General features: G+C 42.7%; 2 protein-coding genes across 2 annotated transcripts; both read right to left on the reverse strand.

The window, feature by feature from the left end:
* Window positions 1–391: 391 nt before the first annotated feature.
* Window positions 392–102,869, reverse strand: ufl1 (UFM1-specific ligase 1). Its single transcript, XM_059981385.1, has 19 exons — window positions 102,484–102,869; window positions 98,785–98,930; window positions 85,477–85,505; window positions 82,801–82,898; window positions 74,683–74,797; window positions 72,812–72,942; window positions 66,295–66,353; window positions 62,541–62,687; window positions 53,003–53,178; window positions 45,482–45,661; window positions 41,974–42,097; window positions 37,655–37,771; window positions 33,996–34,116; window positions 29,294–29,460; window positions 24,734–24,864; window positions 24,561–24,641; window positions 13,265–13,350; window positions 9,221–9,401; window positions 392–1,672 (listed from the first exon to the last, which is right to left on the reverse strand). The coding sequence occupies exons 1-19, from the start codon at window positions 102,558–102,560 to the stop codon at window positions 1,451–1,453; spliced, it is 2,388 nt and encodes a 795-aa protein (XP_059837368.1). The 5' UTR covers window positions 102,561–102,869; the 3' UTR covers window positions 392–1,450.
* Window positions 102,870–117,013: 14,144 nt separating this feature from the next.
* On the reverse strand, window positions 117,014–118,075 carry LOC132400245 (4-galactosyl-N-acetylglucosaminide 3-alpha-L-fucosyltransferase 9-like). The gene has a single exon (XM_059981223.1). The coding sequence runs from the start codon at window positions 118,073–118,075 to the stop codon at window positions 117,014–117,016; it is 1,062 nt and encodes a 353-aa protein (XP_059837206.1).
* Window positions 118,076–144,179: the final 26,104 nt, after the last annotated feature.

Consider the following 144,179-nt stretch of genomic DNA (forward strand, 5'->3'; position numbering starts at 1 on the left):
TTGTTATTGTAATATGTTTTAAAACTTTTAATAGAACAGCATTCATCATTTCAGAATTCTCTGGTCTGTTTTTCAGGGGATGTGCTGTAAGACTATAAAACAAATAGGACATTTGGCCAAAATCTGCACTGCCATTCCATAAGATCTCATTTCCAATGGATTTTCACTCTACTGTCACTGAAGTTTCTCTGACTTTCAACACCATATCTTCGACAAATGGAGTTAATTCTTGCAGCACCTTTTGAACGGTCTCTACATTGTATTCTGCATCTTTCTCAATGTTGCTGCTTTCTCCAGAGTACTAGTCAAAAATACAGGAAAATATGAGAAGAAAATCATGTGTGACTCTGAAACAAAATGCTGGAAAAAGAATTCAGAAAGAGAATCCATATTAATGTTTAAAATCAATGAGTTTTTAATCAAGTATTTTTATTCCAGATTATCAAGCTTTGAATTTTGTTTGCTATTTAAGACATTGTGGTGCAAGGTGACACCAATATTTTTTTTTAACTATCTTTGTTTTTTCCTAAATAAGAACAGAAACGTACTGGAAGTCCTCAACAGCTGAGGCAGTTGGCATTGCAGAGAAGCACCTCATGTTTTATACTGACCTCTCATCAGAACTGGGTAGTTCTTCAGTACTTCAATATTTCTTCCAACTATGACATTTTTCTGTTTCAGAGTTCCAGTATTCACAACCCTCTTGTTTTTGTACATCTTTTTTCCTGTCTACAATAGCCTCTAACAATTTATTTCAGCTTTACACCATTTGGACAACACTTGCTAGTACTGTGTCTTACCAGGCTACCAGTAGAATGATATGTTGAAAAATTCTGAAGCATCAGAGACACAAGAGGTTCTGCAGATGCTGGACAACCAGAGCAACACACACAAAACACTGGAGGAACTCAGCAGGTCAGGCAACATCTATGGAAATGAATGAACATTCAGCATTTCGGGCTGAGACTTGATGAAAGGTCTCAGCCTGAAATATCGACTGTTTACTCCTTTGCAACAAAGCTTCTTTTTGTGGGACTAAAACAGTAGCCCATTTCTGTGAAGATTCTGGTAGAATGGCGCAGTGAGATTTGGCAGCATTATCAATCTGCAGATTTATTTTTCTATTTTGTAAGTCAAGAATATTCAAATAAATATGGTAGAATGAACAGATTAACGAGAGTTCATCTGAGCAGAATGGTAAAATTTTTTCTCTGTATCTGAATTGTATTAGACAATTAAGAAAAATATCACTGTTACATCCAGCTATTAAATGTTCATGTTACAATCCAAAATACATAGGACTTGTAGGTACAACATTTTATTAAAAGGATTGTTATGAATTTAATCAAGATGATCTATGGCAGTTTATTCTGTTCAATATTAAATGGCATTTATAACTCTCTAATGTACATACTGATTGGTAAATTCAGTCATTCCACAAGATCTCATTTCACTCTTCTGTCACCGAAGTTTTTCTGGCTTTCAGCACGAGATCTTTGACAAATGGAGTTAATTCTTGCAGCTCCTTTCGAACTGCCTCTACATCACTTTCTGCATCTTTCTCAAGGTTGCTGCGTTCTCCAGAGTCCTCGTCCTCTTTGCTTTTTCGGTGTTGACCTACAAGTTGTTTCACTACTAGACCTTGATACTTCACTAGGAGTTTGTATTGATCCTGAGGGAGAAAAAAATAACAAAAGATCTCACTTACTTCAGTCAGGCTTTGATTCTGTTCCAGCCAATTTTCTGACTTAAGGTGTGGTTGGTGTTGTCAAATATATTAATAATCTCTCATGTAGGAATTGTAACAATTCTTATTCCCGTTTAAACAGCCAAATGTTTAATTTCCAACACAGACCGGGAGAGAGACAGGGAGTCAGAGAGGGAGGAGGGCAAGGAGACAGAGACTGAAAGAGAGGGGGCAAGGAGAGAGAGAGGGGAGAGGGGTGAGAGAGAGGGGAGAGGGGTGAGAGAGAGGGGAGAGGGGTGAGAGAGAGGGGAGAGGGGTGAGAGAGAGGGGGTGAGAGGGGATGAGGGGAGAGAGGGAGAGAGAGAGGGAGAGGGGAGGGAGAGAGAGAGAAAGAAAGACACACACAAATATAAGTTTAAGGAGGGAATTTCTGACACTAGCTTGGGGTGCTTGAGGGATGGTTGTCAATGTGGGTTACATGAGTGACTGGGAAACACAGGCTTTAAGAAGTTTCTGCTTAAGTGCCAGTGGTCAGCCACTCTAGGTAGGTGCTAAATTTACACAGATCTGCTGTAACCCAAAGGAAGGTACACCCATCCCTGTCCTTCGTCACTGGAGCCCACCAAGTCTGTACACATGACTCTTGATCACACTGGGATACCCAGCAACAAGATGGAGAACCCACCTCTCCAATCTAACACCAGCTACAATTTGTGTTTGAAAATGTCCCTAAAATTTACAGAACTATTTAATGAGCTATTATTTTATAAATAACAAAACTATAAGACATAAGATTAGAATTAGGCCATTGAGCCCATTCAGTCTGCTCCACCATTCAATCATGGCTTTGGCTCCTCTCAAAACTAGCAGCTAGACAGCGCACTGCATCAGGTTCCATCTATTCAGGCTGCTTGGAGTAAATTTTGTGATCTTAAAAACAAAACTATATTTCTGAAACATATTAAGTATCTCTTTTAAGCTGGAGTCAGTTACTTGGCCCTTCGAGCCTGCTCCACCTTCTAATATTGATTATGGCTGTCTGGCCAGGGTGTAACATTCTCTGAGCAATTTCTCCAAGGCCCTCAACCCTCTGATCTCTCATACTAGTCAGTGAGCCGCTACTGCTCTCGGGGGGAGAGTATTCCCGAGATTTACACATTTTTCTGTTAAGAAATTCCTACATACCCTTGAGTTAAATTACATTTTCATTACATCAGAGATACATGAAGTAGATTACTTTAGGGGTATTTACGAGACTGTTAGATAGGTACTTGCTGCATCATTGTCTGGTATGGGAGAGGGTCACTGCACAGGATCTACATAAGCTGCTACAGTCAGCTCCATCGTGGGCACTGGCCTCCCTACCATCCAGGACATCTCCAGGAAGCAATGCCTCAAACAGACAGTATCCATCATTAAGAACTGGTTTTTTGAACTGACTATTATTTCACACTCTTCATACACATGAGAAGTCTTTATGTTACATCTGTTCAAATGTGCAATGTACAATTATGGTAATTTATAATAAATATTATGTACAACAGGATAGTCAATATAACAGACATACAGTTGGGTCAGCATGAATTAATCAGTCTGATGGTCTGGTGGAAGAAGCTGTCCGGGAGCCTGTTGGTCCTGGCTCTTATGCTGCGGTACCGTTTCCTGGATGGTAGTAGCTGGAACAGTTTGTGATTAGGGTGACTCGGGTCCCAATGATCCTTCGGGCCCTTTTTACACCCTCAGACCATGAAGCTTCCTGAGCACCTTCTCAGTCATAATTTTCACCACACAAACTTCACTTCCCTGTACTGAAAATTGCAAATGTTACTCCACTACTTAAGAAGGGTGGGAGCAGCAGAAAGGAAACTATAGACCTATTAGCCTGACATCAGTGGTAGGGAATTTGTTGGAATCGATTGTTAGGGATGAAATTATGGAGTATCCAGAGGCACATGACAAAATAGGCCATAGCCAGCATGGTTTCCAGAAAGGAAAATCCTGCATGACTAATCTATTGCAATTCTGTGAGGAAACTACAAGCAGGATAGACAAAGGAGATGCAGTGGACATGGCGTACTTGGTTTTTCAGAAGGCCAGGGAATTAAGGGATGCTATTCTGGCTGGCTGCCGGTTACCAGTGGAGTAATAGGATAATAATATCCTATTAAACATCAACAAACAAAAGGTACATTAATCAATCAAGTCTATATAAATATATATGAAAAAAAAACAAAAATAATCATCAAAAGAAAAAAAAAATTGAAAATATATAAAAGAAAATATATATTGAAAAAAAATACTAAACTAAACTAACATGGGCAATAATAACAGTTTATAAGTATGTGATAGTGTCAAGAAAAAACTCCGGAACTCCATACCTGAACAAGAATAAGCGGAGAGAGGGTCTGAAAAAGGTCAAATTAATTCATATGAAAATGTCGAATGAACGGTCCCCAGGTTACTTCAAATTTAATTGATGAGTCAAAAATAGTGCTTCTAATTTTTTCCAAACTCAGATAAGAAATAGTTTGAGAAAACCACTGAGATGTGGTAGGAGGATTTACTTCTTTCCAGTTTTGTAATATAGACCTTCTAGCAATTAATGTTACAAAAGCAATCATTCGTCTGATTGAAGGGGAAAACTGATTACCATCCTCATTTGGTATACCGAAAATTGCAGTAATAAAATGAGGTTGTAAATCGATATTCCATACTGAGGAAATGACGCCAAAAATGTCCTTCCAATAGTTATGTAAAGTGGGACATGACCAAAACATGTGGGTCAATGAAGCCACTTCTAAGTGACATCTGTCACATTGAGGGTTAATATGAGAATAGAATCGAGCAAGCTTATCTTTAGACATATAAGCTCTATGTACAATTTTAAATTGTATTAAAGCATGTTTAGCACATATAGAAGAGGAATTAACCATTTGCAAAATTTTTTCCCATTTATCTATTGATATATTGTATCGAAGTTCTTTTTCCCATTCTTGTTTAATTCTATCTGATATTTCTGGTTGTATCTTCATAATCATGTTATAAATAAAAGCTACTAATCCCTTCTGACAAGGATTAAAGGTGAAAATCAAATCTGAAAAATCCAATGGAGTTGAATTGGGAAAAGATGGAAGAACTTTATGTAAGAAATTTCTAATTTGTAAGTATCTAAAAAAAAATTAGATTTAGATAATTTAAATTTGTTAGAAAGTTGATCAAAAGACATCAAAGTACCTTCAAAAAAAAAGATCACAAAAACATTTTATACCTTTCCTTTTCCATATGCTAAAAGCTTGATCTGTCAATGAAGGTTTGAAAAAAAAAATTAAGTAAAATAGGGCTATCAAGAACAAAGTTTTTCAGATTAAAAAATTTACGAAATTGAAACCAAATTCGTAGTGTATGTTTGATAACAGGATTAGATATCTGCTTATTGAATTTAACTAAATCAGCAGGAAGAAAAGAGCCAAGAACAGAGAATATAGAATATCCCTTTACCTCACTACATTCCAAATTTACCCACTGTGGACACAATGGTGAGTCCAAATCTAGTTTCCAATACGTTAGGTTACGAATATTATTCGCCCAATAGTAAAATCTAAAGTTAGGTAAAGCTAGACCACCATCTTTTTTAGATTTTTGTAATTGCCTTTTGCTTAACCTGGGGTTTTTATTTTGCCACACAAATGAGGAAATTTTTGAATCAATGTTGTCAAAAAAAGATTTAGGAATAAAAATTGGTAAGGCTTGAAATAAATATAAAAATTTCGGTAAAATCATCATTTTAATAGCATTAATCCGACCAACTAATGATAAGAATAAGGGAGACCATCTTGCAGTAAATTGTTGAATTTGATGAAGCATAGGTAAAAAATTCAGTCTAAATAAATCTTTATATTTTTATACCTAAATAGATAAAGTTATCAGTAACAACTTTAAATGGTATTCTGTCATTCAATAAGGTTTGCGCGTTTAAGGGGAATAATTCACTCTTATCTAAGTTTAATTTATAACCAGAAAAACTACCAAATTGAGCCAACAAGGATAAAATAGCGGGAATAGACCTATTAGGATCAGAAATATATAACAGCAAGTCATCAGCATAAAGTGATAATTTGTATAACTTCTCATTACGGGTGATACCAAAAATATTAGGAGATTCACGAATAGCAATGGCTAAAGGTTCTAATGCAATATTAAATAATAAAGGACTTAAAGGACAACCTTGTCTCGTCTTACCGTCTTGTTTACGAATTTTAATAATTTGTCGCTTAGTCGAAATAACTTTTAATTGATTAGCTAACAATTTACCAGTTCGATCACTATGAATATAAAATTGAGCCCTGGTCTTAATTAATTGATTCTCAATTGAAGAATAATAAGCTATGTTCCATTTGAAGCTCAACTCTCTTCTTATAAAGTTCTTTGGTAGGAGTAACGGAATAAATCTTATCAATTTCTTTAATTTTATCCACCAATAAAGCTATATCTAAATATCTTTGTTTTCTTTTACCAACGGAATATGAGATAATTTGTCCACGGATAAAAGCCTTGAAAGAGTCCCAAAGTATTCCTCTGTCAATCTCTTCGGTATAGTTTGTTGAAAAAAATAAGTCAATTTGTTGTTTTATGAAGGTAATAAATTCTGGATCTTGAAGCAAAGTAGCGTTAAGTCTCCAAGATCTAGTATTAATGGAAGAGTCCGAGATCTTGATAGATAACTTCAAAGGTGCATGATCCGAAATAGCAATAGAATCATATTTACAATCAGTAACATCTGTTCATAAACGATGATCAATAAGGAAATAATCAATTCTAGAATAACTATGATATACATGTGAAAAAAATGAAAATTCTTTATCTTTAGGGTTCAGAAACCGCCATATTTCAGTAATTCCCGAATCGACCATAAAAGAATTAATAAGTAAAGCTGATCTATTCGGAAGAGTTCGAATAGGTTTAGATCTATCCATCGAAGGATTCAAACAACAATTAAAATCTCAACCCATTATCAACATATATTCATTCAAATTAGGAAGGGAAGTAAATAAACGTTTAAAAAATTCAGGGCAGTCAAAATTTGGAGCATAAATATTAACTAGAACGACTTTTCGATTAAAAAGTGAACCAGTTATCAACAAAAATCTGCCCTGTGGATCAGAAATGATTTCATGATGTGTAAACGAAATTGAGGGGTCTATAAAAATAGACACACCCCTAATTTTAGCGGTACAATTCAAGTGAAATTGTTGACCCTTCCAGAACCTAAAAAAACATTGATTATCCTCCCTCCTAATATGGGTCTCCTGTGCAAAAATAATATTAGCGTTCAATCTATGGAATACTTTAAATATTTTTTTACATTTAATCGGATGATTTAAACCATTAGTATTCCAAGAGATAAAGTTAATAGATTTATCCATCATACCAATATTAGTTGTGTGTATCATAAAAAGTTAAAAAGACACATAACCCATAATTTAGGAAGAAGGAAAATTGATTCAGGAGCAACCGGAGATCATGACACCTCAACAATATTAATAATTTAAAGTCGGCCCATAAACTAAAAGCAAAAAAATAAAAAGCAAAAGCGTGAAAAAAGATCCCTACCCCCTCCCCCCACCCTTTGAAAGAAAGCCAAGCGGCAGGCGCATAAACTAATACTAATATTACCCCCATTTCAAGATGGCAGCTCCATAAAAAGATTTAAAAAAAAACTATATAACACCCAGATTAAGATATAGGGTTGCAAAAAAAAATATATATATCAGTCAGATTAAAAAAACTAATATAGTAAAACAATCATTAATAAAAAAAATGAACATTAAAATTTGAAAGTGTAATATACCTTTAAAAAAAATTCCATATTCAAATACAAGAAAGATGACGTTTCAAAAGCAAAGACTTATGGGAAGAAGAAACGACATTTTGAAAAAGCCATATTACAGAATATGAATTCAGCAATCTAATAAAAAAATTTAGTAAAAAAGTTATCAAAATAGAATTAAAAAAAAGATTTAATAGACACTACAGTATATATAAAAAAAGACTAAAAAAATTCAAAACATTCGCCCCATTTCTAAGTACAGGCAAACAAATAAACTCTTACAAAAAGCAAAGTCTTATGGGAAGAAGAAACGACATTTTGAAAAAAAAAATTCATTATTACAAAATACAAACGTGTATAAAAAAGGATATTATAAAACTTAAAACAGCATCTATAAACAATGATAATAGTAGTAAAAAAAAAACCAGACCCGTAGATCAGGATAAGAAGTTATAACCCAGCTTCATAGGTTAAAACTTAAAATGAGATGGCATCCTCTCTCCGAAAAATCTTCAATGTAACTCATAGTTCAAGTTGCACTAGAAGATCGATATTCTTCAACAAATTTCTTCGCTTCTTCCGGAGTGTTGAAGGAATTTGTTGCCATGAGCAGCTGTGGAGGCCAAGTCATTGGGTGTACTTAAGGCAGAGGTAGATAGGTTTTTGATTACCCAGGGTATCAAAGGGTATGGGGAGATGGCAGGGGAGTGGGAACAAATGGAAGAATTGGATCAGCCCATGATTGAATGGCGCAGCAGACTCGATGAATCAGCTCCTATAATTTTATGGTCTTATTATTTCCTTTGCGATGCGGCAATATTTAATCCCTTGCTGGCGTTAATCAGTTTTAATGGAAAGTTTGCCTTATTTTCCACTAAAATTGCAGTAACATGTAAGAGAATGAGGCTCTTCAGCCCATCGAGTCTGCTCCCCTATTCCATCATGGGTGATTCCAAATCCCACTCAACTCCATATACCTGCCTTCTCAGCATATCCTTTGATGCCCCAACCAACCAGGAAACTATCAACTTCTGCTTTAAATATACCCACGGACTTGATGTCCACCGCAGTCTGTGGCAGAGCATTCCACAGATTCACTACACTCTGGTTAAAAAAATTCCTTCTTACCTGTATACTTGCAGTGGCCACTTGCTCATTAATGTAAATATACAATCAGCCTATCATGTGGCAGCAACTCAATGGGTAAAAGCATGCGGACATAGTCAAGAGGTTCAGTTGTTGTTCAGAGCAAACATCAGAATGGGGAAGAAATGTGATCTTTGACTGTGAAATGATTGCTGATGCCAGACAGAGTTCTCAGAAACTGCTGAGCTCCTGGGATCTTCATACACAACCGTCTCTAGGGTTTAGAGAAAGCTACCCAGTAAGAGGCAGGTCTGAGGGAAAACACCTTGTTAGCGGAGAGGTCAGAGAAGAACTGACAGGAACTAGATAACCATGCGTTTCCACAGTGATGTGCACAAGAGCATCTCTGAATCGTTGAGGTAGTTGGGCTACAGAAACAGACCATGAACATACACTTTGTGGCCACTTTATTAGGTACAGGAAGTACTTACTAAAGTGGCCACTGTGTGCTTTACATATTTTGGCATAAACTTACTTTGAAAGCACAGGAGGTGCCTAATAGAGTGTAAATTTCAAAGGGAAAGCTGCAATTTCAAAACGTTGAGCGGTTGTGAAGTTACCTCAGAAATCTTGCTGCTGAGGAAGCTGATGACCTGTGGTACACATCTGCCAGGTGCATGAAGCATGTGGTGTGTTGAGAGCTGGAACAACAGAACGGAGGTCAGGTGCAGAACCAGCGCTGGGTCCTCGGTGCCTTTGACTTGTTCAAGCAATGCCTGCCGGTGCTGAAACAGGACCTGCCTAGACAAGAGGACATTGTGGATGAAAGTCAACTTACGCTTCAGAGTGATGTCAGCAGAGTTAACAATTACAGAGCCCAGTCCGAAAATGGAATCTACTGTCTACACAAGAGATTCTGCAGATCTTGTGCCACACCCACACGGAATGGAATGTTGGAAGAACTCAGCACGTCTCTTAGCACATGGATGAGAGAAAATTAGAGAGCTTTGTTGGAGGGAAGCATTAGATTGATATTAGAGTAGGACACAAGGGCCTGTGCTGTGCAATGTTGTTCTGTGTTCTAAGTAGATCACTTGACACCTCAAGCAACCCAGTGTATTAAAACATGGAACATTAGAGACCAGTCCTGGCCCTTTGGTCCACAATGTTGTGCTGATCTTGGAGTATACTCCAAGATCAACCTAACCCTTCCATACTACATAGCCCTCCATTTTTCTATGATAATATCATTATTATAATTATTATAATATAATTATAATTTTTGTGATAATATAATTTGTGTCTAAGAGTTTCTTAAATGTCCCTAACGCATCTCCCTCAACATATTGAATATGGTGGTGGGTGATCTGTCCCAGGCTTCACCTGTTCTTCTGTGCAATGTCAACGTTGATTCCTTGCATCAACTTTTAAAAATTATTTTTATTTGTGTTGCCCACTCTTACTTTCCTATCACATTCTTTCTTCTTCAGCCCTTTACCTTTTCCACCTATTGCTTCTTATTTCATCCCAACTCCCCCAAGCTTCCTTCTTATCTGGTCTCACTTATTTATCATCTGCCATCTTGAACAAGAGAAAATCTGCAGATGCTGGAAATCCCAGCTATACACACAAAAAGCTGGAGGAACTCAGCAGGCCAGCCAGCATCTATGGAAAAGAATACAGTTGACTGTAGTTTTTTTCCATAAATGCTGCCTGGTCTGCTGAGTTCCTCCAGCCTTGCGTGTGTGTTATCTGCCATCTTGTACTCTTCCTCCTCTACCACCTTCTTATTCTGCCTTCTGCCCCCTTCATTTTCAGTCTTGAAGAAGGGTCTTGGTCAGAAACGTTGTTTATACCCTGTCATAGATGCTGAGTTCCTCCAAAATTGTGTGGTGCTCAAGAACCACCTACATTTTTTATTTGATAAACTGCCAAGAGAATACTAAGAGTGTAAGTATTTTGAGTAGCTGAGGAAATGTAAATTAAATAGAACAAATAATACAATGGGTGGCAGAGTGGAGATACGTCTTTAAAAAAGGTGAAAGGCATTCCTTTCCTCCACTAACCACTAGCCTGCAGGTCACCCTTGGGCAAGGTTAGCTTGACCTGCTTAGCTACCCCCCACCCACGGTTAATGGTTATGTGAAGCCACGGAAGAAAGTGGTGGACAGCTGTATGAGCAACTGGTGCGTATCACAAATCCTGGTTGTGTGACCACTGATTCAGAGAGACCATCTCTGAAGAGTGTTGATAATGGCTGGAGTCACTCATTTTGTAAAGACACTGCCCAGAAGAAGGGAATGGCAACTACTTCTCTGGAAAAATTTGCCAAGGACTATCATCATCATGGATAGAGAAATGAAGAACAGCAAGCAGCCTTAAGGGGGATAAAAGACAGATGAAAGAAGGTGATTGCCCAAGTCATATGACACAACACATAATGATGATGTTGAATATAAGGTGAGACAGGGTGTATCCTGAGTGGGTAGCAAACATCTTTTCCCCAGGATAGCAACAGAGAAGGTGATTGAAGGAAAGCAGAGTCATAGAAAAGTACAGCATTGAAACAGGCCCTTTGGCCCATCTAGTTCATGCTAAGCCATTTACAAATATGCCATAATTGTCATGTCAGTGGTAGTAATTTTTTTACAGATCGATGTGTGCATGGAACAAACTACAAGGGTGGTGGTAGAGGTAGAAACATTAGATACCTTTCAGAGGTTCTTACATAGGCACATAGATGAAAGAAAAATGTAGGGCTATATAGGAGGGAGCGGGTAGAAAGGTTAAAAGGCTGGCATTTTATTGTGGGCCAAAGGACCTGTATTGTGCTGCACTGTTATATATTCTATATTCTATGATACAGTCACAAAGCAAGAAACTTGAAAGAACCCAATTTAAAGAACAGAAAGAATAAAAATAAAAAGACCAACACTCAATGTGCAAGAGAAAGAAAAAAACATTACAAATTATGTTGTTCGCTTCAATTATTTGTACGATTTGTATTTTTTTTCTTTCTCTTATGCATCCAGTTTTGGTCTCCTATTTTTCATTTTATTCTTTTTTTTCCCATTAAATTTGGTTCTTTCGGGTTTCTTGCTTTGTGGCTACCTGTGAGCAAGCAAATTAAGGTTGTATGATTTATACATTCGTTGATAATAAATGTACTTGAAAATAAATTACCTTCCTGAAATAAATGTTCAAAACGCAAGTGTGCTTCAAGGACGTTTTTAAAAAGTTGGCTAGAAAATGGATTTTAGACATTTTACCTGGATGCTGTGTGTTGTGCTAGTGCTGCATTGGAAAGGATAAAGAAGAAACAGCCTTAGAATAAGACATTCTTACCATAGCTTCCACCTGAGATTATTAAAATATGATTTATACCTTTAATTGATGTCAGTTGCTTACATCATCCATACACTCACCCACGCAAGCTGGTCTGCACATTTCTTGCGATCTCACCATGCAATGCACGGAAATGACTGACAACTGGTACGTGAGATAATGGAAAAGTGGAGATGGGAGTGGGCTACTGTGCACTATTATAATTGTTGGTAGATGTGGCCTTTGGACCCAATTTCTCTTGTTAATTTTAAAGGGAATACCACACAGACGATGTCCTCATACGACAGAAACATCAAAGACGAATGAAAGCTTTCTTGGATGTGCCTGGTCCAATTTCCTGATGGATGGAACTTCACTGTAATTGGAAACAAACCCTTGAACACTGGAAAATAGTGTATTTTAGACACTATTTCATTCGCTCATTATGTGGTGTGTCATATGACTTGGACGATCATGGTCTTTCCTGAAAATGATTGTTCTTGGTAAATTTTTCTACACTGCCTTCTTCTGGGCCGTGTTTTTACAAGATGGGTGACCCCAGCGTTATCAATACTCTTCAGAGATATTCTGCCTGGCGTCAGCGGTTGCATAACACCAGCTGCTCATGCGACCATCCACCAACTGTTCCCATGGCTTCATGTGACTCTGATCTGGGGCTAAGCAGGTGCTACACTGCCCAGAGGGGACCTGCAGGCTAGTGGAGGGAAGGAGCGCCTCACACCTCTTTTGGTAGAGATGCACCTCCATTCTGTCACCCAGACAATATTTACAAATCAAAGAAAGTTCCAAACGTCCAATTTCTAGGTAACATGTTGCTACTTACTGTTTTCTTTAAAAGGGTCTACACTTAGCTTTACCCTAGAAAATTCACTCTACCTTTGGGACCACCACACAGAATCAGAAATATCTGCAGAGAATTGTTATCTAAGCCAACTCCCATCATGGACAACAATGAGGATATCTTCAAAAGGCGATACCTCAAGAAAAACGGCATCCATCACAAAGAACACCCATCACCCAGCACGTGCCCTCTTCTCATTACTAGCAACAGAGGAGATACACAGTGTTTCAGGAACAGCTACTTCCTTTCTGCCATCAGATTTATGAATGGTCAATGAACCCATGAACACTACCTCACGAATTTTAACTCACTTTTTGCACTAATTTTAAAATATATACTTCTTACTATAATTTATATATCATTTATTTTATGTATTGCACTGTATTGCTGCCAAAAAACATTATTTTACAACAGTCAGTGATACTACATGATTCTGAAATTATATTTCCCAGTTTGAAACTTTTTCTTTGAACTTTACCTTTCTTTCTTTTTGTCCACCTTTTTCAGCATAATTCCACAAACATCTGTCGCGCCATCCAAAACAGATTGAAATTCCTCAATGCTCTGAAAGGAAATGGAAGAAATCAGTCAACCAAATGCCCTGAATAACTCAATCAGAAAATTTTCTCTAAAGAGGTTGGTTCTATTTTAATGCTTCACTAAATCTTTTGACGAGTACTCATTGCTTTTGGGCTCTGTTGCTTCACCACTTTCAAGTGTAGGCTAAATAGAAATGTTGAGCTGGAATTAACTGCTTTCTCTAATCTCAAATTTATACATGTAGAAGCTTAAAATTAACCGAATTTAGTTTTCTCTACCTGTTATCAAATAGCATAAAATTACTATAAATTACGATAATATAATCTTCTTGTAATTTATAGTAATTTTTTATATCTTGGACTGCCACAAAACAAATTTCATACATAACGTATGTCAATGGGAATAAACGTGACTGTGATTCTGATCGAAAAGGTAGAGCAGCTACACCAAAACCACCTGAATCAAAAACAGTTACTTCCCCAAACCATCGGGCTGATCAACTCCTCCATCCATTAACTACCCACCACCCATCACCAAGCATCACTTTATGTACATACAATTTGTATATGTGTATAACAGTTAATTGTATATTGTGTTTTATAGAATTGCCTTTATATTTTTTGCAATTTTTAATGCGTTCTTTATGCTTATCATGTTTTTTATGCTACATCAGATCCAGAGTAACAATCATTTTCTTCTTTAATCCCATGTACTGAGGAATGACAATAACCAATCTTGAATCTTGTAAATAGATCGTTGTCACATCTTATTTAATCTCTATAGTCTAATTAATTCTTCAGTCATGAAAATCTCATAGAATAGATACTACATTATATTAACACTACTTCCTGAATAAAAGACACTGAGAAACTGAACAGATATTTAGTTCAGTCTATATCCATGAATTCACTGAAATAACTGAACTTTATGAAGTGAAAAGTACTCTGAGAATTTAATAAAAGAAAGAAAATAGTAATAGACAATTTAATTCCAACATCACAAGGAAGTTCATGGTGCATTCTTTCATAGTTATTGGTTTTTTTGAATATCATCATCACTGTCATTAAGTGCTATGAGCTTTGACTGCCATGGCTCACACACTCCTGTTTCAGGTCAAGTGGATCAATTCATTGGTATTAATTTCCAGTTCTCTGGCTGCTGTCTCCATCATCATTGGTCTTTGCCTTCCTCTTGCTTTCTTCCCTTCAATCTTTCCCATAATTGCCGTGCATTCAAACTCCTCTTTCCTAATCACATGTCCAATGAAGTCACGTTGCCTTTTCATGATCTCCTATATTTCTCTTTTTGTGCTTGCTCTGTTCATGACATCCTCGTTCGATATTCGTTTCGTCCATGATATTCTTTGCATCCTCCTCAAAAACCATATCTCTGCTGCTTCAATTCATTTCCTCATGTTACTAGATACTGTCCAACATTCTGAACCATCAAACATAACTGGATAAACGTAACATTTCAGTACTCTGAGGCGGGTGTCATGCCTAGTTTAGTGTTGGTCAGTATATTCTTCATTCTCCTAAAGGTGTCTTTTACCATCCCCATTCTTCTTTTGATGTCCATATTAGTCCGTGAGCCAGTAGGGTTGGTGGGTACCATCTGAGGGGAATAATACTCATAGTGATTTTAAGCAAGGTATACATCTCTAAAGTTAGAAAATATGTGATAGCATTACACCAATGGTAGTTTTTTCATAGGCAAAGCACCATGGGATCATGGTTCTTATAGCGTGGAGGTGTAACTCCCAGTCCCCCTCACGAGAGGCGCGCAGAAGCCCAAGCACTACGTTCTCTACCACGTCAATGTATGATATCCAGAATGCGGATAGCTCTCCATTGTTGTGATGGAGGTGTTCCAGAAAGTCTGTCCACAGGGTTATCAGCTCAGCTCAGAGTGGACTTTGCAGCAGATTGTTCAACTTCTGTTGGTTCAAGTCACTGGCCACGTCATTCACTTGGTCTAAGAATGATTTGATCATCCCACCCCGCTCTGGAATGTTGTCCTCAACCCACAGTGTGAACTCTGCCCATGCGAGTCTCATCAGTGCTTTATAGATGTACTTGTGGACCCTGACAGCACGATTGTACTGTTTACCATCAAGGACTCCATTGATGGACCCCTCTGCGACAATTCCAGTCTCTATGCATACGTCCTTTAGACCAGCATCCCAAAATCGCTTTCTGAGGATGGCTAAGGCATTACGTAGACAGTAGGTGCAGGAGTAGGCCATTTGGCCCTTCTAGCCAGCACCACCATTCACTGTGATCATGGCTGATCATACACAATCAGTACCCCGTTCCTGCCCTCTCCTCATATCCCTTGACCCCGCTATCTATAAGAGCTCTATTTAACTCTCTCTTGAATGCATCCAGAGACTTGGCCTCCACTGCCTTCTGAGGCAGAGCATTTCACATACCCACCACTCTCTGGGTGAAAATGTTTTTTCCGCATCTCTGTTCTAAATGGCCTACCCCTTATTCTTAAACTGTGGCCTCTAGTTCTGGACTCACCCATCAGCGGAAACATGCTTCCTGCCTCCAGCGTGTCCAATCCCTTAATAATCTTATGTTTCAATCAGATCCCCTCTCATCCTTCTAAATTCCAGTGTATACAAGCCCAGTCGCTCCAATCTTTCAACATGTGACAGTCCCACCATTCCGGAAATTAACCTTGTGAACCTACGCTGCACTCCCTCAATAGCAAGGATGTCCTTCCTCAAATTTGGAGACCAAAATTGCACACAATACTCCAGGTGGGGTCTCACCAGGGCCCTGTACAGCTGCAGAAGGAACTCTTTACTCCTATACTCAATTTCTCTTGTTATAAAGGCCAGCATGCCATTAGCTTTCTTCACTGCCTGCTGTACCTGCATGCTTGCTTTCATTGACTGATGTACAAGAACATCTAGATCTCGTTGTACTTCCCCTTTTCCTAACTTGACTCCATTTAGATAGTAATCTGCCTTCCTGTTCTTGCCTCCAAAGTGGATAACCTCACATTTATCCACATTAAACTGCACCTCCCATACATTTGCCTACTCACCCAACCTGTCCAAGTCACCCTGCATTCTCATAACATCACTTTCTGAGGATGGCTAAGGCATTACATATGGTATGAAATGTCCCCATCCTGAGAAGAATATTGGAGAAGCGCTCTTTGTGCTTCCAGGTAATTTCAGTGGCTTTTACATAGAGTGCTTGATCCATGACTACAATTGTTTCTAGATGAAGTTCCTTCCTGATAAGCTCTGATTGGTTCAGGATTTCGAATACTGTGGTCATCTCTGTGGCTGGTGAATTGATGGTTGGCAGATACACAACAATATCTTGTGAGATTGGTTCTTGGTCCATGGTGCTGACATTAAAACCAATACAGCTTGGGATTGTCTGATTCTCTGGATGTTTGCCTTGCAAGTATTCACGCCAGGTTCTCCTTGCAGGCAAGAAGAGCAGCTTCCCTGGTTGGGAGGGGCTGTGGGCCCACATGAGCACCTGCTACATATACTTCCAGTTCTTGGTCCTCAATGGTGACTGATCTCTGCTTCAGTTTCTCAATGTGTGGAAGCTCAGCTCCTGGCAGATGTAGTCCATAGACATTGGCCTGTACCACTATGCCATTGACTCTATGTGATGTACCCTTTCTAGTGAGTGTTTCCTCAAGTCTATTGATATTGTCCCATGCGAGATTGGTGAAGTCATGAGGCTTGATGGAGGCCGCAAGTACAACTGTCTGGTTGGAGGCTGTTGCTAGCATTTGGAAACACAGAGCAGTGTCGTTCTCTTCAAGTTGGGAGTAAGACACCCCATGCCCGAGCCTGTTCAGTGTTTGGATGAGCTCAGTGTTACCTGTTACTGCATAAGGAAGTAGAAGGTGCTTTGATGGCTTATGTTGACCACATGTCACAGCATATATCATGTCCTGGCTAAGTGACTGAACCAGAGCAGTGACGCTGTGTTTGAGTCTTGGTGTCAGGATTTCCAGTGAGCAGTCCAACAAGAAGCCGCTCTAGTTGATCCAGTATGGAGTATGAGCACTGTCTTTCACATCAGGTGGATGGAATGGCCAGGGAGTCACAGTCATCTCCTGTCTAATGATTGATCTGATATGTGATAAAGTCTGATCTATGATCTTGTCGAAGTTGGTTGCCTTGGCCCTCCAAACTTTGAGTTCTCTCTATAGAGTTTGATTTTCCAAGACAACGTCCCTCAACGATATGCTTTCAGGAACCATCAACACACAGAAAGCTACCACCGCTGCAATGCTATCACATATTTTCTAGCACTAGGGGTGTACACCTTGCCGAAAGTCACTACAGGAACTATTCCCCCCAGATGGTACCAGCGGCCCAAATTTGGGGTCCTAGCTCACGGACTATGTCGCACCTGCCATCTGATGTCACCCAGCTTCCTAAGTAGCAAAAGTTCTGTACTTGTTTTATGTCTTCCCCGTTTATTCTCAGCCTGCAGATAGGATTCTCCCTCTTTTTGGATATTTGGATATCACAATGTCTTTTTTCAATTGATAGACAGACCCATTTTTGCACTTTCTTCAACAACTATATATTGGGTATGCCCACATGAAAATAAATCTCAGGGTTGTACAGTACTGTGCAAAGGTCTTAGGCACATGACACTTGCAAGAAAAAGTCTGTGATCCCTTTGCAATTATCTGCTTTTTTGCATTAATTACTCATAAAATGTGGTGTGATCTTCATGTAAGTCACAATAATGGACAGACACAATCTGCCTAAACTGCTAACACTCAAACAATTGTATTTTTCTTGCTTTTATTGAACACATCCTTTAATCATTCACAATCCAGGCTGGAAAATATGTGAACCCTTGTATTTAATAACTGGTAGAACCTCTTCAGTAGCAACAACCTCTACCAATGTTTCCTGTAGCTGCTGATCACTCTTGCACAATGGCAAGGAGGAATTTTAGACCATTCCTCCATAAAAAACTGTTTCAGCTTATCAATATTTCTGGGATACCTTGCATGAACAGCCTCTTCAGGTCATGCCACTGCATCTCAATTGGGTTAGGTCTGGACTCTGACTTGGCCATTCCAAAACACACATTATTTTAAACCATTCTGTTGCTGATTTAATCTTGTGGGCCTGATCACTGTATTGTTAGATCATCCAACTTCTATTAAGCGTCAGGTGACAAACCGCCACCCTGATATTGTCCTGTAAAATGTCTTGATACAATTTTGAATTCATTGTTCCCTCAAGCTGTCCAGCCCGAGTCAGCAAAGCAGCCCCAAACCATGATCTCCTTCCACTATGCTTTACAGTTAGGATGAGGTTTTGGTGTTGGAGTGCCGTGCCCTTTCTTCCTCCAAACACAACGGCGTGCATTTCTGTCAAGAAGTTCCATTTTTGTCTTATCTGCCCACAGAACACTACCCCAGAAACGTTGCGGAACATCCAGATGGTCTTTTATGAATTTGAGACGTGCCACAATGTGTTTTTTGGAGAGCAGTGGTTTCCTCCGCGGTGTCCTCCCATGAACACCATTCTTGTTCAGTGTTTTTGTTATAGTGGACCCAAGAACAGAGAATTTAGCAAGTTCTAGAGATTTCTACAGGTCTTTTCTTGTCACCCTTGGTTCTTTTTCATCTCCTTCAGCATTGCACTTTGTACTCCTGGTGGTGACCCTTGCAGGATGCCAACTCCCAAGGAAAGCAGCAACAGTATTGAATTTCCTCCATTTGCAGACAATTCCTCTTACTGTGGACTGATGAACAATCAGGTGTTTGGAAATGCTTCTGTTGCCTTTTACCCCTTCATGCATCTCTACAATTCTTCATGAAAGTTGTTTTGATCACGGTATGCCGCACAGAAACAGATCATTCTTGAGAAGAGCAGGCTGTCAGTAACCTGACTGTGTGTGTCTTTTTAATAGGAAAGGGCACCTCTACAACCCACACCTCCAATCTTTATTTGAATTGACTTTATTTCTTACATCATTTATGTACATGAGGAGTAAAAATATTTACGTTACGTCTCCGTCTAAATGTGCAATGTGTAATTTTGTAATTTATAATATATAGAACAATGTAGCATAGAAATACACTCAAATCAGCGTGAATTAATCAGTCTGATGGCCTGGTGGAAGAAGCTGTCCTGTTGGTCCTGGCTTTTATGCTTCCGGTACCATTTCCTGAATGGTAGCAGCTGCAATAGATTGAGGTTGGGGTGACTCAGGTCCCCAGTGATCTCTCGAGCCCTTTTTTCACACCTGTCTTCGTAAATGTCCTGAATCATGGGAAGTTCACATCTACAGATAGGCTGGGCTGTCTGTACCACTCTGCAGAATCCTGTGATTGAGGGAGGTACAATTCCCAGACCAGGCAGTGACGCAGCTAGTCAGGATACTCTCAATTGTGCCCCTGTAGAAAGTTCTTAGGATCTCGGGGCCCATACCAAACTTCCTCAACCGTCTGAGGTGAAAGAGGCGCTGTTGTGCCTTTTTCACCACACAGCTGGCGTGTACAGGCCACTTGAAGTGCTCGGTGACGTGGATGCCGAGGAACTTAAAAGCCGTTTACCCTCTCAACCCCTGATCCATTGACATCAATAGGGGTTAGCCTGTTTCCATTCCTCCTGTAGTCCACAACCAGCTCCTTTGTTTTTGTAACAGAGAGAACACCAGACTCCAAATAGCTTTTGTCGAAAGCATTACTCCAGAGGCTCACATACTTTTTTGAATTTAAGCTGTGATTGTTTAAATGGTGTACTCAGTATTGACGAGAAGTACAGTTGTTCGTGTTATTAGTTTAGGCAGATTGTGTTTGTCTATCATTGCGACTTAGATTTTATAGTAATAATTGCACAGAGTTCATAAACTTTTTCTTGCAACTATATATAGTAATTCTATGTATTGCACTGTACTGCTGTCACAAAAAAATTGTGGCATATGTGAGTAATGATAAACCTGATTCTGATATGGGTCTCTATTGAAAACTGAGTGTGGGAAGGGGGCAGAAATCATAGTTGGGAAAAGGGGAAGGGAGAGGGCCGGGAGCAGGAAGCAAAAGATAGACATTCTGTTATGATCAAACTAATTGTTTGGAATCAGATGACCTTGCCTGGGGTAGCAAGGCTGAGTGTATATGCACCCGCAGCACCATCCTGCCCCGACACACCTTCTCTGCCACCTGCCCCACGCCCCTCCCGCAATGTTCTTCACTCCTGCCAGATTTACAAACTCTCTCTCCATTCCTCATTGACAAACACAGTACTGTGCAAAAGTCTTAGGTACATATATCAAGTGAGGGTGCCCAAGACAAATATGCATGCTGTAGATGAAAATCTGATAATGATGAGAGTGATGCCGGACTGCTTTTCCTTGAGATTCATAAGTGAAAGCTAACAGGATACACGCAATATCACTTACACCAGCAGTGAATGGCATTTCAAAGATACTGAATTGAAGCCTGCTGTTATCCAACTGAGAATTCTTCTGGAGAAAATATCACTCCTGTGGGAAGGACAAGACTGCCCAGCCACTCAGTGTTAACTGGATGACATCACTGTTACTGGTAAGGATGAGAAGGAACATCTCCAAAATGTAAGACGGTGTAAAAAAATCTCAAGATGATGTTACAATAACCAACAAGCCACATTGGGCTTGTATGTGGTAAAGAGAGGTGGGCCAGCATTGTGGGGCCATGATTGCCCGAGACCACTACAACTTGAATGGAGATCCATCCATCATTTGCATGCCACATCCCTAATAGACTTAAGTGGAAGAAAATTTAAGAAAGGTACTGGATGGTGCCACAGCAGTCTTCCGGACAGCAGTGGAAAATACAAACATATCAAAGATAAAATAGTGTTAAGTGAAAATGCCAAACCCAGGTTTTACAAGGCCTGCCCAGTTCAGTGAACTAGGTGGCATAGCTGAAGGAATTCTTTCCAATGCTGACTGGAGCCCATGGGCAACACCAGTGGTGCTGGTAGCTCAGAAGGACGGGTCTGGTAGGATCTGTGGTGATTTTAATCTCACCACCAACCTAGTATTGAAAGTAGATCAAAAGCCTCTTCCCAGGTTACTGGATATCTTTGCAAACGTCTCTGAAGGAAAACACTTGAGCAAAGTGGACTTAGCTGAGGCCTTTCTACAGATAGAGCTAGAAGAAGAGTCCAACGTGTTTCTCACTTTGGGTGACGAGTGGTGTTGCTCAGGGCTCAGTACTGGGACCGCCAGCTTTCACATGGTTTCTCAGTGATTTAGATAATGGAATTGATGGCTTTGTGGCAAAGTCTGCAGATAATACGAAGATAGTGCAAAAAAGAGGCAGACGGAATACACTGTTGGGAAATGTATGATAAAGTATTTTGGTAAAAAGAACAACAGTATGGACTATTATCTGAATGGGGAGAAGGTTCAAACATCAGAGGTGCAGAGAGACTTAGGAGTCTTTGTGCAAGACTCCTGGAAGGTTAATTCACAGGTTGAGTCTGTGGTAAAGGCGGCAAATGCAATGTTGCCATTTATTTCAAGGGGAATAGAATATAGAAGCAAGGAGATAATGCTGAGCCTTTATAAGGCACTAGTCAGGCCGCTGTCAGAGTATTGTCAACAGTTTTGGGCCCCATATCTCAGAAAGGATGTACTGACATCCGACAGAGTCCAGAGGCGGTTTACGAGGATGATTCTGGGAATGAAGGGGTTAACATGGAGGAGTGTTTGCCAGCTTTGAGCCTGTACTCACTGGAATTTTGAAAAATGTGGGGGGAAATCTCACTGAAACTTACCGAATGTTGAAAGGACTAGATAGGGTTGATGTGCAGAGGATGATTCCTACTGTGGGAATATCCAGATTTACAGGGCCACAGAGTGATGAATCTGTGGACTGCTCTGCCACAGTCTGTGGTGGAGGCCAAGTCCGTGGGTATATTTAATGCAGAAGCTGATCGTTTCCTGATTGGTCAGGGCATCAAAGGAAATGGTGAGAAGGCAGGTGTGTGGGGTTGAGTGGGATCTGTGATCAGCCATGAGCAGACTTGATGGGCTGAATGTTCTAATTCTGCACCTATATCTTAAGGTCTCACCATAAACACTCACATAGGGGCTTATCGCTACAATCAGCTTACTTTTGGAGTAGCATCTGCATACTTTTACAAAATGATGGATTAGGTGATGCAAGACTGTCCAGGCACTAGTGCTACCTAGATGACGTCATTGTTACTGGTAAGGAGGACAAGGAACCTCTCCAAAATCTCGAGATGGCATTAAAAAGATCAGAAGATTTATGGGCTCAGACAACAAGCGTGAATTCTTTAAACTAAGCATCACTTACTATGGTCACACCATTGACACAATTATTATGCTTGTGTGCTGAGGAAATTGAAGCACTGTTTTATCCCTCAAGGCCAAAGGATGTGTCACAGTTGTGCTCCATTTTAGGATTTGTTAATTACTGTAACAGGTTGCTGCCAAACATGGCTACTGTGCCCATCCCTTAAACTCATTACTATGGTTCGGGAAGAAATAGCAATGGACAAAGCAGTGTGAGGTGGCTTTCCAAAGGGCAAAGGAAATAGTGTTGGCAGACACTATATTTATACATTGTTATTCTCATTGTCCAGTGAAGTTTACCCTTGTTACTGATCATCAACTACTAGCGTCCATTTTCAATCCACAGAAGGGTGTTCCACTTATAGCAGCAGCATGAATGAAGACATGGGCTCTGTTTCTTGGAGGACACAATTAAAAGATCAAATTCAAGAGGGCATCATCACGAAAATGCTGATGGTTTGTCCCATTTACCCTTGGAAAAGGAAATTCCTGAAAAATGGACAAAAGAAGACACTCCTGTTGACGTATTCTCTATTGTGCAAATCAGAAGTCTCCTTATTAAGGCAGAGATGATCCAAAGGGAAATCAGAAAATACCCCACAATGTCTTAGGTCAACATAGCCACCAAAAATGGCAAGAACATGCAGCAGAAATTCCACTTCTATTTTTACCTGCATCAGAATGAACTTGCCCTTGACAGAGGTTGCCTGAGAGTTGTATCATCCAAGCTGAGAGCTGAAGTGTTGGAGGAGCCACATGCTGGTCTGCTGGCCTGAGATAGAGCAGCTTGCCAAGCACTGTTTGAGATGCCAACACTTCCAGAAGACGCCAAGAGATGTGTCTTTCCATCCCTGGGAATGGCCTTCATTGCAACGCGAAAGATTCAAGTAGCAAGAAATGTTCACAATAGCCTCCACTACAGTCTCACACACTGTCGGTGTTTTGAGAAGCCTCTTTGGAAGGACTGATATTCCAGAACACTTAGTGGCCAATGGAGCAGTTAGCTGCAGAACAGTTTTAATCATTCCTGAATATGAATTGACTAAACCATATTACATCTGCACCATACCACCCAATACAAATGGCTTGACGGAAAGGTTTGTCCAGAGTCTAAAGAAAACACTGTGAGCAACGTCAGCACAACACACTACACTGACACTGAATCAGCAGCTCGCCACCTTCCTCGTTTATCAGAATGCAGCACACTCCACAACCAACAACTCACCAGCTCTGCTCTTCCTGGGTCGCCCCTTGCACTCGAGCTTGGATCTCCTCAAACGCAGTACCAGGAGTATGTGGGACAAAATGAGGGCTCCTTAAACAAGGAGCTTCAATAGTTCACTCCTGGACAAGCAATGTACCCTGAACTTTGAGAAGGGGTGAGAGGGGAAACAGAACGGGAAATGGAAAAAGAGAGGAGGGGGCAAAGCTATCTACTAGAAGGAGAGCTTGTTCTGAGAGTCAGAAGGAGATCTCAGGACATATATCAGAAGCACTGCATAAGCCTCGTCAAAGATGACTTCCATCCTTCCCATAATCTCCTCACCCTCCTGCTGTGAGGCAGAAGGTACTGAAGAACTGTCCAGCTGGGTAACCTCTTCCCCCAGGCTGTTAAGACTACTTAACATCCTGCTGCCACTCAGCACACTGGTACACTGTCTCAATGCCCTGCCACCGTGACTGTATGTACTGTGTCGGAACTATATGTTCTGTGTACACCCTGGCTCCAGAGGAGTGGTGTTTCATTTAGCTGTATACATGCATATAGCTGAATGACAATAATAATTAATTTGAACCTATGGAAAACCCTAATCCTAACATCGTCTAACTTGAGCTTGCACACAATGGCAAGAAGTGTCTGTGAAAACAGGTTGAGGAAAAAGCACTTAATGAACAATCAAAACTTACTTTGCCATTCAGTGAATTATGAAGCTTCAAAAGAGGACCTCTGGTTTCCTCGGGTAGTTTTGCCAGAATTTTCAATCTGAGCTGTACATTAAAAAGGACACAACTTTAGCTTAGCACATGCAAAGAGCAAGAATGTATAGATAGATTACACACAGTTGTTGATTTATCATCACCTCTGAGGTTATTGACGTGTAGTTTTCCACTGCCATCATGAGATCCCCAGCCACGAAATTGTAAAGGAGATTGCAAATATCAGTGGAAATGGTCTTCAACAAGTGCTTTTCTAATTGAACTTGTGTGTCATCTAAAATATCCAAGAACATCATTTGTTTTCATGGTACAATTAACAACATGAGCAGTGAGCTAGATAAGATCAACAAACATATACTCAGTGGCTACTTCATTTGGTAGAAACACTTGTACCTCCTACTCATTAATGCAAATACCCAATTAGCCAATCATGTGGCAGCAACTCAATGCATAAAAGCATGCAGACCTGGTCAAAAGGTTCAGTTATTATTCAGATCAAACATCAGAACGGGGAAGAAATGTGATCCAAGTGACTTTGCCCATGGAATGAATGTTGGTGCCATATGGGGTAGTTGAGTTATCTTAGAAACTGAACTCTTATAATTTTTGTGCACAACCACCTCTAGAGTTTACCGAGGATGGTGAGGAAAGCAAACAAAACAGCTTTGTGGGTGAGAACAGCCTATTTATGAGAGGGGTTAGAGGAGAGTGGCCTGGCTGGTTCAAGCTGACAGGAAAGCTATGTTTTGTAACTTCAAAACATTAAACCAAGAGAGGAGTCCAGGAAATGAGGGATAAACTTTGTTTTTAAGTGAAGCGTGCATGCATCAGGTGTTAGTGTGGTGATATATGCAACTTGCAGATTTCTACATATAACCCATTAATAAATTATTTAAATGAAAAAGAATGCTTAATTAAACTATATACACACAAGATTGCTCAAATATTACTGAAATACTAAATACATAACAAGGAAGGCGACCATAACTCTAATAGCCCCATGTTACAACAGTGGTGTGCAGAAGAGCCTCTCTGAACACACGACACGTCGAACCTTGAAGTGAATGGGCTACAATAGCAGAAGACCCCACCAGGTTCCACTTCTATACCTAATGAGGAGGCTTCAGTGACCTAACTTTCAGTGGATGGGCCTCTGTGTACTCTTATGAATGAGCAATCACACAGTGGCCACCTCCTGTATCTAATAAATTGGCCACTGAGTGTATGTTCACTTTTAAATTCTCAGCAAGACTCATGGTTGATAAACAATCACACTTCCTGGTTGCATAATGGAAAATGGTCACTGCAACAGTCCTTAGAAAATGTCTGCTGTACAGAGGATATTTGAAGAGAATTATAATAATTGAAACAGCAAATACAAATACAGGCTGATTGCTGAAAGCAATCACGCCACGTTTAAAAAAGTAATCATACACCACTCCTGCTGTTTACTAATCGAAGTACTGTTGATAGAAATCTGAAATTAAAGAAAATGGTCAGATAATAGCCATAAAGGAAAAATAATAATATTTCATGTCAATGACCTTTTAACAGAAAGGGATATGGATAGAGTTGCAATTGGTTTTGGCAAATTTGTCTTCTTCACCACAGATTGGACCTGTAAACTAACCTTCTGGGAGTCTTGCACGAGGACTCCTAAGTCCCTCTGTACCTCTGATGTTTGAACCCTCTCCCCATTTAGATAATAGTCCACACTTTTGTTCCTTTTACCAAAATGCATTATCATACATTTCCCAACACTGTATTCCACCTGCCACCTTTCTGCCCATTCTTCTAATTCGTCTAAGACCTGCTGCAATCACATTCTTTCGTCAGCACTACCTACCCTTCAACCTATCTTTATATCATCTGCAAACTTTGCCACAAAGCCATCAGTTCCATCACCGCTGAAGGCCAACACACTATACACCTTCTTAACCACCCAATCAACTTGTGTGGAAACTTTGAGGGATCTTTGTACGTGGTCCCCAAAATCACTCTGTTCCTCCACACTACTAAGAATCCTGCCATTAAACTTGTACCCTGTGCTTTACACAACACACACAAAATGCTGGTGGAACACAGCAGGCCAGGCAGTATCTATAGGAGAAGCACTGTCGACGTTTCGGGCCGAGACCCTTCGTCAGGTCGACAGTGCTTCTCCTATTGATGCTGCCTGGCCTGCTGTGTTCCACCAGCATTTTGTGTGTGTTGTTTGAATTTCCAGCATCTGCAGATTTCCTCTTGTTTACCCTGTGCTTTACCGTGTTTACCCTGTGTTTAACTTTCCAAAGTACATAATTTTCTTTTCCTATTCATTCTTAGAGATACAGCACAGAAACAGGCCTAATGAACCCATGCCACCCAATTACACCTATGTGACCAATTAACCTACTAACATGTACACCTCTGGAGCGTGGGAGGAAACCCACATGGTCACGTGGAGAATGAGTAAACTCTTTGCAGACAGTGGCGGCAACTGAACCTGTGTCACTAGCGCTGTAATACCACTACCCTAATTTTCAGCTTAAGCATATCTTCCCATCAGGAGGAAAGAGAAAGCAAGTGCTCCTGTTCAGAGTGTGTACCAGAGCACAAGTCTATTTGGAATCTCATGTTTAGCTCTGAGCACTGCTCTGCTCTTTAGGTGAGACATACTGACCTTGGTAAGTGCTGATGGAAGATAGCACAGTGAATTATTTGACATAACAATTCTGAACATTTGTTACTTCACTCCTGATAAAGGGTTTCAGCCCGAAACGTCATCACTACCTCCTCCCACAGATGCTGTCTGGCCTGCTGAGTTCTGCCAGCATCTTGTGTTTTTATTTATTTCCAGCATCTGCAGACTCACTCGTGTTGCCTCTGAACATAAAAGGCTAGTTGTACCTTGAGGGCAACTTCTTTTATTCCACTGCACTTAGATGCTGAAGGGGAACGGACGCTACAGTAGCATAGAGGTTAGTGAGACACTATTACAGCTCGGGACGTTCTGGAGTTCGGAGTTCCATTTAGGCACAGTCTGTAAGGAGTTTGTACGGAATGTGTGAACCCTGAGTACTTTGGTTTCTTTGCACTGTCCAAAGGCATAGCATAGATCAACTGGTCATTGTAAATTGTCCTGTGATTAGGTTAGGGTTAATTGGGATGGTCAGGGGTTTCTGGGGTGGCGTGGCTCGAGACTGGAAGGCCCTACTCCATACAGTACTGCTAATTAAATATTCAATACTTTTAAAACTGTGGTTTTGATGGACCATAAGACATTGGAGCAGGATTCCTCCCAGAGTCAAAAGACCATAAGACAAAGGAGCAGAATTTGGCCACTTGGCCCATCAGGTTTGCTCCGCTATTCAACCATAGTTGATCTTCTTTTTCCTCCTCCTCAGCCCCACTCACCAGCTTTCTCTCTGTAACCTTTGATGTCATGTCCAATCAAGAACCTATCTATCTCTGCTGTAAATACACCCAACGACCTGGTCTCCACAGCTGCATGTGGCAACTAATTCCACAATTTCTCCATATCTCTGCTTTAAATGGGTGTCCCTGCATCCTGAGGTTGTGCTCTCCTGTGCTAGACTCTCCCACCATGGGAAACATCCTTTGCACATCTACTCTGTCTAGGCCTTTCAACATTCAAAAGGTTTCAATGAGATCCCCCCTCATCCTTCTAAACTCCAATGAGTACAAACCCAGAGCTACCAAACATTTGTTGCATGATAACCCTTTCATTCCTGGAATCATCCTTGTGAACCTCCTATGAACCCTCTCCAATGTCAGCACATCTTTTTGAGATGAGAACCCCAAAACAGTTCACAATACACAAGGTGAGGCCTCACCAGTGCCTTATAAAACCTCAGCATTGCATCCCTGCTCTTGTATTCTAGGCCTCTTGAAATGAATGCTAACATTGCATTTGCCTTCCTCTCCTATCTCACCAAGTACCCCAACACCTCATCCTTTAACAATTGACTCCAACATCTACCCAACCACTGAGGTCAGGCTAACTGGTCTATAATTTCCTTTCTGCTGCCTTCCTCCTTTCTTAAAGAGTGGGGTGAAATTTGCAATTTTCCAGTCCTCGGGCACCATGCCAGAGTCCAGTGATTTTTGAAAGATCATTACTAATGTCTCCACAATCTCTATTGCTACCTCTTTCAGAACCCTAGGGTATAACTCATCAGGCTTGGGTGACCTTAGGTTTTTCAGCTTTTTGAGCACCTTCTCCCTGGTAATAGTAACTACACTCACATCTCTTTCCTCACTCTCTTCAACATCTGGCACACTGCTAGTGTCTTCCACTGCGAAGAATGAAGCAAAATACTCATTTAGTTCATCTATCATCTCCTTGACTCCCCCGTTATTATTTCTCCAGCCTCATTTTGTAGCAGTCCTGTATCCATTCTCATCTCCCTTTGATTTTTCTACATACTTGAAGAAGTTTTTACTATCCACTTTGATATTGCATCAGAATTAATTTTAGTTCTTTCTTCTTTGATCACCATCACGCTACGTAGATAGAAGACAATCCAGCTTGCATGGCCTAATACTATGCTGGTACATCACACGTAACTCACAAGACCTCAGCAGATTTTAGAATTGTGTAAACTGGTTCGATAACACTTCCACGAAGCCCCATCACTTCCTTGGGAACACCTCACTGATTTGAGGAAGTACAAATCCTGATTCATATAGTGAGATTTTACCAGTAAAGAGCTTGGCTCCCTTCTCAAACAACTTTATATTGTTGTGGAACTGTGAGACCTCCTCCTGTAGTTCTTTCACCGTCTTTTTCCGACTTGCCCCTGAGGTAGAGGAGGCAGTGGATGTGAACACCGTATGTAACACTTCCTGATAACTTTTATTTAAAGGTCTGTTAAAAGAGATGAATGATAAATATCAGTCCACAAGAACAGAGCATCTGTTTTTGGAATATATATATATATATATATATATACTTATTTAGGGTGCAATTACATTTCATTACTCAAACCAATATAGATAACACAAGTAATAAGTTTGTCAGTTAATCATATATTAAACAATGTTAATTCTGAGATTCTGCAGTTGCTGGAAATCAGAGTAACAAATGCTGGAGCAACTCAGGTCATATGCAGTTTTTGTTGATTCTATTGTGTTTCTTTCTTTTTTCTATGAATACCCACAAGAAGGTTATTCTCAGGGTAGTATATGGTGACATATACAGTACTCTGCAGAAGTCTTAAATATATATAGCTAGAGTACTCAACACTTTCGCACAGTACTGCAAAATTAATTAAAATAGGAAGGTGGTTAGGGAACAGAAGTAAGAACACTTAGCTTTGCATTAGCTGAGCAGTAATGTGTCATTTGGTAACTGGAAAGATAATATACAGCACTGTGCAAAAGTATTTTAAACACACACACACGTAGGTGACCCCGCTTTACAAAAGACCTACATTAGTAGCCTGTTTTCACATTACAAAGAGTATTTTTGCTTTTATGAAATTTTTTCCTATATAAATTAATGGATCTTCACTTTACGCCATTTTGGCTTGAAATGAAATAAACAGCCCTCCATTTTTCTATTAATGTCTTAATGTGGCTCAGAATCCAATCGCTTCTGGTAATGCAGTGAAGCACTTTTGATGTTTGGATCCAGCAGCTTTAAAAGTTGTAAAACAGGTTGCAGAGGGAATATGCAGATCTCCCTCCCTTTTTTGCGACTTGCTGACTGCCACTGAACATCCAGGATGCATGAGCCTTTGGCTCAACATCTAGCCTTGGCAAGTCTAGATTTCTGACACGTAACACTTCAAAATGATCCCTAAGTGTCATCCAGCACAGAAAGAGGCTTTTCCATTTTACCTATTGGTTATTATCTCATCAATATCATCATTATGCGCCATGTCATATGGCGTGGGCGATGATCGTCTTCCATCCCTCTTTAATCGGATCACTGCTTGTGGGGAAAACCCCTTCACACTGTTGTTCATACTGTTTCCCCTTTCCAGCACCATGTAGGCTTCCATGCCATGGCACTGCTAAAGAATTCCTACATGTTGTGAGAATATTTTATTTATTGAAAGATACAGTGCAGAACAGGCCCTTCCAGCACAGTAACCCACCAATTTAATCCTAGCCTAAATATAGAACCATTTACAATAACCAATTAACCTACAAACCAGTATGTCTTTGGACTGTGGGAGGGAACTGGAGCACCCGGAGGAAAACACCACATTCAGAGGAATGACGTACAAACTTCTTACAGACGGCACTGGAATTGAACTCTTAACTTCAATAACACAAGCCATAATAGCATCACACTCATTGCTACGCTACCGTGGCGCCTGTCTCCCATCACCTCCTGAGGGTAATGTGATTCAGCTCCCACCACTCTGAAGGTGAAAAAGTTCTCAAATACTTGCGACCACATGTGTTACTTCTGGGTGCTCTGGTCTTCTCCCACATCCCAAATACAGGTTATGTAACTGGGCAGTGAGGGCTCATTGGGCTAGAAGGGCCTGCTGCTGTGCTGTATCTCGATCTTCAATCAAACCTTCTTTAAATTTCCCACCTGTTACTCTGAACCTGAGCTGGTTGTACATCCCTACTATTAAGAAATATTACCCAGAAATAGTGCTGTCTCAAAGGTTTAACTGTCTCTCAAAGGTTGGACTTTCATAATTTTGGTCTCTCAACAAGTGCCCCCATGGTATTTTTTAATATAATTTTGTATACCTCAATACAGATCCCTCAACGTTTCCACGCAAGTTGAGAGGGTTGTTAAGAAGATGTATGGTGTGCTGGCCACTGTTTGGGGGATTGAGTTCCAGAGGTATGAGATACTGTTGCAGCTCTATAAAACGCTGTGTAGACCATAATGTGTTCAGTTTTGGATGCCTCATTATAGGAAGGACATATAAGCTTTAGAGAGTTCAGGGGTGATTTACCAGGATGCTGCTGGGCTCAGTGAGCATGTCTTATGAGGACAGGCTGAACAAACAAGGGCTTTTCTCTTTGGAGTAAAGGAGGATGAGCAGTGACTTGATAAGACGTACCAGATGATAGGCATAGATTGAGTGCACAGTCACAGACATTCTCCCTGGGTGGAAATGGCTGATATGAGGATGCATAATTTTAAGGCGATTGGAGGAAAGTTATGTTAGTAGTTTCTTTTTAAACACAGAGAGTGGTGGGTGCATGGAACGTGCAGCCAGGGGTGGTGGGAGAGGCAAATACATTAGGGACATTTAAAAAAATTCTTAGACTGACTCATGAATGACAGAAGAATCGAGGACTGTGGGAGGGAAGGGTCTGACTGATCATGGAGTAGGTTAGAAGTTCAGCACAAGGTCATAGATCAAAGACTTGTAATGTACTCTCGTATTCTATGTTCTATTAAGGCTCCTTCCAGCTATCCATCCTCTAAATGGATCCATTTCTGCCCGTGGCCATCAAACTTTACAACTCCTCCCTCGGAGTGTCCAACACCCTGAGCCAATAGGCTGGTCCTGGACTTATTTCCACTTGGCATGATTAACTTATTATTATTTAATTATTTATGGTTTTATATTGCTATATTTCTACACTATACTTGGTTGGTGCGACTGTTACGAAACCTGATTTCCCTCGGGATCAATAAAGTATGTTCGTCTGTCTGTCTGTCTGTAAAGAAAACAAACCTACCCTTTCAACTCTCTTCTCATGACGGACACAGTTAACCTACGGCAGCACTCTTGGGTTGGCCGTAGGATTGTATCGTGGCTGTAAGGGGTTTCTCCTTTTATGTTACTGCTAAGGCTAATAAAATGGTTAAAAGTAAAAATACTTCTTTGTTGTGGCAACTGATGAGAGAGAGCTTTCTCTCGCAGCTTGTTCGGGTTATAATTACTGATAACAATTGTATTCATTTGTTAACCAATTGGGATAGATGTTATTCTTTCTTGTGGGTCTCTAAGCCAGTGATGTGCGGACTTTTGGGGAGATGGCGCGAGGAGGTTAGAGGGAGAAGACGCCATGTTGTAAGCTGGGCAACGGAATGGACCCCGAGCGAGGTTCTGAGGCCCAGGATTTTCAGCGAGGAGAGGAGATGAGGACACATTCGTGTGGAGTGTCTGGTCGACCACCGTGGTTGTTCCCAGGCGGAGGGTCGAGGAGGTCGGAGGGGATCGAGTGGTGGCCAGAAGACTTCGTTAACTGAGCTCCAATGGGTGTGCACAAAGTGGTTGAACTTTGATAAGTTTGGCACCTTTTACTTTTTCCTTTTATATTGTGTCTCTATTAAGGACATAGTTCCAGTATGATCTATAAAGTGTAATCATTTAATCGCCTATGGTGTACTGTCTGTTATTTGGCGTGGTGAGGACATTACTCAGCATCCACACCAGCTGATTACCCAGTTTGACGGGACCGAAGGCTGCTCCCCTAGACGGAAGCGAGCTGAGCGAGCCTGAGGCGACCCAGGGGCTACATGGCCAAGTAGCTTCAATATTTGGGCCTCCTGGTGTCACTTATTGTTTAAATTCTTTAATCTAATTTGTATTGTTTCTCAACCGTTTTAAAATACTTATTACAGTGTACACCTTCTACCATGTGTAGTTGTCTGGAGCTCAATGGATGGGATTAACAGTACAGCAAGCTGAAGAGGAAACAGTACTTTACCTGTATAAGGACATGAGAGACATCCGAACAGAAATAGGAACGGCACAGTTGCAATACTTTACAAGCCAGCGATCACCATTCAGGGCTCAATTCTCACCTGTTTGTAAGAAGTTTGTGTGTTCACCCCATGACCGCATAGGTTTCCTCCCACATTGCAAAACATACAGGTCAGGGATGGTGAGGTGTGGGTGGGCATGCTATGTTACTGCTGGAAGCACGGCAGCACTTGCGGACTGTCCCCAGCACAATCCTCGGACTGCGTTGGTGGCTGACTCAACAATGACGCATTTCACTGTATGTTCTGGTATACATACGACAAATAAAGCTAATCTTTCTTTCGTTTAACTGATAAGCCAGAACACTGGCTCTGTTTTCAGACTGTGGGCACTCGCTGTCTGACTATTCAAGACTGTTTGATAGATATCGAGACTCAAACTCAAACACAACAAAAAAAAACAAAATGCAGGAAGACCTAAGTATTGATGGAAAGGAATAATCAGTCAATGTTTTGGGCCGAGACCCTTCATCAGTCCTATTTATTCTTTTCTTGCCCTCTGAGTTCCAAGCAGGTGCTACTTGAGATTTCCAGCGTCTGTGCAACGTCGCGTTTGTAGACACCACAAATTCCATCTCAGTTTTCAAATGACACTGATTTCCCTTCAGACTCTCATTTCCAATTCATTGCAACAATTATCAATCTAGTTATTTTTGAAAGTGAGTGGACACTTTGTCCAGATAACACTTTTCCATCTGTTAAACTTTTACCTGATCAAGTGTTTGGCGAGTTCACTAATCATTTCCTCAGGACATTCCTCGTTATAACTCTTTAAAATGCTTTCAATTTCTTCTTTTGGCAGGAAAAGTACTTCCTTTGGCTTGTGTTTACCTGGAAAATCAAGAACAAAAAAACCTAAAACATCAGTGCAAATTCTACACCTAATCATTGCTACACAACTCCATAAGACATAGGAGCAGAATTAGGCCATTTGGCCATTCGACTCTGCTCTGCCATTTAATCATGGCTAATCCTTCTCTCCTCAGCCCCACATCTCCCTGATCCTTTGATGCCATGTCCAATCAAGAACCTATCAAGCTCAGCCTTAAATACATGCAATAACCTGGCCGCCACAGCTGCCTGTGGTGAGAAATTCCACAAATTCACCATCCTTTGACTAAAGAAATTTCTCCACATCTCTCTTTTAAATGGACACCCCTCCATCCTAGGGTTGTGCCCTCTTGTCCTAGACTCCTCCAACATGGGAAACATCTACTCTGTTTAGGCCTTTCAACATTCAGAAGGTTTAAGAGAGATCCCCCTCACCTTTCTAGATTCCAGCGAGTACAGACCCAGAACTATCAATGTTCCTCGTATGATAACCCTTTCATTCCCAGATTCATCCTTGTGAACCTCCTCTTGAAATCTGCTCCGATATCAGCACATCTTTTCCTAGATGAGGAGCCCAAAACTGACCACAATACTCAAGGTCAGGCTTCACCAGTGCCTTATAAAGCCTCAACGTCACATCTACGCTCTTGTATTCTAGCCCAATTGAAATGAATGCTAACATTGCGCTTGCCTTCCACACCACTGACTCAAGCTGCAAGTTAATCTTAAGGGTGTTCTGCACAAAAAGTCCCTTTGCATCTCAGAGTTTTGGATTTTCTTATTGTTTAGAAAATAGTCTGCATATTTACTTCTACTACCAAAGTGCATGACCATGCATTTTCCAACATCGTATTCCATTTTCCACTTTCTTGCCCATTCTGTTAATCTGTCCGTCCTTCTGTAGCCTTCCTGTTTTTTCAACACTACTTGCCCCTCCAGCAATCTTCGTATCATCTCAAACTTAGCAACAATGCCATCTATTCCATCATCTAAATCATTCACATACAGCATAAAAGAAGCGGTCCCAACACTGACCCCTGCAAAACACCACTAGTCACTGGCAGCCAAACAGACAAGGATCATTTTATTCTCACTCACTGCCTCCTACCAACTACCCAAAGCTCCAACCATGGCAGCAACTATCCTAATGCCATGGCCTCTTAACTTGGTAAGCAGCCTTATGTGTGGCACCTAGTCAAATGCTTTCTGAAAATCTAAATATACATCTGCTGCATCCTCTTTATCTATCCTATGTGTAATCTCCCAAAGAATTCCAACAGATTTGTCAACTTTCCCTGAAAGAAACCATGCTGACTTTGACCTATCTTGTCCAGTGTCACCAAGTGCACCATAACCTCATCCTTGACAATTGACACTAATATCTTCCCAACCACTGAGGTCTGGCTAACTGGTCTATAATTTCCTTTCTGAAAGAGTGGAGTGACATTTGCAACTTTCCAGTCTTCTGGCACCATGAAGGATTATTATCTCCATAATCTCTACCACTACTTCTTTCAGAATCCTAGGGTACAGTTCTGGTCCGGGTGACTTATGTATCCTTAGGTCTTTCAGCTTTTTGAGCACCTTCCCCTTGTAATAGTAACTGCACTCACTTCTCTTCCCTCACAGCCTTCAACATCTGGCACACTGCTAGCTTCTTGCACAGAGAAGACTGATGTAAATTACTCATTTAGTTCATCTGCCATCTCCTTGGCCCCTGTTATTATTTCTCCAGCCTCATTTTTTAGTGTTCCTATATCCACTCTCATCTCTCTTTTACACACTTGAACAAGCTTTTACCATCCACTTTGATATTGTTTGCTAACTTGCTTTCATATTTCATCTTCTCTCTTCTAATGATTCTTTTAGTTGCTCTCTATAGGGTTTTAAAACCTTCCCACTAATTTGTTTTGTTGTATGCCCTCTCTTTTGCCTATACATTAATTTTGATTTCCCTTGTGAGCCATGGTTGTAATATTTTGCCATACGAGTATTTGTTTGTTTTTGGCATACATCTATCTCGCACTTTCCTCATTTTTCCCAGAAACTCACACCATTGCTGCTCTGCTGTCATCCCTGCCAGCATCTCCTTCCAATTTACTTTAGCTGATTCCTCACTCATATCACTATAATTTCCTTCATTCCACTGTAATACTGCTATATCAGACTTTACTTCCTCCCTATTAAATTTCAAGTTGAATTCAATCATATCGTGATCACTGTCTCCTAAGGGTTCTTTCACCTTAAACTCCCTATTCACCTCAAGCTCATTACATAACACCCAATTCAGTACAGCTGATTCCCTAAAGGAAAAGTGTAGCATTGATATTTCGGGCCAAGAACATTTGGCAGGACTGCTGAAGGGTTTCAGCCTGAAACATTGACTGTACTCTTTTCCATAGGTACTGCCTGGTCTGCTCAGTTCCTCCAGCATTCTGTGTGTTAACTGAATTTTCAGCATCTGCAGATTTTCTCTCCTTTGTAGCTGATCCCCTAGTAAGCTACATGACAAACTACTCTAAAAATCGTATGCATTCTACAAACTCACTCTCTTGACATCCATTACTAACCTGATTTTCCCAATTGACCTGCATGTGGAAATCTCCCATAACTATATTAACATTTCCTTTTTCTGTTTCCTGTAGTAATCTGTGGTCCACATCCACAGATAGTGTTGGGAGGTCTGTTTATAACTGCCATTAGGGTCCTATTAGCCTTGCAGTTTCTTAACTCAACCCACGAAGATTCAACATCTATGTCACTTATTTCTACTGATTTGATGCCATTCTTTACTAGTAGAGCCACGCCGCCCCATCTGCCGACCTTCCTATCCCTCTGATACAACCTGTAACCTTGGACATTCAGCTCCCATCTACCACCATCCTTCAGCCAAGATTCAGTGATGGCCACAACATCATACCTGACAATCTGTAATAGTGCAACAAGATCATCCACCGTATTTCTTAAACTCCATGCATTGAGATATAACACTTTGAGTACTGCATTTACTCAGAGGATTACAGTACAGAAACAGACCCTTCAGCCCATCTAGTCCATGCCAACCTGTTATTCTGCCTACTATTCACGTACCTTGCCAAATTTCCCTTAATGTTGAATGTGACCCCACATCCCCACTTCCTCTGGCACCCTCCAAGTGAATGTGACTGCCACACTCTCACCACCCTCTGAGTGAAAATGTTCCCTTTAAATATTTTGCCTTTCACCTTTGACCTCTGGTTCTTGTCCCTCAGAGGGAAAAGCTTGCTTGCATTTTACCCTATCTGTAATTCTGTATACCTCTATCAATTCACCCTCATTCTCCTACGCTCCATGCAATCAAGTCCTAACCTACTCAACCTTTCCGTATGACCCAAGTCCTCAAGTCCTGGCAACGTCCTCATTCACTTTACCTTTATTGATATTGTTCCTGTGGATAGGATTTAGCCTCACTAATGTCTTGTACAAATGCAACAAATTTACAGGTTCTAATTCACTAATAGTCAGAAAAGAATTACCAGTAATTAGTCCTCACACATACCTGTGCTTTGGGTCTCTTCATCGCTATCTTCATCTTTCTTTCCTCTCTTCTTGCTCTTTCTGGTCCTGATTTCTCTTGCGTTGCCACCGCCTCCTGCTCGGGTACTTCCACTGCCATCTAGTGGAGGACACGTGAAATGCAAATATCAGATCAGCTCTCAAAGTGGGATTTTCTTCTCCATTTTAGGGATAATTTGAATTCAAGTAGGCTTAAACTACTCCTCCTAGGTAATGTTCCATATTACAACAGCATCCTCATGTTGATTCAAACTGGAAATCTGCAGGCTGATTACACTGGGTCAATTGCAAATAAGTTCTCTTTCCGCAATCGGTTTATTATTGTCACACGTACCAAGATACATCTTACATGTCTTACCATGTCTTACATACTGATTCATCATCATCATGATCATTATATGCTGTGTCGTATGATGTGGGCGATCATGGTGAACATAATTGTTTTTGACAAATTTTTCCACATAAGTGGTCTGCCATTGCCTTCTTCTGCTACAAGATGGGTGACCGCAGCCATTATCAATACTCTTTCAAAGATTGTCTGCCTGGCATCAGTGGTCACATAACCAGGACTTGTGATGTGCACCAGCTGCTCCCATGGGTTCATGTGGTCCTGATTGGGTGCTAAGCAGGTGCTACACCTTGCCCAAGGCTAGCAGAGAAGGAATGCCTTACACTTCCTTTGGTGGAGACCTATCTCCACCCCGCCACCCAATTATTACACAGTTCATTGAGCTAGAATAAGGTAAAACAATAACAATGCAGAATAGCGCAAGAGCTACTGAAAAGTGCAAGATCATAATGAGATAGATGGTGTGGTTTGCTGAAAACAATGACTGCTAATGATGCAGCACATCTAACAAACTAAAGCCATCTTCTATTGATTCGGAAATGTAATCTAGAAAGGATGTCAAATCAAATACAGTGGCATGCAAAAGTTTGGGAACCCCTGTTCAAAATTTCTGTTACTGTGAATAGTTAAGTGAGTATAAGATTAACTGATCTCCAAAAGTCATAAATTTAAAGATGGAACATTCCTTTCAACATTTTAAGCAAGATTAGTGTATTATTTTTGTTCTGTACAATTTTAAAGTGAAAAAAAGGAAAGGAGCACCGTGCAAAAGTTTGGGCACCCCAAGAGATGTTAGACCTTAATTAGCTTGCTAGGGCTATGGCTTGTTCACAGTCATCATTAGGAAAGGCCAGGCGATGCAAATTTCAAAGCTTTATAAATACCCTGACGTCTCAAATTTTGTCCCAACAATCAGCAGCCATGGGTTCCTCTAAGCAGCTGCCTACCACACTGAAAATTAAAATAAATTATGCCCACAAAGCAGGAGAAGGCTATAAGAAGATAGCAAAGCAGTGGTTTCCTCAGTTTGTAATTAAGAAATGGCAGTTAACAGGAATGGTGGAGGTCAAGTTGAGGTCTGGAAGACCAAGAAAACTTTCCAAGAGAATGCTTGTAGGATTGCTAGAAAGGCAAATCAAAACCCCCGTTTGATTGCAAAAGACCTTCAGGAAGACTTAGCAGACTCTGGAGTGGTGGTGCACTGTTCTACTGTGCAGCGACACCTGCACAAATATGACCTTCATGGAAGAGTCATCAGAAGAAAACCTTTCCTGTGTCCTCACCACTAAATTCAGAATCATTAGTTTGCAAAGGAACATCTAAACAAGCCTGATGCATTTTGGAAACAAGTCCTGTGGACTGATGAAGTTAAAATAAAACTTTTTGGCTGCAATAAGCAAAGGTATGTTTGGAGAAAAAAAGGGTACAGAATTTCATGAAAAGAACACCTCTCCAACTGTTAAGCACAGGGGTGGATCAATCATGATTTGGGCTTGTGTTGCAGTCTGTGGCATGGGGAACATTTCACTGGTCGAGGGAAGAATGAATTCAATTAAGTACCAGCAAATTCTGGAAGCAAACATCACACCATCTGTAAAAAAACACATCTCAAAATCCACAATGGTGCTTGAGGCACAAACCGAAGGTTTTGCTATGGTCCACACAGTCCCCCGACTTAAAATCATTGAAAATCTGTGGATAGACCTTAAATGAGCAGTGCATGCAAGACCGCCGAAGAATCTCACAGAACTAGAAGCCTTTTGCAAGGAAGAATGGGCGAAAATCCCCAAAACAAGAATTAAAAGACTCTTAGCTGGCTGCAGAAAGTGCTTACAAGCTGTGAAACTGGCCAAAGAGGATGTTACTAAGTACTGACTATGCAGGGTGCCCAAACTTTTGCCTGCCACTGTACATGGAAAGAAGGCAGGGAAAACCAGGATTAACTACACCCTGAACTAAAAAGACAATCTGAAGCCATATACTCTAATAGAAAAGCCTGAAAGTTGTGTCAGTGCCATTTAGCTGTTGGAAGCAATTAGTGCTTCCAATTTTAATAGCACAGAAAAGATCCATTGAATCAATGCCAGCTTCTCGTACTTCTAGTTCCATTCCCCCATTATAAATTCTTTAATATTATATACACAGTATTTAAATTATAAAGAATATAATATTTAAATACATGATTTATAACATATTAATAGTTAATCATTTAATATTTAATTAAATAAATTACATATTTTAAGTGTTGCATAGAATATTTATAATGAATATTATAAATGCATTAATTCTATGCTAGCTTCTAGAACTTCTATATCAGTTTAATTCGCATATTATAAATCTCTCTGCATAAATAGATCTTTTCTCCATATTTCCCGTCACCTTCACTAACTGTAACAGCATCATGCAAACACCTACACCTACACAATTGATGACCTTGTGTAGCTCATCAGACATCCCTTCTAACCTCCATTAATCCAAGAACCCGACGTCAACATTGTAATACTTCTTGTATGAAGTTAATTGCAATGGACCTAAACTCGAGCAGCAGCTTTAGAGTCATCTCCTTTCACTATGCTGACCTCTACTCAAAGTTGCTCCATCACTTACACATACATACACACAAATCCCTTTCACTTCAATTATCTTGACCAGCAAACCTCTGCCAGTTTGGTAGCTGGTGAGAAGTTTTGCATTATAGCCAACCCCATTCTTGGTGCTCTAGGGATTCCATCACTGCAATATTGCAAACCAAGGGTAAATTGGTTACCTATTGAATGCCTGCAAGAAAATGAATGTCAGGGTAGTATCATCATCATGTGCCTAATTATCTCCATATGATGTGGGCGATCATGGTCTTTCTGGGCAGAGCCTTTACACGACAGGTGACCCTAGAATTATCAATACTCTTCAGATTGCCTGGCATCAGTGGTCAAATGACCAGCACTTGTGATACGTACCAGTTGCTTATACAACCATCTACCACCTTCTTCCACGGGTTCACATGACCCTGACCGGGGGCGAGGGCTAAGCAGGTTTCTACATCCTGCCCAATGGTGACTTGCAGGCTAGTGGAGGGAAGGATCACCCTGCAGCTCTATTGGTAGAGATGCAATTCCACTCTGCCACCCATCAGAGTAGTACATTGTATTTAACAATACTGAGTAAAATAGGTCCTTCTGGCCCTTCAAGTTGCATCGTCTCAGCAACCCCGCAAGCTCCATTGCCCCGGCAACCATGGGACAATTTACAATAGCCAATCAACCTATCTGGAACATCTTTGGATTGTACTCGGGGAAAACCCATGAATACCGCAGGGAGGATGTACAGACTCCTTAAAAAGGACATTGAATTTGAACTCCAAACTCTAGAATGTCCAGAGTTGTAATAGTGTAATGCTAATGGCAATGCTACCGTGGCACCCAAGTGCTTTGAGAATAAAATTTACTTTGACTTTGAACAAGATTGTGACTTCCTTTAATATTTGCAAGAAATACTACATTGCAGTCTTTAATGAAAACAATGAGATAATTCCTATAGAGGGGGAAGTCTAGGACCACAGAGAGACCAGCCTCAGAACAGAAGGACATACCTTTTGAAAAGAGGTGAAGAAGATTTTGTCTAGCTAGAGGGTTGTGAATCTGTGGAAACCATTGCTACTGATGGCTGTGAAGACCAAATCACTGGGCATATTTAAAGCAGAGACTGATGGGTTCTTGATTAGTCAGGGTGTCAAAAATACAGGGAGAAAGCAGGAGAGTGAGGGATGAGAGGGATGTCAGCCACTATAGAATGGTGGAGTAGACTCAGTGGGCTGAATGGCAAATGGTATTATAATTTTAATTCTGTTGTTTTAAATATTGTGATTTCATTCAAGTTTTCAAAGCCTTCAAGGAAAGTCAGTAACAGTAAATACACAAAAATAAATTCATGAACTTCATGATACATAAACCAACCTAATGCTTTCTTCTTCCTGTCCTCTCGCTTGTCCTTTTTAACTGAGATCATACTTTCTGCAATAATGGCAGCTTGCTTCAGGTCCTCCTCTGTTAACACATGTGCATGATTGTTCTGCAACTCCTGAGAGGGTGAGCAATAGGCAATGGATAAATGTACTACAAAAAAAACAGGATAGTTGGAAAAGCAAATACATTTTATGTTAACTTGTTAATCTTCAGGGCTTGTGCTAATACTGTTTTGTGACTATATAACTACATGTGCTGTGTTTATGCTGTAAGCAGAAACCAGGAAATTATAGGCTGCTGATTCTGACATCAATTGTGGGGAAGCTATTGGAAGGTATTCTAAGGTACTGAATATGTAAACATTTGGATAGAGATCAATAACAGTCAGCATGGGATCGCAATTTTTCACATTGTTTGTCAATGATTTGGATACAAAAATGATACGAGGATAGGTGGAGGGGTAGGTATTGCCAATGAAAGAATGGGATTGCAGCAGGACTGAGACAAATTGGAAGAATGGGCAAAAGCGGCAGACAGAATCCACTGTTGGGAAATGTATGATAATGCATTCTGGTAAAAGGAGCCATAATGTGGACTATTATCTAAAAGGGGAGAAGGTTCAAACATCAGGGGTGCAGAGTGACTTAGGCGTCCTCGCGCAAGACTCCCAGAAGGTTAATTTACAGCTCGAGTCTGTAGTAAAGGAAGTAAATGCAAGGTTGACATTATTTCAAGAGGAATAGAATATAAAAGCAAGGTAATAATGCTGAGCCTTTATAAGACACTAGTCAGGCTGCACTTAAAGTATTGTCTACAGTTTTGGGCCCCATTTCTCAAAAAAGATGTGTTGTCATTAGAGAGAGTCCAGAGGAGCGTCCAAGGATGATTCTGGGAATGAAGGGGTTAACACATGAGGAGCATTTGGCAGCTTCGGGTTTGGACTCACTGGAATTTAAAAGAATGCTTGGGGATCTCATTGAATCAGAATTAGGTTTATTATCACCGGCACGTGACATGAAATTTGTTAAGTTAGTTGCAGCAATTCAATGCAATACATAATCTAGCAGAGAAAAAAATAATAAACAAGTAAATCAATTACAGTACATGTATATTGAACAGATTAAAAAAAATGCAAAAAACAGAAATAATGTATATTAAAAAAGTGAAGTAATGTCCAAAGCAAACTTAATTTGGTGAAAGTAGTGTCACAGGTAGGTAAGGTTGTAAAGAAATCTTTTGGCACATTGGCCTTCATAAATCACTGTACTGAGTACAGAAGATACTATGTTGAGGTTGTATAATACATTGGTGAGGCCTAATATGGAGTTTTGTTTACAGTTCTGGTGACCTACCTGTAGGAAAGATGTAAACAAAGTTCAAAGAGTGCAGAGAGTTTACAAGGATGTTGCCAGATCTGGAGGACCTGAGTTATAAAGAAAGTTTGAATGGTTTGGTCTGTTTTCTTTAGAATGTAGAAGATTGTGAGCAGATTTGATAGAGGTATACAAGATTATGAAAGGTACAGATAAGGTAAATACTAGCAGGTTTTTTCCACTGAGGTTGGGTGGGACAACAACCAGAGGTCTTGGCTTAAGGATGAAAAGTGAGAAGTTTCAGGGGAACATGAAGGGAAACTTCTTCACTCGGTGGGTCATGAGAGTGTGAAATGAGCTGCCAGCACAAGTGGTGCATGTGAGTTTGATTTCAACGTTTAAAAGTTTGGATTGGTACATGGATAGCAGGATATGGAGGGCTAAGGTTACAGTGCAGATCACTGGGACAAGGCAGCTTAAACGGTTTTTGGCATGGACTAGATGGGCCAAAGGGCCTGTTTCTGTGCTGTACCTCTCTATGACTCTGTATGTACTGTGACCCCATAGGAGCAATGTTTCAGTTAGCTGTATATATGTGTGATCAGTGGTCACTTTTTCAGGTATCTCCTATACTTAATAAAGTGGTCATTGAGTCTATGTTGGTGGTCTTCTGCTGCTGTAGCCCATCCACTTCAAGGTTTGACACATTATGCATTCAGGGGTGCTCTTCTACCACTCTTCTAATATGTGGTTATTCGAGCTACTGTAACTTCCTTTTTTAAAAATTTTTAAATTGAATTTTCAAACAGGTTACATACAGAAAGAACAAAGAAAATTATTGATCCTTCCCCCCCCAACCCCTCCCCCCTAACATATCCCTATAGAAAAAAAAGAAGAAAAAATAAAGTAAGAAAGAAAAAAGAAAGAAAGAAAGAATGCCTGGATTTCAGAAGATCCCCACATGCTCCATGGAGTTCATAATAGCTTTAATATGTATATTTATTTCTTTCCCCAGATAACCAATAATTTTATCTTCAGAGCACCTATATATTTAATCCTACTTTTTGTAAATAAGGGCGCCAAATTTTCAGAAATATTTCATATTTATCTCTTAAATTATAAGTAATTTTTTCAAGTGGAATGCAGCTAAAAATTTCATTCTTCCAACGATCTATACTTAAGTATGAATCCGATTTCCAAGTAACTGCAATAGCCTTTTTGGCTACTGCCAATGCAATTTTTATGAATTCTTTCTGATATTTATTCAATTTGGATTTTGATTTTATCCCTTCAATATTGCCTAGTAAAAATAATATTGGATTGCGTGGAAGTTGTATTCCAATAATTTGTTCCAATGTAACTCTTAAATTTGTCCAAAAAGGTTGAATTTTAGAACAAGACCAAGTAGAGTGTAAAAAAGTACCAATTTCTTGATTACATCGAAAACATTAAACTCAAATTTACCTGATCAATCTATTTTTTTTGTGGTGTAATGTATATTTGATGTAAAAAGTTATATTGTACTAATCTTAGTCGAACATTTATTGTATTTGTCATACTGTCAAGACATAATCTTGACCAACTTGTTTCATCAATTTTAATTACTGTCACTTTGTCAGCTTGAACCAGTCTGACCTCTCTCATTCACAAGGCCTTCTTGCCCATAGAACTGCCGCTCACTGAATATTTTCTTTACTTTTTGCACCATTCGCTGTAAACTCAGGGGACTGCTGTATATAAACTCTCAGCAGATCAGCAGTGTGATACTCAAAGCACCCGTCTGGCACCAACAACTATTCCACAGTCAAAATCAATTAGATCCCATTTCTTCCCCATTCTGATGATTTGTCTGAATAACAAATGAACCTCTTGACTTACATGCATTGGCTGACTAGATAACTGATTAATGAGCCTGTGTATCAAAGTGGCCACTAAGTGTATGGGTGAATGACAATAAACTTAATTTTGTAAAGATTCCTCTCAAAATCAAGGACATAGATACCCAGATTCAATAATGGAAAAACAGTAAAGAACAACAACTTTAAATAGTATGCAATGCAACTAACTCCAACTACTTAGGTCAGGGGTTCCCAATCTGGGATCCATTGACCTCTTTGCTTAATGGTATTGGTCCACTGCATAAAAAAGGTCTTTTTACTGGTTCTAAAGTTGAAATTGATTTTTACCTTTTCAGCCTTGTGCTGCATCCTCTGCTCAAATAGTGCCACACAGCTACTGATAAATTGTTCACTGACCACAATGGTATCAGCAAAGATCCTGGAAGCAGAATGCTTGTTCACTGTCCTCATTAACTGCTGGAGTAAAATGGAGGCATCTTCCACAGAAAACAAACTAGGCAATAGGGGCTGGACACAAAACAGTACACAGTCAAATATCACTCATCGGCATGGTAGTATTTTTATTGCAGGAAAAAGTAACATTTAATTTAATAGTTTTGCCCTTTGGTATCAAATTTACTTTGAACTTTAAACATTTGCCAAGTCATCTGACAATGGTTACACCAGTATTTCATGTACTATCATTTTTGATGAACTCATGGACACGCTTTTTTGGAATAATAATAAAAATAACAACTTCTGCAATGTTCCTCAAGTGAAACAATGCAGTCTTAATAATATGGTTAATGTGTGATTTGAAATTTAACTCGAGTCAATTTTAGCACCTAAGTTCTGCAAGGACAGATGATCAAGTTTATTTCTAAGATTCATACTCTTTTTATTATTGCCACTAACAAATAAAACTGTTTTTGCCTTATTTAGTTCAAGGAAATCCCGAAGACATCCATTCTGTAATGATAGTGAGATTCACCCTTCAAACATGCTCCATCATTCATTAAGGTTGCTGCCGCTCTGATTGTAACCACAAATGCCAACTCCAATCATCACTCAGTACTGAGTAAGAACTCATCTCTCTTTTCCTTCTTGGAATTAAGTCCCCTGAACAATCACAGAACCGCATTGTTTTGGAAAGTGGAAAGAATCTAAATCAGGTTTACTATCACTGGCAAATGTCATGAAATTTGTTAACTTAGTAGCAGCAGTTCAATGCAAAAAAAAAGTAAATGAATTATAGTATATGTATATTGAATAAATTAAAAATTGTACAAAAACAGAAATATTGTATATTAGAAAAGTGAGGTAGTGTCCAAGGGTTCAACGTTCATGTAGGAATCGGATGGCAGAGGGGAAGAAGCTGTCCCTGAATCACTGAGTGTGTACCTTCAGGCTTCTGTACCTCCCACCTGAAGGTAATAGCGAGAAAAGGGCACGCCCTGGGTCCTGGAGGTCCTTAATAATGGACGCCGTCTTTCTGAGGCACTGTTCCTTGAAGATGTCCTGGGTGCTTTGTAGGCTAGTACTGAAGATAAACTTGACTAGATTTACAACCTTTTGCAGCTCCTTTCGGTCCTGTGCATTACCCCACCCCCCCAGACAGTGATGCAGCCAGTCAGAAAGCTCTCAACGGTACATCTGTAGAAGTTTTTCAGTGCATTTGTTGACATACTAAATTGCTTTAAACTCCTAATGAAGTATAGTTGCTCCCTTGCCTTCTTTATAACTGCATCAATATGTTAAGACCAGGTTAGATCCTCAGAGATCTTGGCACCCAGTAACTTGGAACTGCTCACTCCCCTCCACTTCTGATCCCTCTACGAGGATTGGTATATGTTCCTTCGTCCTACCCTTCTTGAAGTCCACAATCAGCTTTTTCGTCTTACTGACACTGAGTGCCAGGTTGTTGCTGTGGCACCACTCCGCCAGTTGGCATATCTCATTCCTGTATGCCCTCTCATCACAATCTGAGATTTTACCAACAACCGTTGTATCATCACCAAATTCATAGATGGCATCTGAGCTTTGCCTAACCACACAGTCATGGGTATAGAGAGTGTAGAGCACTGGGCTAAGCACACGTCCCTGAGGTGCACCAGTGTTGATTGTTAGCAAGGAGGAAATGTTATCACCAATCCACACAGATTGTGGTTTTCCAGTTAGAAGTCAAGGATCCAATTGCAGAGGGAGGTACAGAGGGCCAGGTTCTGCAACTTCTCAAAGTTTCCAAGGCACAGGCCTGGGCAGGGTTGAATGGGAGATGTTGCTGCAAATCTCCCCTCTCCATGCCACCATTGTTGTCCAGGGGAAGGGCAAGGGCCAATACAGCTTGGCACTGGTGTCGTTGCAGAGCAACGTGTGGTTAAGTGCCTTGCTCAAGGACACAATACACAGCCTCAGCTAAAGCTCAAACGAGCGACCTTCAGATCACTAGACCAACGCCTTAACCAATTGGCCACATGCCAACAGGAAGTAATGTCTTGCAAACCCTGCCAGAATTGTCATACATTTGATGTTGCCTCCAGTCATGTCTTTTCCACAACAATCATAATTACTCTCATCAGTCAGTAAGAACAAATTACTACTATTCATTTATGGCATCAGTTTCACAATTGAAAACTTTAACTGAGATACCTGAAAATTTTCAACTCATTGTAAAATAAAAATCACAAACTACACTGTTTCATATGGTAGCTTTATCAAGCAATGGCTGTTCTACTTTAATCTAAGAATAATAAATACAATGAAGTTCTGATAATCCAATACCCAATTGTTCAAAAATTCCAGTCAATGGAAATGTGCCAATATGCTGCCTCACCAAAGTCCTCACGGATGTCAAATTGTTGGTGTTATAATTCTTACTTAATTGTTGTTTTAATAGTCATTTCACATAGAAGCAGGAAGTAAAGGCATATGATCTTGTGCAAGAGGTGGGGACCAGACGGTGACTGATGAAGACATGGATATGAAATGCAACTTCACTAGGTTAGTGTCAGTTTACGAGCAGTCGATTGATAAATGACTGATCAGATAACATAACTGGTATTTTCCTCAAGATAAAAACACAAAATGCTGGCAGAACTCAGCAGGCCAGACAGCATCCATGGGAGGAGATAGTGATAACATCACTACCTCCTCCCATAGATGCTATATGGCCTGCTGAGTTCTGCCAGCATTTTGTGTTTTTATTTATTTCTAGCATCTGCAGATTCACTCGTGTTGTTTTCCTCAAGATACATGTGTTTATGAAAAGGCACATTTAAGAAGCTCATTAATTCTTAAAAGATTATTTATTTTTGAATTGCTATAAAATGTTCTTTGCTCCATCTTTGATTAGTTTGAGTTTTAATACACTATGATATTGTGTGATCATTTTATTTAGAGCATAGAATCAATAAACAAACCAACACTCTCTCTAATCCAGACAGGATCCTGGGAAATCTGCTATGTACCCTCTCTGAAGCTTCCATAACCTTCCTATAACGAGGCAACCAGAACGGTACATTAGAAACAAACATAGAAATCTATAGCACTTCACAGGCCCTTGGTCAGCAAAACATTGTGGGCCAATGTAACCTACTCTAGAAACTGCATAGAATGTCCACACACATAGCTATCTATCTTTCTAAGCTCCAAGAGTTTCTTAAAAGACCCTACTGGATCCGCCTCTACCACCTTTTCTGGCAGTGCATTCCATGCACCCGACCACTCTCTCTGTGACAAACTTACCTCTGGAAACCCCCTTGTACCCACTTCCAATCACATTATAACTAATGCGTTAGCCATTTCCGCCCTGGGAAAAAGCCTCTGACCATCCACACTATCAATGCCTCTCATCATCTTATACACCTCTATCAGGTCACCTCTCATCCTCTGTCACTCCAAGGAGTAAAGGCCAAGTTCACTCAACCTATTCTTATAAGGCGTGTTCCTCAATCTAGGTAATATCCTTGTAAATCTGCACTCTCTATATAGTATCCACATCCTTCCTGTAATGAGGTGATTAGAACTGAACACAGTACTCTAATTGGGGGCTAAGGTCTTATATAGCTGTAACATTACCTCATGGCCCTTGAACGTAATCCTACAGTTGATGAAGGCCAATGCACCGTTTGCCTTCTTAACAACACTGTCAACCTGTGCAGCAGCTTTGAGTGTCCTGTGGACATGGACCCTAAGATCTTGCTGATCATCCACACTGTCAAGTCTTACCATTAATATTATAATCTGTCTTCCAAACCCGACTTACCGAAATGAACAACTTCACACTTATCTGGGCTGAACTTCATTTGCCACTTCTCAGCTCAGTTCTGCATCTTATCGATGTCCCCCCGTAACGCCTGACAATCCTCCAGACTATCACAACAACCCCAACCTTTGTGTCAACCCACCTTTCTACTTCCTCATCCAAGCCATTTATAAAATTGAATTGACTTTATTCCTTTCACCCTTCACATTACATCTCCGTCTGAATGTGCAAATTATAGTGATGTTTAATTAATAGTACGCACAGCAAGATATACAACGGAACAGTCAATACAGCTTAGAAATACAGTTATGTCAGCGTGAATTAATCAGTCTGATGGCCTGGTGGAAGAAGCTGTCGCAGAGCCTGTTGGTTCTGACTTTAATGCTGTGGTACCGCTTTCTGGGTGGTCGCAGCTTGCAGTTGGGGGTGACTCCGGTCCCCAATGATCCTTTGGACCCTTTATACACACCTGTCCTAAATAGTGGGAAGCTCATACTGAACTATCCGCACCACTCTCTGCAGAGCCCAGTGATTGAGGGAAGTACGGTTCCCATACCAGGCACTGATACAGCCAGACGGGATACTCTCAATTGTGTCCCTGCACAAAGATCTTAGGATTTGGGGACTAATGCCAAACTTCTTCAACAGTCTGGGATGAAAGAGGCACTGTTGAGCTTTTTTTGACAGCACAGACAGTATCTACAGACCAAGTGAGGTCCTCGGTGATGTGGATGCTGAGGAACTTGAAGCTGTTCACCCTCTCAACTCCAGATCCAATGATGTCAATAGGGATTAGCCTATCTCCATTCTTCCTGTAGTTCACAAACAGCTCTTTTGATTTTGTGACATTGAGAAAGATTGTTTTCTTGACATCACTGAGTCAGGGTGATGACTTCTTCACTGTAGGCTGCCTTGTTATTATTTGTGATATGGCCAATCAATCTGCAAATTTAATTAGCAGATTGAAGCTGTGGGTAGCAACACAGGCATGGGTATGCAGACAGTAAAGGAGAAGGCTTAGGACACAGCCCCGGGGGGGGGGGGGGGCTCCTGTGTAAAGGGTCAAAGGTCACCTGTTGGCGATCTAACAGGAACTCCAGGATCCAGTTGCACAAGGCAGGGCCGAGGTCTCTGAGCTTCTTGTCAGGCCTGGAGGTGTTGGTGTATGGTGTTGAATGCTGAACTGCCACAAAGTGAAAAATCACAAAAAAGAGGCGTCTCAGAACAGATCCCTGCCGGACACCACTGGTCATCACCTTCCATGCAGAATATGAACCATCTACAACCATCCTTTGCCTTCTGGATCTGTAAGCCAATTCTGGATCCACAAAACAAGGTCTCCTTGGATCACATGACTCGTTACTTTCTGAATGAGCTTTGCACAGGGAACCTTATCAAATGCCTCACTGAACTCCATATACTGTACATCCACTGCTCTGCCTTCATCAATGTGTCTTGTTACCTTCTCAAAGAATTCAATCACACTCGTAAGGCACGACCTGCCCTTGACAAAGCCATGGTGACTGTCCCCAATCAGACCTTCTCCAACAGCTTACTCACCACTGAAGTAAGACTCACTGGTCTATGATTTCATGGGTTATCTCTACTTCCTTTCTTGAAGAAGGGAACAATATTTGTAACCTTCCAATTCTCTGGTACTTCCCGCCCCCATTGATGATGCAAAGATTATCGACGGAGGCACAGCAATCTCCTCCCTCACTTCCGACAGTAGCCTTGGGTATATCTCATCCAGTCTCAGTAATTTATCGAACTTAATACCTTTCAAAAGCTCCAGCATATCCTCTTTACTGTCAGTCAGCCCTACAATTGTCAAGGTCCTTTCTACTGGTGAATACTGAAGCAAAGTATTCATTACGTACCTCCATTACCCCCTCTTGTTCCATGCAATGTTTCCACTCTCGCTCCTGATTGGTCCCATTCTCACACAGCTCATCCTCTTGCTCTTCACATACTTGTAGAATGTCAAAGGGATTTTCCTTAATTCTGCTCACTAAAGTCTTCTCATAGCCCCTGCTAGCTCTCCGAATTTCATTCTTGAGCTTCTTCCTGGCACCCTTGTAATTTTCTAGAGCTCCAACAGTATCTAGTTTCATAAGACAACACACACAAAATGCTGGTGGAACACAGCAGGCCAGGCAGCATCTATAGGGAGAAACACTGTCGATGTTTCGGGCCGAGACCCTTCATCAGGACTAACTGAAAGGAGAGATACTAAGAGATTTGAAAGTAGCAGGGGGAGGGGGAATGCGAAATGATAGGAGAAGACCAGAGGGGGTGGGATGAAGCTAAGAGCTGGAAAGGTGATTGGCGAAAGTGATACAGAGCTGGAGAAGGGAAAGGATCATGGGACGGGAGGCCTCGGGAGAAAGAAAGGGGGAGGGGAGCACCAGAGGGAGATGGAGAACAGGCAGGGTGATGGGGAGAGAGAGAAATAAAACAAACAACTAAATATGTCAGGGATGTGGTAAGAAGGGGAGAAGAGGCATTGACGAAAGTTAGAGAAGTCAATGTTCACGCCATCAGGTTGGAGGCTACCCAGCCGGTAAGTGTGGATTCATCTTGACAGTAGAGGAAGCCATGGATAGACATATCAGAATGGGAATGGGACATGGAATTAAAATGTGTGGCCACTGGGAGATCCTGCTTTCTCTGGCGGACCGAGCGTAGGTGTTTAGCAAAACGGTCTCCCAGTCTGCGTTGGGTCTCACCAATATATAAAGGCCACACCGGGAGCACCGGACACAGTATACCACACCAGCCAACTCACAGGTAAAGTGTCGCCTCACCTGGAAGGACTGTCTGGGGCCCTGAATGGTGGTGAGGGAGGAAGTGTAAGGGCAGGTGTAGCACTTGTTCCGCTTACAAGGATAAGTGCCGGGAGGGAGATCGGTGGGAAGGGATTGGGGGTGGGGGATGAGTGGACAAGGGAGTGATCCCTGCGGAAAGCGGGGGAGAGGGAAAGATGTGCTTGGTAGTAGGATCCCGTTGGAGGTGGTGGAAGTTACGGAGAATTATACATTGGACCTGGAGGCTGATGGGTTGGTAGGTGAGGACAAGGGGAACCCTATCCCGAGTGGGATACCCCCACTACTTTCAAATCTCTTAGTATCTCTCCTTTCAGTTAGCCCTGACAAAGGGTCTTGGCCTGAAACGTTGACAGTGCTCCTCCCTATAAATGCTGCCTGGCCTGCTGTGTTCCACCAGCATTTTGTGTGTTTTTTGATTTTCCAGCATCTGCAGATTTCCTCATGTTTGCTAGTTTCATAAGCTTTTCTTTTCTTCTAAACTAGGTTTTATATATCCTTTGTCCACCATGATTCTTTTACACTACCATCCATTCTCTGCCTCAATGGAACATACCTATGGAGAACGCCATGCAAATGTTCCCTGAATTTTTGCCACAATTTTGCCATGCATTTCTCTGAGAATATCTGCTCCCAATTTGTGTTCCCAAGTTCCTGCCTAAGGCATCATATTTCCCCTTAACCCAATTAAGTGTTTTCAGATAGTATCTGAAGTCTCAATTTCCTTATCCACATTGCGAATTCAGAAGAATGCTTAAAGCTGTGTTACAGACACTGTACCTGTATATCCACCCAAGTGCCAGAACGGATAGCCTCCTCTACTGAAGCCTCTACCTGGTCCACAATAGTCTGGTCAACACACACCGCTTTCAATATGGTCATTGATGCTGATTTGTATCGCTTCTTTATATAACTTACTGGATCTGGAATTCCCAGCCTGGACAGAGTATCGAATTCTAGAACAGTGGACACAAAAATAATTTCCTTGAAAGAACATTGTTGCATCCAAAATTAACCTCTGTTTCATATAATGTTTAAAGTAAATTCATTATCAATGTACACACGTCACCATATACCTCCCTGAGATTCCTTTTCATAAATTTACAGGCATTTAGAATACAGTCGGCCCTCCTTATCCGCGGGGGATTGGTTCTGGGATCCCCTGTGGATACCAAGATTCGCGGATGCTCAAGTCCCTTATTTAACATGTATCAGTACGGTGATCTTTAGGACCCAGCAGAACCCCGGACTTTATTTAACATGTCTCCGTGCGGTGGACATTAGGACCTGGTGGCGGACTTTGAATACACAGTGTTTCTGTTCATGAAAATAATCACGATCATGAATGAAAATAAGGTGGAAGTTATAAAGCGATCGGAAAGAGGTGAAGCACCATTGGTCATTGGAAAAGCATTAGGCTACAGTCGGTCAACGATCCGAACAATTTTAATGAAGCATATGAAAGGCACTGCCCCGATGAAAACTACAATTATTACTAAGCAACGCAGTGGTTAAATTACTGAAATACGTATGTTTCTTAAGTGTTTTATATGCAGAGAAAGGTAAAATATTTACTACATACTAAGAAAAACGTTTGACTAACTGACACTAAATAATACCGGATGTACCTGTTCTGACTTCAAATCCGACTTAAAGATGGATTCAGGAATGGAACTCATTCATAACCCGGGGACTGCCTGTACTTTTAAGTCATTTCTAGATTACTTATAATACCCAATACAATGTAAATGCTATGTAAATAGTTGTTATACTGTATTGTTTAAGGAATAATGACAAGAAAAAATAGTCTGTATATGCTCAAGCAACGAGTGCTGGAGAGAGAACTTCTGGGTTTTCCCAATCCGCAGTTAGTTGAATCCGCAGATAAGGAGGGCTGACTGTAATAGAAAAGTACAGCTCACATAAAGACCCTATTGTATCTGCCTCCACCACCATTGACGGCAGCCCATTCCATGCACTGACCACTCTCTGTGTAAAACTGTACCTACTTCCAAGTAACTTAAACCTGTACCCTCTCGTGCTAGCCATTTCAGCCCTGGCTAAAAGCCTCTGTCTATCCTCACGATTAATGTCCCTCATTATGAGAAGTGGCAGATGGAGTTCAAGCTGGAGAAGTGTGAGGTGGTACACTTTGGAAGGATAAACTCCAAGGCAGAGTACAAAGTAAATGGCAGGATACTTGGGAGTGTGGAGGAGCAGAGGGATCTGGGGGTACATGTCCACAGATCTCTGAAAGTTGCCTCACAGTTAGATAGGGTAGTTAAGAAAGCTTATGGGGTGTTAGATTTCATAAGTCGAGGGATAGAGCTTAAGAGACGTGATGTAATGATGCAGCTGTATAAAACTCTAGTTAGGCCACATTTGGAGTACTGTGTCCAGTTCTGGTTGCCTCACTATAAGAAGGATGTGGAAACATTGCAAATGGTACAGAGGAGATTTACCAGGATGCTGCCTGATTTAAAGATTATGGATTATGATCAGAGATTAAGGGAGCTAGGGCTTTACTCTTTGGAGAGAAGGAGGATGAGAGGAGACATGATAGATGTGTACAAGATATTAAGAGGAATAGATAGAGTGGACAGCCAGCGCCTCTTCCCCAGGGCACCACTGCTCAGTACAATAGGACATGGCTTTAAGGTAAGGGGAGGGAAGTTCAAGGGGGATATTAGAGGAAGGTTTTTCACTCAGAGAGTGGTTGGTGCGTGGAATGCACTGCCTGAGTCAGTGGTGGAGGCAGATACACTAGTGAAGTTTAAGAGACTACTAGATAGGTATATGGAGGAATTTAACGTGGTGGGTTATATGGGAGGCAGGGTTTGAGGGTTGGCACAATATTGTGGGCCGAAGGGCCTGTAATGTGCCGTACTATTCTATGTTCTATTATCTTGTACACCTCTATCAGGTCACCTTTCATCCTCCGTCGCTCCAAGGAGAAAAGGCCAAGTTCACTCAACCTATTCTCATAAGGCATGCTCCCCAATCCAGGCAATATCCTTGTAAATCTCCTCTGCATCCTTTCTATAGTTTCCACATCCTTCCTGTAGTGAGGTGACCAGAAGTGAGCACAGTACTCCAAGTGGGGTCTGACCAGGGTCCTATATAGCTGTAACATACCTCTCAGCTCGAACTCAATCCCATGGTTGATGAAGGCCAATATACGATATGCCTTCTTAACCACACATCAACCTACGCAGCAGCTGCTTTTAGTGTCATACAGACTCGGACCTCAAGATCCCTATGATCCTTCACACTGCAAAGAGTCTTACCATTAATACTATATTCTGTCATCACTTTGACCTACCAAAATGAACCACCTCACACCTATCTGAGCTGAACTTCATCTGCCACTTATCAGCCCAGTTTTGCATCCTATCAATGTCCCGCTGTAACCTCTGACAGCCCTCCACACTATCTACAACACCCTCAACCTTTGTGTAATATGCAAATGTACTAACCCATCCCCCACTTATCTGGGTCATTTGTAAAAATCACGAAGAGAAGGGGTCCCAGAACAGATCCCTGAGGCACACCACTGGTCACCGACCTCCATGCAGAATATGACCCATCTACAACCATTCTTTGCCTTCTGTGGGCTAGCTAATTCTGGATTCACAAAGCAAGGTCCCCTTGGATCCCATGCTCCCTTACACTCTCAATAGGTCTTGCATGGAGCACCTTATCAAATGTCTTGCTGAAATCCATACACACTACATCTACTGCTCTTCCTTCATCAACGTGTTTAGTCACATTCTCAGAAAATTCAATCAGGCTTGTAAGGCACGACCTGCCTTTGACAAAGCCATGCTGACTATTCCTAATCATATTATACTTCTCCAAATGTTCATAAATCCTGCCTTTCAGGATCTTCTCCATCAACTTAACAACCACTGAAGTAAGACTTACTGGTCTATAATTTCCTGGGCTATCTCTGCTGCCTTTCTTAAATAACAGAACAATCTCCAATCCTCTGGAACCTTTCCCGTCACCATTGATGATGTAAAGATCATCTCCAGAGGCTCAGCAATTTTCTCTCTTGCCTCCCACAGTAGCCAGGGGTATATCTCATCTGGTATTGATGACTTATCCAACTTAATGCCTTCCAAAAGCTCCAGCACATCCTCTTTCTTAATGCCTATTTGCTCAATTTAATATCTATATGCCAATATTTTTTAAACTGTTCTTTGTAAATATAGAGACCAGTAACAATTTCCAGCTCAGTATTTTATTAATTTTAAATATCATATCTTCTGTTTGGAATGCTGGAAATTTAACCTTTATCTGATAAGTAAAATATCTAGCACAACATTTGGCAGTTGAACAAGATAATTCTCAACTAGAACTCTGTGAAGGGCCATGGTAAAGATAAAAACCTTCTCTTCCTGATTAAAACCATCCAGTAGTGTAGTAGTTAGCGTTAACACTTTATAGCACCAGTGATAGAACACAGAACATAGAATAGTACAGCACATTACAGGCCCTTCGGCCCACAATGTTGTGTCGACCCTCAAACCCTGCCTCCCATATAACCCCCTACCTTAAATTCCTCCATATACCTGTCTAGTAGTCTCTTAAACTTCACTAGTGTAGCTGCCTCCACCACTGACTCAGGCAGTGCATTCCATGCACCAACTACTCTCTGAGTGAAAAACCTTCCTCTAATATCCCCCTTGAACTTCCCACCCCTTACCTTAAAGCCATGTCCTCTTGTACTGAGCAGTGGTGCCCTGGGGAAGAGGCGCTGGCTGTCCACTCTGTCTATTCCTCTTAATATCTTGTACACCTCTATCATGTCTCCTCTCATCCTCCTTCTCTCCAAAGAGTAAAGCCCTAGCTCCCTTAATCTCTGATCATAATCCATACTCTCTAAATCAGGCAGCATCCTGATAAATCTTCTCTGTACCCTTTCCAATGCTTCCACATCCTTCCTATACTGAGGTGACCAGAACTGGACACAGTACTCCAAGTGTGACCTAACTAGAGTTCTATAGAGCTGCATCATTACATCGCGACTCTTAAACTCTATCCCGACCGGAAAGCTAACGCCCCATAAGCTTTCTTAACTACCCTATCTACCTGTGAGGCAACTTTTAGGGATCTGTGGACATGTACCCCCAGATCCCTCTGCTCCTCCACACTACCAAGTATCCTGCCATTTACTTTATACTCTGCCTTGGAGTTTGTCCTTCCAAAGTGTACCACCTCACACTTCATCCGGGTTGAACTCCATCTGCCACTTCTCAGCCCACTTCCGCATCCTATCAATGTCTCTCTGCAATCTTTGACAATCCTCTACACTATTTACACCACCACCAACCTTTGTGTCGTCTGCAAACTTGCCAACCCACCCTTCTACCCCCATATCCAAGTCGTTAATAAAAATCACAAAAAATATAGGTCCCAGAACAGATCCTTGTGGGACACCACTAGTCACAACCCTACAATATGAATGTACTCCCTCCACCACAACCCTCTCCCTTCTGCAAGCAAGCCAATTCTGAATCCACCTGGCCAAACTTCCCCGGATCCCATACCTTCTGACTTTCTGAATAAGCCTATCATGTGGAACCTTGTCTATCAGGCTTGTTAGGCATGATCTGCCCTTCACAAAGCCATGCTGACTGTCCCTGATCAGACCATGATTCTCTAAATGCCCATAGATCCTATCTCTAAGAATCTTTTCCAACAGCTTTCCCACCACAGACGTGAGGCTCACTGGTCTACAATTACCTAGACTATCCCTACTACCTTGTTTGACCATTCGCCTCCCTCCAATCCTCCGGTACCATTCCCGTGGACAATGAGGATATAAAGATCCTAGCCATTCAAAAGGCTTCAATGAGATACCCTCTCATCCCTCTGAAGTCCAGTGAGTACAGACCCAGAGCTATCAAATGTTCCTCATATGATTACCCTTTCGTTCTTGGAATCATCCATGTGAGCATCCTCTGAACCCTCTCCTATGCCGGCACATCTTTTTTAGATAAGGAGCCCAAAACTGTTCACAATATTCAAGGTGAATCTACACCAGTGCCTTATAACGCTTCAGCATCATATCACTGCTCTTGTATTCTAGGCCTCTTGAAATGAATGCGAACACTGCATTTGCCTTCCTCACCACCAACTCTACCTGCAAGTTAACCTTTGTCCTATCTTGTCCTCTGTCACCAAGTACCCCATAACCTCATCCTTAACAAATGACTAACATCATCCCAACCACTGAGGTCAGGCTAACTGGTCTGTAATTCTCTTTCTGCTGCCTTCCTCCTTTCTTAAAGACTGGACTGACATCTGCAATTTTCCAGTCCTCTGGCACCATGCCAGAGACCAATGACTTTTGAAAGAGCATTACTAATGTCTCCACAATCTCTACCGCTATCTCTTTCAGAACCCTAGCTGCAGTTTATCTGGTCCAAGTAATTTATGTACCCTTAGGTCTTTCAGCTTTTTGAGCACCTTCTCCCTTGTAATAATAACTGCACTCACTGCTCTTCCTTCACACCCTTCAACATCTGGCATAGTGTTAGTATCTTTCACAGTGAAGAATGATGCAAAATACTAATTTAGTTCATCAGCCATCTCCTTGATCCCCTTTATTATTTCTCTGGTTGATTTTCTAGTGGTCCTATATCCACTCTCATCTCTCTTTATTTTAAGCATACTTGAAAAAGCTTTTACTATCTACTTTAATATTGTTTGCTGGCTTACTTTTATCTTTTCCCTCCTAATGATTCTTTTAGTTGCTCTCTGTAAGTTTTTAAAAGCTTCCCAATCCTCTGTCTTCGACTAATTTATGCTTTTTGTATGCCCTCTCTTTTGCCAGCATCTCCTTTCAATTTACTTTGTCCAACTCCTCTCTCAGACTATTGCAATTTCCTTCACTTCACTGAATTAGTGCTACGTCAGATTTTATTTTCTCCCTATCAAATTTCAAGTTGAACTCAGTCATATTGTGATCACTGCCTCCTAAGGTCTCTTTTACCTTAAACTTCCTATTTATATCCTATCATCTGGCTGCCCTTCCTGACAATGTAACTGCACGCTGTCTTTGCTCTGTCCTGTCCTACATCTCTTCACTCCAGTTCCCACCCCCTGCAAAATTAGTTTAAACCCTCTCCAGCAGCTCTACCAAATCTGCCTGCAAGAATACTGGCTCCCCTCAGAAGAGATGCCAATGACCCAAGAACCTCAAGGCTTGCCCCTTGTACCAGTTTCTCAGCCATGCGTTAATTTGCAGGATCATCTTATTTCTACCTTCACTAGCATGTGTCATGGGCAGCAATCCAGAAATTATTACACAGGAGGTCCTGCTTTCTCCTAGCTCTCTAAATTCTCTTTTCAGGACCTCTTTGCTTTTCCTTCCTATGTCAATGGTACCAATATGTATCAAGACATCTGGCTGCTCTCCCTCACTCTCCAAAATGTTGCTCACATGATCCAAGACATCCCTGACCCTGGCACCTGGGAGGCAACATACCATTCAGGTGTCCCATTCACATCAACAGAATCTCCTGGCTGGTTCCCTCACTATCGAGTCCCCTATCAGTACCGCTCCCTTCTTCTCTCTCTTTCCCTTCTGCACCACGGACCCATGGTCAGTGCCAGTGACTGGTCTCTATGGCATTGCCCTGGGAGATTATCCCTCATAACAGTATCCAAAGCTGTATACTTATTATTGAGGGGAATGGCCACAGGGTTGCTCTGCGCTAATTGCCTATTCACATTTCCATTTCCCCCGACAGTCACACAGCTACTTGCCTCCTGAAACTTTGGAGTGACTACTTCCCTGTAACTCTGACTATCTCCTCACTCTTCCGTACACGCCAAAGGTCATCCAGCTCTTGCTCCAGATCCCTAACACGGTTTTCAGGGAGCTGCAGCCGGATGCACTTCACACAGATGTAGTTCCCTGGGACAATGGGTCTCCCAGGACTCCAACGTCTGCCATGAAGAACACACAACAGCCATTTACTAAACTAGGTACAGAAAGAGGAAAAGAAATGGGAAACTTAACAAACGCTTATCGAGACCCAATGTCTCTTTCAAGCCCAAGCTTCCTCTGAGCCAAAGCCTGACACACCTTCTCTCACCACTGGTCTACTCCCAGGAATAGCCGCCCTGCTTGTCCCTGCTGTATATTTAAACAGGTGTCGCCAACCTGTGAAAAACATTATCGCTGTTCAGAAATAATGAGGTAGAAACACGCTTACTGATTGCATACACTAAATAAGTGATAATTCTGTTGACTTAAAACGACAATTCTGCAAAGCTCACCTTTAATGCATGTGGTTGAGAGCAATGTTCCCTCTAATTTGTAATAAAGAGTGTGCACAAAAATCTTGTGCTGCGCAATTTTTTGCCCAGTGACATGTGTGCACTGAATAATTTCTTCAATAAAAACAGCATAAATAAGCCAGTTCTAAAATCTGCAGACAAATAGTAAACTCCATGTGGTAAATGGTAGTGCATTGAGGAATGCAGTAGAACAGAGTGATCTAGGAATAATGGTGCATAGTTCCCTGAAGGTGGAATCTCATGTGGATAGGGTGGTGAAGAAAGCTTTTGGTATGCTGGCCTTTATAAATCAGAGCATTGAGTATAGGAGTTGGAATGTAATGTTAAAATTATACAAGGCATTGGTAAGGCCAAATTTGGAGTATTGTAAAAAAAAATAACAACACAAAATGCTGGCAGAAGTCAACAGGCCAGACAACATCTATGGGAGGAGGTAGTGACGACGTTTTGGGCCGAAACGTCGTCACTACCTCCTCCCATAGATGCTGTCTGGCCTGCTGAATTCTGCCAGCACTTCGTGTTTTTATTTATTTCCAGCAATTGCAGATTCACTCATGTTGCCTTGGAGTATTGTGTACAGTTCTGGTCACCAAATTATAGGAAAGATGTCAACAAAATAGAGAGAGTACAGAGGAGATTTACTAGAATGTTACCTGGGTTTCAGCGCCTAAGTTACAGAGAAAGGTTGAACAAGTTAGGTCTTTATTCTTTGCAGTGTAGAAGGTTGAGGGGGGACTTGATAGAGGTATTTAAAATTATGAAGGGGATAGATAGAGTTGATGTCGATAGGCTTTTTCCATTGAGAGTAGGGGAGATTCAAACAAGAGGACATGAGTTGAGAGTTAGGGGGCAAAAGTTTAGGGGTAGCATGAGGGGGAACTTCTTTACTCAGAGAGTGGTAGCTATGTGGAACGAGCTTCCAGTAGAAGTAGTAGAGGCAGGTTCAATGTTGTCATTTAAAAAAAAAATTGGATAGGTACATGGACAAGAAAGGAATGGAGGGTTATGGGCTGAGTGCAGGTAGGTGGGATTAGGTGAGAGTAAGAGTTCGGCACAGACTAGAAGGGCCGAGATGGCCTGTTTCCGTGCTGTGATTATTAAATGGTTATATGGTTAATACCGTCCGTATCAGAAGCAGGAACAGGAAATGTGATTATGTGTGATCGTCAAATATACTTAACACACCAATGAGGTAGAAGGCGACAACCTTCTGTGTGCAGTTTCAATTCCTTTGTGTGCTAGCATGCACACCTTGGAAGGAACAATGGTCAAGAGTAAATGATTTGTACCCTCTACAGCAAATATTCTCAATACTTATTACATAATTATTATTTTGGTTTTTTCTTTTTATATTTGCGCAATTTGTTGTCGTTTGTAAACTGGTTGTTTGTCCTGGTTGTGCGGTCTTGATTCTATGTTTCTTTGTATTCACTGTGAATGGCCACAAGAAGATGCACCTTTGCTTATAAATTTACTTTGAGCTTTGAACTGTTTTAAGTATTTGAAGTTTGCTTGTAAAACTGACGAAAAATAAAACTGAAAGCAATGATCTGAATTATTTCCAGCATCTGCATAATTATTTAATTATAAAAAAAAATAATTATTTATTTAGCGATACAGTGCAGAGTAGGCCCTTCCGGCCCTTCGAGCTGAGTAGCCCGGCCCAGCAACCCCTGATTTAACCCTAATATAATCACGGGGTAATTTACAATGACCAATTAACCTACCCGGTACATCATTGGAGTGTGGCAGGAAACTGGAACACCCAGAGGAAACCCAAGGGAACATTCCAAGGGAAGGATGTACAGAGACTCCTTACAGAGAACACCAGAACTGAACTCTGACACCCCAATGATGTAATAGCATCACACTACAGCACCCAACTATTCACTTCAAGTTTGGACCACTGTGAATCAAATGCAAAAATGATTTAAAATATACAATCACAAATAATTTCTATATCTAAGGTTGTTGTTAATTAATAATGAAATGTTACAACAGTTACCCAAATAGCCGTTTTGCTTATAAAATGAGTCGACCCAGTTATTTTGAGTTCTCGAATAGATATCAGGGACGTAGACGGCCTTATCCTGCCTGCCGCCAATCACTGCTCCATTCAAACGACCGATACTAATGAACTCCTCAAGAAAAGCTGTAAAATAGCAATCCACACTACAAATTACTTAAGAAAAATTAATAGTATTTCATAATTTCAGCTGTAAGACAGAAAAACTTCAGCAAAACTATATACAGATGAACAAAATAGATATCTTCTGCAATCGTAAAGTTCAAAGCAAATTTATTATCAAAGTATATACATGTCACCACATACAAATGAGATTCATTTTCTTGGAGGCATATTCAATAAATCTATACAATAATAACTGTAACAAAATCAATGAAAGAACACACTAACTTGGGCATTCAACCATTGTGCAAGTCAACAAACTGAGCAAATACAAAAATAAAGAAATAATAAGCAATAAACATCAAGAACATGAGATAAAGAGTCCTTCAAAATAAGTCCACAGGTTGTGGGAACATCTCAGTGGTGGGGCAAGTTGAGTTAAGTTTAGTTCAAGTGCTTGATGGTTGAGAGGTAGTAACTTCCCAAACCTGGTGGTGAGAGTCTGGAGGCTCCTGTATTTTCGTCCTGATGGCAGCAGCGAGAAGAGAGCATGTCCTGGGGGGTGGGGTTCCCTGATGATGAATGCTGCTTTCCTGTTTCATGCTTGGTGGTGGGGAGGGCTGTACCTGTGGTGGATTGGGCTGTATCCAATACTTTTTGTAGGATTTTCCATTCAAGGGCATCAGTGTTTCCATGCCAGCCATAATGCAGCAAGTCAAAATATTCTCCACTACATATCTGTAGAAGTTTGTCAAGGTGTCACATCGAGTCTCCACAAACTCCTAAGGAAACAGAAGCTCTGCTGTGCTTTCCTCATAATTGCACTTGTGTGCCAAGCTCAGGACAGATTGTCCGAAATAATGACACTAAGGAATTAAAAGTTACTGCTCCTCTTCACCTCTGATCCTCCATTGAAGACGGGCTTAGAGACCATTGGTTTTCCACTCCTGATGTCAATAATCAGCTCCTTGGTTTTGGTCGATATTTTTGTTTTACATAATGATCTTATCAATGGCAAATCAATTTGGTCATCAACAAACAAATATGTAATGAAACTTTAAATTAAAATTTAAAGAAATAATATTAATGCACCGATGATTATATGAATGTGTATCTACAAGGTTAAAGGACCCCCACCACCCAGGCCATTCATCCTTCTGACTGCTGCCATCAGGAAGGTGGTACAGGACCCTCAGGACTCATGTCACCAGCTTCAAATACAGTTATTACCCCTCAACCAGAAGGTTCTTGAACCAGAGGGGTTAACTTCACTCACATCAACACTGATCCTATAGATTTGCTTTCAAGGACTATCTAGCTCACTTTGTTGATATTTACTGCTTATTTAGTTATTAATATATAAGCTTTATTTGCACACTTTGTCTTTTGCACAGGTAGTTGTCTGTCTTTGTTGTGTGTGGTTGTTCAGTGATTCTATCGTGTTTCTTGTATTTACTATGAATGCCTGCAAGAAAATATATCTCAGTATCTGGTGACACACATGTACTTTGATAACAAATTTACTTTGACCTAAACATGGAGAGTCCTGCAAAAAGCTTATGGAACCCCAAAATTCCAGCTCTGAAACTTCAATTAACTCTGAACACACAGACATTGTCTGTATTGGCTTATGGTTAATTATATAAAATATGACTCTACTCTGAGAGGCCACATCTATTTTCTACAAATATGAATTTTATATGGTGTGAGGTCAAAAGATGTCATGTGGAATTGAAGAGGCCTTGACTGGTTAACACACTCCAAGGTTCTTATTCTGCCATCATAGAAAACAAATCTGTTGCATGCTTAGTGGAAGAGAGAAGCCTCAGCACTCGACTCAATGCTGAGCCTGGCTCCATGGCTGTGGCCTGCAGCCATCAGGCTCCTGGACTGGTTGCAGCGCTAAAATGGCTACATAGCCGTGAACTTACTTTTAAGGACACTGCAGTTCATGTTCTGTCATTATTTGTCTGTTTCTTCCCAGTCATACCTGGGAAACAGGGTCTCATATGCCAGACTGCTGTTTATAGACTTCACTTCGGTGATCAACACCACCATACCCCAGAAACTGGTAGGGAAACGGTCTTCACTGGGTCTCAACACCTCCCTCTGCAAATGAATACTGGACTTAACAGTAAGGCCACAGTCAGTCTGTGTGGGTAGCAACACCTCTTGTCCCATTATGCTGAGCCTGGCACTCTCCAACGCTGTGCTCTCAACCCACTGCTGACGCTTGACAGTGCCATAGGATCCGGCTCAAAACGCATCATTAAGTTTGCAGATGACACAACAATGGTTGGCCTTTTCAAGAATGATGACAAGACGGAGTATAGAGAGGAAGTGGAGCAACTGGTGGATTAGTGTGAGAAGAACAACTTAAGCCTGAAGGTGAAGATGACAAAGGAAATCACTGTAGACTTCCAGAAGGTGCAGACAAACCATCTCCCTCTGCAAATACCTGGTTCCTCCATAGAAACTGTGTGGTGGTTTCTTTCCAACTTATAGTCTTTTAACATTTTTGGACTATTTTTACTGTGCCCATGGTCTGTTTTTTGTTATCAATTACGCTATTGTTGGTACTGTTGTAACTATGTGTTGTACCTATGTGGTTTTGCGCAGGTCTTGTAGCTTTAGTTTTTGGTTTGTTGGGTGCTAGAGTTGGTCTCCTGACTTGTAGTCTTGTTTTGTCTGGTGGATTTGGAGCTCCTTTCCTGGGAACACGCTAAGATGGTAGTACGATATTAATACGCAGCAGCCTCTCCGGATGCTGGATTGGGGATTGCCAAACGTTATGTGGATTTTCTGCAGTAGTCTGTTTTGTCATGTGCTTTTGTGATATCATTCTGGAGGAACGTTGTCTCACTTTTTTAACTGCACTGCATTTGTAATTTCTAAACGACAATAAACTGAAACTGAACTGAAAGTTAACTGCATCAAGTTCCTGGGAGTTCACATCTCAGATGACCTCACCGAGTCCCTTAACATCACCTCCCTCAACAAGATGGCACAGCAGCGCCTCCACTTCCTCAGAAGACGGAGGCAAGCAAGGTTCTCACCGCTTCATCTTCAGTGCATTTTACAGGAGCACAATTGAAAGTGTCCTGACAAGTTGCATCTCCTTCTAGAGTGGGAGAAATCGAGCATCAGACCAGAAATCCCTACAAAGGACTGTGAGAATGGCTGAGAGGATCATAGGGGTCTCCCTACCATCCATCAGGGGCATTGCATACACAGGACCCTGAGCATTCATCCAGCATCCTCTTTGACTTTCTACCATCAAGCAGGAGAGTACAATGCATAAAAACAAGCACGGTTACAAAGAGAAAATACCTCCCCTCATGCCATTAGGTTTCTGAACTCCCTGCCACCTCATATTCGAATTTAAATATAGTACCTTACTATATTTAACATTAATTTTAAACATTAAACATTAGTTTGTTATGTGTGATTCACCTGTAGATTGTATCATCTTCATAGGTTATTGTGTATTATGTGTACTACTGTGCTTTACACCCTGGTTCGAAGAAACATCTAATTTCTAAATGCATTATATGGTTACATAAATGTATACATTTAAATAACAATAACCAATCTTCTCTGCATTAAAAATATAGTTCCATGTAAGACTTACAATAAAGAAGATGTTCTTGAAATTTGTATTGCGATATCAAAGAGCTTATTGGTGTTGGCCTGTTGAAAAATAGAACAGTATAATGAACCCATTTGAAATAAAATACTAAACATTAAAGCACACATTGCTCTAAAATTGAGCTCCCCCAAGCTAATTCAAAATCACTATCCAGTTAGTTTGCTTTCTAAGCCACAACAATTATTATCCCAAGAATTTAAAAGAAGTATTTAATGAGTGACCTTAGGCTCAGGAGTGCCTTGCCACAAGGTGACCCTGACAGGAAATGATAAAGTAGTGATGGTTAGGGGTGGGGGGGATGTGGCTTAGTGTTTATCAGCCCCACTGTTCAGGGAAAGTACAGTGCAAGTTGGTAGTTTTGCAGTTCTTTGGTTTTCGGCATTAGTGAGTTTTACTTCAGAGGTTGCTAAGTTGTGGAGAAGATCCAGACAGGCAGGATCAGAACATCTGGAGAGGCGTAATATGATAAGGAATAGTCAGCATGGCTTTGTCAAAGGTAGGTCGTGCCTATGAGCCTGATTGAATTTTTTGAGAATGACTAAACACATTGATGGAGGAAGAGCAGTAGATGTAGTGTATATGGATTTTAGCAAGGCACTTGATAAGGTACCCCATGCAAGGCTTATTGAGAAAGTAAGGAGGCATGGGATCCAAGGGGACATTGCTTTGTGAATCCAGAACTGGCTTGTCCACAGAAGGTAAAGAGCGGCTTTAGATGGGTCATATTCTGCATGGAGGTCGGTCACCAGCGGAGTGCCTCGGGGATCTGTTCTGGAACCCTTAGTCTTCCTGAGTTTTATAAATGACCTGGATGAGAAAGTGGAGGGATGGGTTAGTAAATTTGATGATGACACAAAGGTTGGGGGTGTTGTGGATAGTGTGGAGGGCTGTCAGAGGTTACAGCGGGGCATTGATAGGATGCAAAACTGGGCTCAGAAGTGGCAGGTGGAGTTCAACCCAGATAAGTGTGAGGTGGTTCATTTTGGTAGGTCAAATATGATGGCAGAATATAGTATTAATGGTAAGACTCTTTGCAGTGTGGAGGATCAGAGGGATCTTGGGGTCCGAGTCCATAGGACACTCAAAGCTGCAGCACAGGTTGACTCTGTGGTCAAGGCGGCATACGGTGCATTGGCCTTTATCAATCATGGGATTGAGTTCAGGAGCTGAGAGCTAATGTTGCAGCTATATAGGACCCTGGTCAGACCCCACTTGGAGTACTGTGCAAAATTCAGGTCACATCACTACAGGAAGGATGTGGAAACTGTAGAAAGGGTGCAGAGGAGATTTACAAGGATGTTGCCTGGATTGAGGAGCATGCCTTATGGTTGGGTGAACTCAGCCTTTTCTCCTTGGAGCAGCGGAGGATGAGACCTGATACACCTGATAGAGGGATATAAGGAGATAAGAGGCATTGATCGTGCAGATAGAGTCTTTATCCCAGGGCTGAAATGGTTGCCACAAGAGGACACAGGTTTATCATACTGGGGAATAGGTACAGAGATGTCAGGGTAGGTATTTTGCTCAGAGTGGTGAGTACGTGGACTGGGCTGCCAGCAAAGGTGGTGGAGGCAAATACGATAGGGTCTTTTAAGAGCCTCCTGGATAGGTACATGGAGTTTAGAAAAATAGAGGGCTATGGGTAACCCTAGGTAATTCCTAAGGTAAGGACATGTTCGGCACAGCTTTGTGGGCCGAAGAATCTGTATCATGCTGCATTAATTACTTATAAAATGTGGTCTGATCCTCATCTGTCACAATAATAGACAAATATAACCTACCTAAACTATTAACATGCAGAGAACTGTATTTTTCATGTCTTTATTGAACACATTATTTAATCATTCACAGTCCAGGCTGGAAAAAGTATGTGAACCCTTGTATTTAATAACTGGTAGAACCTCCTTTAGCAGGAATAACCTCCACCAAATGTTTCTTGTAGTTGCGGATCAGACTTGTACACTAGTGAGGAGGAATTTTAGGCCATTCCTCCGTACAAAACTGTTTCAATTCATCAATATTTCTGGGATACCTTGCATGAACAGCCCTCTTCACGTCACGTCACAGCATCTCAATTGGGTTAAGGTCTGGACTCTGACTTCACCATTCCAAAACACTAATTATTTTAAAACCATTCTGCTGTTGATTTCCTCTTATGTTTCTGATCATTGTATTGTTAGATCATCCAACTTTTATTAAGCTTCAGGTGACAAGACAGCTACCCTAACACTCTCCTGTAAAATGTCTTGATACAATTTTGAATTCATTGTTCCCGCAATGATAACAAGCTGTCCTGGCCCTGAGACAGCAAGGCAGCCCCATTTCCAGGCCTTGTACCCCGGGGCCTGCTGGACACCCTTATGGATGTAGGTACGATTGGGCATCTTCGTCCAGAACAAGCCCATTTCATCGCAGTTGAAGACTTGCTCTGGAAGGTAGCCTTTCTCTTCTATGAGATTCTTGAGCTCCTCTGGGAACACTGCTGTGGCCTCAGTATCAGCCGATGCTGATTCTCCCATGATCTTTACGTTCTTGAGGCTGTAGCGCTTTACATAGCCAGCCAGCCATCCCTTACTAGCCTAAACTCTTTTCTCTCGCTCTCATCAACCCCATCACAGTAGTGCTCATAGAGACTAAGAGCTTTTTCACGTATAATTTGGCATCGATGGGGATATGCTTCTGTGACATGTCCTCAGCCACTTAACGCTTTCTCAGTCTTTGCAAGCACTTTATCACGAACCAGAGAGACCATTTTTGCCGTTGTAGGGGCAGCACTTCCACAAATTTCAGCTTCTTTCTGCTTTTTTGTGCGAATGCTCGATTTGTTCTTACCGACCTTACAGCCCACTTCAGAATGTGACATGCCACTTTTCTAAAGATCTAAGATTTCTACTTTCACGACGAGAGATAGCACTTTACGCCCCCTCCTTAGCCTTTGAGGAATTGCTTTGACCACCTAATTGCTTTTTAAGAGACATTTTTTCACAGGAACAAAGTAGCGCATGAACAAGATGCGAAGCAAATAATGTTCGAACAAGTGATGAAAGAGCAGTTCCGGGTTTTCTCCAATTGCAGTTGGTTGAATTCGCGGATAAGGAGGGCCGACTGTATATCCTTTTACTCCTTCCTGCATCTCTACAATTCTTCTAAAGTCCTCTGAAATTTGTTTTGATTGAGGCTTGCTGTGCATAATAAGATTATTCCTGAGAAGAGCAGGTTCTTTCAGTAACCTGACTGTCTCTCTTTTTTTTTAAAAAATCGGGCAGGGCACCTCCACAACCCACACCTCCAATATCATCTCATTGATTGGAATTCCTAACTCCATATGGCTTTTGTAGAAGACATTACCCCAGAGGTTCACATACATTTTTGAACATAGACTGTGATGTTTAAATGGTGTACTCAGTATTAATAAGAAATGTGTTATTAGTTTAGACAGATTGCGTTTGTCTATTATTGTGACTTAGATGAAGACCACACCACATTTTATGAGCAATTAGCGCAGAAAACCAGGTAATTATAAAGCATTCACAAACTTTTTCTTGCAACTGTAACACACGCAAATTGCTGGAGGAATTCAGCAGGCCAGGCAGCATCTATGGAAAAAAGCAGTCGACATTTCAGGCTGAAACCCTTTGGCAAAACGGAAGGAAAAAAGCTGAGGAGTAGATATGAAAGGTCCCCACCTTTCAAAGTCTCCTCCAACATTTTGTGTATATTGCTCAGATTTCCAGCATCTGCAGGTTTTCTCTTGTTTGTGTCTTGCAACTGCAACAGTTTTTAGTCTGGTGGCTCTGGCGTAGATGCTACATAGCCTCCTCCAAGTTGGGAGTAGGAGAAACATGAGCAGGGTGTGTGGGATCCTTCATGATGTGACAGGCCCTTTTACAACAGATTTCTATATGTAGGTCCTTGATGGTGGGTAGGCTAGTGGCGGTGGATGTTTTGACCACCTGTTGTAAATCGAACACACACACACACACACACACGCACACGCACACGCACACACACACAGACACACACACAGACACACACACACACACACACACACACACAGACACACACACAGACACACACACAGACACACACGCACGCACGAAGCTGCAGATGCTGGAATTTCAGAGCAACACATACAAAATGCTGGTGGAACTCAGCAGGTCAGGCAGCATTAGTGATGAATAAACACTATTTCAGATCAAGACCCTTCATCAGGACTGGAAATGAAAGGGGCAGGAGCCGTAAGAAAGAAAGGATGGAGTATGAGCTGGTAGGTAGATGGAGAAGGAGGATGAAGTAAGAAGTTGGGGAAGGGGAGGTGGGAGAGCTGTGGAAACCCGGGAGTGTGGGGGGACACAATTTGTTTAGTGGTGGGTTCCCACTGAAGACAACTGAAGTTACTAAGTATAACATGCTGGATGCTGAGGCTCACGGTGGTGGTAGGTAAGGACAAGAGGAACTCTATTCCCGTTGAGGCAGCAGGAAGATGGGGTGAAGGCGGATGTCTGGGAAACGGTGGAGATGCAGGTGAGGACAGCATCAATGGTACAGGAAGGGAAGCCCCACTGTATGAAGGAGGAGAACATCTCTGATGTTTTGGAATGGAAAGTCTCATCCTCAGCAATGGAGGCAGAGGAACTAAGAAAAGGGACAGGCTGGGAGAGGTGCATTTAATGTAATCTACATTCATGTTATTGGACAGTCAGATTGAAAATGAATAGCTATCAACTGGAAAGTATGGATTTTATCTACAATGATAGAGCTGAACTTCCTGGTATTTAGGTTATAGGCAGATCACACCCGTAAAAAAAATACTCGAGTAAACTAATCTATAACTTCTGCAAATTAAATACACGTAGCTTAGTTATGTCAGTTAATTACAGTATACGTAGCATCTTATTCAAGATGTTAACAAGACTAATTCATTCTTTTCCATAAAAAAATAAATCGATTAGAAGAATCCACGCTTTAAGAAGGGAGGAAGGCAAAAGAAAGGAAATTATAGGCCAGCTAGCCAAACCTCAGTGGTTGGGAAAGTGTTGGAGTCTATTATTGAGGATGATGTTTTGGGGTACTTGGAGACTAATTATAAAATAAGTGAAAGTTAGCATGGTTTCTGTAAAGGGAAATCCTGCCTGACAAATCTGTTAAGAGTTCTTCGAGGAAGTAACAAGCGGGAGGACAACGGAGAGGCAATAGATGTCATTTACCCGGACTTTCAGAAGGCATTTGATATGGTGCCACCCATGAGGCCGCTTAACAAGATAAACTCCTATGGTGTTACAGGAAAGATACTGGCATGGATAGCAGAATGGCTGACAGGCAGAAGGCAGTGAGTGGGAATAAAGGCTGCCAGTGACTAATGGTGTTGCTCAGGGGTCAGTATTGGGACCGCTGCTTTTCACATTGTTTGTCCATGATTTAGATAATGGAATTGATGGCTCTGTGGCAAAATTTATGGAGGATGCAAAGATAGGTGGAGGGGTAGGTATTGTTGACGAAACAATGCGATTGCAGCAGCACTTTGACAAATTGGAAGAATGGGCAAAAAACTGGCAGATGGAATACAGTGTTGGGAAATGTATGATAATGCATTCTGGTAAAAGGGACAAGAGTGCAGACTATTATCTTAATGGGGAGAAGGTTCAAACATCAGATGTGCAGAGGAACTTAGGAATCCTCATGCAAAACTCCCAGACAGTTAATTTACAGGTTGAGTCTGTGGTAAAGAAGGCAAATGCAATGTTGGGATTCAATTCAAGGGAAATAGAATATAAAAACAAGGGGAAGATGCTGAGACATTACAAAACACTAGGCAGGCTATACTTGGAGCAATGTCATCAGTTTTGGGTCCCATATCTCAGAAAGGATGTGTTGTCATTGTCCAGAGGAGGCTCACAAGGATGATTCCAGGAAGGAAGGGGTTAACATAAGCTTTGGTCCTGTACTCACTGGAATTTAGAAGAATGCCATGGGATCTCACTGAAACAAATGTTGAAAGGACTAGATAGGGTGGATATGGAGACGACGTTTCCTATGGTTGGGGGTATCCAGAACTAGAAAGCGCATCATATTTGAGGGGTAACCCTTTCAAACAGAGGCAAGGAGGCATTTTTTTTTTAGCCAGAGAGTAGTGTATCTGTGGAATGTTCTACCACAGACTGCGGTGGAGGCCAAGTCCATGGGTATATTTAAGGCAGAAGTTGACCATTTCTTGATCAGTCAGGGCATCAAACGGTATGTCGAGAACGCAGGTGTATGGGGTTGAGTGGAATATGTCATGATGTCATATGTCATCAGTCATGATGGAATGGCAAAGCAGATTCAATGGGCTGAACGGACTAATTCTGCTCCTACGTCTTATGATCCAAGTCAGCGGGTCAAGCAGCATCTATGGATCAAAGAGATAGTCAACAGCGTGGGTCGAGAACCTTCATCAGGACTCCACAATTTGATTTTGTAAAACTAATTTGATGGATTAGAGTGACATTTTAATCGATACCTAGTCACCGCACTGAAAAGTCCACGAATCCGGGCCTTGTGTTGGGCAATGAACGCATCTGTGAAAATGACACCTCGATCATAGGTGTCCATCTGTCCATTTATAATTCTGCCGAGGCGACGTGACAATTCCTTTAAAAATTTAAAACAGAGAAACATATAAAGGTGCAGGAACATAGAAACAAAAGCTCTTATCAAAAATGTGTAAACATATTGGTTGGTAAGTGACAGAGTTCAGGATTAAATTATTTTACTGAATCTGTCTTAGGATTCAAGCAAAGTGAGTTTGAGATCCCCTTGAGCACACTGGTCACCACGTGGGAATTCATTGCAAGGTGAGGGAATGTTGAAGACCACTGTTCTATTTTGACAATATTTTAAAAAGATTTGTACTTTTTAAAACAAACTCATGTATTTTTCACACTCATTAGCAGAAAGCAGTATAGCAGCTAAACCTTATCACCTTTCTCATTTTTCAATGGCTAAGTATTAGCACATTACTCACATGATACAATTGTTTTAATTATGAAGCCCATCTGCTAGTTTATTCCTATCTAAAGAATGTCATCAATAAAAGCGATAGATTTTTTCAGAGGCCTTCCTGGCTTTTTTTATTTGTCTTTGCATTAATTCCCCTCTTGGCATCGTTTTTCAGCTCTTTATTTAGTATCTGCATGTTTGCTTGTACTCCAAAATGAGCTGAAATCTTGGAATTAAGACTGCCTGTCATTCCTGACTCCTGGAAGATCAGAAAATAAACTGAGATCCAACAGAAAGTTAGATGTGACTCTTTCATAGGCTTTGGGGTTTATAAATGCCTCAAATGTTTCAACATGATACCTGATATGTATATACTTTGCAGTTGCTATATCAGGAAGCTTATAGATGAGATCAGTAAGTGGATATTGAACTCCAAACTGTCACTGCAGGTTTAATTAAACCGGTTCTAATCTGCTTACTCTGTCTATTTCTGACGCATTTACATTACTGCCCTCACTCACACAGCATGTGCTGTGTTATGCACTTCACAAGTCTGCGCATACATCAACTGCCTTTCCTAATTGTATTGGCATCTGTACTTTTTTCAAAAAAAGCCACACTATCCAGCTAGTCTTAAACTCATGATGCGCCATCTACAGCCAAAACTGGTAGCACCTGAAGATTGTAAAATTATCTTATAGGCTTAACAATAGCAGTAAAAGAATGTCTATATTCAATGTTATGGGGACCAGTCAGTACTTTAGAACGGAAGCTCCCATACTACACAAAATCAATCTGTTTTTAAACACAAGAGATTCTGCAGTAGCTAGAAATGCAGAGTATCACATAGACAAAATGCTGGAGGAACTCAGCAGGTCAGGGAATATCTATGGAGAGGAATAAACAGTCATTATTTCAGGCTGAGACCCTTCGGCAAGACCTGCTTCTATGCTGTAGTGCCCTATGACTCAATTGTGTTAAAAAAAAAAATTCAGATTTCTTATCGCAGATACCATTTTCCATTTTATAACTTAAAGAAATTGTTCAGTTGGCGAATAGAAAGAAAAACATGAAATGCTGCAAACAGACCACACCTTCTGATGGTCCAGGTTTCGGGTCATCAAGCTGCAAGGCACAAAAGTAAGCCGGACAGATTCAAAGTGCCACTATCACAAAGCTCTGCGATATATACTTACGCTAAATTTTACATCTATTCAAATTTTGTATTCCATGTGTAATTGACGGTTCCAAGTTTAGTCAGTTTTATCAGTTAGAAAACCTGGTGGCATTTCAACCAATTACACAGAGTATTATGGGTAAACCTTTTCCAACCTGACTGCAGTATATCAGTGGTTATGATACTTTACCCATCATGGAAAATTAACCACTCACCTCTGTGAGAAAGTCAATTGGAAGATCATACAACTTGCAGAGTTCTGCTATGGTTACAAGGCCAGCTTCCTGCAGACGATCGTTTACCTCTTCTGCCATCCGATCCAGGTAGGCTCTAGTTTAAAAAGCAACAATACTTTGTCTTGGGGTGGTATATTAATGCAAGTTAGTGCAATCACTTTACGGCAGCAGCGATCACCAAAAGGGGTTCAATTCCTGTAGCCATCTGCAGGGAGACTGTATATTCTCCCTGTGACTGCACAGGATTTCTCCCAGTATTCTGGTTTCCTCCCACACTTATACAGTTAGCATTAGTAAGTAGTGGGCATGCTAAGTTGGCACCAGAAATGTGAAGACACTTGTGGGTTGCCCCCGAACAGTTATAACTGATTTGACACAAATGATGCACAAATGATTCACGGTATATTTCAATATACATGTGACAAAAAAAGCTAATCTCTGAAGATTTTATAAACTTAAGTTAACCATTTGAAGTTAATGCAAGTGTTGGCAACTTGTGATTCAAACTATGTCGAGCAAATAAATGTAACGTAATTTCAAAAGTATATTTCAAATACTGTCACTGCTTACTGTTTTCAGATTCGTAATTCGAGTCATGGAGAAGTACAAAACAGAAACAGGCCCTTCGGCCTATCTAGTCCACACTGAACCATTTAAACTGTCTACTCCCATCTACCTGCACTGGGATCAAAGTCCCCCATACATACCCTTACCATCCAGGTACCTATCCAAATTTCTACTAAATGATGAAATCGAGCTCACATGTATCACTTGTGCTGGCAGCTCATTCCGCACTCTCACAACCCCCTAAATGAAGAAGTTTCCCTCAAACTTTTCACCTTTCACCCTTAACCCATGACCTCTGGTTGTAGTCCCACCCAAGCTCAGCAGAAAAACCCTGCTTGCATTTACTCTATCAATACGCCTCATAATTTTGTGTATCTCTATCAAATTTGCTCTCAGTCTTCTATATTCCAAGGAATAAAGTCATAATCTATTCAATCTTTCCTTATAACTCAGGTCTTCCAGACCCAGCAACATCCTTGTAAATTTGCTCCACATTCTTTCAATTTTGTTTACATCTTTCCTGTAGGCAGGTGACCAAAACTGCACACAAAACTCCAAATTAGGCCTCATCTTATACAACTTGACATAACATCCTATTTTACTTAATGTCTGGATGGGAACAGTTGTTATGGAAACAAAAGCCGGTTTTGCATCTTGCTGAATTTCCCCTTCCATTGAAGCAAGCATTGAGGATTGTGTTTTCATGCTTACGACAAACAGTGGGGCTATGACATAAGCTTAATCTTCATACTCAATGACTTTAAGCTTAAATTGTTTAATAGCTCTACGTCCAGGGTGTGCTTCTAATCTTAAATCCTTTCTATTATGAACACGACCTACCTCTAACTCTATTGTGACTCAATTGACATAAAACACTGCAATGTAATGGACTACTTGTCATTCTGAACAGTCACCCTTAACTTTATTTAACACAAAATTCTAAAGCTCTCATCTAATTCTATATTATGTACCATTTTATCATCGCATGATCTCTATAATCTCCATAATTGACTTTGTCACGTACACACAACCCTGTGAAAGTATCAGCAGCAATAGTTCACAACTGGAGTCTGGTTTTGCTGTTAACAAAACACTGTTTTATTAGTAACTACGTCATATAGTAACTTAAACCAGGTAAATCAAGAGTTAATGGTGTTATGCATATATAGGTGTAAATATATAAATCCCCAAACTTCTTCAAGCTTAGGTGGTAAGTGATACAGTCTTACGATGGTGTGGTAAGAAAAGTTCAGTTCAAATGCACAGGTTAATTAATGCGAGATGTTTGTAATCCAAAGGCGAATGTTGTGAGAAGGCAATTACGTCAATATTCCACAGATTCCACGACAGCAATACAAAGTAACAAATAGCAGTAGGTTTTATCTCCGAAGTATCACCAACAGTGATCTTCAATGAATATCCTTTCAACATTAGTGGTACCACACCCGAATTCAGCTACGGAACATCTCAAAGTGATGGCCACAGGATACTCAAACAGAATCCACATATGGATTATCACCAACAGTAGCTTATCACAAAGGGGACCATCTTCAAGGGAGCCACCACCCAGGCAAGGGTCGACACACCAGTAGATTCCACAAGGTTACCCCAATCACACACAACACGATAGTCACTTATCCAGTTCCACGACATATGAAGTAACTCCAACAGTGACTTGCCACGGGGTGCCTTTCTTCAGTGAATTAGCACACCCAGACAAAGGGTAAACATACACGTGGCATTCACAAAGGTTTTCCCCTCACCACAGAACCCACTCTTGCGGATGACCGTGACAAACACACTTTTGTAGACAAATGGAAACAAACTCACCCTCACGGGCTACTTGGAGAGAGAGTCTGAACAGTGATCTCTTTGTCACTAGGTTTCTTCTGTTTCAAACCTTCCTCTCCTCTCCTCTCTCTGCAAAACTCCTCCAGTTACAGCAACTTGTGAGAGTCATTTATCAATCCTCTGGATCAATCTCAACTCACCCCATTTGGGCAACTGAAAGTTTAAACCAGCGACCCCACTCACGATGTCTTCCATTGACCGAATCCATCTTGACTCTAACTGTGTGTGTCTGTAACTGTTCTTGTAAAAGTAAACAAGCTGCAGAAAAACCATAACGTCGATTGTCCATCAAATAATTCCACCCCCCCCCCCACCCTCTCTCTGGAGCAGCTCAAACAGTGTCCAAAAGTCAGTCTCATTCTCCCGGCACTTTAAAGTGACAATCCACTGAAGAAATGAACCCTAGGAGTATATAACAACATTAACTCCTTGAATCACTAATTTAAAACTTCTGCCCTTCTATTTCAGTCCATCAATATCTTGCTTTGAAACCAAATCCCCTCATTCGATGAACTCTGCTTTATTTGGTTCTTGCCTTATATATGCCTCCCTTTCACTGCCTCCTCCCTAGCATTTGCACACTTTGCATTAAGTCACTCTTAAACTCAGAAATCTTCTGCTTACTCTTCAAAATCCACATTATTTACTAAGTATTTCACCTGTGGCTGGAATAATTTTGATCCCAAGTCAAAGAAGGGAGATGAACTAAATTGCTAACTCATGTGAAAGAGGATGAACCACTGGGGTAGATTTTGGCCAAGAGTGTTCAGGCAGACCCAGATACAAGAGATGGGCCTTGCAGCAAAACTTGTTGTATCAGACCAGCATTGATGGCTGTTTTTAGTGAAACTGAACAGAAACTGCTGCGTTTCCAAACATAAGAAATTGGCCAGTGGTCTGTTCAAAGGATGGGTTTAGGAAGAGGGGTTAGGAGAGACCTCACGGTTGGTGACCAGGAGTGGAATGGAGTGGTTGGGGAATATTCACGTTCAGAAGGTCCAGGGATCAAGATGGAGACCTGGGCATCCGGACAGAGATTGAATGACCAGGAATTCCCTTCTAGCTTTGCATTGGTTAAACCTTGTTGTCCTAGAAATGTTCAAGGACAAGTGGTCAACTTGTACAAAAGGGACAGGTTGCACCTTAATAGGCGGGGGACCAGCATTCTGGCAGACAGGTTTGCCACTGCAACACGGATGTGTTTAAACTAAGTAGAGGGGGGGAGGGGATGAACTGGAAATATAAGGATGGAGTTAAAGGGAAAGTGAAAGTAAGTTAAAAAGGACAACAGAATCAATGGAGTAGAAAGCTCAAGAAGATATCATACAGTATGGCCAAGTGAAACAGGAATTGATATGAAAGGAGGGGTGTACTGAATTAAAAGTATTATATATGAATGCATAAGTATAAGGAATAAAGCAGATGAGCATAAGGCTCAGTTGGAAATTGGCAAGTACGATGTTGTGGGAATAACAGACACATGGCTTCAAGCGGACAGGGCCTGGGAAATGAATATTCAAGGATATACACCTTATCGAAAGGACGGACTGACTGGCAGAGGGGGTGTGGTGGTTCTGTTGGTGAGGAATGATATTCAGTCCCTTGCGAGGGAGGACATAGAATCAGGGGATGTAGAGTCAGTATGGATAGAACTGAGAAATTCTAAGGGTAGAAAGACCCTAATGGGAGTTATCTACAGGCCCCCAAACAGCAGTCTGGATGCAGGGTGTAAGTTGAATGAAGAGTTAAAATTGGCAAGTCGCAAAGATAATGATACAGTTGTCATGGGGGATTTCAACATGCAGGGAGACTGGGAGAATCAGAATGTTACTGGACCCCAAGAAAGGGAGTTTGTGGAGTGCCTCCGAGATGAATTCTTAGAACAGCTTGTACTGGAGCCTACCAGGGAGAAGGCTATTCTGGACAGTGTTGTGCAATGAACCGGATTTGATCAGGGACCTTGAGGTAAAGGAACCATTAAGAGGTAGTGACCATAATATGATATCTTTTAACCTACAATTTGAGAAGGAGACGGGAAAATCGGATGTATCAGTATTACAGTTGAACAAAGGGAACTATGGAGCTATGAGGGAGGAGCTGACCAAAGTTCAATGGAACAATACCCTAGAGGGAAGACAGTTGAACAACAATGGCAGGTATTTCTGGGAATAATGCAGAAGGTACAGGATTGGTTCATTCCAAAGAGGAAGAAAGATCCTAAGGGGAGTAAGGGGTGGCCATGGCTGATGAGGGAAGTCAAGGGCAGTATAAAAATAAAAGAGAAGTATAACATAGAAAAGATGAGTGGGAAACCAGAGGACCTGTAAGCTTTTAAAGAGCAACAGAAGATAACAAAAAAGGCAATATACCAAGAAAAAAAAAGGTACAAAGGTAAACTAGCCAAGAATATAAAGGAGGATAGTAAAAGCTTCTTTAGGTATGTGAATAGCAAAAAAAAACGGTTAAGACCAAAATTGGGCCATTGAAGACAGAAACGGGTGAATTTATTATGGGGAACAAGGAAATGGCAGATGAGTTGAACAGGTACTTTGGATCTGTCTTCACTAGGGAAGACACAAACAATCTCCCAGATGTAATAGTGGCCAAAGGAACTAGGGTAAAGGATGAACTGAAGGGAATTTATATTAGGCAAGAAATGGTGTTAGATAGACTGTTGAGTCTGAAGGCTGGTAAGTCCCTGGGACCTGATGGTCTGCACCCCAGGATACTTAAAGAGGCAGCTCTAGAAATCGTGGATGCATTGTTAATCATTTTCCAATGTTCTATAGATTCAGGAACAGTTCCTGCTGATTGCAGGGTGGCTAATGTTGTCCCACTTTTCAAGAAAGGAGGGAGAGAGAAAACAGGGAATTATAGACCGGTTAGCCTGACATCAGTGGTGGGAAAGATGCTGGAGTCAATTATAAAAGAGGAAATTACGACACATTTGGATAGCAGTAGAAGGATCAGTCCGAGTCAGCATGGATTTATGAAGGGAAAATCATGCTTTGACTATTCCTCTGGAGTTTTTTGAGGATTTAACTATGAAAATGGACAAGGGAGAGCCAGTGGATGTAGTGTACCGGGACTTCCAGAAAGTTTTTGATAAAGTCCCACATAGGAGATTAGTGGGCAAAATTAGGGCACATGGTATTGGGGGCAGAGTACTGACATGGATTGAAAATTGGCTGGCTGACAGGAAACAAAGAGTAGTGATTAACAGGTCCCTTTTGGAATGGCAGGCTGTGACTAGTGGGGTAATGCAAGGTTCGGTGCTGGGACCACAGCTGTTTACAATATACATTAATGATTTAGATGAAGGGATTAAAAATAACATTAACAAATTTGCTGATGACACAAAGCTGGGTGGCAGTGTGAAATGTCAGGAAGATGTTATGAGAATGCAGGGTGACTTGGACAGGTTGGTTGAGTGGGCAAATGTATGGCAGATGCAGTTTAATGTGGATAAATGTGAGGTTATCCACTTTGGTGGTAAGAGCAGGATGGCAGATTACTATCTAAATGGAGTCAAGTTAGGAAAAGGGGAAGTACAACGAGATCTAGGTGTTCTTGTACATCAGTCAATGAAAGCAAGCATGCAGGTACAGCAGGCAGTGAAGAAAGCTAACGGCATGCTGGCTTTTATAACAAGATGAATTGAGTAAAGGAGTAAAGAGGTCCTTCTGCAGCTGTATAGGGCCCTGGTGAGACCCCACCTGGAGTTTTGGTCTCCAAATTTGAGGAAGGACATTCTTGCTATTGAGGGAGTGCAGCATAGGTTCATAAGGTTAATTCTTGGAATGGCGGGACTGTCATATGTTGAAAGATTGGAGCGATTGGGCTTGTATACACTGGAATTTAGAAGGATGAGAAAGGATCTGATTGAAACATATAAAATTATTAAGGGATTGGACACGCTGGAGGCAGGAAGCATGTTCCTGCTGATGGGTGAGTCCAGAACTAGAGGCCACAGTTTAAGAATAAGGGGTAGGCCATTTAGAACAGAGATGCCGAAAAACTTTTTCACCCAGAGAGTGGTGGATATGTGGAATGCTCTGCCCCAGAAGGCAGTGGAGGCCAAGTCTCTGGATGCATTCAAGAGAGTTGAATGGAGCTCTTATAGATAGCAGGGTCAAGGGATATGGGGAGAGGGCAGGAACAGGGTACTGATTGTGTATGATCAGCCATGATCACAGTGATTGGTGGTGCTGGCTAGAAGGGCTGAATGGCCTACTCCTGCACCTACTGTCTATTGTCTCAATGGTCCAAAAGGACAGGGCTACCATTTAATTGTGCCAGATTTTTTTATATTTTACCACAATACTATGGCAGCCCCTGTCCTGTTAAAGCATTGAACAAAGCTAACCACTTGTTGGACATTTTTGGGACAAAGCTTTCCCAATGTAAAGCAAGAAAGGGAATTCCGAACACAAAAATCATTTTCAAGATTGTTTATTGCCATTCTTCAGTACCCAAGTGCTTGGGGGGGAGGGGGTGGTTTGGGAGACAATAATTACACAATTAAATCTTTAACCTGTGCTGCTCCAGTACAACAGCTACAAAAGGAATCAAGGGAATCGTGTCAGGTACTTGACAGCAGGACAGGAAAGAGATAACTTACACAAAAAGTGACAGCGAGAGAGGAAAAAAAATCGCACAGAACCAGAACGTTACATTTGCAATAATCTAACATAGTAAGAATTCAAAGTGTAAATCAGAAAAGGCAAATAGGAATCAGAGAAAAGGCCAGATACTTGGCCATTATTGAGGAAAAGAGTTACCTACAGGGAGGATTCACAAAGCAGGAGACATGCTGGGGGTAAAGAACAAGTTAATGCTGATAACAACATTTGATTAGAGTAGAAAAATGCAGTCAGGAGGCTAGTCAATACTGATAATGGGAATGGGGGAGACCGTGGCTTGGGGACAAATTAAAATTACAAAGGGGTTGATGAGGGGTAAAGCCCCACGTGCAGTCTTGCGAAATGGGTGGAGAGGTGGTTTGAGAAGTTATCGAGAGAGACTGCACAGAAATAGCTCCTTTGTCCAATGAGTGCACTGATCACCAATCACCTATGTACAAGTGGCAATATACAGTGGCCAATTTACCTCCCAACTCATGTCTTGGGATGTGGAAGAAAACTGTAACACCTTGAGAAAACTGCACAGTGACATGGTAGTACAGTGGTAAAGAGTACAGCTATTACAGGACCAGCTGTACAACTGGGGTTCAATTACTGGCCACTATAAGGAGTTTGTATGCTCTCCCTGTGGCTGCCTAGCTTTCCTGCATATGCTCCAATTTCCTCCCATCTCACAAAGACATACAGGTTAATGTCAGTGAATTATGGAGCATGGTGATATTTATGGGCTGCCCAGTTCGATCCACACTGATTTGAGTTGACAGAAATGACACATTCACTGTTATGTTGCGATGTGCACATGACAAATAAAGCTAATCTTTAAACCCAAGTAGTCACAAGAACAGCTGAACTCCAGCTCAAGGTCAGGACTGTACCTGAATCTCTAACGACGTGAGATAAATGCTTTATTGCTCACGCCCCTGCATCTAACCAGAGATGAATGAAACATAAACTAATGTGCCTTTGAAATCCAATTAATATTAAAATCTTTCCATTGTTACAGGTAAATTAGGATAAAGAAACTGGCAATACTCACTCATCGATCAGCTGGCCTAACACAAGCTGAATATTTCGGTTTGATCTAACAATGTCACTTGCTTTGCTTTCAATGTGTGTTAGATCCACATTGAGAATCTAAAGAAATATTCAAAAACAAAATTTTAACATAGTTTAAGACTATGCCAATTATCAAAATAACATATTCAAGATTGTTTAATGTCATTTCCAGTAGACAAGTGTAAAGGAGAATGAAATAATTATTACTCTGGATCTGATGCAACATATAAATACGTGATAAAGAATACAACAATAACAAACATAATAAATATAAATACATAAGATAGCTTATATACATAGATTAATTATATGTCCATAAAGTGACTCTAGGCACAGGAGTGTCTGCACACAGGGTGACTGACAGGAAATGAATGCAGGTGGGGCTGTGGAAAGGTGGATCAGCTTTACTACTTGGGGAAAAGTAATTGTGTCTGAGTCTGGCACCCTGAATAATGCCACATAGTAGTGGTGGGTGAGTTTGTGGGCCAGGTGTTGATCAACTGTACTGGTTGAAAAAATTAACAGCTTTTTGAGTCTGGTGATCCTATAGGAAAACAGATGAGGAAATACACTTCAGAGCCGATTTTGAATTTTGAGAGATAAATTGTTAAGAAAAGCTAACTGGTTATGGTCATGCCAGTGGATAATAAAAATGCTAGCTGAACTGCTGAAAACCCTGAACAACTCCAAATGAATTAAATGAAGCACAATGCGGTACAGTTTGGGCCTTGGATAGACATCCAATCATGCCAAAGTGCATCACAAGAGCTCAAAGAATATATATCTCAACATCAAATAACAAATAAGATGTGAATCCAAACAAGAGATATGAATCATATATCCCATGTTTAGCCAGAATTGGTGAATCGGTGGAATTCATTGCCACAGACAGCTGTGGAGGTAAATTTCATTGGGTATATTTAAAGTGGAGGTTTCTAGATTCTTGATTAATAAGAACGTCAAAGGTTAAGGGGAGAAGGCAGGAGAATGGGATTGAGGGGGATGATAAATTAGCCATGATGGAGCAGATTCAATGGGCTGAATGGCCTAATTCTGCTCCTAGGTCTTATGGTCTTATCGTCTACTAGTAAGACTACAAGACCAGAAGCTACAGCAGTCAAATTAGGCCATTTGGCCCAACCATTTCATCAGCTAATGTAAAAGCAAAAGAGAGGGCATACAAAAAAGCAAAAATTAATTGGAAGACAGAGAACTGGGAAGCTTTTCAAATCCTAGAAAGACCACCTAAAAGAATCATTGAGGAAAAAGATTAAATATGAAAGCAAGCTAGCAAACATGGATAGTGAAAGCTTTATCAAGTATTTAAAAAATAAAAGAGATGAGAGTGAATATAGGACCACTAGAAAATCAGGGAGAAATAATAAATGGGGCCAAGGACATGGCAGATTAATTAAATGAGTAGATTGGATCAGTCTTCACTATGAAAGAGACTAGCAATATGCCAGAAGTTGAAGAGTGTGAGGGAAGAAAAATGAGCAGTTACTATTACAAGGGAGAAGGTGCTTAAAAAATGCTAAGACCTAAGAGTACGTAAGTCACCCGGACCAGATGAACTCCACTGTAGGGTTCTGAAAGAGGTAGTGATAGAGATTGTGGAGGTACTAGTAATAATCTTTCAAAAATCATTGGACTCTGGCATGATGCCAGAGGACTGGAAATTTGCAAAAGCCACTCCATTCTTTAAGAAAGGGGGAAGGCATCAGAAGGGAAATTATAGACCATTAGCCTGACCTCAGTAGTTGGGAAGATGCTGGAGTCAATTGTTAAGGATGAAGCTATGGAGTACTTGGTGACACAGGACAAGATAGGACAAAGTCAGCATGGTTTCCTTCAGGGAAAATCTTGCCTGACAAACCTGTTGAAACTCTTTGAGAAGATAGCTAGTAGGATAGATAAAGGGGATGCAGTGGATGTTGTATATTTGGACTTCCAAAAGGCCTTTGAGAAGGTGCTACACACGAGGCTGCTTACCAAGTTTAAGAACCCATGGTATTACAGGAAAGTTACTGTTGATCTTCTACTTCATTGCCATTATCCCCCAAGCGGTTTCATTTTCTTTGTGTACAAAACATTTTCAGAATCAGAATCAGGTTTATTATCGTTCAACATGGGCTCAACTGCTTCTCTCCTCTCATTTACATGTGATACAAGGTGGGTTCTCAAATAGGGAACCGATCACCTCATTGCCCTAATTACAACATGGACAATATACAAATCATTACAAAAGAAAACAGACTAAAGCTAGTTTTCTCATTCAAGTTGACTTGAGCCCATAATACAGAACAAAAATAGACTCTTTGGTCCACCATCTCTATGCCAACCATCGAGAGTCCACCTGACTTATCCCATTTAGCAGCACTTAATTAAGCATTGTTAGTGGCCTAAATCAAATTTAAAGTATTCTGTTGTGAGAGAGATTTCTTTTTAACTTTATGGTTCTGTCCAAATTAGCCTCTTTCAAGAGTTTTACATCAGAGCCAGGTTTGTCTATACAAATAGGCACCAACAATACATTTACTCCTTTAATTTGGTCATTGTTAAAAGATTGCAGACATCTCAACCTCAGATTAAACTCAAACTGGACATTCAATGTGCAACATTAAAATAAGAATCTTAAAACAAAAAATTTACTCACATGTTGAAGATCCACAATATTTATCCTGCCTGAAAAGTAAGGGAAATAGAACATTAGAAAGTTTTTGACAAGAACAGGCCATTCAGCCCAACAAAGCTGGCCAACTGCCTATTTACATAGTGTGTTGAAGTAACCATCAAGTTTAGATTTGCAAGTCTCTAAGGTACTACTTTCAGCTACACAACTAGGTAGTTCGTTCCATATGTCCACAACTTGCCGTGTAAAGAAATGCTTCTTAACTTTTCCCAATTAATAAAGAAGCACAAGAACTAACATTTCATGATCTCCCTTTTAAAGTAGTCCATAATCAATTTACTTATCTTGGAATTACAGTCACAAGGAAATTTAAAGATCTCTTTCGTGAAAACTTTGCCAACCTTTCATATGCTATAAAACAGAGTCTGGTACAATGGTCACCTCTATCTATGTCTTTGGTCGGTCGTATTAATGTTGTTAAAATGTATGTTCTCCCCAAATTTTTATACCTATTTCAATCTATCCCAATTTTTATTCCTAAATCTTTTTTTGATTCCTTGGACTCTATTATTTTGTCATATCTGCGGCAGAATAAGCGCTCTAGAATTAATAAAATCCATCTCCAAAAATCTAAAAAAGAGGGTGGCATAGCTTTACCTAACTTTCGTTTATATTATTGGGCAGCTAATATACGTCGTGCTACCTTCTGGTCTTTCTTCCATGGCCAACCCGAGTGCCCTAACTGGGTGGCAATGGAGCTGAGCTCCACTAAAGAATTATCTATCTCTGCACTTCTTGGCTCTGCACTCCCTAGTAGTCTGCCCAGATCAATAGCTAATCCTCTTGTTAGACACACTTTGCGTATATGGGCTCAGATCAGGAAATGCTATGGTTTCCAGGGGTTTTCCGTTTCCAGCCCTATTGCTCATAATCACCTTTTTTTACCTACTACATACGATTCAGCATTCCAGGTTTGGTATAGGAAGGGCATTAGACATTTTGAAGATCTTTTCATTGATAATCGCTTCGCTTCTTTTCAGCAGCTCTCTGTTAAGTTCAATCTGCCCAATGCTCATTTTTTCAGATATCTCCAAATCCGACACTTTATTGCTCCTTTAATTCCTAACTTCCCTGAAATGCCTGCGAAAAATGCTATGGACCTATTTCTTTCCATGAATCCACTAGGTAAAGGCTTAATATCAATCATCCGAAATAAACTAGCAGCCTTACGACGGGCCCCCATGGATAAAATCAAAATGGCCTGGGAGCAGGATTTAAATATCTCCTTATCTGAGGAGAGCTGGGATTCAGTTCTCAAATCGGTTAACTCAACCTCTCTTTGTGCTCGCCACTGCCTTTTACAGTTTAAGATTGTTCATAGAGCCCATATGTCTAAACCTAAACTATCTCGATTCTACCCTAGCATTAGTCCGCTCTGTGATAAATGCAAGAGGGGCGTGGCCTCTCTCATCCATATGTACTGGTTCTGTCTTAGCTTGGAGAAATTCTGGAAAGATGTCTTCACTACGTTATCGTGTATTCTGAATCAGCACCTAGAACCAAACCCCTTAATTGCTCTGTTCAGTTTTTGGGGCGAGACAGATTTATGTCTGGATCCGACCAAATGCCGAATATTATCCTTTGCCTCTCTCCTGGCTAGACGCTTTATCCTCCTCAGATGGAGAGATGTTGCCCCGCCCACTCATGCTCAATGGCTTAACGACATTATGGCCTGTTTGGACCTCGAAAAAATTCATTATTCAGTTCTCAATTCGGATCTAAAGTTCCATAAGGTCTGGGGACCTTTTATCGAGTACTTTCATAACCTTCCTCTTGACTAGGGTTTTTTTTCTTTTCGGTCCCTTGCTTTCAGCTCCTTTTTTTTCTGGTAGAAGGCATTATTATCCTCTGTTGCTGAGTGTATTCACAGTCTGGGAGCTTGGCTGTCCTGACTTATTCTCTCTATATTGTGTGGTGGTTGGTCTGGAGTTGCTGTTGTTTTTTCTTGTGTTGTGGGGCTTACTTGTCTTTAATTTAGGTGCTTTTTTTTTGCTAAATTCTCTTCCTTTGTAGCATATTGTTATTGTATGCTTAATTTTGCACTGTTTTAATGTTCCTCATTAGGATTTGGGGTTTTTAATTTGTAAAATGTTTTGAAAAACTAATAAAAAAAATTTAAAAAAAAAGAAATGCTTCTTCACTTTAGTCTGATATCTCCCTTTAACTAGTCTCCAACTACAGCCTCGGGTCTTTTAATGTGGATTAACAGGTGGCATCCGCCTTACTTATACCCTTAATGATGTTGTTCACTTCTATCCTGTCTCCTCTCATTCAGTGTCTACTCAGGCTAAAAAGAGTTAACTCTTTTAATCTTTCTTCATAGTGTTATGAGTGCTGAACAGACCTGATGGAAATGGGGTGCAGTTAACCATCACCCCCCCCCCCCCTTTGAGAACTATGAACTATTGCTGTTGCTATGCTGCTAATGAGAGAGAGAGAGAGAGAGAGAGAGAGAGAGAGAGAGAGAGAGAGAGATGAAGCACAGAGGCAGGGACAGCTGTTACAGATAAGAGAGAGACATATGATTTATGCATTATGGCTTCTTCACTGATTGTTTACCTTTCACTACAAGGTCATTTGCTCGTTAACATTCCCGAGGAGACAGCAGGAGTGGCCTAGTTTGATGGTCATTTTGAGTTGATGGATGGCTGATACCCCGTCAGTGGGGATAAAAGACAGGTGTGGGGAGACACCCCTCAGACACACCAGTGGACACTGACCGAGTGTTGTGCACCCACAGGAAGGTGGGGGCTTCGAGGACCGAATCATGAGATTGGTTAATAAAGCTCACAGTGTGACGGCAGGGCCGGTGGGGGCTTGTGTGTGTGTCCACTCATGCCAGAGTGACTAGTCCACCACAGAGGAACGGTCTAGCCGAGGACGGAGGGGTCATAACCAAATGACCACAACTGTACAAAGGAATAAGACGACAATGGAAGGTTTGCCTGCTGCAGCTGTTACATCTCGCTCGCTCTCTCTCTCGCCCAACAAATTACAGTACAATAACCGCAACTACCTCAGCACACATGAACTGAACTGAACTCTATATTCTCTTATGACAATTCATTTACTCCTAGACATTGATAGAGCTTGTTTATTATTGTTGATTATAATTCCTACACTTCTATGTTTATTATTGCTAACTTGTTTTATATGTATATTTGCATTTTTGATATTGTATTGCTTAGTTTACTAATAAACACCTTTAGTTGTTGGTACCACCAGACTCCAACGTATCCTTCCATTTCTGCTGGTCTGTTAACCCAGTTACGGGGTACGTAACAAATTGGGGCCGTGTCTCCGGGATTTGATTACCAAATTGGGGGGCCAGTGAATCGGGGTAGAATTTCCTTAATCTGATCTGGTTGTGTGAAAAACCAGAAAGGCAAACAGCAGAAATGGATGTTGATGAGTTTCTGTTAAGTCCGGACCCTGTGGGTTTACAGAAGGCTAAAAAGTCTGAGTTGTGGGATATGGTGGAGACCTTGGAACTCAAGGAGGTTAAGAAAGGGATGACGAAGGCTGAGATACAATGTAAAATAGCTGAACATTATGTCGCGAGGAAGATATTCAAGCCGGAGGTGTTAGAACACTTTCCTGTAGGGAAAGGGGAGATCCAGTTACGTCTAGAACAGATGCCGCTGGAGAGAATTAAGTTGGAGGCAAAGGAGGCAGAAAAACAGTGACAGTTCGAGAGGGAGAAATGGCAACGTGTGGATAGTGGGGCAGACCGTGGGGAAAAGTTTAATGTTAGTAAGGAGATTAGGTTGGTACCTCCATTCGAGGAGACGGACATTGATCGGTACTTCTTGCATTTTGAAAAAAAATGGCCGCGAACCAGAAGTGGCCCAGAGATAAGTGGGTGGTGTTGTTACAAAGTGTACTTAAAGGGAAGGCTCAACGAGCATATGCGGCGTTGTCTGTGGAGGTTGCAGAGGATTATGAGGAAGCAAAACAGGCTATCCTTCAGGCCTATGAGCTGGTACCCGAAGCGTATAGACAAAAGTTCAGGGCCTTAAGGAAACAGTGGAATCATACGTTCACAGAGTTTGCATACGAGAAGTGTGCGTACTTTGACTGCTGGTGTGCTGCAGAAGGGGTGGAGGAGGATTTCTACCGTCTAAGAGAGTTAATTCTGATCGAAGAATTTAAAGGTTGTGTTTCGGATGATATCCGGACATACCCGAACGAGAAGAATAAGTCCATATCAGAATCTGCCAAGCTAGCAGATGAATATGCCTTAACCCACAAGATAAAGTTTCCCCCAAATAAGAGCTACCAGAGAGGCAGTAGGGACGGTAGAGAAAGCCCACCGGCTAAGTCAGAGAATAAGCCAGGGACTACCGGAAAAGGCGAGGAGGAAAAGCAGGCTGGCAGGAAGGTTCCCAACTTTACGTGTTATAATTGTGGGAAAGCGGGCCACACAGCATCTAAGTGCTTTGCTCAAGAAGGAGACAGGAAAGGGAAAGACGACAACTCCGACTGGTTGCATTGAGCCGGTCAGCAGACCGATGAGGAAGGCAAGGTTAGATAGAGCCCAAGAGGGGCGTGAGAGGTTTATTTCGGAAGGGATGGTATCTGTGAAGGAAGGAGAAACCCCAGTTCCAGTGCGGATCTGGAGAGATACTGGGGATGTGTATTCAGCAGTGAAGTTGACAAGCAAGCCTGTAAGTGCTGAGGATCCGCCCACAGAGTCCAAGATTTATCCCGCATGCACAGTAACTCGCAGCATGTCCAGAAAGGCGGCTGAGACAGGAACCAGTTTAAATGAGTCCAGTGTTGATTTAGCAGAGATGTTTTTACCGACCTTGTCCAAGAGGGGTTAGAGGATGGTAAAACAGAATAGTGGAGCTAAAGAAAGTAAGGGAGACGAAGCAGATTTAATGTTGTCAAGAAACGGAATTTTGAACCTTGTCCATAAGATACCCCTAGACCGGGGGTCGGCAACCTGCGGCTCCCGAGCCATTTGTGGCTCTTTCACCTCTGTGCTGCGGCTCCCTGTGGCTTTGGGAAATAATTGGTCAGTATTTAATTAAAATGTATTTTATGTTAGTTTGTTAGCTTTTGAAATGTAATTCTAAATTTGAAGATTATGGTGATCTTGTACAATCTAAGTGTGGCTGGCACATCCGAAACGGCTCACAATTAGCCAGCATTCCGGCTAAGGGAGATAGCCTACGGGGGTTTGTGAGTACGCGTCTTTTGCAGCATCTGCGCCCATGGGGGGCGGGTTGAGGGAGGCTTAAAAGCAAGGCTGTTTAGTTCGAATAAAGCTATCTTTGACTGCAGTTTACTGACACCGCTACAACGTGTTTTTATCGCTGGCTGTCCAGACGGAAGGTGCTGAAACGCTTTGTCGCGTGTCTGGAAGAAGTGAAAACTTTCCTGGGCAGCAAAGGGCTCATCTTTCCTGAGCTGGAACAGCCAGAGTGGCTGGAAAAGCTACACTTCATGGTAGACATGACAGCGCACCTGAACACGCTGAACACAGCTCTTCAGGGGAAAGGACGCACAGCCCTGCACATGTTGGAGGATGTTTTGGCATTCGAGCGCAAGTTGACGTTGCTTGCCAGAGATTTACAGAAAGGCACTTTGTCTCACTTCCCCAATTTGAGAGAGTTCAAACAAGGTCACGACATGATAATTTCGGAGTATTTACATTCTGCAATCATCGCAATGCAAACATCGTTTGGGAAACGCTTCTGTGAGTTCAGAGAGGAAAAAAACACATTATCCTTCCCGGTCACTCCCTTAAGCATCGATCCTTCCCTACTGAATACGACTGCATTGGCAGGTGTGAGTCAACCTGATCTTGAGATAGAACTGGCCGACATAGCCGACAAAGACATATGGGTGTCCAAGTTTAGACGCTTGACAGCAGACCTTGAAGATGTTGCCCGTCCGAAGGCCGTTCTTGCTCAGAAACACAAATGGAGTGATATTGAAAACCTTCCAAAACCGGACAAACTTGTGTTCGAAACATGGAATGCTATGCCCGACATTTATGTAAACATTAAAAAGTATGCGCTTTGAGTCCTGTCGATCTTTGGATCCACATATGTAAGTGAGCAGGTGTTCTCCAACATGAACTTTATTAAAAACAAACATCGCGCACGCCTCACAGATGACAGCTTGCGATCCTGTGTAAAGATGAAGGTGACGTCATACAGCCCTGATGTGCAGACACTCTGCGCTGAGGTCCAGGAGCAGAAATCCCATTAACCAAGTATGATAAATATTTTAATTGCCTATTATTTTATGTATATTCATATTTTTTCATTGTTCAGTGAAATAGTCCTTTTATTTTTCAGGCTGACAGCTGGCTGATGTTATTTTTGGTTTGCTGCTGGCGGAAAATTTAAGTTCGGCGTTTTTCATAAATACAAGAAGGACTCAAATAGACATTGAGTATTTTACTTAAAAGTAACTTTCAACCCAACGTCTTTTTTTCGGAGTTCAAAATGTTTTTGTTGCATGCAGAAATGTAATTTCGTTTTCTCTGCAGGAGTTCATCAATTTCATAAATGCAACACATTATAGTTTGTTTATACATAGCATAAAGGCAAAAAAAAAACGTTGTATGCAGTGTTATTTCATTTTAAATGTCAAACGGGTTTTGCGGCTCCCAGTGTTTTCTTTTCTGTGGGAAACGGGTCCAAGTGGCTCTTTCAGTGGTAAAGGTTGCTGACCCCTGCCCTAGACGGACACTTGGGAGTGAGGAAGGAGGTTATGGAGGCACAAAGTCAAGATGAGAAACAGATGTGGCAGCTAGAAGGTCCAGGGTTGGACATGGATGATCTATCTGGCTTGACATGAGCTGTTTGCAGTTGAAGAATTTAAGTGTGTTCCCGATAATATGAGGACAGTCCTAGATGAAAAGGATGCCGCTACCTTGAGGGAGTCTGCTGGGTTAGCAGACGAGGTTGTTTTAACCCGCAAGGTTGAGTTTACTCCAGAGGGGAGTTGCCCAGAGAGTAGCTGGGAGGATCAGGGGAACTTAGAATTTGAAACTGGGACTGGTATTGGAAGCCTAGAAGAGGCAGATGTCCTGTTTGCCTGTGTTCAGGTTGTGAAGGTACCTGTGCATTCACAGGGTACTGAACCTAGTGCTGAAGCTCAGGAAAAGTCTAAGGGATCTGACTTAGTTGAAAAGGAATGCAATCCTTTTGGGTCAGATGGACTTGGTTCAGTGAAGAAAGGGTTAACCTTGGCACCAGTGGAAAGTGAGGATTCTCAGTCACTTGTGTTAAGGATTCATGATGAGATGAAAGCTGGTGATGTGGATATTATTGAAGATATTGAGGGGAAAAGTGTTACTAGACTTTTGAATAAAGAAAGTTTAAAGTCGTGTTTGCTTCCAGGACTGTTAATCAAAGTGAAGGGACCGTTAACTAAACAATGGTTTGTTAACAAGGTGCCTGTGAATCAATTGCAATTTGTTTTGAAATTTAAGGATAAACAACTTGATGTTGTTCAAGTATGTGATTTGGAGAGGCAAAACTTAAAGTGTTGTTTTGACAAAGAGGGATCAGCTGCAGATGTTAAACTGGAAACTAATAGAATTAAAGATCCTGAAGATAAAATTAATGACATGCTTAAAATTAATGAGTGGTGAGGAAGTTCAGAAAATGGGCTTAGTCTGGAAAACATTGGTGATAAGCTAGCCCCTGTGCAGGGAGTCTGTGAAGGCCTATTCCAAACTGGTGAGTCAGCTAACCACGTGAGGGTTAAGTGGAAAAGAGGCAAGGGTTGACCAAATGCCACTTTGAATAACAGGATCTGGTTTTGCGAGAATTTGACTTTCTTTTCAACGAAGCTTGTGAATAGTAAAGACAATATCATAGTTGATTGACTGAATGTTAAGTTTAAAAGTAAAATGGAGATTAGTATTTGCACAAACTTCTGTAATGTGTTGCATGGTAATCACACCTGTATTGGTTCACACTTTGTAATATACAAGCTAAGAACACAATCCATTGGTATTTTTGGCTAACATGAAAAATAAAAACAGAGTTATTAAGTTGGAGTCTGTTGTTACAAGAATTCGATATCAAAATACAACATGTAAAGGGGAGTGACAATGTAATTGTTGATTGTTTATCCAGGTGTTAATTCGAAAGTATATCTGTATTATTCTTGTAGTTAAAGACCACTTCTGTATTATATTAGACTCTGTAGTGTGCTTTACTAGTTAATTTTCACCCTGGTGAAATTTCCTTGATGGATGGGGGTGTTATGAGTGCTGAACAGACCTGATGGAAGTGGGGTGCAGAGTTAACCATCGCCCCCCCCCCCCTTTTGAGAACTATGAACTATTGCTATGCTGCTAATGAGAGGGAGAGAGAGAGATGGAAGCACAGAGGCAGGGACATCTGCTACAGATAAGAGAGAGACACACACATTTGATTTATGTATTATGGCTTCTTCACTGATTGTCTACCTTTCGCTACAAAGACACTACTTTGCTCGTTAACCTTCCCGAGGAGACAGCAGGAGTGGCCTAGTTTGATGGACATGGTCATTTTGAGTTGATGGATGGCTGATACCCCGTCAGAGGGGATAAAAGACAGGTGTGGGGAGACACCCTCAGGCACACCAGTGGACACTGACCGAGTGTTGTGCACCCACAGGAAGGTGGGGGTTTCGAGGACTGAATCGGGAGATCGGTCACAAAGCTCACAGTGTGACGGCAGGGCTGGTGGGGACTTGTGTGTGTGTCCATTCATGCCAGAGTGACGAGTCCACCACAGAAGAATGGTCTAGCTGAGGACGGAGGGGTCATAACCAAATGACCACAACAGTAAGAAGGAATAAGAAGACAACAGAAGGTTTGCCTGCTGCAGCTGTGTGTTCTCTCTCTCTCTCTCTCTCACCCTTTCTCTCTCTCTCTCTCTCTCTCTCTCTCACACCAACAAATTACAATACAGCAACCACAACTACCTCAGCACACATGAACTGGACTGAACTTTATATTCTCTTATGACAATTCATTTACCCCTAGACATTGATAAAGCTTGTTTATTATTGTCGATTATTATTCCTACACTTCTATGTTTATTATTGCTAACGTGCTTTATATGTATATTTGCATTTTTGATATTGTATTGCTTAGTTTACTAATAAACTCCTTTAGTTTTTGGTACCACCAGACTCGAATGTATCCTTCCATTTCTGCTGGTCTGTTAACCCAGTTACTGGGTACGAAACAATAGCTCATACCCTGCAGACCTGGAATGAGTCTTGTCGCCCTTCTCTGGACTCTCCAGTGCTTTCACATCCCTCACACAAAATGGTACAGAGTACTCAAGGTGTGGCCTCACAAGTGCATTATACAGCTTAACAAGAGCATCTCTGGACTCGAGCTCCACTGAGTGCATTATGTAGCCCAAAATTCTATTAGCCTTCCAAATTACCTCTGTGCGTTGTCTAGATGTTGATAGTGGCGAGTCTACTGGGACGCCCAAATCCTTCTCATACAGTGCACTTTCTACTCAAGTCCCCCACTGCATATTTATATCAAATATTTCTACTTCCTGTATGTAGTATTTTACATTTGCATATATTAAATTTAATCTGTCATTTATCTGCCCACATCTGGATTTTGTTTAGATCTAACTGTTGATTCTGCTGCCTGAATGTTATCAGCCCGGCCCCCTAATTTTGTGTCACTGGCAAACTTTACTAGTTTATTTGTTATGTGCTTACCCAAATCTTTAATGTAAATTGAAAACAGTAGCAGCCACAAAACTGATCCCTGTGGAACCCCACTTTGAACAGCTTCTAAGTGTGAAAATGATCCTCTCATAACTTTTCTGTTTTTGAGCTAATTCACACCCACTGGTGCTCCTTATCCTGAATCCCTGCTTCCTGTAATGTGATAATTAACTTCTTGTGAGCTACCTTGTCAAAAGCCTTCTGAAAGTCCAAGTAAATTACATCAACCACTATTGTTATCATAAATTGTAGCTGCCACTTCATAGAACTCCAGCTATTAGTAAAACATGATTTCCCCTTTCTGAACCCATGTTGACTTTCTGCTAACATGCCTGTTCTTATCAGCTGATCCATCTCATTCTTTATTAATATTTCCATTAGCTTACCTACGATACACATTAAGCTTACTGGTCTATCATTACCAGGGCCAATGCAATCACCCTTCTTGCATACCAAGACAACATCAGCCCACTTCCAGTCCTTAGTGATTGCACCAGTCTTTACTCACTTGAAATAAATACATGTTAGTGGTTTGCATATATAATCACAGACCACTTTAAATATTTAACAGGGCAATTTAAATTTTATGTAGAAGTTGAATAGCCATTTCTGTTCCCTCTAATAAAATATTCACCCAAAATATATCTTTCAAAATTGTACCTTTTTTCTATTTTTAAAAATTTATAATTTGCCAAAAATCTATGGAAAAGATTGCAAAACAGGACTGAGGAACCTACAGCATTAGAATCTGAATTCAGCTGAAAATATCAGATAGAAACCTCAAATTCAAGCTTGTTAAAAAGTGTTTAAAGCAAATCTTATTATGGTACATATATGTCACCATATGCAACACTGAAATTCATTTTCTTGTGGGCATTCATTGTAAGTCCATCAAATAGTAACTATAACAGAATCTATGAAAGACCATGCAGCTGGGGCATTGGAAAAGACAAACAGCAAATACAAAAAGAAGAAACAATAATAATAAATAAACAAACAATATATATCGAGAACATGAGACAGAGTGTCCTTGAAAGTAAGCACATTGGTAGGGGGAACATTTCAAAGATGGGGCAATTGAAGTTGAGTGAGTTGGTTCAAGAACCTGATGGTTGAGGGGTAATGACTGCTCCTGAACCTGGTGGTGTGAGTACTGAGGCTTCTGTACCTTCTTCCTGATGGCAGCACTGAGAAGAGAGAATGACCTGGGTGGTGAGTCCCTGATGTTAGATGCTGCTTTCTTGGAACAACATGTCAGGTAAATATGCTCAATAGTGGGGAGGGCTTTACCCGCAATGGGCAGATAAACACAGGTCTTTAAGTAATTTTTTAGAAAAGGCAATAATACATACCATTGATAAATAGATATATCCAATACTATTCCTACACAAAGTGCAACAGAAAAATATTCCACACCATACTAGACCCCTCCAACCATTGAGTATATTTAATACAAGAAGCACTGCTACAAGAAAGCTGCATCCATCAAGGACCCCCATCATCTAGGCCATGCTCCCTTCTCACTGCTACCATCAGGAAGGAGGTCCAGGAGAAAGAGGACCCATTCTACCAGGTGCAGGAAGTTATTACTCTTCAACCATTAGGCATCTGAGCCACAGGAAATAACTTCACTGAGCACAATGCTGATCAATGAACACAACCTCTGGACTTACATTCAAGGACTCTGTAACTAATGTTATCAGTTCATTCATTTATTTACTTAATATTCATTACTTATTTGTTAATATTTGTATTTAAGTTTTTATTGATTTTACTACTTTGTTCTACTGTGAATTCCTGCAAGAAAATGAATCACAGGGTAGTACTGGATGACATATATGTACTTTGATAATTGTTACAAATGAGGAGCAACTCTGATGGGCAGAAGGGTGCAAAGTTGCCCCCCCCCCTTTTTGAGAATCGCAAAATCGCTACTATTTTGGGACTGATACCAAGGAAATGAGAGAGAGACAACGCAGAAACACAAAAGTGGAATGTCTCCTCCTAACAAAAGCAGAATGGAACCACTGATTACTGCTATTGTCTCTTGGGAGAAGGATTGTGTATTGAGTACTGTTCTATTCATTGAAACCCCTCAGGGGGCAACCAGAGTGCTCTGGTTGATGGGTTGCATCATCCCAACCTGATTGACACCTGAGACCCCGTGAGTGGGGATAACAGTAGGGTCTGGGGAAACATCCCTCAGACGCACCAGGAGAGACGCTACGAGACCGGTGGGGGCTTGTGTGTGTGTCCACCCTTGCCTGGGTGATGAGTCCGCCACGGAAGAACGGTCTAGCTAAAGGACGGAGGGGTCATACGTGAATGGCCACAACAACGCATCGACGGATCAAGATTGTAAAGGAGAGTCGGCAAGTCAATAGCTGTCTCTCTCTCTCTCTCTCCAATTGCAACACAGCGACCAACAACTACTGCAGCCTGCATGAACTGAACTGAACTTTATATTTCCATCGGACAATTCATTATCCCCTAGACAACGATAGAGCTTATTTCTTATTGATTATTATTATACCCACACTTTTAGGTTTAGTATTGATGACGTATATTATCTGTATATTTGCATTGATATTATTTTTGTGTATTTTTACTAATAAATACTGTTAAAAATAGTATCATCAGACTTCAACGGATACTCCTATCTTTGCTGGTAAGACACCCAGTTACAGGGTTCGTAACATAATAAAATGAACTTTGAATAAGATTCAAATTCCTCACTTCTGAAGAAGATGCTCCCTGACCTGCTAAGTTCCACTAGCACTTTGTGTACACGGCCTTGAATTTCCCATCTGCAGAATCTTGTGTTTAAGTTTTAAATTTATTGTTTCAATCCTAATCTTTGGCCACAGAAAATACAGCGGAAATCAACAGCGAAAGATAGATACACGCACACTGAGAGCCATTCACAGAATTATTTTGTGAATGGTAAGTGACGCACATTTTTACAATAAGCAAAATTGATCTTTCATCCTGGTTTTCCTCTCACCAACTATAGATATGAAATGTGAGAACCTTTTACAAAGTGATTTTCTTTAGATAGATTTTGACAATGGTGTTTCGTTAGAATGTATTTAATACACTATACACCTAATTCATAACCAGTTAAATTATTACGTACATTTATCTAGCTATTTAATTTCAATAAATCATAAAAGGTTTAAGACAGGTAATGAATAAGTTCTATAAAGTGAAATGTACCCATGTTGATCATGACTCAGTAATTCTGGACTATCAACATCAGTTACAGTTTTCTCATTAAATTCACAGTGCCTTTATTCAGACTCTTAAAATTTAGCAGAGATCCAATAAAGACCACTTAGACCCAAGAGCAGAATTAGCCTATTCTGGCCAACAAATATGTTCATTGAAAAAGTTTAAATTGATATATGTTTTAAGAAAAAAAATTACAGGGATGGAACGAACCAGCTTGTTCTTTGAAAGTGAAGATGGAAGCTCATTGGGCCAAATATCCTACTTCATTGCTATATCCTGATTGAAGAGAGTTCCAGTTACTCAGTAACATAGGATTTGCAAACTCACCTCCATGAATGTACAGCTCATCCTGCATCTCTTTAGCAACTTGAGCTGGAGTGATATACTCCTTACCATCCAACGTGTGTATCACATCCAACTGTTTGTCTGCTATCAGCTTAGCAACAATTTCAACACAGTTTCGTTCCGATAACCTACAGGAATGAGATTGTAAATAAAAGTTTAGGTCTACAGTACTGCGTAAAAGTCTTTTGTACATTATATATACATATATAGCTGGAATGCTTGCACAGTGCTGCATCAGTCAACGTAGAGCGGAGAGCAAGTTTATAAATCTGGCAGGAGCAAAGGATGTTTAGAATGGCGAGAGAGGAGTGCTGTGGGAGGGTCGTGGCAGAAGAGTGCCAGGGGCAGGGATGACACACCCAGCCCTGAGACACCAGGCAAGGTCACTTGATTCCAAACAATTGGTTTATTCATCATTACAGTATGTCCCTTTGGTGCTTTCCCCTCCCTCCCCTCTCCCTTCCCCTTTTCCTAACCATGATTCCCCTCTTCCTGCCCCCTTCCCACTCTCAGTCCATAATACAGACCCAGATCAGAATCAGGTTTATCATCACTCATTTTTTTCCCCAACAGCAGTACAGTGCAATGCATAAAATTACTACAGTACTGTACAAAAGTCTTGGGCACCCTAGCTATATATGTGCCTAAGACTTTTGCACAATATTATGTTGTTCATTTTTAAAATACAGGTTGAATACCCTTTATCCAAAATTACAAAATCCAAAAATTTTCAAATGTGAAATTCTTTTCAGTGTTGACGTGACATCACAAACGGAAAATCCTACAAGGCGCTGGGAAGGTTCCCAGGTGACGCACAAGGCTCTGCGCACCAAACAATTCTGAGAAGTGACTTCACATATGTAATGAACAGCAGTCAATCAAAAATAGAAAAACACTCCATAAAGCAAAAAATGAAGATCTTCATAATGCACTGAAAGAGCGGATTCGTCAGACTGAACCCAAGTTGCTTCACAGTGTGCCGATCGTGAAACAAGCAAAGATCTATCACAATGAACTCAAAATTGAAGGCAATTGTGAATATTCAGCAGGCCGGTTGCAGAAATTTAACAAAAGGCACAGCACTAAATTCTTAAAGATTTGTGGTGATAAAGCATCTGCTGATCACAAAGCAGCAAAGAAATTCACTGATGAGCTTGCCAAGATCATTGCTGATGAAAATCCAGCATGAACAGCTGTATCGGTACAGATGTGTGAACAAGTGTAAGATAAAGACTGCTTCGCGGTAGCACACAAATTTAGTGTCGGGAATTCTGATGATCTCAAGCTATCTCATTATATATTCCAAAATCACAAAAAATCTGAAATCCGACACACTTCCACCCCCGAGCATTTCAAATACTCAAACTGTATGTCTTCTTTAAGGTAGCCTCCAGCCTGATGGCATGAATATCCATTTTTCCTTCTAGTAATTTATTTCCCTCCCCCTCCCCTCTTCTTCTATTCCCCACTCTGGCCTCTTGCCTCTTCTCACCTGCCTATCACCTCCTCCTTCCCTTTCTCCTATGGTCCACTCGCCTCTCTTCCTCTCCAGCCCTTTACCTTTCGTACCCACCTGGCTTCACCTATCACCTAGCTATCCTCCTTCCCCCCCTCCCCCCATTTGTTTCCAGTCCTGAAGAAGGGTCACAGCCCGAAATGTTGACTATTCATTCACTCCTCCGCCTGAGCTGCTGAGTTCCTCAAGCATTGTGTGTGTTGCTTTGGATTTCCAACACTGCAGATTTTCTTGTGTTTATCTTTTTCAAGGGTCAACTTTATTTGCCATATACAAATACCTGTATTAGGGATTTGCCGCGTGGTGGCATGACATACAACAAAAAAAGTTCAATAAAGGAAAAAGAATTATTTAAAAATAAAGATAGAAGTGAAAGTACAAATATGGAATTAAAAGTACATAAATACTGGCATGTTCAACGTGAACAGCATCGTAAAAAGTGGGTTAGAGTTTACTGTGCGTTGATTGGTGTGATAGATGGGGGTGGAGGGGCCAAATGGAACAGGACAATGTGACTCTGGGCACAAAGTGTTCTACTGCATGTTTTGATGTATTTATGACAAATAAAGCCAACCTCTTGGCGGTACTGTGGTTCTAGAGCGAAATCAGAAATTGCACTTCGAAGGTACGACATGAAAGTGAGTAACTTCAGAGCGCACAAGAACTTTGCAATCCTGAAACATATGGAAGCAACTACAGTCTCCAAGTTTGGAAGCAACATTTCCAAAATTATTCACTTGCTTCGCACATGTGTTTTCTTTAAAATGGTGAAGTTGATGTCAACGTCGTTAATTTTCATTGATTTTTGTTTGCACCAGACACCCCGTAAAACTATACAGCGTTAAAGCGTAACGATGGGTAAAGTGATCAGGAAAAGGCCAATTAGTTCTGAATAGGAAAACGGGATTCACAAAGCGTTGAACGAAACCATCACCCATCCCTGCAGAACAAAGCCTTTAGCATAGCTGCTAAAAGAGTTTCAGGCCGACAGGCACTGAGTGCAGTTGTTATAGGAAGTGACTGGGGTAGCAAGGGAATGCATACCTGAGCGGGTTGGTGAGGGAGTGTATACCCAGGGATAGGGCGGCGGTAACCAGAAGATTTGGGGAGCGTGTACTGGGGTGGTGGTAAACTCGGGGGGCGGGGCTCTGTACAGCAGGCAGCAGCCTTTTTACAGATGACTGGTTTTGCATACCGCTGTTCTCCACCACCCCACTTCCCTCCCCTACCCCTGTCTCTTCTCCCTCCCCTACCCCTGTCTCTCCTCCCTCCCTTACCCCCGTCTCTCCTCCCTCCCTTACCCCCGTCTCTCCTCCCTCCCTTACCCCCGTTTCCCCTCCCTCCCCTACCCCCGTCTTCCCTCCCTCCCCTACCCCCGTCTCCCCTCCCTCCCCTACCCCCGACTCCCCTCCCTCCCCTACCCCCGACTCCCCTCCCTCCCTTACCCCCGTCTCCCCTCCCTCCCCTACCCCCGTCTCCCCTCCCTCCCCTACCCCCGTCTCCCCTCCCTCCCCTACCCCCGTCTCCCCTCCCTCCCCTACCCCCGTCTCCCCTCCCTCCCCTACCCCCGTCTCCCCTCCCTCCCCTACCCCCGTCTCCCCTCCCTCCCCTACCCCCGTCTCCCCTCCCTCCCCTACCCCCGTCTCCCCTCCCTCCCCTACCCCCGTCTCCCCTCCCTCCCCTACCCCCGACTCCCCTCCCTCCCCTACCCCCGTCTCTCCTCCCTCCCTTACCCCCGTCTCTCCTCCCTCCCTTACCCCTCTTCCCTCCCTCCCCTACCCCCGTCTCCCCTCCCTCCCCTACCCCCGTCTCCCCTCCCTCCCCTACCCCCGTCTCCCCTCCCTCCCCTACCCCCGTCTCCCCTCCCTCCCCTACCCCCGTCTCCCCTCCCTCCCCTACCCCCGTCTCCCCTCCCTCCCCTACCCCCGTCTCCCCTCCCTCCCCTACCCCCGTCTCCCCTACCCCCGTCTCCCCTACCCCCGTCTCCCCTACCCCCGTCTCCCCTACCCCCGTCTCCCCTCCCTCCCCTACCCCTTCCCTCCCTCCCCTACCCCCGTCTCCCCTCCCTCCCCTACCCCCGTCTCCCCTCCCTCCCCTACCCCCGTCTCTCCTCCCTCCCCTACCCCTGTCTCTCCTCCCTCCCCGTCCCCCTCCACTCTGACTACCTCTGCGCGGTGCTGGCGAACTGCGCTCGCTGGAAGTCGGCCGCCAGCCGGCGGATCTCAGCCCAGTCTGCGGCCATTGTCGGTCGGTTCTCCGGGCCCCGCCGCAGTCACACGTCCGCACTGCCGTACGGGCTCTCGGCGCGGACAAACCTCGCAGTGCGACCGGCGTTCTCGTTCCGCTTGCGACATCCACCTCGCCTGTGCTCTTCTGCAGAGAAGCGCTTCCACGTTTACAGGCACTGACTTGCGGAGTGTGAAATCTGCTTTGCCACGGATCACAAAAATCAATAACAAAGGGGAAAGGGATTTCTGCTGCCATTCGGAAACCGGATAGCAGAGGGGAAGATGGAGCTGACAGAGTTTACAACTTGTACAGTGGCCCTCCGTAACAAATGGCGATGCAACCAGCTTTTGTGATCATTTAAAGTTCAGTGTATTTTGGACTGAACTGAATATGCCTGGAGCCTTGCGAATTTCTGTTTTTATACTCTTATGTTTTTTGCTTGCTTTTTCCCGTTTGCACAATTTGTGTTTTTTTTGCGTGGGGGTGTGGTTGATGCTTTTTTTTGAACGGTTCTCTCTGTTCGGTGCCTGTGGGAAAGAAGGGTCTCAGGGTTGTACACTGCATACATTGGTAAAAAAAATGAACTTTGAATCTCGAACTTTTGAATCAGTTTTGTTTTGTAAGTGTGCTTCTTCTTAAACAAAAAAAAAAGTTTATTTCAAATACTAATAAACACAAAAGATCTTGCAGATTCTTCACCTGTTACTTTCCAGTCCTGAAGAAGGGTCTCAACCCAAAACATCCACTGTTTATTCCCCTCCAGAGATGCTGCCAGAGCTGCTGAGTTCCTCCAGCAATTTTTGGTTATTTCAAGTATGATAAAATAAAGTACTTTGGGTGCCACAGTAGCACAGCAGTGAGCGTGATACTATAACAACTTTGGGCATTTGAGTGTCCTGCATCCAATTCCAGCATTATTGGTAAAGAGTCTGCATACTCTCCCCGTGACCGTGTGGGTTTCCTGCGGGTGCCTCGGTTTCCTCCCACAGTCCAAACACGTACCGCCTAGAAGGTTCTGTGATCAGGCTAGGGTTAAGTCGGTGGGTTGCTGGGAGGTCGGGTCAGAAGGGCCTGTATCTCTAAATAAACTATATTAATATTTTTTCTGATTTATCATTAAAATCATGAGATGTCACAGTCTTTTCTCCAGGGCTGGAGAATCCAAAACGAGAGAACACAGACCTATATCAATGATAAAGTGCTTAACTGGATCAGCAAATTTGTAGAAGATGACACTAAGATTGGGGATGTACTGGACAGTGAGGCTATCGTGGCTTGCAAAGGGAAATACATCAGCTGGAAACATGGGCTGAAAAATGGTAGATGGGATTTCCAGCATCTGCAGATTTCCTCATGTTTGCAGATGGAATTTAATGCAGGCAGGTGCGAGGTGTTGCACTTCAACCAGGGTAGGTCTTACACAGTGAACGGTGGGATGCTGAGTGTGGTAGAACAAAGGGATCAGGGAATGCAGGTCCATACTTCATTGTAAGTGGTGCCACAGGTAGATATGTCTGTAAAGACTTTGGCCTTCATAAATCAAAGTACTGAGGACAGGAGATGGGATGCTACTGTGTGTTGAAGACATTGGTGAGGCCTCACTTGGAGTATTATCTCCAGTTCTGGCCAAAGCTCAGGGTAAAGTGCGTGATCTGAGTACACGCATGTCACCACATACAACCCCGAGATTCTTCTTCTGAGGGCATACTTAGCAGATCGATAGAACAGTAAATTGTAATTATCAGGGACTGTCAACTGCAAACAAACTGCATATAATAACAAGCATTAAATAACAATATAACAGAGTCTTTAAGTGAGTGTAGTTATCCCTTTTCATTAAAGAGCCTGATAATTGAGGGGGAGTAACTGGTGGTGCGAGTCCTGAGGCTCTCGTACCTTCTACCTGATGGCAGCAGCAAGAAAAGAGCCTGGCCTGGGTGGTGAGGGTCTTCAACGATGGGTGCTGCTCTTCTACACGTAAATTTAATTTCATGTAGATGGCTGGGAGGGTGTTATCCGTGATGTACTGGGCTGAATCCACCACCTTTTTTAGGAATTTGCACTCAAAGATATTGCTGTTCCCATACCAGGCTGTAATGCAGCTGGTCTGCACACTTTCCATCACATTCTATAGAAGTTTGCCAAGGTTTCGATGACATGCCGAATCTCCACAGACACGTGAGTAAACAGACACTGCTGTGTTTTCTTCGCAATAATATTAAGTAAATAAGGTTGAAAGAATACAGAGAAAATCTACAAGGATGTTGCTGGGTCTAGAGAACCTGAGTTAGAGGTGAAGATTGAATAGGTTAGGACTGTATTCCTGAGAACATAGAAGATTGACAGGAGACTTGATAGAGGTATACCAAATTCTGAGGGATATAGACAGGGTGAATGCAAGCAGCCTTTATCCACTGAGATTCCACTGACATCTTCTATAAACCCACTGACTCCCATAACTACCTTTATTATACCTCTTCCCACCTTGCCAAGTGCAAAAATTCTATTCCCCATTCCCAGTTCCTCCGTCTCCGCCGCATCTGCTCCCAGGATGAGGCTTTCCGTTCCAGGACATCCCAAATGTCCTCTTTCTTTAAGAATTGTGGTTTCCCTTCTGCCGTCATCAATGATGCCCTCACCCGCATCTCCTCCATTTCCCGCACTTTGGCCCTCACCCCATCCTCCTGTCACCAAAACAGGGACCGTGTTCCCCTTGTCCTCACCTATCACCCCACCAGCCTCCGGATCCAGCATATTATCACCGCAACTTCTGCCACCTTCAACAGGACCCCACCACAAAGGACATCTTGCCCTCTCTTCACCTCTCTGCTTTTCGCAGGGATCGTTCCCTCTGTGACTGCCTGGTCCACACGTCCCTCCTCACAGATCTCCCACCTGGCACTTATCCCTGCATCCGGTGCTCCCAGTGCGGCCTCCTCTACATCGGCGAGACCCGAAGCAGATTGGGGGACCGCTTCATCGAGCACCTACTCTCTGTCGCCACAACGGACTGGAGTTCCCAGTTGCCATTCACTTTAACTCTGCTTCACATTCCCATTCGGATATCTCCATACATGGCCTCCACTACTGCCATGATGAGGCCAAACTCAGGTTGGAGGAGCAACACCTCATATACCGTCTGGGTAGTCTCCAGTCCCTTGGTATGGACATCGAATTCTCCAACTTCCAGTAGTTCCCTCCCTCTCCCTTCCCCCATTCCACTTTCACTCTGTCTCCTCTTCTGGCTGCCTATCACCTCTCATGACTCTGCCTTCTTCTACTACCCATAGTGCTTTCCCCTTACATTCCTTCTTCACCTCTCCTGCTTATCCCCTCCCTGCTTCTCCTCCCCCACCCCTTGATCTTTCCTCTGATTGGTTTTCCACTCTCCCCCCACCTTCTTTATGGGACCCCTGCCCCCTCCTTCTTCAGTCCTGACGAAGGGTCTCGGCCCGAAACGTTAAGTGCTCATTTCAATGGATGCTGCCCGACCTGCTGAGTTCATCCAGCTTTTTTGTACGTCTTGGTCCACTGAGATTGGGTGGGACTACAATTTAGGATTAGGGTGAAAGGTAAAAAGTTTAAGGAGAATATGAGGGGAAACTTCTTCAGTCTGAGGGGGGCTGAGAGTATAGAACGAGCTGCCAGCACAAGTGGTCCAAGCAAGCTTGATTTCAAAGTTTAAGAGAAGTTTGGATATGTTCATGGATGATAGACATATGAAGGGCTAAGGTCCTAGTGCAAGACCATAAGACTTAGGAGCAGAATTAGGCCATCCGGTCCATTAGGTCTGCTCCACCATTCAATCATGGCTGATCCTTTTTTTTTAAACTCCTCCTCAACCCCAGTTCCCAGCCTTCCCCCTTTAACCCTTGATGCCATGTCCAATCAAGAACCTATCAATCTCTGCCTAAATATATGCAACAACCTGGCCTCCACAGCTGCATGTGGCAACAAATTCCTCAAATTCACCACCCATTGACTAAAGAAATTTATCCGCATCTCTGTTTTGAAAGGGCGCCCCTCTATCCCGAGGCTGTGCTCTCTTGTCCTAGACTCTCCCACCATGGGAAACATCCTGTCCACATCTACTCTGTCTCGGCCTTTCAACATTTGAAAGGTTTCAATGAGATCCCCCCTCATCCTTCTGCATTCCAGTGAGTACAGACCCAGAGCCATCAAACATTCCTCGGAAATAGGCCTTTCATTCCCGGAATCATCCCTGTGAATCTCCTCCGGACCTCCAATGCCAGCTTTTGTAAGATGAGGGGCACAAAACTGTTCACAGTACTCAAGTTGAAGCCTCATCAGTATCTTATAAAGTATCAGCATTTCATCCCTGCTCTTAAATTCTACAATGGGACTAGGCAGTTTAAATTGTTTTGGCGTGGATGGGCTGAAGGGCCTGTTTCTGGACTGTACTTTTCCATTTTGTCTGTGACTCTATGACTCTAAGATTTGAGGGGAGGGATTTAAGAGACCTGAGAGATCACTTATTTACACAGAGGATAGTGTGTAACTGGTGGATCTGCCAGAGGAAGTGGTTGAGCCAGGAGTGAAAAAAAAGAAACATAGAAAACATAGAAAACCCACAGCACAATACAACCCCTTCAGCCCACAAAGTTGTGCCGAACATGTCCCTACCTTAGAAATTACTAGGCTTACCTATAGCTCTCCTTCTGAGCTCCATGTACCTATCTAAAAGCCTCTTAAAAGACCCAATCATATCCAACTCCACCATCATTGCCGGCAGCCCATTCCACGCACTCACCACTCTCTGAGTAAAAAACTTACCCCTGACATCTCCTCTGTACCTACTCCCCAGCATCTTAAACCTGTGTCCTCTTGTGGCAATCATTTCAGCCCTGGGAAAAAGCCTCTGACTATCCACATGATCAATGCCTCTCATCATCTTATACACCTCTATCAGGTCACCTCTCATCCTCCTTCACTCCAAGAAGAAAAAGCCTAGTTCACTAAACCTATTCTCATTAAGCATGCTCACCAATCCAGGCATCATCCTTGTAAATCTCCTCTGCATCCTTTCTATGGTTTCCACATCCTTCCTGTAGTGAGGTGACCAGAACTGAGCACAGTACTCCGTGGGGTCTGACCAGGGTCCTATATAGCTGCAACATTGCCTCTTGGCTCCTAAATTCAATTCCACAATTGTTGAAGTCCAATACACCGTACGCCTTCTTAACCACAGAGTCAACCTATGCAGCAGTTTTGAGTATCCTATGGACTCAGACCCCAAGATCCCTCTGATCCCCCACACTGCCAAGAGTCTTACCATTAATACTATATTCTACCATCATATTTGACCCACCAAAATGAACCACTTCACACTTATCTGGGTTGAACTCCACCTACCACTTTTCAGCCCAGTTTTGCATCCTATCAGTGTCCCACTGTAACCTCTGACAGCCCTCCACACTCTCCACAACACCTCCAACCTTTGTGTCATCAGCAAGCTTACTAACCCATCCCTCCTCTTCCTCATCCAGGTCATTTATAAAGATCATGAAGAGTAGGTGTCCAAGAACAGATCCCTGAGACACACCACTGGTCACCAACCTCCATGCAGAATATGACCTGTCTACAACCACACTTTGCATTCAGTGAGCAAGCCAGTTCTGGATCCATAAAGCAATGTCTCCTTGGATCCCATGTCTCCTTACTTTCTCAATAAGCCTTGCATGGGGTACCTTATCAAATGCCTTGCTGAAATCCATACACACAACATCTACTGCTCTTCCTTCATCAATGTGTTTAGTCACATCCTCAAAAAATTCAATAAGGTCCCCCTTACCACCATTCTGGGCAAATGCTACACCTGTTGCCACACCTCCCCCCTTACCACCATTCCATGCCCCAGACAGTCCTTCCAGGTGAGGCAACACTTCACCTGCGAGTCTGCTGGAGTTGTCTATTGCATCCGGTGCTCCCGGTGCGGCCTCCTCTACATCGGCGAGACCCAACCCAGATGGGGGACTGCTTCATTGAGCACCTCCTCTCCATCTGTCACAATAGACAGGACCTCCCGGTTGCTACCCACTTCAACTCTGCCTCTCATTCCCATGTAGATATGTCCATACATGGCCTCCTCTACTGCCATGATGAGGCCAAACTCAGGTTGGAGGAGAAACACCTCATCTACCGTCTGAGTAGCCTCCAGCCTGGTGGTATGAACATTGAATTGTCCAATTTCTGGTAATTCCCTCCCCCTCCCCCTTCCCCTATCCCAGGTCCCTCTCTGCCTCTCTCCCCTTTCAACGTTCTGCTCCTTTACCTCTACAGTTCTTTCATGCTTATCCCCTCCCCCCTTTATCCTTCCTCTGATTGATTCTCCCCCGGCGCCTCTAGCCCTTCCACCTCCCCTATCTCTATTACTGGGCTTCGGTCCTCTCTTCCCCCCCTCTCCATTCCTGATGAAGGGTCTCGGCCCGAAACGTTGGCTACTCTTTTCTCACAGATGCTGCCTGACCTGCCGAATTCTTCCAGCGTCGTGTACATATTCTCTGCCCTTGACAAAGCCATGCTGAATATTCCTAATCATATTATACCTCTCCAAATGTTCATAAATCCTACCTCTCAGATTCTTCTCCATCAACTTACCAACCACTGAAGTAAGACTCACTGGTTTATAATTTCCTGGGCTATTTCTACTCCCTTTCTTGAATAAAGGAACAACATCTGCAATCTTCCAATCCTTCGGAACCTTCCCCGTTCCCATTGATGATGCAAAGATCATCACCAGAGGCTCAGCAATCTCCTCCCTCGCCTCTCACAGTAGCCTGGGGTACATCTCATCCAGTCCCCGCAACTTATTCAACTTGATGCTTTCCAGATGCACCAGCACATCCCTTTCTTATTATCTACATTACCTAGCTCTCAGAACCTTTTGTAAGCTTTTCTTTTCTTCGTGACTAGATTTATTAGCTTTTTGTACAGCACAGTTCCTGTACCCTACCATAACTTCCCTGTCTCATTGGAATGTACCTGTGCAGAACTCCACACAAATACCCCCTGAATATTTGCCAAGGTTCTTCCATACCTTTCCCTGAGAATATCTGTTTCCAACTTATGCTTCCAAGTTCCTGTCTGATAGCCTCATAATTTCCCTTATTCCAATTAAACTCTTTTCTAACTTGTCTGTTCCTATCTCTCTCCAATACTATTGCAAAGGAGATAAAATTGAGATCACTATCTTCAAAATACTTTGCCACTGAGAGATCTGACACCTGACCAGGTTCATTTCCCAATACCAAATCAAATGCAGCCTTGTAGGCTTATCGACATATTGTGTCAAGAAACCTTCCTGAACACACCTAACAAACTCCAATCCATCTAAACTCCTTGGCTAGGGAGATGCCAGTCGATATCGATAGGAAACAGAGAGACTTGGATAGATTGGGGGAATGGGCAAAGAAGTGGCAAATGAATTACAATGTCGGAAAGTGTACGGTCATGCACTTTGGTAGAAGAAATAGATAGGCAGACTATTATTTAAATGGTGAGAAAATTCAAAGTTTTGTGATGCAATTGGACTTGGGAGTCCTTGTGCAGGATACCTTTAAGGTTAATCTCCAGGTTGAGTCTGTTTTGAAGAAGGCAAATGCAATGTTGGCATTCATTTCTAGAGGAATAGAGTATAGGAGCAGAGATGTGATGTTGAGGCTCTATAAGGCTCTGGTAAGACCTCACTTGGAATACTGTGTGCAGTTTTGGGCTCCTTATTTAAGAAAGGATGTGCTGACATTGGAGAGGGTTCAGAGAAGATTCACTAGAATTATTCCGGGAATGAGAGGGTTACCATATGAGGAATGTTTGACCACTCTTGGACTGTACTCCTTGGAGTTTAGAAGAATGAGGGGAGACCTCATAGAAACATTTTGAATGTTGAAAGGCGTGGACAGAGTGGATGTGGCAAAGTTGTTTCCCATGGTGGGGGAGTCTAGTACGAGAGGACATGACTTGAGGATTGCAGGGTGCCCATTCAGAACAGAGATGCAAAAAAATTTTTTTAGCCAGAGGCTGGTGAATCTGTGGAATTTGTTGCCATGGGCGGCAGTGGAGGTCAAGTCATTGGGTGTATTTAAGGCAGAGATTGATAGGTATCTGAGTAGTCAGGGCATCAGAGGTTATGGTGAGAAGGTGAGGGAATGGGACTAAAGGGGAGATTGGAGCAGCTCATGATGAAATGGCAGAGCAGACTCAATGGGCCAAATGGCCGACCTCTGCTCCTTTGTCTTATGGTCTTATGATATTTGGGAAAATAAAATCTCCCATCATGACAACTCTTATTATTACATCTTTCCAGGATCTGTTGCCCTATCTGCTCCTCGATATCTCTGTTACTACTGGGTGGTCTATAAAAAAAATCAGTAAAGTTATTGACCTCTTCCTGTTCCTAACCTCCACCCACAGAGACTCCGTAGACAATCCCTCCATGGCATCCACCTTTTCTGCAGGCATGACACTATCTTTGATCAACAGTGCCACGCCCCCACCTCTTTTCCCTCCCTCCCTGTCCTTTCTGAAACATCTAAAACCGGGCACTTGAAGTAACCATTTCTGTCCCTGAGCCATCCAAGTCTCTGTAATGGCCACCACATCATAACTCCAAGTACTGATCCACGCTCTAAGCTCATCTGCTTTGTTCACAACACTCCTTGCGTTAAAATAGACACATCTCAAACCTTCGGTCTGAGTGCATCCCTTCTCTATCACCTGCCTATCCTCTCTCTCGCACTGTCTACAAGCTTTCTCTATTTGTGAGCCAATCTCCTCTTCCCCAGTCTCTTCAGTTCGGTTCCCACCCCCCAACAATTCTAGTTTAAACACTCCCCAATAGCCTTAGCAAACCTCCCCACCAGGATATTGGTCCCCCTGGGATTCAAGTGCAACCCGTGCTCTTTGTACAGGTCACACCTGCCCCAAAAGAGGTCCCAATGATCCAGAAATCTGAATCCTCGTCCCCTGCTCCAATCCCCCAGCCACGCATTTATCCTCCACCTCATTCTATTCCTATTCTCACTGTTGCGTGACACAGGCAGTGATCCCGAGATTACTACCTTTGTGGTCCTGCTTCTCAACTTTCTTCCTAACTCCCTGTAGTCTTTTTACAGGACCTCTTCCCTTTTCCTACCTATGTCATTGGTACCAATATGTACCATGACCTCTGGCTGTTCTCCCTCCCACTGCAGGATACCTTGGACACGATCTGAAACATCCCAGACCCTGGCACCTAGAAGCAAACTACCATCTGAGTCCACAGAATTGCCTGTCTGACTCCCTAACTATAGAGTCCCCTATCACTACTGCCTTCCTCTTCCTTTCCCTACCCTTCTGAACCACAGGGCCAGACTCTGTGCCAGAGGCTTCCCCCTGATAGTCTGACGCCCCCAACAGTACTCAAACAGGAGTACTTATTGTCAAGGGGTACAGCCACAGGGGTACTCTCTAGTACCTGACTCTTCCCCTTCCCTCTCCTGACTGTGACCCACTTGTCCGTCTCCCGTGGCCCCGGTGTGACTACCTGCCTGTAACTCCTCTCTATCACCTCCTTGCTCTCCCTGACCAGACAAAGGTCATCGAGCCACAGATCCAGTTCCCTAACTCGGTCTCTCAGGAGCTGCAGCTCGACACACCTAGTGCAGATATGGCCGTCCAGGAGGCTGGGAGACTCCAAGACCTCCTACATCTGACACCAAGCACAGAAAACTTGCCTCACACACATGCTTCCTCCTTTCCGCAAATAACACAGGTAAAACTACTTCGCCTCGTCCCTCTACCACCTAAGCCCATTGAACCAAAGCCCTATCACTCTGCTGCCTCTCACTCCGTTGCCAACCGGATATGGTGATCTTCATTTTAAACCTTTTGCACTCTCCTGGCTGACGTCACGCGCCTGTGCAGTCTTGCCTCCCTTTTACCCTGAGTAGTAAAACTGCCTTCGCTCCGGAAATCAGCTGTTCACTTGCAGTCTTCTTGCTCCGAATTAACTTAAGTATTTGCAATATTTAAGAGGCATTTGGATAAGTACATGGAGGAGAGGGGCTTAGAGGGTTATGGGCTGGAAGCAGGCAACTGGGGCTATCAGGAAGGTCTGTAGGGTTGGCATGGACCAGTTGGACCATAAAGCCTATTTCCATAAAACATAGAACAGCACAGTACAGGCCCATCGTCCCACAATGACATACCAAGCCCTTAACCTACTCCAACATTAACCTAACCCTTCTCTCCCACATAGTTCTCCATTCTCTCTCACCCAGGTAGTCCCAATTCCCTGTCTATGGTCCGTATCGTTCTAAGCTTCTTCGCTCAAAGTGCATCTTAAATGATACTATTATACCCATTTCAATGACTTCTTCTTTCCAAGTCATGTGCCTCCAGCCAACCATTTATTCCAATGCTTTGTCTTCACTGTGACGGCCAGTTTTCAATCCATGCAAATGTAGCACCTGCAATATCTTGTGCTCTTCACGTGTCTGAACGTGTACCAATTTCTTATGTCAAATGTCCTTTGGAAATTTTAATTCACCACACCTATAGGCTCCTCTCTTCAAACTTTCCTTACACATCCTCAAATATGATAAGACTTTGTTGACCACATTTGATTACATAGTTCAAGGGTTCCATTTAGTATCAGAGAATATATACAGTAGATGGTGTTTAATCCAGATAAGTGTGAGGTGTTGTATTTTTGGAAGTCAAGATGGTATGTAACTCCCTGGTTAAGATGTTTACTGCTATGTTGTAGCTACTTTGATCTGGCAGATCTGTAAGAGCAGTCTGTTCTGCTTTTAGCATGTTTGGGTTAAAGCTAAAGGTAAGGAGCTACGTTGTTGAACTTAGCCAATCAGGATGGTGGGATTGGGAGAAGGTTCTAGAGAATCCTGGGCGGCGAGGTTTTGGTGACGGACACTGGTGTGAGCTACTTGGCAGGAGCTGGGAGCAGACTGGAGGGAAAGTGGCGGAGATGACGTCCCTGTTGCACAAGGTGGTTTGTGTAGATGAATGTCTTCAAGGAGAAAGGACCAATACTCACAGGGGGAGCCTGTTTGTTCCAAGTGGATTTTCGGAACATTCGGAAGTCATGGGCTTTCACACAGATCATGGACCCAGCATGTGAGTTAAAGACAACATCAAGATGAGCTCCAACCTATGTGCACATTTGGACTGGGTTAATTGAGATGGGCACTTCTTACTTTTTTCTACTAGCTGTTCAATAAAGTTGGCATTTGTAAATATACTTTCTTTATAATTGTATGCAGTGTACGAGGTGTTATTTTTTTGCCAAGGGCTATTTGCATGGGGGCAGTTATTTACACAGTATTCACACAGATTGGGGTTTGGATGGTCGAGACATCCCAACTTCCCAGTTTTGGTGGGACCCAAGTCATATTGACCCTAGACATAAGGAGTTTGGGAAAGGTGGCTTTCACACCACTGAATCAAGTGGCTGTTAGTGAGGGGCTAACGAGCTGCATCTCCAGAGAGGCCTGATGAAAGGTCCTTCAGGAGGAATGCCAATGCCCCAAGTTCAATTGCTGCTGCTCCCTGTAAGGAGTTTGTATGTTCTTGCCATGACCTTGTGATTTCTTCTGCGCGTTCGGTTTTCCTCCAATATTCCAAAGATGTACAGGTTAATAGGTTTATTAGTCACATGGATGTACTGGGGCAGGGCAGGCTCATCAGCCTGGAAGGGCCTGGTCCCATGCTGCATCTTGAAATGAGGGGTTCCTAACTTTTTTATGCCATGGACCCCAATCATTAACTGAGGAGTCTGTGGATGCTAGACTGGGAGCCCCTTCTCTAAAAATAAACAAGTAGACAGTGGTAAAGAATGCATTGGTTGAATGCTGCATCTATAGGTCAGGAAGCCATGTTATAGTTTGAAATACTGTGCCCAGATCTGGTTGGCATATTACAGGAAGGATGCAGAAGCTTTGGGGAGAGAGAAGAAGAGGCTAATCAGGATTTTGCCTGAATTAGAGAGTATAAGTCATAAGGAAAATGAGTTTCCTCTGGAGAATCCAAAGCTGAGAGGCAAACTGAAAGAAATATATAACATTATGAAAAGCCTTGAGCAAGCCTTTCTCCCAGGGTGGAAATGTTAAATACTAGGGTGGACACTATTATAGTGAGAGCAGGACAGTTTGAAGAAGATTTATCAATTTCTCTATCCATCTATCTAACTACCTACCTATCAAGTACCAGCTATACCAGCTAGTTGAGTGGTGGCACAACAACAACCTAGCATTCAATGTCAGTGAGACCAAAGAGCTGATTGTGGGCCTCAGAAAGGGTAAGACACCAATCCTCAAAAAGGGACTGAGCAGTTTCAAGTTCCTAGGTGGCAAGATCTCTGAGGATCTAACCTGCTCCCAACATATCTCTGCAGCTATAGAGAAGGCAAGACAGCAGCTATATTTCATTAGGAGTTTGAAGACATTTGGTTTGTCACCTAAACATTTGAAAATTTCCATAGATGTACCATGCATTCTGACAGGCTGCATCATTGTCTCGTGCAGGGGGCTACTGCAAAGGACCGAAAGAAGTACAGAAAGTTGTAAAATTAGTCAGCTCCATCTTAGGTACTAGCCTCTGTAGTATCCAAGACATCTTCAAGGAGCACTGCGCAGAAAGGTGGCGTCCTTTATCAAGGACCCCCATCACCTTGGACATGCCCTCTTCTCATTGTTGCCATCAGGAAGGAGGTATAGAAGCTTGAAGACACACTCACAGAGATTCAGGAACAGCTTCTTTCCATCTGCCATATGATTCCTAAAAGGACATTGAACCCATGAACACTACCTCACTTTTTAATATATGTTACTTCTGTTTTTGTGCTATTTTTAATCTATTTAATATACATATATATACTTACTGTGATTGATTTACTTATTTTTTCCTCTATTATCGTGTACTGCACTGTACTACTGCTGCTAACAGATTTCATGACACCTGCCTGTGATAATAAATATGATTCTGATTCTGTTATTGTCTGTCTGTCTATCCATCGATGTGCCTATCTATCTACCTATTGTTGGCCAAAAAGACCTACAGTCTACAATCGGTGAATTTGAATGAATCAAAGATGCTGGAAACAGCTGACCAGTTGGCTTAGTTCTTGCCATGAGGGAGGAGATGGGGGCTGCCATTTTATGAAGGGACTTCCCCATTTTGTGAGTCAGTTACTTGGCTTGATCAGAGTTTTAAAGTCAACAAAATGATGGCTCAGGTAATCTGCTGAACACGGGACCAATTCCAGATAAGAAGTTATTTGTGAGGTGCTGGATATAACTCAGGTTTTTGACTGTTAGGGTTTGAGTCTGTTCTGTGTGATTCAAATGGTTACTGATTGAGAAGAAACAGCCATAAATTACCAATTGCCACTTGCTGGGAAGAAGGCAATAAATGGATGCTGACCAGGAGCAGAACCAATACAAAGGTATTAAAGGTCAGACGCATGACCAATAATAGCCAATGACACTGGAATTTAACATTTGAGTCAGTAAGGAATGAATATAAAAACAGATGCTTTCAGTGGTAACTCTGTAGAACACCAATTATCGTGGATATCATGGACACATGGAGATTCAAGATGGGAATACGAGGAACATGTGGCCAGCAACAGAAATTCCTTTTTAATTAGTATTATATTTTCCATTATTTGACTGTTCATGGAAAGTCAGGAAAACCTGGTGTGCAGATAGGTATTTGTTTGTGTAAGTGCACATGTTCTTCCATTGAGACAATAAAGGTACTTATCAGTAATTACAGATTCTCTCTGTGCCTCCCTGACCCTGATCATTATTACAATGGGTGATTCTTGTAACTTATCTATTTGTCTATCTTCTATCTGTCTGTCTACCCATTTGTCTATCTATCTCGATATCTAAATATTGATTTATTTAGATTTGTGAAACTTACAAGCCCACGCCACCCTATTATATCCATGTGACCAATCAGTCTACTAACAGTACATCATTGGGACGTGGGATGAAACCAGAGCACTTGGAGGAAACCCATGCAATCACGGGTAGAGGTACATACCCCTTTAGAGGCAGTGGTGGGAATTGACCCCAGGCTGCTGATGCTGTACTGGCATTGTAGCAAACTGCTATGTTGCCATGTCACCTAATACAAGGGAATTTTTTTAAAACATAGAAAGTGATAGTACATTGAAAAATGCTGCCAGGGAAGTGGTAGAAGCAGGTATGATAGTTATATTCAATAGCTATTTAGCCAGGCAGAGAATTAAAGAATACCGACAGTCTGCAGGCAGATAGGATACGTTTGGACAATAATCATGATTTCCACAGGCACAATGTGTTGAGCAACCTGATCCCTGTTCTGTATTCACATGCACATTTTTAATTAAAAAAAGACTTCTATTAAGGAAAGAGCAATTAAGTTCCATAGATACAGACATTAACTGGAGACATAATTCAGAGTTCAATCCCAAAACCATTTCTCCAAACTGGAGAGGGTTTTATATTCTTTATGTTGCTGAATATGTTGACAGACAGAACACGCGTGTTCATCCCAGAAACGAGTCCTCCTCACTGTATAATATTTCCTCCATTTGAAGTAGTTCATGTATAAATCTTCATTGCCATCCAGCATGTGAAGGTAGTCGGCCAGCTCTTTCGGCGACAGGAAGTCATCCACATGAATGAAGGAATCGGCTGGAATATAATTTTCATAGTTTTCCCTGGGTGGGCCCAGGACCACAGGGACGCTCCCTGCAAGAAGAGCATTGTAGAGTTTTTCAGTGATGTAATCTTCATGTATCGAGTTTTCAAAGGAAAGGTAGAACTTGCATTTGGATATCGTTGGGAGAAAATCATTATCACTTAGGCGATACCAAAGAAATTGACCAGAAATGACAACTTTCACATATTTGTGGAGCACATTGTAATACTTCACTCGGGCATGCTGTGAATCCCAGTTGCTAATGATCCAACACACCAAGGCATTTTTACTCGGTAACTTAAAATCTAATGGAACTTTGCTCCTTCTCAAAGATCCATAGGGAACATAGATATCTGAATCCCGTCGATACGTCAAGGTCAAGTTGAAGAGTTGGTCGAGGCCGTGCTTTTTTTGTGTGTGAGACGGTGACTCCAGATTCATCCAAACCCATTTTTGAAAAGTTGGCCGAGGATGTAAGGGGAGGTTGGCCAAGTCCTTCCTGATGTTGGAGTGGTGAAAAAGGACAGCATGAGATTTATGGTACAGTCTCCGATCTGCAGTTAAATAGCAGTTATTGATGTGAAAATCTAATTTACAAGTGTTGAGTTCAAATGGCTGACCAAAAGGCCACAACCAAATAAGCACAATAGTTTCATTCTTCAAGAGGATAGAAAGGTTTTCCATGTTTAGAATTCTTGAGGGTCCGTTTATCCAGCTATGAAATGGCCTCATGTACTGCAAAAGCAAGTATAAAAAACAGCCCACAATGATGACAGAATGTAAAAGTGAGTGCAACATTCCCTTCTTTGCTGCTGTTACCATATTGTCTCCTGTAGAATAAAAAAAGATAAAAATTGTTCACAAAATGCTGAGGAACTCAACTGGTTAGGCAGCATCTATGGAAAGGAATAAAGAGTTAACAGAAATTGTTCAGAATTACTACAGTATCTTCAAATAATAACAATACCCTTAGGCTTCTGAACCGTCATGAGTAATTTCACTCACCAGAACTTCAGTCCAAGGAGAAATCCAATGACCTTATTGCTACTCACATTTATATAATCAAGAAAACCTCAGTTTCTTTTCTCCTTCCAATAAACAGTTCTAATTTACCCCTCAACCATCACACTCGTGAATCGGGGGGATAACTTCACGCACCCCATCAGTGAACTGTTCATTCACCTTATAAAATTGCTTTCAAGCCCTCCTTATCTCAGATTATCAACATTTATTGCTTATTTATTATTATTATTATTTCTTTTAAAAACATTTTTGTATTTGAATAGTTGGTTGTCTTTTGCACATTGGTTGTGCGGTCGTGTGTGGTCTTTCGTTGATTCTATTGTGTTTCTAGTATTTACTGTGAATGCCTACAAGAAAATGAATCTCAGTGTTGTATTTGGTGACATGTATGTACTTTGATAATAAATTTACTTTGAACCTTGAATCCATGAATTAGTCAGCTACAACTCTTAATGAATTTTACATTGTCAACTGAACTAGTCTCATCCGTTTCTAAACAAAACATAATCTTATAAACTCTTTTTGGGCTTTTAGCCGGGTACAAGTATTGATATTAACCAATGCTTCAATGACAAACTCCGCTATCATCATCAGTGGTGATGCTTGGGCAAACCTAGTCCAGTGGTATTTATACCCCCATTGTCTGTCCTTCCTGATTAGTTAGTCCTCATCCAATCAGGTTTCTGGTGTCCCACCTTGTTTATAATAAAATTCTAGTTACTACTCAGAGTGAGACTTTCATCTTTGTTAAAATTCTTTTCCTCTAGTTTTATTTCAATGGCTCCCTTCACCAGGAGGTCCCAAAAAACTATGGCACGGCACAGTAGTTCTGTGCTGTCGAAGTCACTCTTGTGCTGGCAGCTCATTTCACACACTCACGACCCACTGAGTGAAGAGGTTTCTCCTCATGTTCCCATTAAACTTCTCACATTTCGCCTCTGGTTGTAGTCCCACCCAACCTCAGTGGAAAAAGCCTGCTAGCATTGATCGCATTTATACCACTCATGACTTTGTATACTTCGATCAAATCTACTCTCAGTCTTCTACATTCGAATGAAAACAGTCCAAGCCTATTCAATCTTTCCTTATAACTCAGGTCTTCCAGACCTGGCAACATCCATGTAAATTTTCTCTGCACTCCTTAAGCTTGAGCATGTAGATATTAAGAAAGAGGATGTGCTGCAGCTTTTGGAAAGCATCAAGTTGGATAAGTCAATGGGACCAGACAAAATGTACCCCAGGTTACTGTGAGAGGCGAGGGAGGAGATTGTTGTGCCTCTGGCGATGATCTTTGCATCATCAATGGGGACAGGAGAGGTTCTGGAGGATTGGAGGGTTGTGGATGTTGTTCCTTTATTCAAGAAAGGGAGTAGAGATAGCCCAGGAAATTATTGACCAGTGAGCCTTACTTCAATGGTTGGCAAGTTGATGGAGAAGATCCTGAGAGGCAGGATTTATGAACATTTGGAATATTCAGTAGGGCCTTTTGAAAGGCAGGTTGTGCCTTATGAGCCTGTTTCAATTTTCTGAGGTTATGAATAATGAAGGTAAAGAAGTAGATGTAATGTACTGTATATGGATTTCAGCAAAGCATTTGACAAGGTATCCCATGTAAGGCTTATTGTGAAAGTAAGGAGGCATGGGATCCAAGGGGACATTGCTTTGTGTATCCAGAACTGGCTTACTCACAGAAGGCAAAGAGTGGTTGTAGTTGGGTCATATTCTGCATGGAGGCCGGTGACCAGTGGTGTGCCTCAAGGATCTGTTCTGGGACCCTTACTCTTCATGATTTTTACAAATGACCCATATGAGGAAGTGGAGAGATGGGTTACTAAGTTTGCTGATGACACAAGGGTTGTAGATAGTGTGCAGGGCTGTCAGAGGTTACAGCAGGACATTGATAGGAGGCAAAACTGGGCTGAGAAGTGGCAGATGGAGTTCAACTCAGATAAATGTGAGGTGGTTCATTTTGGTAGGTCAAATATAATAACAGAACATAGTATTAATGGTAAGACTCTTGGCAGTGTGGAGGATCAGAGGGATCTTGGAGTCCGAGTCCATAGGACACTCAAAGCTGCTGCACAGATTGACTCTGTGGTTAAGGAGGCATACGGTGTATTGGCCTTCATCAATTGTGGGGTTGAGTTTAGGAGCCAAGATGTAATATTGCAGCTATATAGGACCCTGGTCAGACACCACTTGGAGTACTGAGCTCAATTCTGGTTGCTTCACTACAGGAAGGATGTGGAAACCATAGAAAGGGTGCAGAGGAGATTTACAAGGATATTGCCTGGATTGGGGAGAAGCCTTATGAGAATAGGTTAACTGAACTCAGCCTTTTCTCCTTGGAGCGACGGAGGATGAGAGGTGACCTGATAGAGGTGTATAAGATGATGAGAGGCATTGATTGTGTGGATAGTCAGAGGCTGTTTCCCAGGGCTGAAATGGCTAGCATGAGAGGGCACAGTTTTAAGGTGCTTGGAAGTAGGTACAGAGGAGATAGAAAACATAGAAAACCTACAGCACAATACAGGCACTTCGGCCTATAAAGTTGTGACAAACATGTCCTTATCTTAGAAATTACTTGGGTTACCCGTTGCCCTCTACTTCATGTACCTATCCAAAACTCTCGTAAAAGACCCAATCATATCCACCTCCACCACTGTTGCCGGCAGCCCATTCCATGCACTCACCACTCTGCATAAAAAAACTTACCCCTGACATCTCCTCTGTACTTACTCCCCAGCACCTTAAACCTGTGTCCTCTTGTGGCAACCATTTTATCCCTGGGAAAAAGCCTCTGACTATCCACATGATCAATGCCTCTCATCATCTTATACACCTCTATCAGGTCACCTCTCATCCTCCATCACTCCAAGGAGAAAAAGCCAAGTTCACTCAAGCTATTCTTATAAGTCATGCTCCCCAATCCAGGCAACATCCCTGTACATCTCTTCTGCACCCTTTCTATGGCTTCCACATCCTTCCTGTAGTGAGGCGACCAGAATTGAGCTCAGTACTCCAAGTGGGATCTGAACAGGGTCCTATGTAGCTGTAACATTACCTCTCGGCTCCTAAATTCAATTCAACGATTGATGAAGGCCAATACACCGTACGCCTTCTTAACCACAGAGCCAACCTATGAAGCTACTTTGAGCATCCAAAGAACTTGGACCCCAAGATCCCTCTGATCTTCACTCGGACTCCAAGATCGGGGTAAGTTTTTTTACACAGAGAGTGGTGAGTGCATGGAATGGGCTGCCAGCGATGGTGGTGGAGGCAGATACAATAGGGTATTTTAAGAGACTCCTGGTTAGGTACATGGAGCTCAGAAAAATAGAGGGTTGTGGGTAACCCTAGGTAATTTCTAATGTAAGGACATGTTCAGCATGCCTTGTGGGCCAACGGGCCTCTATTGTGCTGTAGGCTTTCTATGTTTCTATTCTATGTTTCTTTCAATCTTGTTTACATCTTTCCTATAGGTAGGTGACCAAACCTGCACACAAAACTCCATATTGGCCTCACAAAAGTCTTATACGACCTCAATAAAATGTTCCATCTTCTGTACACGATACATTGATTTATCTGATGGCAGTGTCCATGGGTTCATTGTCCATCCAGAGATCTGATGGCAGTGTCCATGGGTTCATTGTCCATCCAGAGATCTGATGGCAGTGTCCATGGGTTCATTGTCCATCCAGAGATCTAATGGCAGTGTCCATGGGTTCATGATCCATTCAGAGATCTGATGGCAGTGTCCATGGGTTCATTGTCCATTCAGAGATCTGATGGCAGTGTCCATGGGTTCATTGTCCATTCAGAGATCTGATGACAGTGTCCATGGGTTCATGGCCCATCCAGAGATCTGATGACAGTGTCCATGGGTTCATTGTCCATCCAGAGATCTGATGACAGTGTCCATGGGTTCATTGTCCATTCAGAGATCTGATGGCAGTGTCCATGGGTTCATTGTCCATTCAGAGATCTGATGGCAGTGTCCATGGGTTCATTGTCCATTCAGAGATCTGATGGCAGTGTCCATGGGTTCATTGTCCATTCAGAGATCTGATGGCAGTGTCCATGGGTTCATTGTCCATTCAGAGATCTGATGACAGTGTCCATGGGTTCATTGTCCATTCAGAGATCTGATGACAGTGTCCATGGGTTCAATGTCCATTCAGAGATCTGATAACAGTGTCCATGGGTTCATTGTCCATTTAGAGATCTGATGACAGTGTCCATGGGTTCATTGTCCATTCAGAGATCTGATGACAGTGTCCATGGGTTCATTGTCCATTCAGAGATCTGATGGCAATGTCCATGTGTAATATTAAGAAGGTAGCATCTCATAGGCCATTTGTGATTCTGGCTATTTTTTGTAAGGGTCATAGCAGCTAAGAGCTTGAGAAAAAAACTATAGAATCCCAAATGCTTTCTCATAAGGTAAGCTGAGCGGGTGACATCGTCCTTGGTATGCGATCTGCGCTTAACTTCGGTTTTGCTTAGAGAAACTTGTATCATTGCTTGATTATTTGCTGTGAAAAAACTATTTTGCCTTGTATTCCTTATGGCGCTTGCAAGATAAGCATTAACAAGAGTGGCTCTTTCCAAGGCCAAGAGGCTTTGGATGGTAAGCCTGTGCCTGTTGGTATCCAGACATAGTAGCAATTAAAACCGTTATACGAACAATTCATGACTGATAAAGTTAACAATATCCATCTGTACAGAAACCAAAGGGGTGAACCCACTTGTATCTGTGTACGTGACTACATTATATAAAAAGAACTGTATTTGCTTCAGGAGGGAGAGACCCTCGAAGCAGCCTCCGAGAGAGAATGCTTAAGGAGGGTTTTCTCAAGTAACTTGCTAACAAAGAGATACTTTCACCATAGTACATGGTGTCTTTGCATCGGGTAGATCAAAAGAAGTTTACAACACATGGATTCATTGTCTATTCAGAGATCTGATGGCAGTGCCCATGGGTTCATTGTCCATTCAGAGATCTGATGGCAGTGTCTATGGGTTCATTGTCCATTTAGAGATCTGATGGCAGTGTCCATGGGTTCATTGTCCATCCAGAGATCTGATGACAGTGTCCATGGGTTCATTGTCCTTTCAGAAATCTAATGGCTGGGGTCTAAGTTGAGACAGTGCAATACAAACCCTCACACCATTTTTGGACTAGATTATTTCCCTTACATCTTTCTTTCTAGGTACATCTGAGTTCTTCCTTGATCTAATTGGTCTAAATTGGTCTAATGTATCTTTGTGTTTCCCTTATTTGACTCTACACATTGGTACAGCACAACTGAAATCCCAGAGCTTCCATCTCTCAGACAGTTGTGTGATAAAAGTCCATCAAATTGGCTAGGTGACACCAACCCAGAATTGGGTCATTTAACTTTCCTTTGTTCACTCAGGCATGGCCACTCAATTGAGGGACTCCCCGTTGGTTGGGCCGACCATGGAAGTTACGGCTTGTCTATCAACGTGATGATCAAGCTGGGGCAGTATAATATAGAGAGTAAGTTACAATCATGTAGCAATCTCCTAGGTGAGCTGCCAGCCACAGCTGAAGAGTGCTATCTGCCCGAAGCAAATGGTTTTGGGGCATCATTTAAACCTCCTTTGCCCCTTCTCCTGTCAGTAGAAATGGTTCCACCAGGCTTAGTAGTTAATTGTCATGTGAAGGCCAGGGGTTGGACCTAGTTGTCAGAGTCTATTTGAGAGGCACACTATTGGAGCATTTAATAGGTAGTGGGAACTTACCACCAAAACACCTTCTCCACCACTAGCTACAACAACCTGAAGGAACCATTACTTCAGCTTTACAATTTTAAGTATTATCCAATGCTTTACAATATTATTACTTTTTTAAATCTGTGAAAATATTTATCTTTTTAATTACTTGAATTTGATTTTAAATATCTTTGTTCACCTCAGCAAATTATCTGAAGACCGCCAGGAGCTCTGTAGGCAGGGCCAGAGGTCAAATCTCTGTTTCTGGGTGGCTGCACTTCAAAGGACAGCAATGGCAGTGAAGTTTGGATCCACGGTGCCATGCCACAACAGGGCACAGGAACATTAGAAAGAGGAGCAGGAGTCGAGCCTGTGTCAGCATTCAAGGTCATGGCTGATCTGGCCATCAGTGTATTTCCACCTACCTGCTATTTCCCCAGAACTCTGAATTCCAATTCCCCTGCTGTGCAAAAATCTATCTGAGTCTGAAAAATATTTACTGAGGAAGCCTCACTGCTTCTCTGGGCAGAGAATTCCACAGATTCACCACTCTCTGGGAAAAGCAGTTCCTCCTCATCTCCATCCTAAACCTACTCCCCCAAATCTTGAGGCTATGTCTCTTCATAATTGTCTTGCTTAACAGTGGAAACAAGTTTCCTTCCTTTATCTTACCAATCCCTTCAATAATTTTAAATGTTTTTTATGAGATTCCCTCTCATTCTTCTGAATTGCATTATGTTCCAGGGAACTCTTTCCTCAGAGGCTAAAAATCCCCAATTTTAGAATCAAAATTGTGAGCCTCCTCTGTGTAATTCCAAAGCTGGTATATCTTTTTGCAAGTAAACCCACCACAAGATTCAGGTTTATTGATCACATGTAGATTGAAACATAGAGTGAAATGTGTTAACATCTAACACACTCAGAAGTATGCTGGGAATAGCCCACAAGTGTCATCGCACATTCCAGTGCCAACATAGCTACCCACAATGTCCAGTGCAACAACACAGAACACAACCAGCAACAAAACATTAACAAACAAGCCCCATTCTTCCCTCCCACCCACAGCACGAAGTACTCCAGATCCTGTAGTTGCAGCATAACCTCCCTACTCTTAAATTCAAAACCTCTAGCAATGAAGGACAACATTCCATTTGCCTTATTGATGTCCTAATGCGCCTATAAACCACCCTGTTGTGATTCCCAAGCACTCCCAAGTCCCTCTGCACAGCAGCACACAACAATTTTCCACTGTTTAACGTTCAAAATAAGTTTATTAATAAAATACACAGATGTCAGCATATACAACCTTGAGCTTTGTTTTCTTGCTGGCATTCTCAATAAATCCAATAACCCTAAAAGAATCAATGAAAGACCACACCAACAGGGCAGTCAACTGGTGTGCAGAAAACAACAAACTGTGTAAATACAAAAAGAAAGAAATGATAATAATAAATAAATAAGCAAAAAAAACATTGAGAACATGAGGTAAAGAATGAGCCCATAGGTTGGATCATGATGGGGCAAGTGAAGATAAGTACTTAATAAGTCAGTAATAGTCACAAGGAAGCGGGTGCTACAGCAGGCCACCAGGCCTATAAAGATTCCCCAGCCAGTCAATAAGATCTTGGTTGACTTATTTTGGTCTCAACTCCTTTCTAATGCCAGTATGTTCAGACCAGGGGAAAGAGAGGGAACTAGGCTGGCTCAAGTGTGATCTAAGGACTGTAATGAGGCAAATACGATTTGGGAGCTGAAGGTAAATTAACTGATCTCATTGAAACCTACTGAATGTTGAAAGGCCTCAACAGAGTGGATGTGGAGAAGATATGCTTCCTATGGTGGGGAAGTGTAGGACCGAAGGCCACAGCCTTAGAATAGAGGGATGTCCATTTAGAACAGAGATGAGGAGGAATTCCTTTAGCAAGAGAGTGGTGAATCTGTGGAGTTCATTGCTGCATGTGGCTGTGGAGGCCAAGGCATTGGGTATATTTAAAGTGGAGGTTGATAGATTCTTGATTAGTCAGGGTGTGAAAGGTTATGGAGAGAAGACAGGAGGCTAGGGCTGAGAGGGAAAATGGAACAGCCATGATGAAATTGTGGAGTGGAGTTGATGGACTGAATGGCTGAATTCTGCTCCTATATCTTATGGTCTTATTAGTTTTATTTGTCACATGTATATTGAAACATCGGAACACACAGTGAAATACATAATTTGTGAAAAAGACCAGCAGAGTCCCCACTATGTGCTTGGAGCAGCTTGCAAGTGTTGTGATGCTTCAAATGCCATTAAGCTATAAGACACTGGAGCAGAATTAAGCCATTAAAACATTGAATGAAATGTGCCATTTGTATTGAATGAAATCAGTGAAGATTGTGTGGGTGGCAGACAGCAAGTTTTCCATGTTTCTAGCACAACACAGCATGCCGGCAACTCACTCACCCCAACCTGTAGGTCTTTGGACAGTATCAAAGTTATTATGCAATATACAACCCTGGAAATTTGTCTTCCCACAGACAGTCACCAAACAAAGAAAACCCTGGAACCCATTCGAAGAAAAACATCAAGCCTTCTCCCTAATGTGCAAAAAGAAAAACAAATCACACAGATGGCAAAAAAGGAAAAGTAATCAAGCAAAAATCCCCAAATATAAAATGCAAAATTGCAAGAGTGCAGGCATGATCAGTTCAATCTAGCTCTCCCTGTGACCAAACTCCTCACAGACAGTGGTGGGAATTGAACCCCCATCGCTCGTCACAGGTGACATGCTAACTGTTGTGCCACCCCTCTGTCCATTTAGTTACCACTTCTCACCTTCCAAGTTACCACAGATTTCCTTTTGCTCTCCTCTTTCTGCTTGTAAAGTTCCCAAATGATAATATTCCTAACTGCTAGCGGTGCTGCCAAAAGACCAAACATATTAACTATGTTTCTCTGTCCCTGCGTGTAGCAACAGAGTTGTATCTCAGGACATCCTGAACACCTGCCCTCCCTGCTGAGTTCTCTTGGCATTTCACAGGTTTCTCAAGATTTCCAGCATCTCCAGAATATTTTGCTTTGATTTCATGTTTTTTAATCACTTGCTTGTTTAGGAGTTTTTCAATTTTTTGCTCTCTTTTTACACTGCTTATTTAACTTAATTTTTAATGTATATTTGTTATTGTTTTTAATTGTTATGTATTGCACTGCACTGCAAACAACAAATATCATTTAAATATGCTTCCCCTCCCTAAACTTTTTGTTTTGGCAGTTTCCCCTTTCCTTTCCAGTCTTGAAGAAGGGTCTCAGCCTGAAACATCAGCTGTTTATTCCTTTCCATAGATGCTGCCTGACCAGCTGAGTCCCTCCAGCATTTTGCGTGTGTTACTCTAGATTTCCAGTGTCTGCAGAACCTCGTGTCTGCAGAACCTCTTGTGTTTATAAATATGCCGGTGATATTAAACCTGATTCTGATTCTGAATCCAGAGAGGCTGACCCTGGCCCTTCTGGAAGGCTGTTTTACGAGAACATCCCAGCAATGAAAGGGTTACCCTAGATAGGATTGTATCTAGGCTGACCCCAGGACGCTTTGAACACCTGTGACTTGCGGAGTCTCCCCAGCATTTTGTGTGCGTGTGTGGGGTGCAAGACCTTGTGCCCTGAGAACGAAGGGACGACATATCGAATGTGACCTGATTGTGCGGTGTGTTTTTAGGGCATATCGACTTCAGGTGCAACTCCTGCACACCGTCACTGAAATGAGATCTTCAGAAAAAAAAAACAAAAAGATTTATTTCAAAGCAAGGCAGAATTGAATACAAAAAAAGACCTAACATAAAAAGCAGAAAACTGGCTATAAGTTTCTGCTAGTGCCACTATAAGGCATAGGAGCAGAATTAGGCCATTCAGCCCATCGATCTGCTGAGCCATTCCATCATGGCTGATTTATTATTCCTCTCAACCCCATTCTCCTGCCTTTTCCCCAGAACCTTTGATGCCCTTAATACTCAAGAACCTATCAACCTCTGCTTTAAATATACCCAATAATTTGGCCTCCTAAGCCACCTGAGTCAATGAATTCCTCACCACCCTCTGTCTGAAGAATTTCCTCCTCAACTCTCTTTTAAAAGAACATCCTTCTATTCTGAGGCTGCACCATCTGGTCCTAATCTCCCCCAAAATAGGAAAAGTCTGAAGTATCTGATTTAGTTGAAAAGGAATGCAGTCCTTTTGGGTCAGATGGACTTAGTTCAGTGAAGAAAGGGTTAACCTTGGTACCAGTGGAAAGTGAGAATTCTCAGTTGTTTGTGTTAGAAGGTGTGTTAAAAGTTAGTGAGGAAAAGAAAGCTGGTGATGTGAATATTATTGAAGGAGAAGGGAAAAGTGTAGTTCCTAAATTGAATAAAGAAAATTTAAAGTCTGAATTGATTTTAGAAGCAGTAACCAGGCTGAAGGAACAATGGCTTGTTAACAAGGTGCCTGTGAATCAATTACAGTCTGTTTTGGAACTTAAAGGTAAACAACTCGCTGATATTATTAAAGGAGGTGATTTGGAGAAACAGAACCAGAAATGTTGTTTTGACAAAGAGGGATCACTTGCAGATGTTAAACTGAAAACTAATAGAATGAAGGGTCCTGAAGATAAAATTAATGACTTGTTTAAAAATAAAGAATTGTGTGGAAGTTCAGAAAATGGGCTAAGTTTGAAAAACATTGGTGATAAGATAACTCCTATGAAAGGAGTATGTGAAAACCTATTCCACACTGGTGAGCAAGTTAACCACGTGAGAGTTAAGTGGAAAAGGGGCAAAGGTTGACAAATGCCACAGGATCTGGTTTTGAGGGATTTTGACAAAGCATGTGAAAAATAATAAAGACAACACCATGGAAGATTGATTGTTAAGTTTAAAAGTAAAATAGAGATTAGTATATGCACAAACTATTGTAATGTACTACAGTATAATCACACATGTGAGGTTCACATTTTGTAATATACACTTAAGCTAAGATCACAACCCTTTAGTTTTTTTTGCTGATGAAAAGGAATAAAAATAGGTGGTTATTAAATTGGAGTCTGATGCTACAGGAATTTATTAAGATACAAGATATTAAGATATTAAAATACACCATATTAAAAGAAGTGACACTGACTGTTTATCTAGATGCTAAGTTGAAGGTATATCTGTATTGCTTTGTAGTTAAAAACACTTCTGTATTTTTGCTAAACTCTGTCATCCTGTAAAACGCTGTACTAGTTAATTTTCCCCTATGGTGAAAATTCCTAGAAGGATGGGGGTGTTACGAAGGATGAACAGCTCTGATGGGCAGAAAGGTGCAAGGTTGCCCATGTCCTCCTCCCCTGGGAGAATTACAAACCATTACTTTTGCCAGGCTGCTAATGAGAAAGAAAGAGATGGAACAAAAACATACTGGGACTGGAACATTTGCTTCAGATAAGGGAGAGATAACACAGGGAGAAAGAGACTTATTGTTCCACCATATTATGACTCCTGAAAGACTTATGGCTTCGGAGAAAGATTGTTTACTTGGTACTATTCTGTTCATTAAAATTCCTCAGTGGACAGCCAGAGTGGGCTGGTTTGATGTGCTAAGCCATTCAAAACTGATTGACACCTGAGACCCTGTGATTAGGGATAAAAGTGAGGTCTGGGGAGACACCCCTCAGACGCACCAAGAGACACACTATTGAGCACTGCTTAAGTGTTGGAACCCATGAGAAAGTGTGGGGCATTGGAGACCGAATGAAGTATTGGTCAATTTTAACTCACAGTGTTTACAGCGAGGCCGGTGGGGGCTTGTGTGTGTGTCCACCCTTGCCTGGGTGACGAGTCCACCATAGAAGAACGGTCTAGCTTTAAAGGCGAGAGGGGTCATACCTGAATGGCCACAACAACACATCGACAGATCAAGAAAGTAAAGGAAGGTTTGACAGACTGTAGCTGTCACTGTTCTCTCTCTCCCTCTCCCTCCCTCTTCCTCTCCCCCTCCGCCTCTCCCTCCCCCCTCGCCCCCTCTCTCTCCCCCTCTCCCTCCCTCTCCCTCCCTCTCCCTCCCTCTCTCCCTCCCTCCCACGGTTACAACAAAAGAACCAACAACTACCTCAGCCTACATGAACTGAACTGAACTTTATACTTTCCCATGATAATTCCTTATCCCCTAGACAACGATAGAGCTTGTTTATTATTGATTATTATTATACCCACACTTTTGGGTTTAGTATTGCTAACGTGTATTATCTGTATATTTGCATTGTTGATATTGATTTGTATATTTTACTAATAAACACTGTTTTGAAAATAGTACCAGACTCCAATGGATTCTTCTATCTTTGCTGGTAAGACACCCAGTTACGGGGTACGTAACAGTATGAACTTCAATTTCTTGAACTTCTGGTAATGTTCCCCCCCCCCCCACCACCACAAACTTCACAATTCCCCATCACTTTTCCTTCTCTCACCTTGCCTCCTTGCCTGCCCATCACCTCCCTCTGGTGCCCCTCCCCCCTTTTCTTTCCTCCATGGCCTTCTGTCCTTTCCTATCAGATTCCCCCTCCAGCCCTGTATCACTTTCACCAATCAACTTCCCAGCATTTTACTGCACCCCTCCCTCTCCCAGCTTCACCCATCACCTTGTGTTTCTCCCTCCCCCTTCCACCTTTTAAATCTTCTTCTTAGTCCTTCTGAAGGGTCTTGGCCTGTAACGTCGACTGTACTTTTTTCCATAGATGCTGCCTGGTCTGCTGGGTTCCTCCAGCATTTTGTGTGTGTTGTTCAGCATTATCTCTCTGCTTTTATATTCTATTCCCCTTGAAATAAATACCAACATTGCACTTGCCTACTTTACCACAGACTCAACCTGTAAATTAACCTTCTGGGAGCCTTACATAAGGACTCCGAAATCCCTCTGCACCTCTGATATTTGAATTCTCTCCCCATTTAGATGATAGTCTACACTATTGTTTCTTTTACTAAAATGCATTATCATAGATTTCCCAACACTGTATTCCATCTGCCACTTTTTTGCCCATTCTTCCAATTTGTCCAAGTCCAGCTGCAATTGCATTGCTTCCACAGCACTACCTACCCCTCCACCTGTCATTGTATCATCCGCTAACTTTGCCACAAAGACATCAGTTCCATTATCTAAATCACTGACAAACAATGCGAAAAGCAGCAGTCCCAATACTGACCCCTGAGCACCACTAGGCAGCCAATCTGAAAAAGCCCCTTTTATTTCCACTAGTTACCTCCTTTCTGTCAGCTATTCCACTATCCATGCCAGTATCCTTACTATAATGCCGTAGGAATTTATCTTGTTAAGCAGCCTCATGTGAGGCACCTTATCTGAGGCCTTCTGAAAATCCAAGTGAATGACATCTATTGCCTCTCCTTTGTCCACCTCGGTTGTTACTTCCTCAAAGAATTTGAACAGACTTAACAGGCAAGATTCCCTTTCATATAAACTATGCTGACTTTGAATTATTTTATCATTAGGACCCCGAAACTCCAGACAAAAAGGCCAATCTGTGAAAAGGAAACACGGATGGTAGTTTGCCGCCCAGATGCCAGGGTCCAAGATATTTCTGGGCGTGTGCGCAATATCCTGAAAGGAGAGGGTGAGCAGCCAGAATTTCATGGCACATATTGGTACCAAAGACATAGGAAAAAAAAGGGAAGAAGTCCTGAAAACAGGGTACAGGGAGTTAAGAATAAAGCTGAGAAGCAGGACCTCAATGGTAGTAATCTCGGGATTGCTGCCTATGCCACATGACAGTGGGGATAGGATTAAAATGAGGTGGCAGACAAATGCGTGGCTGAAGAATTGGAGCAGGGGTAGGGATTCAGATTTCTGGATGATTGTGACCTCTTCTGCGGCAGGTGGGACCTATACAAAAGGGATGGGTTGCATTTGAATCCAAGGGGGACCAATATTCTTGTGGGCAGATTTACAAGAGCTATTGGGAGTAGTTTAAACAAATATGGCAGGGAGATGGGAGCCAGTATGATAGTGTGGCGACCCATTTCCTGGCACATCCGAACCGGCTCACAATTAGATAGCCTACGGGGGTTTGTGAGCACAGAGCTTTGGAGCCTCTGCGCCACAGGGGGCAGGTTGAGGTGGGCTTAAAAGTGAGGCTGAGGATTTCGAATAAAGTTTTTCCTTCGACTGCAGTTACCGACTCCGTGTCGTAATTTTAGCGCTGCGTGTAGCACACTGCTACAATTGGTGACCCCGACGGTCCAAACGATTTTTGGACCAGAAATGACCGACGCCGCCTCTGTTCATGCGGTTTCGTTGAAACTGCCGGGTTTCTGGACACAGCGACCGAACCTATGGTTCCAGCAAGTCGAAGCCCAATTCCACGTTCGCTGGATCACCTCAGAAGACACCCGCTACTACTACGTGGTGAGCTCCCTCGACCGGGACACAGCGGCCCAGGTCGCGGAGTTCGTACAGTCGCCCCCCGGCAGACGGCAAGTACACGGAATTCAAAGCCCTGCTCCTCAGGACTTTCGGGCTCTCACGGCGCGAGCAGGCTGCCCGTTTACTGCACCTGGATGGCTTGGGCGACAGACCTCCATCGGCTTTAATGAATGAGATGTTGTCTCTCGCCGACGGACACACACCCTGCTTCATGTTTGAGCAGGCATTCCTGGAGCAGCTGCCCGAGGACATACGCCTGCTGCTGTCCGACGCGGATTTCAGTGACCCCCGGAAGGTGGCAGCCCGGGCGGACTTGCTGTGGAACGCCAAAAAGGTGAGCGGGGCGTCCATCGCACAGATCTCCCAGCCACGCTCCCGGCAGCAAACCAGTCCAGGCCCGGCCGCAGAGCCCGCCAACCCCCGGCCCAAGGAACACTGGTGCTTCTACCACCAGTGGTGGGGCGCAGAAGCCCGCCGTTGTCGCCCGCCCTGCAAGTTCCTGGGAAACGCCAGGGCCAGCCGCCGCTGATGGCTACGGCGGCTGGCCATCGGGATAGCCTCCTGTATGTGTGGGATAGAAGGTCGGGATGCCGGTTTTTGGTCGATACTGGGGCTGAGATCAGTGTTTTACCTCCAACGAGTTACGACACCCGCAGCAGGGCACCGGGTCCCCCCCTGAGGGCCATGAGTGGCAGCACAGTAAGGACCTATGGCACCCGTCAGGTGCAGCTACAGTTCGGCTCCAGCCAGTTCACGTGGGACTTCACACTGGCCGCCGTAGCCCAACCGCTTCTGGGTGCAGATTTTTTGCGAGCTCACAGCCTACTGGTCGACCTGCCCAGGAAGAGACTGGTACACGCCAAGACCTTTCAGACGTTCTCCCTGGGTGCAGCCCAGTTGCCAGCCCCTCACCTCGGCTCCATCACGCTGTCCGACAACGACTTCACCAGGGTCCTGGCGGATTTCCCATCGGTTCTGGCACCGCAGTTCACAGCGGCCATGCCCAGGCACGGCGTACAGCACCACATCCCGACCCAGGGACCACCCCTCCACGCCCACGCTCGGCGGCTTCCCCCGGACAAGCTCCGACTGGCGAAGGAGGAGTTCCAGAGGATGGAGGAATTGGGGATCATCCGGCGGTCCGACAGCCCATGGTTCTCCCCCCTGCACATGGTGCCCAAAGCGACAGGAGGCTGGAGACCATGCGGTGACTACCGCAGGCTGAACGAGGCTACCACACCGGACCGCTACCCTGTGCCGCACATTCAGGACTTTGCAGCAAACCTGCACGGCGCACGGATCTTCTCCAAGGTAGACCTCGTCCGAGGGTACCATCAAATCCCGATGCATCCTGACGACGTCCCCAAAACGGCTCTCATCACCCCGTTTGGCCTTTTCGAGTTCCTCCGCATGCCGTTCGGCCTGAAGAATGCCGCACAGACGTTCCAGCGGTTAATGGACGCGGTGGGACGGGACCTGGACTTCGCGTTCATCTATTTGGATGACATCCTCATAGCCAGCAGCAGTCGGCAGGAGCATCTGTCCCACCTCCGTCAACTCTGCGCCCGACTGAGTGAGTACGGTCTTACAATCAACCCCGCCAAATGCCAATTCGGACTCAATACCATTGACTTCCTGGGCCACAGGATTACTAAAGACGGGGCAACCCCTCTGCCCGCTAAGGTAGATGCGGTCCGCCACTTTCCCCGACCCACCACGATCAAAGGCCTTCAGGAATTCGTAGGTATGGTCAATTTCTATCGCCGCTTCCTCCCTTCAGCTGCCCGGATCATGCGCCCCCTGTTCGCCCTGATGTCGGGTCCGAGCAAGGACATTACCTGGGACGAGGAGTCCGCCGCCACTTTCGTTCAAACGAAGGAAGCTTTGGCGAACACCGCAATGCTAGTACATCCCAGAATGGACGCCCCTACCGCCCTCACAGTGGACGCATCTAACACGACAGTCGGTGGGATGCTGGAGCAACTCATTGCAGGTCGCTGGCAACCCCTGGCGTTTTTCAGCAGACACCTGCGGCCACCCGAGCTCAAGTACAGTGCTTTCGACCGGGAACTGTTGGCGCTCTACCTGGCAATCCGGCATTTCAGGTACTTCCTAGAAGGTCGGCCCTTCACCGCGTTCACGGACCACAAACCGATTACCTTTGCGTTTACGAAAGCATCCGACCCCTGGTCATCCCGCCAGCAACGCCACCTGTCCTACATCTCTGAATACACGACGGATGTCTGGCACGTCTCGGGTAAGGACAATGTCGTGGCGGATGCGCTCTCTCGCCCTACCGTTCATGCCCTTTCCCAAGGGGTAGACTTTGAGGCGCTGGCAGAGGCGCAGCAGGCGGATGAGGAGATTCCGAGTTACAGAACCGCAGTCTCCGGTTTACAGCTCTGGGACCTCCCCGTAGGCCCAGGTGAGAGGACCCTACTCTGTGATGTCGCCACCGGCCAGCCCCGTCCTGTTGTCCCGACAGCCTGGTGGCGCCGTGTTTTCGACTCCATTCATAACTTGGCGCATCCCTCCATCCGGACGACTGTCCGGATGGTTTCCAGCAGGTTCGTTTGGCACGGACTCCGCAAACAGGTCAGTGAATGGGCCAAAACGTGCATGCACTGCCAGACGGCCAAGGTGCAGCGGCACACCAAAGCCCCACCGCAGCAGTTCCATCCCGCTCACCGGCGTTTCGACCACATTCATGTGGATATCGTGGGCCCCCTGCCAGTGTCGCGCGGAGTGTGGCACCTCCTAACTATCATGGACCGGTTCACAAGATGGCCAGAGGCGGTCCCGCTCACCGACACCACCTCCGAATCTTGCGCCCGAGCCCTGATCACCACCTGGGTATCTCGCTTTGGTGTACCGGCCCACATTACCTCCGACAGAGGTGCCCAGTTCACCTCCAGCCTGTGGTCAGCTATGACCAGCCTTTTGGGGACTCAGCTGCACCACACCACTGCCTACCACCCACAGTCGAACGGGCTAGTGGAACGTTTCCACCGTCACCTGAAGTCAGCCCTCATGGCCCACCTGCGAGGAGCCAACTGGGCGGACGAGCTTCCCTGGGTCCTACTCGGCATCCGCACAGCGCCCAAGGACGACCTGCACGCCTCGTCGGCCAAGTTGGTTTACGGCGCGCCCCTGGTCGTCCCCGGGGAGTTCCTACCAGCCCCACGGGGGCAAGAGGAAGATCACGCAGCAGTCTTGGGCAGACTACGCGAGAAGCTCGGTAACCTGGCCCCCATACGCACTTCACAGCATGGGCAGAACCCGACCTGCGTACCCAAAGACCTGCAGAACTGTAAGTTTGTGTTTGTACGAAGGGGCGGGCATCTGCCACCGCTGCAGCGGCCATACGAGGGGCCGTTTATGGTGCTCCGGAACAATGGGTCCACCACGTTCGTGCTGGACGTTGGGGGGAAAGAGGAGGTTTTCACGGTGGACCGCCTCAAACCGGCCCATGTGGACCTGGCGCAACCGGCCGAGTTTCCGGCACCTCGGCGCAGAGGCCGGCCTCCCAAGCAGGTTCTGGCCCAGACTGTGGACATTGGGGTGTGTATCGCCGGTTCGGGGGGGAGGGGGGGGGGTTATGTGGCGACCCATTTCCTGGCACATCCGAACTGGCTCACAATTAGATAGCCTACGGGGGTTTGCGAGCACAGAGCTTTGGAGCCTCTGCGCCACGGGGGGCAGGTTTAGGGAGGCTTAAAAGTGAGGCTGAGGATTTTGAATAAAGTTTTTTCCTTCGACTGCAGTTACCGACTCCATGTCGTAATTTTAGCGCTACGTGTAGCACACTGCTACAATAGAGCTGAGGATGAACTAACAGTGTTACAAGTAGATGATGGGTGTAAGGTGAATGTAAGGAAGGACAAGCCAATGACTGCGTACAGATGCAGAGAGGCAAAATTCAAAAGGGAGAAGAATTCAGGACTGAAGGTGCTATGTTTAAATGTGTGTGGAATTTGCAATAAGGTGGATGAACTTGTGGAGCAACTAGAGATTGATTGGTATGACCTTGTGGGTATCACTGACTCGTGGCAGGAAGAAGGCCATAGCTGGGAGTTTAACATCAAAGGTTACACTTTGTTTTGAAAGAGCATGCAAGAAGGCATAGGCCTTGGTGTGACTCTGTTGGTAAGAGATGGAATTACATCTTTAGAACGAGGTGACAGAGAGATAGAGAATGTTCAATATTTTTGGGTTGGCTTTAAGAAATTGCGAGGGTAAAAAATCCATTATGGGAATCCTTTATAGGCCTCCAAATTGTTATTCAATGATTTGGATAGTGGAATTGTTGGCTTTGTGGCAAAGTTTGTAGATGATACAAAGATATAACCATATATAACCATATAACAATTACAGCATGGAAACAGGCCATCTCGGCACTTCTAGTCCGTGTTGAATGCTTACTCTCACCTAGTCCCACTGACCCGCACTCAGCCCATAACCCTCCATTCCTTTCCTGTCCATATACCTGTCCAATTTTGCTTTAAATGACAATACTGAACCAGCCTGTACCACTTCTACTGGAACCTCATTCCATACAGCTACCATTCTCTGAGTAAATAAATACCCCTCAGCTTACCCTTAACTTTGTCCCATAGGTCTCAACTCGTGTCCTCTTGTTTGAATCTCCCCTACTCTCAATGGAAAAAGCCTATCCATGTCAATTCTATCTATCCCCCTCATAATTTTAAATACCTCTATCAAGTCCCCCCTCAACCTTCTATGCCCCAAAGAATAAAGACCTAACTTGTTCAACCTTTCCCTGTAACTTAGGCGCTGAAACCCAGGTAACATTCTAGGAAATCTTCTCTGTACTCTCTCTATTTTGTTGACATCTTTCCTATAATTTGGTGACCAGAACTGTACACAATACTCCAAATTTGGCCTTACCAATGCCTTGTACAATTTTAACATTACATCCCAACTCCTATACTCAATTCTCTGATTTATAAAGACCAGCATACCAAAAGCAATAAGCCCCAAACCAGTCACCAGAAACTAGTCACCGTAGCCACTGTGGCTGTGCTCATCCTGGGACCACCGTGAATTGTGGACTCTAGTTGCCTTGGTGCCCATGGCTGCTTAGCGAATTCAGTCATTTTCATGTCCAGCTGAGTTGTTGGCTGTTTTGCCACTGCTTTGAGTAAGGTACAAATCCTGTCGTTATCATGGCCGGCTGAGACTGCTGGTTGTTTTGCTGCCTCTCCGAGCAAAGATACGCGCGGACTGTCATTGTGTGGTTTTGTCTCCTCATTGTCCAAGTCCTTCCCACTGAGTAGGTCTGGCCATTTGCCATTACTCTGAGTTGGGTATTCTGTCTCCTCATTGTCCGTCCTTCCCACTGAGTAGGTCTGGCCATTTGCCATTACTCTGAGTTGGGTATTCTGTCTCCTCATTGTCCAAGTCCTTCCCACTGAGTAGGTCTGGCCATTTGCCACTACTCTGAGTTGGGTATTCTGTCTCCTCATTGTCCAAGTCCTTCCCACTGAGTAGGTCTGGCCATTTGCCACTACTCTGAGTTGGGTATTCTGTCTCCTCATTGTCCAAGTCCTTCCCACTGAGTAGGTCTGGCCATTTGCCACTACTCTGAGTTGGGTATTCTGTCTCCTCATTGTCCAAGTCCTTCCCACTGAGTAGGTCTGGCCATTTGCCACTACTCTGAGTTGGGTATTCTGTCTCCTCATTGTCCAAGTCCTTCCCACTGAGTAGGTCTGGCCATTTGCCACTACTCTGAGTTGGGTATTCTGTCTCCTCATTGTCCAAGTCCTTCCCACTGAGTAGGTCTGGCCATTTGCCACTACTCTGAGTTGGGTATTCTGTCTCCTCATTGTCCAAGTCCTTCCCACTGAGTAGGTCTGGCCATTTGCCACTACTCTGAGTTGGGTATTCTGTCTCCTCATTGTCCAAGTCCTTCCCACTGAGTAGGTCTGGCCATTTGCCACTACTCTGAGTTGGGTATTCTGTCTCCTCATTGTCCAAGTCCTTCCCACTGAGTAGGTCTGGCCATTTGCCACTACTCTGAGTTGGGTATTCTGTCTCCTCATTGTCCAAGTCCTTCCCACTGAGTAGGTCTGGCCATTTGCCACTACTCTGAGTTGGGTATTCTGTCTCCTCATTGTCCAAGTCCTTCCCACTGAGTAGGTCTGGCCATTTGCCACTACTCTGAGTTGGGTATTCTGTCTCCTCATTGTCCAAGTCCTTCCCACTGAGTAGGTCTGGCCATTTGCCACTACTCTGAGTTGGGTATTCTGTCTCCTCATTGTCCAAGTCCTTCCCACTGAGTAGGTCTGGCCATTTGCCACTACTCTGAGTTGGGTACTCTGTCTCCTCATTGTCCAAGTCCTTCCCACTGAGTAGGTCTGGCCATTTGCCACTACTCTGAGTTGGGTACTCTGTCTCCTCATTGTCCAAGTCCTTCCCACTGAGTAGGTCTGGCCATTTGCCACTACTCTGAGTTGGGTACTCTGTCTCCTCATTGTCCAAGTCCTTCCCACTGAGTAGGTCTGGCCATTTGCCACTACTCTGAGTTGGGTACTCTGTCTCCTCATTGTCCAAGTCCTTCCCACTGAGTAGGTCTGGCCATTTGCCACTACTCTGAGTTGGGTATTCTGTCTCCTCATTGTCCAAGTCCTTCCCACTGAGTAGGTCTGGCCATTTGCCACTACTCTGAGTTGGGTATTCTGTCTCCTCATTGTCCAAGTCCTTCCCACTGAGTAGGTCTGGCCATTTGCCACTACTCTGAGTTGGGTATTCTGTCTCCTCATTGTCCAAGTCCTTCCCACTGAGTAGGTCTGGCCATTTGCCACTACTCTGAGTTGGGTACTCTGTCTCCTCATTGTCCAAGTCCTTCCCACTGAGTAGGTCTGGCCATTTGCCACTACTCTGAGTTGGGTACTCTGTCTCCTCATTGTCCAAGTCCTTCCCACTGAGTAGGTCTGGCCATTTGCCACTACTCTGAGTTGGGTATTCTGTCTCCTCATTGTCCAAGTCCTTCCCACTGAGTAGGTCTGGCCATTTGCCACTACTCTGAGTTGGGTATTCTGTCTCCTCATTGTCCAAGTCCTTCCCACTGAGTAGGTCTGGCCATTTGCCACTACTCTGAGTTGGGTATTCTGTCTCCTCATTGTCCAAGTCCTTCCCACTGAGTAGGTCTGGCCATTTGCCACTACTCTGAGTTGGGTATTCTGTCTCCTCATTGTCCAAGTCCTTCCCACTGAGTAGGTCTGGCCATTTGCCACTACTCTGAGTTGGGTATTCTGTCTCCTCATTGTCCAAGTCCTTCCCACTGAGTAGGTCTGGCCATTTGCCACTACTCTGAGTTGGGTATTCTGTCTCCTCATTGTCCAAGTCCTTCCCACTGAGTAGGTCTGGCCATTTGCCACTACTCTGAGTTGGGTATTCTGTCTCCTCATTGTCCAAGTCCTTCCCACTGAGTAGGTCTGGCCATTTGCCACTACTCTGAGTTGGGTATTCTGTCTCCTTGTTGTCCAAGCCCTTTCTGGCTGAGTTGGTCTAGCCATTTGCCACCATTCCAAGTTGGGTATTCTGTCTTTTCATGGTCCAAGTCCAGTGCAAGTCCAAGCTCGTGGTCCAAGTTCTGATTCCTAGTCAAGATCCCAACACTGGGTAGCGGCAAACAGCCAGAACTACCTAGCAAAGGCATGGAGAGACAGAGAAAGTTCAAAACAACGAAAGACAGTTCCTTATCTTACTCCAGTGGTAGAGCTTGACAGCGGTGAAGGCAAGTCTCCAGGTGAGGCGAGGCAAGACAAGGGTCCAGGAGGAAGGTTAAGGGAAGGGATACAGACAGGGGGTTTGGACAGGAACAATCCAGCAGCCAGAAGCTGAATCCTGAAGCTATTTATGAAGCCAGCCCATACGAGAATCAGCTGCCTCAACAGAAACTGAGGAAAACCAGAAAACCTGGAATAAGGATCATAGACCGGACCGTGAACCGGAATGCAGATTTCACAGACCAGACTACGACAAATATCCCCTGAACATTTGCCACATTTCTTCCTGACATTTCCTTGAGAATATCTGTTCCCAATTTATGCTTCCAAGTTCCTGCCTGATAGCCTCATATTTCCCCTTACTCCAATTAACCATTTCCCTAACTTGTCTGTCCCTATTCTAGTATATCCTTTGATATTGAACTCCCAACTATGGTTTTCTTTCAGCCATGTATCAGTGATACCCACAATCATACTGACTGATCACTTATTGCACCACAAGTTTGTCCATCTTATTCTGAATGTTACTTGCATTTATAGCCTGGTATGGGAACACCAACCAGCATCACAGCCTGATATGGAAACACCAATACCCTCGAATGGAAAACCCTACAAAATGTAGTGGATTCAGCCCTGTCCCTCATGAGTAAATCCCCCATCATCTTTGAGCACCTCTATGAGGAGTGTAGTTGCAGGAAAGCATCCGGAACCCTCATCACCCAGACCATGCTCTCTTCTCACTGCTACCAACAGGAAGAACTACCTCAGGGCCCTGAGGACTCACACCACCAGGTTCAGGAACAGTTATTGCCCCTCGACCATTAGGCTCCTGAATCAGAAGGGATAATTTCATTCAACTTCACTTGCTCCATCATTGAAATATTCCCACAACCTATGGACTGACTTTCAATATCTCTTCATCTCAATTTTATTTATTTATTTGTTATTTCTTATTTTTTCTTTTGTATTTGCACAGTTTGTTGCCTTTTGCTAGTGAAGGAGTGGAGCTTTGAGGCTTTGACTCGAGAGATTCTGGCAGTTTTGGCAGTTGGACTGTGCAATCAAGTCAATCAAGATTTGAATAATTCAGCAGAAAGCAGTTTATTAGACAATCAAGAATTTGAATAGCTCAGATTCAGCAGAAAGCAGCTGATTAGGCAATCAAGGTCAGGTGACCAAGCACTTTGAAAAGCTCAAACAAATAAATAGAGGGGTAGCTCAAGCAGAGCGGACAGTGAGTGAGCGAGTTGGTGAAGGAGTGGAGTTTTGAGGCTTTGACTCGAGAGGCTTCAACGAGAAGAAGCGGAGGATGAGTTTGTTCCCAGTTAGGCTTTATAATGCCTCCTGAGATGGTGATGTGCCTCTCCTGTGAGATGTGGCAGTCTTGGGGGAACTCCCCTCTCCCGCAGAGTCACATCTGCCAGAAGTGCTTGCGGCTGGGCGATCTGGAAGACCGTGTGAGGAATCTGGAGCAGCAGCTGGATGACCTTCGACTCATAAGGGAGAATGAGGCAGTCATAGATGAGAGCTACAGGGAAGTAGTCACACCTAGGCTGCTGGAAGCAGGTCATTGGGTGACAGTCAGAGGGGGGGAAAGTGAAGGAGAGTAGACAGGTAGTGCAGAGAACCCCAATAGCCATTCCCCTGAATAATAAGTTTACCGTCCTGGATGCTGTTGGATGACCGACCAGGTGTGAGTCACGGTGGCAGGGTCTCTGGCACTGAGTCTGACCCTGTGGATGGAGAAGAGGAGAACTGTCGTCATTGGAGACTCTATAGTCAGGGGAGCAGACGGGAGATTTTGTGGATGTGAGAAGGACACCCGTATGATTTGTTGCCTCCCGGGTGCCAGGGTCCGGGATGTCTCTGACCGGGTGCATGACATCCTGGTACGAGAGGGAAAGCAACCAGAAGTCGTGATACATGTTGGTACCAATGACATAGGCAGGAAGAGGGATGCGGTCCTGAAGTGTGAGTTTCGGGAACTAGGCAGAAGGCTGAAGAACAGGACCTCAAGGGTGGCGTTCTCAGGATTGCTGCCAGTACTACGTGATAATGATGGTAAGAATTGGAGGAGATGGCAGTTGAATGCGTGGCTGAGGAGTTGGTGCAGGGGGCTGGGTTTTAGATTTTTGGATCATTGGGATCTGTGACGAGATCTGAAGGATTATTCTAAAGTGGACTGTTCCTTTAAACAAGAAAGAGAGGGAGTGAACAGCTTGTGAGCTAATTCAGCAGCAAGGAGAGAGGGAAGGTGTGTGAGTTGCTTTGGAAAATGAAAGTTGGAGCTATATGATGGATAGCTCCTGTTCAGCACTTGGAGTTATATGCAAGGTCAGTCGACTTTTTAATCAGACACACAAGAGACACACGACGCTAGAGGCAAGGAGGACACTGGTGAGTTTTGTGTGCCCACGACAAGGGTGGGGTTTTTGCTCACAGTGTGGACAAATGAGTGACCAGTGGAACGCTATCAGTGTGTTTAACCCTGGCCTGATTTGTTAGCATTACCGTGGAAACGGTCCCCTTTCTGTGGTCACAAGTTGGTGACGGTAAATAAGTTTCGGCAGCAGGAGGGTGACGTGGAGGATCGGCATTGGGAAGACAAACTCTCCCTCTCTCCCTCTGATTGATTACTGGTTACTGGATTGAGTTTATAACGGAAGACTCAGACTCCAGGTGTGTCCATTCCTACTGGTTCTTTTTAACCCATTACGGGATACATAACAAGATCTCTTCTGGCGAAGGTGGGACCTGTACAGATTGGATGGGTTGCACCTGAACTTGAGGGGGAGCAATATCCTTGCAGGTAGGTTTGCTAGCATGGTTCGGGAGGGTTTAAACTAACTAGCAAGGGAGATGGGACCCGGAGCGATAGAGCAGTGGACGAAGTTCATGGAGTAAAGCCAGATCTAACATATAGAGAGGCTTTGAGGAAAGAGCAGCGGAATAAAGGGTATAAAGTTAATAAGGTAGAAGGGCTAAAGTGTGGGTACTTCAATGTAAGAAACATCAGGAACAAAGGTGATGAACTGAGAACTTAGATACATATATGAAATTAGATGTAGTGGCCATTACAGAGACTTGGCTGGCACCAGGGCAGGAATGGATTCTCAATATTCCAGGATTTCAGTGCTTTAAAAGGGATAGAGAGGGGGAAAAAGGGGAGGAGGTGTGGCATTACTGGTCAGGGATACTATTACAACTACAGACAAGGTGGGTAATGTTGCAGGATCCTCTTTTGAGTCAGTATGGGTGGAAGTCAGGAACAGGAAGGGAGCAGTTACTCTACTGGGGGTATTCTATAGGCCCCCTGGTAGCAGCAGAGATACTGAGGAGCAGATTGGGAGGCAGATTTTGGAAAAGTGCAAAAATAACAGGGTTGTTATCATGGGTGACTTTAACTTCCTTAAAATTGACTGGCACTTGTTTGGTTCCAAGGGTTTAATTGGGGCAGAGTTTGTTAAGTGTGTCCAGGATGGATTCCTGTCATAGAATGTTGACGGGCCGATTAGGAGGAATGCCATACTGGATCTAGTATTAGGTAATGAACCGGGTCAGGTCACAGATCTCTCAGTGGGGAGCATCTGGGGGACAGTGACCACTGCTTCCTGGCCTTTAGCATTATCAAGGAGAAGGATAGAATCAGAGAGGACAGGAAAATTTTAAATTGGGGAAGGGCAAATTATGAGGCTATAAGGCTAGAACTTGGTGGTGTGAATTGTTTTTGCAGAGAAGTGTACTTTGTACTATGGACATGTGGTTGATGTTTAAGGATCTCTTGCTGGATATTAGGGATAAATTTGTCCCCAGGCTGCTCCATGAGGCGAGGGAAGAGATTGCTGAGCCTCTGGCTAGGATCTTTACGTCCTCGTTGTCCACGGGAATGGTACCGGAGGATTGGACGGTGGTGAATGTTGTCCCCTTGTTCAAATAAGGTAGTAGGGATAGTCAGGGTAATTACAGACCAGTGAGCCTTACGTCTGTGGTG

The sequence above is a fragment of the Hypanus sabinus genome, chromosome 10 (assembly GCF_030144855.1).
Source record: "Hypanus sabinus isolate sHypSab1 chromosome 10, sHypSab1.hap1, whole genome shotgun sequence".
Taxonomy (NCBI): domain Eukaryota; kingdom Metazoa; phylum Chordata; class Chondrichthyes; order Myliobatiformes; family Dasyatidae; genus Hypanus; species Hypanus sabinus.

Excerpts from the sequence above, each read along its gene's own strand:
- ufl1 (XM_059981385.1), bottom strand. The coding sequence starts at position 102,560 with ATGGCCGCAGACTGGGCTGAGATCCGCCGGCTGGCGGCCGACTTCCAG. Across the intron at positions 45,662-53,002 it reads GCACTTGGGTGGATATACAG|CCCCTATTGCCTAGTTTGTT; the intron begins GTACAGTGTCTG and ends TTTTGTGTCCAG. Across the intron at positions 42,098-45,481 it reads TGCAGCACAAGGCTGAAAAG|GAGTTGCAGAACAATCATGC; the intron begins GTAAAAATCAAT and ends TCACCCTCTCAG.
- LOC132400245 (XM_059981223.1), bottom strand. The coding sequence starts at position 118,075 with ATGGTAACAGCAGCAAAGAAGGGAATGTTGCACTCACTTTTACATTCT.